This window comes from Petromyzon marinus (genome assembly GCF_048934315.1).
Source record: "Petromyzon marinus isolate PM22_M1 ecotype Great Lakes invasive population chromosome 83 unlocalized genomic scaffold, UKy_Petmar_22M1.pri1.0 chr83_unloc.4, whole genome shotgun sequence".
In the NCBI taxonomy this organism is placed as follows: domain Eukaryota; kingdom Metazoa; phylum Chordata; class Hyperoartia; order Petromyzontiformes; family Petromyzontidae; genus Petromyzon; species Petromyzon marinus.
In genome coordinates, this window is record NW_027422637.1 from 1 (window position 1) to 127,500 (window position 127,500).

General features: G+C 53.4%; 3 protein-coding genes and 1 long non-coding RNA gene across 7 annotated transcripts in view; 3 read left to right on the forward strand and 1 right to left on the reverse strand.

Moving 5' to 3' along the window:
- The first annotated feature begins 12,474 nt into the window (after positions 1 to 12,474).
- Positions 12,475 to 14,432, forward strand: LOC142908397 (uncharacterized). 3 transcript variants are annotated; one of them, XR_012931733.1, is made up of 3 exons: positions 12,475 to 13,137; positions 13,300 to 13,485; positions 13,590 to 14,432. It is a non-coding gene; the product is annotated as an uncharacterized LOC142908397 (long non-coding RNA). The 3 variants fall into 3 exon arrangements; XR_012931732.1 differs by lacking the exon at positions 12,475 to 13,137 and having other exon boundaries at positions 13,145 to 13,485; XR_012931734.1 differs by lacking the exon at positions 12,475 to 13,137 and having other exon boundaries at positions 13,145 to 13,435.
- A 2,969-nt stretch (positions 14,433 to 17,401) lies between these two features.
- LOC142908398 (putative pre-mRNA-splicing factor ATP-dependent RNA helicase PRP1) lies at positions 17,402 to 102,283 on the forward strand. The gene is made up of 15 exons (XM_076059006.1): positions 17,402 to 17,557; positions 24,216 to 24,429; positions 31,205 to 31,465; positions 35,102 to 35,331; positions 38,799 to 38,958; positions 47,309 to 47,527; positions 55,979 to 56,146; positions 60,994 to 61,080; positions 64,237 to 64,386; positions 69,051 to 69,159; positions 74,091 to 74,282; positions 82,840 to 82,962; positions 87,317 to 87,507; positions 89,252 to 89,421; positions 97,504 to 102,283. The coding sequence occupies exons 1-15, from the start codon at positions 17,493 to 17,495 to the stop codon at positions 97,619 to 97,621; spliced, it is 2,457 nt and encodes an 818-aa protein (XP_075915121.1). The 5' UTR covers positions 17,402 to 17,492; the 3' UTR covers positions 97,622 to 102,283.
- On the forward strand, positions 75,616 to 78,701 carry LOC142908400 (uncharacterized). The gene is made up of 3 exons (XM_076059012.1): positions 75,616 to 75,625; positions 76,376 to 77,520; positions 77,898 to 78,701. The coding sequence occupies exons 1-2, from the start codon at positions 75,616 to 75,618 to the stop codon at positions 77,455 to 77,457; spliced, it is 1,092 nt and encodes a 363-aa protein (XP_075915127.1). The 3' UTR covers positions 77,458 to 77,520; positions 77,898 to 78,701.
- An 18,005-nt stretch (positions 102,284 to 120,288) lies between the features above and the next one.
- The window catches only part of LOC142905332 (casein kinase I-like), an 83,388-nt gene continuing 76,176 nt past the window's right edge, over positions 120,289 to 127,500 (reverse strand). For both annotated transcript variants that reach the window (XM_076059010.1, XM_076059009.1), the window contains exon 10: positions 120,289 to 122,148. In XM_076059010.1, coding sequence (XP_075915125.1) covers positions 122,138 to 122,148 — 11 coding nt within the window. In that variant the 3' untranslated portion in view covers positions 120,289 to 122,137. The remainder of the gene's footprint in view (positions 122,149 to 127,500) is intronic.

Below are 127,500 nucleotides of genomic sequence, written 5' to 3' on the forward strand. Positions count from 1 at the left end.
TGTGGTGAGTGTACTAGTGGTGAGTGTGGTGGTGAGTGTAGGAAGGAGACTAGGTGAGTGAGTGAGTGAGTTGGTGAGTGAGTGAGTGGGTGACTGAGTGAGTGAGTGGGTGAGTGTACTGGTGAGTGTACTAGTGGTGAGTATGGTGAGTGTGTGGTGGTGAGTGTAGGAAGGAGACTAGGTGAGTGTGTGAGTGAGTATGGTGAGTGTGGTGGTGAGTGTACTAGTGGTGAGTCTGGTGAGTGTATGGTGAGTTTAGGAAGGAGACTAGGTGAGTGTGTGAGTGAGTGGGTGAGTGAGTGAGTGGGTGAGTGAGTGAGTGGGTGAGTGGGTGAGTGAGTGAGTGAGTGGGTGAGTGAGTGAGTGGGTGAGTGAGTGACTGCGTGACTGAGTGAGTGGGTGAGTGTAGTGGTGAGTATGGTGAGTATGGTGGTGAGTGTAGGAAGGAGACTAGGTGAGTGTGTGAGTGGGTGACTGAGTGAGTGAGTGGGTGAGTGTACTAGTGGTGAGTATGGTGAGTGTGGTGGTGAGTGTACTAGTGGTGAGTGTGGTGAGTGTGTGGTGGTGAGTGTAGGAAGGAGACTAGGTGAGTGTGTGAGTGAGTGGGTGAGTGGGTGAGTGAGTGAGTGAGTGACTGAGTGAGTGAGTGGGTGAGTGTAGTGGTGAGTGTAGTGGTGAGTATAGTGGTGAGTATACTAGTGGTGAGTGTGTTGGTGAGTGTACTAGTGGTGAGTGTGGTGGTGAGTGTAGTGGTGAGTATGGTGAGTGTGGTGGTGAGTGTAGTGGTGAGTGTGGTGAGTGTGGTGGTGAGTGTAGGAAGGAGACTAGGTGAGTGTGTGAGTGAGTGAGTGGGTGAGTGGGTGAGTGAGTGAGTGGGTGAGTGAGTGAGTGGGTGAGTGGGTGAGTGAGTGAGTGGGTGGGTGAGTGAGTGGGTGAGTGGGTGAGTGAGTGAGTGGGTGGGTGCGTGAGTGGGTGAGTGAGTGGGTGAGTGGGTGAGTGGGTGGGTGAGTGAGTGGGTGTGTGAGTGAGTGAGTGGGTGACTGAGTGAGTGAGTGGGTGAGTGAGTGAGTGAGTGGGTGACTGAGTGAGTGGGTGAGTGAGTGAGTGGGTGAGTGTAGTGGTGAGTGTACTAGTGGTGAGTGTAGTGGTGAGTGTAGTGGTGAGTGTACTAGTGGTGAGTGTGGTGGTGAGTGTAGGAAAGAGACTAGGTGAGTGGGTGAGTGAGTGAGTGGGTGAGTGAGTGAGTGACTGACTGAGTGAGTGAGTGTAGTGGTGAGTGTGGTGGTGAGTGTAGTGGTGAGTGTGGTGAGTGTGGTGGTGAGTGTTGGAAGGAGACTAGGTGACTGAGTGAGTGAGTGGGTGAGTGTAGTGGTGAGTGTACTAGTGGTGAGTGTGGTGGTGAGTGTAGTGGTGAGTGTGGTGAGTATGGTGAGTGTGTGGTGGTGAGTGTAGGAAGGAGACTAGGTGAGTGAGTGAGTGGGTTAGTGAGTGAGTGAGTGGGTGACTGAGTGAGTGAGTGGGTGAGTGTAGTGGTGAGTGTACTAGTGGTGAGTGTGGTGGTGAGTGTAGTGGTGAGTGGTGAGTGTGGTGGTGAGTGTAGGAAGGAGACTAGGTGAGTGAGTGAGTGGGTGACTGAGTGAGTGAGTGGGTGACTGAGTGAGTGAGTGGGTGAGTGTAGTGGTGAGTGTACTAGTGGTGTGTGTGGTGGTGAGTGTAGTGGTGAGTGTGGTGAGTATGGTGAGTGTGTGGTGGTGATTGTAGGAAGGAGACTAGGTGAGTGAGTGAGTGAGTGGGTGACTGAGTGAGTGAGTGGGTGACTGAGTGAGTGAGTGGGTGAGTGTAGTGGTGAGTGTACTAGTGGTGAGTGTGGTGGTGAGTGTAGTGGTGAGTGTGGTGAGTATGTGAGTGTGTGGTGGCGATTGTAGGAAGGAGACTAGGTGAGTGAGTGAGTGGGTGACTGAGTGAGTGAGTGGGTGACTGAGTGAGTGAGTGGGTGAGTGTACTAGTGGTGAGTGTACTAGTGGTGAGTGTAGTGGTGAGTGTACTAGTGGTGAGTGTAGTGGTGAGTGTACTAGTGGTGAGTGTACTAGTGGGGAGTGTACTAGTGGTGAGTGTACTAGTGGTGAGTATAGTGGTGAGTGTACTAGTGGTGAGTGTGGTAGTGGTGAGTGTAGGAAGGAGACTAGGTGAGTGACTGAGTGACTGGGTGAGTGACTGACTGAGTGAGTGAGTGTAGTGTTGAGTGTACTAGTGGTGAGTGTGGTGAGTATGGTGAGTGTGTGTGGTGAGTGTAGGAAGGAGACTAGGTGAGTGAGTGAGTGGGTGAGTGAGTGAGTGGGTGAGTGAGTGAGTGGGTGAGTGGGTGAGTGTAGTGGTGAGTGTGGTGGTGAGTGTAGTGGTGAGTGTACTAGTGGTGAGTGTGGTGGTGAGTGTAGGAAGGAGACTAGGTGAGTGAGTGAGTGGGTGAGTGAGTGAGTGGGTGACTGAGTGAGTGAGTGGGTGAGTGTAGTGGTGAGTGTGGTGGTGAGTGTAGTGGTGAGTGTACTAGTGGTGAGTGTGGTGGTGAGTGTAGGAAAGAGACTAGGTGAGTGGGTGAGTGAGTGAGTGGGTGAGTGAGTGAGTGACTGACTGACTGAGTGAGTGAGTGTAGTGGTGAGTGTGGTGGTGAGTGTAGTGGTGAGTGTGGTGAGTGTGGTGGTGAGTGTTGGAAGGAGACTAGGTGACTGAGTGAGTGAGTGGGTGAGTGTAGTGGTGAGTGTACTAGTGGTGAGTGTGGTGGTGAGTATAGTGGTGAGTGTGGTGAGTATGGTGAGTGTGGTGGTGGTGAGTGTAGGAAGGAGACTAGGTGAGTGAGTGAGTGGGTGAGTGAGTGACTGAGTGAGTGAGTGACTGAGTGAGTGAGTGTAGTGTTGAGTGTACTAGTGATGAGTGTGGTGAGTATAGTGATGAGTGTGGTGAGTGTAGTGGTGAGTGTGGTGAGTGTACTAGTGGTGAGTGTACTAGTGGTGAGTATAGTGGTGAGTGTGGTGAGTATGGTGAGTGTGTGTGGTGAGTGTGTGGTGGTGAGTGTAGGAAGGAGACTAGGTGAGTGAGTGAGTGGGTGAGTGAGTGAGTGGGTGACTGAGTGAGTGAGTGGGTGAGTGTAGTGGTGAGTGTGGTGGTGAGTGTAGTGGTGAGTGTACTAGTGGTGAGTATGGTGAGTGTGGTGGTGGTGAGTGTAGGAAGGAGACACCCCTCTTCACGATGCTCTGAGGGGAGGGCGACTTCGTGTGGCCAAGATTCTCATCCTGCATGGAGCCATCACCACGTGCAAGAACTGTGTAAGTTACTCACCACTCACTCACCACTCACTCACCACCACTACACTCACCACTCACTCACCACACACTCACCACTAGTACACTCACCACTCACTCACTCACCACTACACTCACCACCAGTACACTCACCACTAGTACACTCACCACTCACTCACCACTAGTACACTCACCACTAGTACACTCACCACTCACCACACACTCACCACCAGTACACTCACCACTAGTACACTCACCACTCACTCACTCACTTACCACTAGTACACTCACCACTCACTCACCACTAGTACACTCACCACTTGTACACTCACCACTACACTCACCACTAGTACACTCACCACTAGTACATTCACTAGTACACTCACCACTAGTACACTCACCACACACTCACCACTCACTCACCACACACTCACCACTAGTACACTCACCACTTGTACACTCACCACTAGTACACTCACCACTACACTCACCACTAGTACACTCACCACTCACCACACACTCACCACTAGTACACTCACCACTAGTACACTCACCACTGACTCACTCACCACTACACTCACCACTAGTACACTCACCACTCACTCACCACACAATCACCACTCACTCACCACACACTCACCACTCACTCACCACTCACTCACCACACACTCACCACTAGTACACTCACCACTCACTCACCACTAGTACACTCACTACTACACTCACCACCAGTACACTCACCACTCACCACACACTCACCACTAGTACACTCACTACTACACTCACCACCAGTACACTCACCACTCACCACACACTCACCACTAGTACACTCACCACTAGTACACTCACTACTACACTCACCACTAGTACACTCACCACTACACTCACCACTCACTCACCACACACTCACCACTAGTACACTCACCACTACACTCACCACTAGTACACTCACCACTCACTCACCACCAGTACACTCACTACTAGTACACTCACCACTAGTACACTCACCACTCACCACTACACTCACCACTAGTATACTCACCACTCACTCACCACTAGTACACTCACCACTCACTCACCACTAGTACACTCACCACTAGTACACTCACCACTCACTCACTCACTTACCACTAGTACACTCACCACTAGTACACTCACCACTCACCACTACACACTCACCACTCACTCACTCACTCACCACCAGTACACTCACCACTCACCACACACTCACCACTAGTACACTCACCACTCACTCACCACTAGTACACTCACCACTCACCACAAACTCACCACTAGTACACTCACTACTAGTACACTCACCACTACACTCACTCACTCACCACTAGTACACTCACCACTAGTACACTCACCACTACACTCACCACTAGTACACTCACCACTCACTCACCACTAGTACACTCACCACTCACTCACCACCAGTACACTCACCACTCACCACACACTCACCACTAGTACACTCACCACTCACCACTAGTACACTCACCACTAGTACACTCACCACTCACCACACACTCACCACTAGTACACTCACCACTAGTACACTCACCACTCACTCACCACTAGTACACTCACCACTCACCACTAGTACACTTACTCACCACTACACTCACCACTACACTCACTCACCACTAGTTCACTCACCACTAGTACACTCACCACTAGTACACTCACCACTAGTACACTCACCACTCACCACACACTCACCACTAGTACACTCACCACTAGTACACTCACCACTAGTACACTCACCACTGCACTCACTCACCACTAGTACACTCACTCACCACTACACTCACTCACTAGTACACTCACTCACCACTAGTACACTCACTCACCACTACACTCACCACTACACTCACTCACCACTAGTACACTCACCACTAGTTCACTCACCACTAGTACACTCACCACTACACTCACCACTATTACACTCACCACTAGTACACTCACCACTATTACACTCACCACTAGTACACTCACCACTCACCACTAGTACACTCACCACTAATACACTCACTAGTACACTCACCAAACACTCACCACCAGTACACTCTCCACTACACTCACCACCAGTACACTCACCACTAGTACACTCACCACTAGTACACTCACCACTACACTCACCACTAGTACACTCACCACTAGTACACTCACCACTAGTACACTCACTCACCACTAGTACACTCACCACTACACTCACTCACTAGTACACTCACCACTAGTACACTTACTCACCACTAGTACACTCAATACTAGTACACTCACTCACCACTAGTACACTCACCACTAGTACACTCACCACGAGTACACTCACCACTAGTACACTCACCACTAGTACACTCACCACTAGTACACTCACTCACCACTAGTACACTCACCACTAGTACACTCACCACTACACTCACCACACACTAGTACACTCACCACTAGTACACTCACCACTAGTACACTCACCACTAGTACACTCACCACTCACTCACCACACTCACCACTAGTACACTCACCACTACACTCACCACTACACTCACCACTAGTACACTCACCACTAGTACACTCACCACTAGTACACTCACCACTAGTACACTCACCACTACACTCACCACTACAATCACAACTCACCACACACTCACCACTAGTACACTCACCACTAGTACACTCACCACTACACTCACCACTACACTCACCACTAGTACACTCACTCACCACCACTACACTAACCACTACACTCACCACTAGTACACTCACCACTCACTCACCACTAGTACACTCACCACTAGTACACTCACCACTAGTACACTCACCACGAGTACACTCACCACTAGTACACTCACCACTAGTACACTCACTCACCACTAGTACACTCACCACTAGTACACTCACCACTACACTCACCACACACTAGTACACTCACCATTAGTACACTCACCACTAGTACACTCACCACTAGTACACTCACCACTAGTACACTCACTCACCACTAGTACACTCACTCACTCACCACTAGTACACTCACCACTAGTACACTCACCACTAGTACACTCACCACTAGTACACTCACTCACCACTAGTACACTCACCACTCACTCACCACACTCACCACTAGTACACTCACCACTACACTCACCACTAGTACACTCACCACTAGTACACTCACCACTAGTACACTCACCACCAGTACACTCACCACTAGTACACTAACCACTAGTACACTCACCACTAGTACACTCACCACTAGTACACTCACTCACCACTAGTACACTCACCACTAGTACACTCACTCACTAGTACACTCACCACTAGTACACTCACCACTAGTACACTCACCACTAGTACACTCACTCACCACTAGTACACTCACCACTACACTCACTCACTAGTACACTCACCACTAGTACACTCACTCACCACTAGTACACTCACCACTAGTACACTCACCACGAGTACACTCACCACTAGTACACTCACCACTGGTACACTCACCACTAGTACACTCACCACTAGTACACTCACCACTACACTCACTACTACACTCACCACTAGTACACTCACCACTACACTCACCACACACTAGTACACTCACCACTAGTACACTCACCACTAGTACACTCACCACTAGTACACTCACTCACCACTAGTACACTCACCACTCACTCACCACACTCACCACTAGTACACTCACCACTACACTCACCACTACACTCAACACAAGTACACTCACCACTAGTACACTCACCACTAGTACACTCACCACCACTACACTCACCACTAGTACACTCACCACTAGTACACTCACCACTACACTCACCACTACAATCTTCACTCACCACACACTCACCACTAGTACACTCACCACTAGTACACTCACTCACCACTACACTCACCACTACACTCACTCACCACTAGTACACTCACCACTAGTACACTCACCACTAGTACACTCACTCACCACTAGTACACTCACCACTACACTCACTCACTCACCACTAGTACACTCACCACTCACTTACCACTAGTACACTCACCACTAGTACACTCACCACTAGTACACTCACCACTGCACTCACTCACCACTAGTACACTCACCACTAGTACACTCACTCACCACTACACTCACTCACCACTAGTACACTCACCACTAGTACACTCACCACTAGTACACTCACCACTCACCACTAGTACACTCACCACTAGTACACTCACCACTAGTACACTCACCACTAGTACACTCACCACTACACTCACTCACTCACCACTAGTACACTCACCACTCACTCACCACTAGTACACTCACCACTAGTACACTCACCACTAGTACACTCACCACTACACTCACCACTAGTGGTGAGTGTAGTGGTGAGTGTACTAGTGGTGAGTGTAGTGGTGAGTGTAGTGGTGAGTGTACTAGTGGTGAGTGAGTGAGTGTAGTGGTGAGTGTACTAGTGGTGAGTGTACTGGTGAGTGTACTAGTGGTGAGTGTACTAGTGGTGAGTGTACTAGTGGTGAGTGTTCTAGTGGTGAGTGTAGTGGTGAGTGTACTAGTGGTGAGTGTACTAGTGGTGAGTGTACTAGTGGTGAGTGTAGTGGTGAGTGTACTAGTGGTGAGTGTACTAGTGGTGAGTGTAGTGGTGAGTGTACTTGTGGTGAGTGTAGTGGTGAGTGTACTAGTGGTGAGTGTACTAGTGGTGAGTGTAGTGGTGAGTGTACTAGTGGTGAGTGTACTAGTGGTGAGTGTACTAGTGGTGAGTGTAGTGGTGAGTGTACTAGTGGTGAGTGTAGTGGTGAGTGTACTAGTGGTGAGTGTACTAGTGGTGAGTGTAGTGGTGAGTGTACTAGTGGTGAGTGTACTAGTGGTGAGTGTAGTGGTGAGTGTACTAGTGATGAGTGTACTAGTGGTGAGTGTAGTAGTGGTGAGTGTAGTGGTGAGTGTACTAGTGGTGAGTGTACTAGTGAGTGTACTAGTGGTGAGTGTACTAGTGGTGAGTGTACTAGTGGTGAGTGTAGTGGTGAGTGTACTAGTGGTGAGTGTAGTGGTGAGTGTACTAGTGGTGAGTGTAGTGGTGAGTGTACTAGTGGTGGGTGTACTAGTGGTGAGTGTACTAGTGGTGAGTGTAGTGGTGAGTGTACTAGTGGTGAGTGTACTAGTGGTGAGTGTAGTGTTGAGTGTACTAGTGGTGAGTGTACTAGTGGTGAGTGTAGTGGTGAGTGTAGTGGTGGTGATTGTAGTGGTGAGTGTAGTGGTGAGTGTACTAGTGGTGAGTGTACTAGTGGTGAGTGTACTAGTGGTGAGTGTGAGTGGTGAGTGTACTAGTGGTGAGTGTGAGTGGTGAGTGTGCTAGTGGTGAGTGTACTAGTGGTGAGTGTACTAGTGGTGAGTGTACTAGTGGTGAGTATTCTAGTGCTGAGTGTAGTGGTGAGTGTACTAGTGGTGAGTGTACTAGTGGTGAGTGTAGTGGTGAGTGTACTAGTGGTGAGTGTACTAGTGGTGAGTGTACTAGTGGTGAGTGAGTGTACTAGTGAGTGAGTGTACTAGTGGTGAGTGTACTAGTGGTGAGTGTACTAGTGGCGAGTGTACTAGTGGTGAGTGTGTGGTGAGTGTACTAGTGGTGAGTGTACTAGTGGTGAGTGTACTAGTGAGTGTAGTGGTGAGTGTACTAGTGGTGAGTGTACTAGTGGTGAGTGTAGTGGTGAGTGTACTAGTGGTGAGTGTACTAGTGAGTGTAGTGGTGAGTGTAGTGGTGAGTGTACTAGTGGTGAGTGTACTAGTGAGTGTGTGGTGAGTGTACTAGTGGGTGAGTGTACTAGTGGTGAGTGTACTAGTGGTGAGTGTACTATTGTGTGCAGTGGTGAGTGTAGTGGTGAGTGTACTAGTGGTGAGTGTACTAGTGGTGAGTGTAGTGGTGAGTGTAGTGGTGAGTGTACTAGTGGTGAGTGTACTAGTGGTGAGTATAGTGGTGAGTGTACTAGTGGTGAGTGTACTAGTGGTGAGTGTACTAGTGGTGAGTGTACTAGTGGTGAGTGTACTAGTGGTGAGTGTACTAGTGGTGAGTGTACTAGTGGTGAGTCTACTAGTGGTGAGTGTACTAGTGGTGAGTGTAGTGGTGAGTGTACTAGTGGTGAGTGTACTAGTGGTGAGTGTACTAGTGGTGAGTGTACTAGTGGTGAGTGTAGTGGTGAGTGTACTAGTGGTGAGTGTACTAATGGTGAGTGTAGTGGTGAGTGTACTAGTGGTGAGTGTACTAGTGGTGAGTGTACTAGTGGTGAGTGTACTAGTGGTGAGTGTACTAGTGGTGAGTGTACTAGTGGTGAGTGTACTAGTGGTGAGTGTACTAGTGGTGAGTGTACTAGTGGTGAGTGTACTAGTGGTGAGTGTACTAGTGGTGAGTGTACTAGTGGTGAGTGTACTAGTGGTGAGTGTAGTGGTGAGTGTACTAGTGGTGAGTGTACTAGTGGTGAGTGTACTAGTGGTGAGTGTAGTGGTGAGTGTACTAGTGGTGAGTGTACTAGTGGTGAGTGTACTAGTGGTGAGTGTACTAGTGGTGAGTGTACTAATGGTGAGTGTAGTGGTGAGTGTACTAGTGGTGAGTGTACTAGTGGTGAGTGTACTAGTGGTGAGTGTGTGGTGAGTGGTGAGTGTACTAGTGGTGAGTGTACTAGTGGTGAGTGTACTAGTGGTGAGTGGTGAGTGTACTAGTGGTGAGTGTAGTGGTGAGTGTGAGTGGTGAGTGTAGTGGTGAGTGTACTAGTGGTGAGTGTACTAGTGGTGAGTGTACTAGTGGTGAGTGTACTAGTGGTGAGTGTAGTGGTGAGTGTAGTGGTGAGTGTACTAGTGGTGAGTGTACTAGTGGTGAGTGTACTAGTGGTGAGTGAGTGTACTAGTGGTGAGTGTACTAGTGGTGAGTGTACTAGTGGTGAGTGTACTAGTGGTGAGTGTAGTGGTGAGTGTACTAGTGGTGAGTGTACTAGTGGTGAGTGTACTAGTGGTGAGTGCTGTTCTGCAGGATGGTAAAACCGCTGTTGAGCTTCTCACCAAGTGGCAGACTGACAGGAAGATGGAATTACTCACCAACCTCACCACCTCAAGATAGCAGCCTCCTCACCACCACGCTCACCACTCACCTACTCACCACTCACCTACTCACTCACCACTCACCTACTCACCACTCACCTACTCACCACTCACCTACTCACTCACCACGCACCTACTCACTCACTCACCTACTCACCACTCACCACTCACCTACTCACTCACTCACCACTCACCTACTTACTCCATCACCTACCCACTCACTCACCTACTCACTCACGCACCTACTCACTCACCTACTCACTCACTCACCACTCACCTACTCACTCACTCACCACTCACCTACTTACTCCATCACCTACCCACTCACTCACCTACTCACTCACGCACCTACTCACTCACCTACTCACTCACCACTCACCTACTCACCACTCACATACTCACTCACCTACTCACTCACTCACCTACTCACTCACTCACCACTCACTCACCACTCACGACTGACCCACTCACTCACTCACCTATTCACTCACCTACTCACTCACTCACTTACTCACTCACCTACTCACTCACCTACTCACTCACTCACCTCCTCACTCACCACTCACCTACTCACTCACTCACCCACTCACTCACTCACCTACTCACTTACCACTCACCTACTTACTCCATCACCTACTCACTCACTCACCTACTCACTCACCTACTCACTCACCACTCACCTACTTACTCCATCACCTACTCACTCACTCACCTACTCACTCACCTACTCACCACGCACCTACTCACTCACTCACCACTCACTCACCACTCACGACTGACCTACTCACTCACCTACTCACTCACTCACCTACTCACTCACTCACCTGCTCACTCACTCACCTACTCACTCACTCACCTGCTCACTCACCTACTCACTCACCACTCACCTACTCACTCACCACTCACCACTCACGTACTCACTCACCTACTCACTCACTCACCTACTCACTCACCTACTCACTCACCTACTCACTCACTCACCGACTCACCACTCACCTACTTACTCACTCACCTACTCACTCACCGACTCACTCACCTACTCACTCACGACTCACCACTCACCTTCTCACTCACTCACCTACTCACTCACCTACTCACCCACTCATCACTCACCTTCTCACTCACCTACTCACCTACTCACTCACGACTCACCTACTCACTCACCTACTCACTCACTCACCTACTCACTCACTCACTCACCTACTCACTCACCTACTCACTCACCACTCGCTCACCTACTCACCACTCACCTACTCACTCACCTACTCACTCACTCACCTACTCACTCACTCACCTACTCACTTACCACTCGCTCACCTACTCACCACTCACCTACTCACTCACCTACTCACTCACCACTCACCTGCTCACCACTCACCTACTCATTCACTCACCTACTCACTCACCACTCTCCACTCACCTACTCACTCACCTACTCACCACTCACCACTCACCTACTCACCTACTCACCACTCACCTACTCGCCACGGTGAGCAGATGAGCGGGTGGGTGAGTTGGTGGATGGGTAGGTGGGTGGGTGAGCAGGTGAGTAGGTGAGTGGGTAGGTGAGTAGGTGGGTTGGTGGGTGGGTAGGTGAGTCGGTAAGTGGGTGGATAGGTGAGTGGGTGAGTGGGTGAGTAGGTGAGCGGGTGAGTAGGTGGGTGAGTAGGTGATTGGGTGAGTAGGTGGGTGGGTGAGTAGGTGGCTGGGTGAGTAGGTGGGTGAGTAGGTGAGCAGGTGAGTAGGTGGGTGGGTGAGTAGGTGGCTGGGTGAGTAGGTGGGTGAGCAGGTGGATGGGTGTGTAGGTGAGTGGGTGAGTAGGTGAGTGTGTGAGTGGGTGAGTGGGTGAGTAGGTGAATGGGTGGGTGGGTGAGTAGGTGAGTGGGTGAGTAGGTGAGTGGGTGAGTAGGTGGATAGTTGAGTAGGTGAGCGGGTGAGTAGGTGAGTGGGTGGGTGGGTGAGTAGATGACTGGGTGAGTAGGTGAGTGGGTGAGTAGGTGAGTGGGTGAGTAGGTGAGTGGGTGGGTGAGTAGGTGAGTGGGTGAGTAGGTGAGTGGGTGAGTAGGTGAGTGGGTTGGTGGGTGAGTAGGTGGGTGGGTGAGTGGGTGGGTGGGTGAGTAGGTGAGTGAGTAGGTGAGTAGCGTCATTGGACCGTTATGCTAATAGTCTTGATGGACGATATGCAAATGAGCTGCTCGGTGATTGGTCGCCTCTGTAATGCTATGCTAATTTATCCACGGAATATGCCAATTTCGCCCGGCCAATGAGGAGCGCGGGCGGGTGGGGTGGTGGTGGTGGTGCCCTGTTAATGAGATGTAAACGAGATGCAAATGAGATGCTAATGAGATGTAGATGAGATATGATAATGAGGGTGTTCACTAGCGAATTACGATTTATGAGCATCTACCAATACACAAAGTTACACAAGGTACGCGAATCAACATGCCAACGACATGCCCACGTTCATCGCAGGTTAATGACATGCTAATGATATGTTAAGCGCATGGTAATGTTATGTTAATCGCGCGATAACTTTATCCTCACGATATGTTAACCGTTAATGTAATGATATGCTAATGATATGTTAATCGTATGATAAAGATATGTTAATGTTATTTGCTGGTCGAGACTGCAGTGGTGTTTGAAGTTAATTTATTAGTAATTTATGATAATTTATGATAATTTATGCCACGGATTATGATCTGGCCCGCACTCACTGCTCATGATGTGGGTGATGTTGCTGATGATGATAGGGTAATAAAATCCCTGATGATGATGATGATAGGCTAATAAAATCACTGATGATGATAGGGTAATAAAATCACTGATGATGATAGGGTAATAAAATCACTGATGATGATGATAGAGTAATAAAATCACTGATGATGATAGGGTAATAAAATCACTGATGATAAGGTAATAAAATCACTGATGATGATAGGGTAATAAAATCACTGATGATGATAGGGTAATAAAATCACTGATGATAAGGTAATACAATCACTGATGATGATAGGGTAATAAAATCACTGATGATGATGTTGATGATAGGGTAATAAAATCACTGCTGGTGATGTTGGTGATGTTGCTGATGATGATAGGGTAATAAAATCACTGATGATGATGATGATAGAGTAATAAAATCACTGATGATAGGGTAATAAAATCACTGATGATGATAGGGTAATAAAATCACTGATGATAAGGTACTAAAATCACTGATGATGATAGGGTAATAAAATCACTGATGATGATAGGGTAATAAAATCGCTGATGATAAGGTAATAAAATCACTGATGATGATAGGGTAATAAAATCACTGCTGATGATGTTGATGATAGGGTAATAAAATCACTGCTGATGATGTTGGTGATGTTGCTGATGATGATAGGGTAATACAATCACTGATGATGATAGGGTAATAAAATCACTGATGATAGGGTAATAAAATCACTGATGATGATAGGGTAATAAAATCGCTGATGATAAGGTAATAAAATCACTGATGATGATAGGGTAATAAAATCACTGCTGATGATGTTGATGATAGGGTAATAAAATCACTGCTGATGATGTTGGTGATGTTGCTGATGATGATAGGGTAATACAATCACTGATGATGATAGGGTAATAAAATCACTGATGATAGGGTAATAAAATCACTGATGATGATAGGGTAATAAAATCGCTGATGATAAGGTAATAAAATCACTGATGATGATAGGGTAATAAAATCACTGCTGATGATGTTGATGATAGGGTAATAAAATCACTGCTGATGATGTTGGTGAAGTTGCTGATGATGATAGGGTAATAAAATCACTGATGATGATAGGGTAATAAAATCCCTGCTGATGATGCTGATGATAGGGTAATAAAATCACTGCTGATGATGTTGGTGATGTTGCTGATGATGATAGGGTAATAAAATCACTGATGATGATGTTTGTGATGTTGCTGATGATGATAGGGTAATAAAATCACTGATGATGATGTTTGTGATGTTGCTGATGATGTTGATGATAGGGTAATAAAATCACTGATGATGATTTTGATGCCATGGTAATTATACATCACCATCACCACCACCATCAACACCATCAACACCATCAACACCATCACCACCATCATCACCATCACCCGCACCACCATCATCACCACCACCATCACCACCATTATCACCACCACCATCACCACCACCATCAACACCACCATCAACACCACCATCAACACCATCACCACCATCATCACCACGATCACCACCACTAGCACCACCACCATCATCACCACCATCACCACCATCACCACTACCATCACCACCACTATCATCACCATCACCACCACCATCACCACCATCATCACCACGATCACCACCACCATCACCACCACCATCACAACCACCACCATCACCACCATCACCACCACCATCACCACCACCATCACCACCATCACCACCACCATCACCACAACTAACACAACAACTACCACCACCACCATCACCACCACCATCACCACCATCACCACCACCACCTACACCCTCCCCTCTCACACAACCCTCACCTCTATCGCCCTCTGCTGGCAACTCCCACCAACACCACCACCACCATCACAACTAACAACACCACCATCACCACAACTACCACCAACACCACCACCATCACCACCACCACAACTAACACTAACACAACTACCACCACCACCATCACCACCACCATCACCACCACCACAACAACTAACACAACAACTACCACCACCATCACCACCATCACCACCACCATCATCATCACCATCATCACCACCATCATCACCACCACCATCACCACTACCACCATCACCACCATCATCACCACCACCATCACCACCATCACCACCACCATCACCACCATCATCTCCACCACCATCACCACCACCACAACTATCACCACCATCACCACCACCATCACCACCATCACCACCACCACCTACACCCTCCCCTCTCACACAACCCTCACCTCTATCGCCCTCTGCTGGCAACTCCCACCATCACCACCACCATCACAACTACCACCACAACTAACACTAACACAACTACCACCACTACCATCACCACCATCAACATCACCACCATCACCATCAACATCACCACCACCATCATCATCACTACCACCACCATCACCACCATCACCACCACCATCATCACCACCACCATCATCACCATCACCACCACCACCATCACCACCATCACCATCATCACCACCACCATCATCACCACCATCACCACCACCATCACCACCACCATCACCACCACCACCATCACCACCATCACCATCATCTCCACTACCATCACCACCACCACCATCACCACCACCACCATCACCACCACCACCATCACCACCATCACCACCACCATCACCACCACCATCATCACCACCACCACCATCACCACCACCATCACCACCATCATCATCACCACCACCATCACCACCACCTACACCCTCCCCTCTCACACAACCCTCACCTCTATCGCCCTCTGCTGGCAACTCCCACCAACACCACCCTCACCACCACCATCACCACAACTACCACCACCATCACCACCACAACTACCAACACCACAACAACTAACACTAACACAACTACCACCACCACCATCACCACCACCATCACCACCACCACAACAACTAACACAACAACTACCACCACCATCACCACCATCACCACCACCACCATCACCACCACCATCATCATCACCATCATCACCACCATCATCACCACCACCATCACCACTACCACCATCACCACCATCATCACCACCACCATCACCACCATCACCACCACCACCACCATCACCACCATCATCTCCACCACCATCACCACCACCACAACTATCACCACCACCACCATCACCACCACCATCACCACCATCACCACCACCACCTACACCCTCCCCTCTCACACAACCCTCACCTCTATCGCCCTCTGCTGGCAACTCCCACCATCACCACCACCATCACAACTACCACCACAACTAACACTAACACAACTACCACCACTACCATCACCACCATCAACATCACCACCATCACCATCAACATCACCACCACCATCATCATCACTACCACCACCATCACCACCATCACCACCACCATCATCACCACCACCATCATCACCATCACCACTACCACCATCACCACCATCACCATCATCACCACCACCATCATCACCACCATCACCACCACCATCACCACCACCATCACCACCACCACCACCATCACCACCATCACCATCATCTCCACTACCATCACCACCACCACCACCATCACCACCACCACCATCACCACCACCATCACCACCATCACCACCACCATCACCACCACCATCATCACCACCACCACCATCACCACCACCATCACCACCATCACCACCACCATCATCATCACCACCACCACCATCACCACCACCATCACCACCACCACCACCATCACCCTCCCCTCTCACACAACCCTCACCTCTATCGCCCTCTGCTGGCAACTCCCACCAACACCACCCTCACCACCACCATCACCACAACTACCACCACCATCACCACCACAACTACCAACACCACAACAACTAACACTAACACAACTACCACCACCACCATCACCACCACCATCACCACCACCAACACCACCACAACTAACACTAACACAACAACTACCACCACCATCACCACCATCACCACCACCATCATCATCACCACCATCACCACCATCACCACCACAACTATCACCACCACCACCATCACCACCATCACCAGCACCATCACCACCATCACCACCACCATCAACATCACCACCACCACCACCACCATCACCACCACCATCACAACCACCACCACCATCACCACCATCAACATCACCACCACCATCACCACCATCACCACCACCATCACCACCACCACCATCACCACCACCACCATCACCACCACCATCACCACCACCACCTACACCCTCCCCTCTCACACAACCCTCTCGTCTATCGCCCTCTGCTGGCAACTCCCACCAACACCACTCTCACCACCATCACCACAACTACCACCATCACCACCACAACCACCACCATCACCCCCTCCCCAATCTCCCTCCACGATGTCGAAGCGACACCGGGTTGACATCGGGGACGACTACGCCGCCAACAAAAAGCGTCACGACCGGTGAGTTTGACGTTAAAGGGCGAACAAGACGATAATTAAGACGAGTGAGTGAGTGAGATAATTTAAAACGTTAAAATGTTTAACAGCTCTTGTGCGGGATTTTCACCACGATGGCTGTGGCAACCCGCTAACGTTTATTAATTTAAAAAAACAACTTAGCACGTTTAAACACCGCCGCCGCGATGATTTAATACTGACAGCAAAGCAGTAGTAGTTGTTTTTTAAACAGCGGTTAAGTAGAATTGTAGGTTATTAAGGTGAATGTATTTTTTTCAAATCCACGAAAGCCTGCCTGACTAGGCCTTACAATAAGCCTGGCCCGGGTCAATGCGGCTATTGATTAACATGAATTTAAGACTCGCTGCTGTTGTTATTCTAAGGGGGGTAGCGGTTTGATTTTAAACTTTGCTTTCTTCCTAAGCGATGCTGATGATTCGAGTTATTGTCGCGTTATTAAAGATACTGGCTGAGCTACCCCCTGTGGTTGGTAGGCCCGAAGCCTTACGGCTTGCCTAGCGAGGGGCTACCGGGCAGGGGTGAGGGTTCGGGCGGCAAGGCGAAGCCGCGATGGTGCGGTCGGCTACACGCTAAAAATATATATATTAACGCGACTTTTTTAAAGACTTTGTTTAAGTGTTGCTTTGTAGGCTGTCGAGATGACGACGATGATGAATTTGAGTTGTCGGGTTATAGCGCGCAGAGAAATACGAGATATTGGCCAGCTACCACCTGTGGTTGGTAGGCCCGAAGCCTTACGCCTTGCCTAGCGAGGGGCTACCGGGCAGGGTGAGAGGGTTCGGGCGGCCGGCCCTGGTCTTTGGTGATTCGGCCGACTTAACGTTATGGAGAATTAAGCGTGGCTTTTTAACTTTGTATTGTTTTGTTGCTTTATAACCCGTAGACGATGATGATTATTAGAGTTGGTGTCGGGTTATAGTGCGGAGACAGAAATTAGGTGCGGGGCAAGCCACCCCACTGTGGTTAGTAGGCCCGCAGCCTTACGGTTTTCCTAGCGAGGCGCTACCGGGCAGGGTGAGAGTTCGGGCCGCCGGGCTAAGCCGCGATGATGCGGTCGGCTGACCGCTAGCACCGTTTTTTGTTAACTTAAATTAAAATCGATATTTACCATCGTCTAATCGATAATTGTGCTTTAATAGCCGTTGCTGAAGGGATACATTTATCGTAGATTTCATTAATTCTAAAGTTCGCTTTCTTTTTGAGAGACAGTAGCTGCACGTGGCGTAAGCTCCTTAAGCGTTAACGTTAGAAATTAAAGTTTAAATTAGCACGACTTGGTAAATTAGTGATGGTAGTGGTAGTAGTGGTGTACACAGTGAGTGTGGTAGTGATGGTAGCGGTAGTAGTGGTGTAGACAGTGAGTGTGGTAGTGATGGTAGTGGTGTACACAGTGACTGTGGTAGTGATGGTAGTGGTGGTAGTGGTGGTAGTGGTAGTAGTGGTGTACACAGTGAGTGTGGTAGTGATGGTAGTGGTGTACACAGTGAGTGTGGTAGTGATGGTAGTGATGGTAGTGGTGTACACAGTGAGTGTGGTAGTGATGGTAGTGGTGTACACAGTGAGTGTGGTAGTGATGGTAGTGATGGTAGTGGTGTACACAGTGAGTGTGGTGGTGATGGTAGTGGTGGTAGTGGTGTACACAGTGAGTGTGGTAGTGATGGTAGTGGTGTACACAGTGAGTGTGGTAGTGATGGTAGTGGTGTACACAGTGAGTGTGGTAGTGATGGTAGTGGTGTACACAGTGACTGTGGTAGTGATGGTAGTGGTGGTAGTGGTGTACACAGTGAGTGTGGTAGTGATGGTAGTGGTGGTAGTGGTGTACACAGTGAGTGTGGTAGTGATGGTAGTGGTAGTAGTGGTGTACACAGTGAGTGTGGTAGTGATGGTAGTGGTGTACACAGTGAGTGTGGTAGTGATGGTAGTGGTGTACACAGTGTGGTAGTGATGGTAGTGGTGTACACAGTGAGTGTGGTAGTGATGGTAGTGGTGGTAGTGGTGTACACAGTGAGTGTGGTAGTGATGGTAGTGGTAGTAGTGGTGTACACAGTGAGTGTGGTAGTGATGGTAGCGGTAGTAGTGGTGTACACAGTGAGTGTGGTAGTGATGGTAATGATGGTAGTGGTGTACACAGTGAGTGTGGTAGTGATGGTAGTGGTAGTAGTGGTGTACACAGTGAGTGTGGTAGTGGTGGTAGTGGTGTACACAGTGAGTGTGGTAGTGATGGTAGTGGTAGTAGTGGTGTACACAGTGAGTGTGGTAGTGATGGTAGTGGTGGTAGTGGTGTACACAGTGAGTGTGGTAGTGATGGTAGTGGTGTACACAGTGAGTGTGGTAGTGATGGTAGTGGTAGTAGTGGTGTACACAGTGAGTGTGGTAGTGATGGTAGCGGTAGTAGTGGTGTACACAGTGAGTGTGGTAGTGATGGTAATGATGGTAGTGGTGTACACAGTGAGTGTGGTAGTGATGGTAGTGGTAGTAGTGGTGTACACAGTGAGTGTGGTAGTGGTGGTAGTGGTGTACACAGTGAGTGTGGTAGTGATGGTAGTGGTAGTAGTGGTGTACACAGTGAGTGTGGTAGTGATGGTAGTGGTGGTAGTGGTGTACACAGTGAGTGTGGTAGTGATGGTAGTGGTGTACACAGTGAGTGTGGTAGTGATGGTAGTGGTGTACACAGTGAGTGTGGTAGTGATGGTAGTGATGGTAGTGGTGTACACAGTGAGTGTGGTAGTGATGGTAGTGGTGTACACAGTGAGTGTGGTAGTGGTGGTAGTGGTGTACACAGTGAGTGTGGTAGTGATGGTAGTGGTAGTAGTGGTGTACACAGTGAGTGTGGTAGTGATGGTAGTGGTAGTAGTGGTGTACACAGTGAGTGTGGTAGTGATGGTAGTGGTAGTAGTGGTGTACACAGTGAGTGTGGTAGTGATGGTAGTGGTGTACACAGTGAGTGTGGTAGTGATGGTAGCGGTAGTAGTGGTGTACACAGTGAGTGTGGTAGTGATGGTAGTGGTAGTAGTGGTGTACACAGTGAGTGTGGTAGTGATGGTAGTGGTGTACACAGTGAGTGTGGTAGTGATGGTAGTGGTGTACACAGTGAGTGTGGTAGTGATGGTAGTGGTAGTAGTGGTGTACACAGTGAGTGTGGTAGTGATGGTAGTGGTAGTAGTGGTGTACACAGTGAGTGTGGTAGTGATGGTAGTGGTGTACACAGTGAGTGTGGTAGTGATGGTAGTGGTGTACACAGTGAGTGTGGTAGTGATGGTAGTGATGGTAGTGGTGTACACAGTGAGTGTGGTAGTGATGGTAGTGGTGTACACAGTGAGTGTGGTAGTGGTGGTAGTGGTAGTAGTGGTGTACACAGTGAGTGTGGTAGTGGTGGTAGTGGTGTACACAGTGAGTGTGGTAGTGATGGTAGTGGTAGTAGTGGTGTACACAGTGAGTGTGGTAGTGATGGTAGTGGTAGTAGTGGTGTACACAGTGAGTGTGGTAGTGATGGTAGTGGTAGTAGTGGTGTACACAGTGAGTGTGGTAGTGATGGTAGTGGTAGTAGTGGTGTACACAGTGAGTGTGGTAGTGATGGTAGTGGTGGTAGTGGTGTACACAGTGAGTGTGGTAGTGATGGTAGTGGTGTACACAGTGAGTGTGGTAGTGATGGTAGTGGTGTACACAGTGAGTGTGGTAGTGATGGTAGTGATGGTAGTGGTGTACACAGTGAGTGTGGTAGTGATGGTAGTGGTGTACACAGTGAGTGTGGTAGTGGTGGTAGTGGTAGTAGTGGTGTACACAGTGAGTGTGGTAGTGATGGTAGTGGTAGTAGTGGTGTACACAGTGAGTGTGGTAGTGATGGTAGTGGTGTACACAGTGAGTGTGGTAGTGATGGTAGTGGTAGTAGTGGTGTACACAGTGAGTGTGGTAGTGATGGTAGTGGTGTACACAGTGTGGTAGTGATGGTAGTGGTGTACACAGTGAGTGTGGTAGTGATGGTAGTGGTGTACACAGTGTGGTAGTGATGGTAGTGGTGTACACAGTGAGTGTGGTAGTGATGGTAGTGGTGGTAGTGGTGTACACAGTGAGTGTGGTAGTGATGGTAGTGGTAGTAGTGGTGTACACAGTGAGTGTGGTAGTGATGGTAGCGGTAGTAGTGGTGTACACAGTGAGTGTGGTAGTGATGGTAATGATGGTAGTGGTGTACACAGTGAGTGTGGTAGTGATGGTAGTGGTAGTAGTGGTGTACACAGTGAGTGTGGTAGTGGTGGTAGTGGTGTACACAGTGAGTGTGGTAGTGATGGTAGTGGTAGTAGTGGTGTACACAGTGAGTGTGGTAGTGATGGTAGTGGTGGTAGTGGTGTACACAGTGAGTGTGGTAGTGATGGTAGTGGTGTACACAGTGAGTGTGGTAGTGATGGTAGTGGTGTACACAGTGAGTGTGGTAGTGATGGTAGTGATGGTAGTGGTGTACACAGTGAGTGTGGTAGTGATGGTAGTGGTGTACACAGTGAGTGTGGTAGTGGTGGTAGTGGTAGTAGTGGTGTACACAGTGAGTGTGGTAGTGATGGTAGTGGTAGTAGTGGTGTACACAGTGAGTGTGGTAGTGATGGTAGTGATGGTAGTGGTGTACACAGTGAGTGTGGTAGTGATGGTAGTGGTAGTAGTGGTGTACACAGTGAGTGTGGTAGTGATGGTAGTGGTGTACACAGTGTGGTAGTGATGGTAGTGGTGTACACAGTGAGTGTGGTAGTGATGGTAGTGGTGTACACAGTGTGGTAGTGATGGTAGTGGTGTACACAGTGAGTGTGGTAGTGATGGTAGTGGTGGTAGTGGTGTACACAGTGAGTGTGGTAGTGATGGTAGTGGTAGTAGTGGTGTACACAGTGAGTGTGGTAGTGATGGTAGCGGTAGTAGTGGTGTACACAGTGAGTGTGGTAGTGATGGTAGTGATGGTAGTGGTGTACACAGTGAGTGTGGTAGTGATGGTAGTGGTAGTAGTGGTGTACACAGTGAGTGTGGTAGTGATGGTAGTGGTAGTAGTGGTGTTGACAGTGAGTGTGGTAGTGATGGTAGTGGTGGTAGTGGTGTACACAGTGAGTGTGGTAGTGATGGTAGTGGTGGTAGTGGTGTACACAGTGAGTGTGGTAGTGATGGTAGTGGTGTACACAGTGAGTGTGGTAGTGATGGTAGTGGTGGTAGTGGTGTTGACAGTGAGTGTGGTAGTGATGGTAGTAGTAGTAGTGGTGTACACAGTGAGTGTGGTAGTAATGGTAGTGATGGTAGTGGTGTACACAGTGAGTGTGGTAGTGATGGTAGTGATGGTAGTGGTGTACACAGTGAGTGTGGTAGTGATGGTAGTGGTGGTAGTGGTGTTGACAGTGAGTGTGGTAGTGATGGTAGTGGTAGTAGTGGTGTACACAGTGAGTGTGGTAGTGATGGTAGTGGTGTACACAGTGAGTGTGGTAGTGATGGTAGTGGTAGTAGTGGTGTACACAGTGAGTGTGGTAGTGATGGTAGTGGTGTACACAGTGAGTGTGGTAGTAATGGTAGTGGTGGTAGTGGTGTTGACAGTGAGTGTGGTAGTGATGGTAGTGGTGGTTGTGGTGTACACAGTGAGTGTGGTAGTGAGGGTACCCACCCACCCACTCACCTACCCACTCACTCACCCACCCACTCACCCACCCACTCTCCCACCCACTCACTCACCCACCCACCCACCGACTCACTCACCCACTCACCCACCCACTCACTCACCCACTCACTCACCCACTCACTCACCCACTCACTCACTCACCCACTCACTCACCCACTCACTCACTCACTCACCCACTCACTCACTCACCCACTCACTCACCCACTCACTCACTCCCCCACCCACTCCCCCACCCACTCATCCACCCACTCATCCACCCACTCACTCACTCACCCACCCCACTCACCCACTCACCCACCCACCCACCCACTCACCCACTCACTCACCCACTCACTCACTCACTCACCCACCCACCCACTCACCCACCCACTCACCCACCCACTCACTCACCCACTCACCCACTCATCCACCCACTCACTCACTCACTCACCCACCCACTCACTCACCCACTCACTCACTCACTCCCCCACCCACTCCCCCACCCACTCATCCACCCACTCATCCACCCACTCATCCACCCACTCACTCACTCACCCACCCCACTCACTCACTCCCCTATCCATTCACCCACTCACTCACCCACCCACTCACTCACTCACCCACCCACCCACTCACCCACCCACTCACCCACCCACTCACTCACCCACTCACCCACTCATCCACCCACTCACTCACTCACTCACCCACCCACTCACTCACCCACTCACTCACTCACTCCCCCACCCACTCCCCCACCCACTCATCCACCCACTCATCCACCCACTCATCCACCCACTCACTCACTCACCCACCCCACTCACTCACTCCCCTATCCATTCACCCACTCACTCACCCACCCACTCACTCACTCACCCACCCACCCACTCCCCCACCCACCGACTCACTCACCCACTCACTCACTCCCCTATCCATTCACCCACTCACTCACCCACCCACTCACCCACTCACCCACCCACCCACTCACTCTCCCACTCGTACTCCGCCCACCCCACCCCACCCCAGGGACCGCGGCGACCGCGGCGACCGTGGCGACCGCGGTGACCGCGGCGACCGCGGTGACCGTGGCGACCGTGACCGTGGCGACCGCGGTGACCGTGGCGACCGGGATTCGCACCACCGTGACCGGGAGCGCGATGGCGGCCGGGACGGCGGCCGGGACGGCGGCCGAGACCACCGCTACGGTGGTGGGGGCGGAGGGAACTCCCTCACTCCCGGGGTGACGTCACGCACGGCGTCACACACAGCTGTAGTGACATCACACAGCGTCAAACAGCGTCACACAAGGCCGTAGTGACATCACACAGCGTCACACACGGCGTCACGCACGGCGTCACGCACGGCGTCACACACGGCGTCACACAGGGCCGTAGTGACATCACACAGCGTCACACACGGCGTCACACACAGGGCCGTAGTGACATCACACAGCGTCACACACGGCGTCACGCACGGCGTCACACACGGCGTCACACAGGGCCGTAGTGACATCACACACGGCGTCACACACGGCGTCACACACAGCGTCACACACAGTGTCACACAGGGCCGTAGTGACATCACACAGCGTCACACACGGCGTCACGCACGGCGTCACGCACGGCGTCACGCACGGCGTCACACACGGCGTCACACATGGCGTCACACAGGGCCGTAGTGACATCACACAGCGTCACACACGGCGTCACACACGGCGTCACACACAGCGTCACGCACGGCCGTAGTGACGTCACACACGGCCAAAGTGACGTAACACAGCGTCACACAGGGCCGTAGTGACGTCACACAGCGTCACACACAGCGTCAAACACGGCGTCACACACAGCGTCACACAGGGCCGTAGTGACATCACACACAGCGTCACACAGCGTCACACACAGCGTCACACACGGCGTCACACACAGCGTCACACACAGCGTCACACACAGCGTCACACCACCACACAGCGTCACACACAGCGTCACACACGGCGTCACACACAGCGTCACACACAGCGTCACACCACCACACAGCGTCACACACAGCGTCACACACAGCGTCACACACAGTGTCACACAGGGCCGTAGTGACGTCACACAGCGTCACACACGGCTGTAGTGACATCACACAGCGTCACGCATGGCTGTAGTGACATCACACAGCATCACACACGGCTTTAGTAGCATCACACAGCGTCACACACGGCTGTAGTGACATCACACAGCATCATACACGGCTTTAGTAGCATCACACAGCACTAGTAACTCTGCTGTAGTAGTCTTTGTGTGTGTCTGTGTGTGTGTGTCTGTCTGTCTGTGTGTGTGTCTGTGTGTGTCTGTCTGTGTGTGTGTGTGTAACACTGTGTTTGTGTGTGTCTCTGTGTGTGTCTCTGTGTGTGTCTGTGTGTAACACTGTGTGTGTGTCTGTGTGTGTGTAACACTGTGTGTGTGTAACACTGTGTGTGTGTGTAACACTTGTGTGTGTGTAACACTGTGTGTGTGTAACACTGTGTGTGTAACACTGTGTGTGTGTGTGTAACACTGTGTGTGTGTGTGTAACACTGTGTGTGTGTCTGTCCGTGTGTGTAACACTGTGTGTAACACTGTGTGTGCGTGTAACACTGTGTGTGTGTGTGTAACACTGTGTGTAACACTGTGTGTGCGTGTAACACTGTGTGTGTGTGTGTAACACTGTGTGTGTGTGTAACACTGTGTGTGTGTAACACTGTGTGTGTAACACTGTGTGTGTGTGTGTAACACTGTGTGTGTGTGTGTAACACTGTGTGTGTAACACTGTGTGTGTGTAACACAGTGTGTGTGTAACACTGTGTGTGTGTGTAACACTGTGTGTGTGTGTAACACTGTGTGTGTGTGTAACACTGTGTGTGTGTGTAACACAGTGTGTGTGTGTAACACTGTGTGTGTGTGTAACACTGTGGTGCCAGACGGGCAACTCTGTCGTGGACAGTGCTGTGGGGGGAGATCCAATTGTGATTGGCTCCTCCCCTCATGGCATATGTGTCCACCACAGAGGCTAAACGGGGGCTCTGGACGGGTGCGAGGGGCTGGTAACCCCTCCACCTTCAATTAATTACCATGAAACCACGAGTTAAACTGAAATATGTAACTAATAAGCTTGTGCCGGAGGCCCCGGGGGGCCAGGCGTCTATGACGTCTCCTGGCCAAACCCCAATTGGCGGAGCCAGGAGATTGAATACCTACCCTCGGGGCTACTCCAGAAACAACGAAAAGCCACTACGGGTGGCCACGTGGAATGTTCGAACGCTCACTGCGGAGGAGAGGCTGCCACTCCTCTGTCGGGAGCTGGACCGGTACCGCCTGGATCTATGCGGCATTCAGGAGGTCCGGTGGACCGGCTCTGGCTCCTGCCACCATGAGGGGTGGACAGTCCTCTACTCGGGGCACCAGACTGCCAAACAACAGGGTGTGGCTCTTCTTTTGAACAAAAGAATGAAGGGGGCGTGGGAGCGTGGCGGTGAGGTGTGGGAAGCTGTAAGCCCCAGGCTACTTTGGGCTCGCCTTCCCATCAACCGGAGGCGAGGAATGGTGGTCGTGGTTACTTATGCCCCCACCGAAGATGAACATCCGTGGAGGGATGCAGGCAAAGCCGATGAGTCAGATGCCTTCTATGATCTCCTGTCACAGGTGCTGGCTAAAGTGGCCCCTCGGGATAGAGTCATCATGTTGGGTGACTTCAATGCCCGAGTTGGTCATGATACTGGCACCTGGTCTGGAGTGATTGGAGGGCATGGGCCAGATCAGCTCAATAACAACGGTAGGAGGCTGCTAGATTTTTGTGCAGCCCATGGGCTTGTAATTACCAACACGCTGTTCCGGCATCGGCGCATCCACACAACATCATGGATGCATGCCGGGTCCAAGCAAGAACATCTGCTGGACTACATAGTGACGGACCAGCGAATGCGAGCCCATGTCCTTGACACCAGGACCTACCGTGGAGCTGATCTGCCCTCTGACCATCGACTAGTCATCTGTAAGATGCGCCTGCCATTCTTCCACTCCGGTGGTGGGTGTACACCCAGGACCCCATTCCAACATAAAGTGGCCTGGTCTCAGTTATCTGATGAAAGTTGCAAGCGAGAATTTCATCATCGCTTGCGGCTGGGATTGGCATCGTCCCCGACTCCTCCTGATGTCGAGGGCAAATGGGCGAGGTTTAGGAGTGACTCATGCAGCTGCAATGGCTGCTTTGGGTACGCGGTCCAGACCTCCCCAGAGACCCTGGCTGACAGAGGAGGTGTTCAGGATGGTTGAGAAAAAGCGACAGGCCCACTGCCATCGGCTACAGAATCCCACGTCAGAGAATGAGGAGGCTTACCGCAGCCTTCGCTCGGAGGTTCAGAGAGCCGTGAGGCGCTGCAAGGATGGGTGGTGGTCGCGGGTTGCTGAGGAGATGGAGTCTGCCTCAGTGGCCCGTGATCACAAATCTCTATTTAACTCCATCAAAAAAGTAACCTGCAGCGCCACACCTATTACCATCATTAGGGGAAAAAACGGTGATCCAATCTCCGACCCCCAGGAACAGGTTTGCAGATTTGCTGAGCATTTCTGAGGTCCTGGGGGAAGGAAAATCCCTCAGCCAGGAAAACATCGTGGCACAAAGTGAGGATGACCCTGCTGAGGCTGCGGTGCCTCAAATATTGGAAGAAGTCACCCCCTGTGAGTGGCTGGCTGAGGTGCCATCTGTTGAGGAAGTACTGAAGGCGATCCGGAGTCTGAGACCAGGAAAGGCAGCAGGCAGAGATGATCTCCCAAGCGAAATGCTGAGGGAGGGTGGCGTTTGTGCACAGACTGCCCTATATGACATCATAACAACAGTCTGGACCACTGGACGGGTTCCGCAGGATTGGAAGGATGCCCTGGTGGTCCCCCTTTTTAAGAAGGGGGACCGCACAGACTGTAACAACTACAGGGGCATCTCACTCCTCAGTGTGCCGGGAAAGGTCCTGGCAAGGATTATTCAGCATTGCCTTGCCAGGCACGCTGAGGAGAGGCTTGCGGAGCCCCAATGCGGTTTCAGGAAAGGGCGGTCCTGCACAGGTGCCATATTTTCTGTCCGTCTGCTACAGCAGAGGTGTAGGGAATTCCAACAAGACCTACATCTCTGCTTTATTGACCTGGTCAAGGCCTATGATACCATCAGTAGGCCTGGGCTCTGGGTCGTTCTTCGTGCTTTTGGAGTACCTGACCCTATGCTCACGATCATTAAGGACCTTCATGATGGTGAGCGGGCCCGGGTAAAACTACGTGGCCGGGAGTCAGAGCCATTCCCTGTACACCTTGGGGTGCGACAGGGATGTCCTCTGGCTCCCACATTATTTAACATCTATTTTGACCACGTAGTTCGTGAAGCCTTCAATAGCTGTATCGGGGGAATCTCCACATGGTACAGATATAATGGGAGGCTGATCGATGCCCGGGTGCGGTCAAGGGATGGCTCCCTATTGCTCAACCACGTTATGTATGCTGATGATTTGGTAATAGCTGCTCAGTCAGAGGAGGAGTTGGAGACGCTGCTGCTGAGACTGGAGCGTGCCACTAAGAGGTGGGGCCTTACCATCAGCCCCACCAAAACTAAGCACCTGCCTGGGTATTTTGTGCCATCGGACACTCCACCCCCACAACTCCCAATCGGTGATGGGGCAGTTGTGGAGAGAGTGGAGAGTTTCCCATACCTGGGCAGTGTGCTTATGACTGGCTCCAGTTTAACAGCAGAGGTCTCACTCCGAATCAGTCGAGCGGCAATATCTTTTCATCGGTTGCGTAACGCTGTGTGGAAGCTACCTGGTCTGTCGCTCCGCACTAAGCTTCAGGTCTTCTCGGCCACGGTCATTCCCTTCCTTCTCTACGCTTGCAAAACGTGGACCCCCCTAATGGAACATCTTCGCCGGTTAGAAACATTTAGGCTGGCCTGCCTACGATCCATCCTGGGTTTAACCAGACTGGATTGTGTGAGGAGCTCACAAATCCTTGAAAGATCTGAGCAGGGTCCCATCGGTGAGCTCCTCCGGCAGGCAAGGCTGCGATGGCTGGGTCATGTAGCCCGCATGCCCAGCCACCGCATGCCGAAACAGCTTTTGTTTGGCCGGATTGAGGGGGCTAAGCGGGCGCGGCACGGGCTAGAGAAGAGATGGAGTGATGTGGTACAGGAGGACGTGGAGCTGAGTGGACTTGCCGATGACTGGTACCAGCGGTGTCAGGATCGGCCTCTGTGGAGGAGGCTCGTGAAGGATGCTACTGGGCAGTTGGAGGCAGTCGCCCTCCAACAACAGCGGAGGGCGGAGGAGCGACGCTCAGAACAATGAGCGGAGCGCCGGGTGGCTAAAGCACAGCAGGTTGGCACAGTAGGGGGCACAGGTGGTGCATCAGCCACTCATCTCAGTCAGTCGACCCGTGGCACCTGCTGGGTCTGCCCAGTGACCTCCTGCCAGCGGGCGTTCGACACTTCACGTGGCCTCAGGGTGCACATAGCCTGGCACAAGCGTCGTGGTGACGTCACCGCCACTTAGTGGCGAATGGCGGTTGTTGTTGTTGTTGTGTGTAACACTGTGTGTGTGTGTAACACTGTGTGTGTGTAACACTGTGTGTGTGTAACACTGTGTGTGTGTAACACTGTGTGTGTGTGTGTAACACTGTGTGTGTGTGTGTGTAACACTGTGTGTGTGTGTAACACTGTGTGTAACACTGTATGTAACACTGTGTAACACTGTGTGTGTGTGTAACACTGTGTGTGTGTGTGTAACACTGTGTGTGTGTGTGTGTAACACTGTGTGTGTGGGTGTAACACTGTGTGTGTGTGTGTGTAACACTGTGTGTGTGTGTGTAACACTGTGTGTGTGTGTGTAACACTGTGTGTGTAACACTGTGTGTGTGTGTAACACTGTGTGTGTGTGTAACACTGTGTGTGTGTGTAACACTGTGTGTGTGTGTAACACTGTGTGTGTGTGTAACACTGTGTGTGTGTGTAACACTGTGTGTGTGTGTGTGTAACACTGTGTGTGTGTGTGTGTAACACTGTGTGTGTAACACTGTGTGTGTAACACTGTGTGTGTGTGTGTAACACAGTGTATGTAACACTGTGTGTAACACACTGTGTGTGTAACACACTGTGTGTGTAACACTGTGTGTGTGTGTGTAACACTGTGTGTGTGTGTGTAACACTGTGTGTGTGTGTAACACTGTGTGTGTGTAACACTGTGTGTGTGTGTGTGTGTAACACTGTGTGTGTGTGTGTAACACTGTGTGTGTGTAACACTGTGTGTGTGTAACACTGTGTGTGTGTGTGTAACACTGTGTGTGTGTGTAACACTGTGTGTGTGTAACACTGTGTGTGTGTGTAACACTGTGTGTGTGTGTAACACACTGTGTGTGTAACACTGTGTGTGTGTGTAACACTGTGTGTGTGTAACACTGTGTGTGTGTGTAACACTGTGTGTGTGTAACACTGTGTGTGTGTGTAACACTGTGTGTGTGTGTAACACTGTGTGTGTGTAACACTGTGTGTGTGTGTGTAACACTGTGTGTGTGTGTAACACTGTGTGTGTGTGTAACACTGTGTGTGTGTGTAACACTGTGTGTGTGTAACACTGTGTGTGTGTGTAACACTGTGTGTGTGTAACACTGTGTGTGTGTGTAACACTGTGTGTGTGTAACACTGTGTGTGTGTGTAACACTGTGTGTGTGTGTAACACTGTGTGTGTGTGTGTAACACTGTGTGTGTGTGTGTAACACTGTGTGTGTGTATAACACTGTGTGTGTGTGTAACACTGTGTGTGTGTAACACTGTGTGTGTGTGTGTGTGTAACACTGTGTGTGTGTATAACACTGTGTGTGTGTGTAACACTGTGTGTGTGTATAACACTGTGTGTGTGTGTAACACTGTGTGTGTGTAACACTGTGTAACACAGTGTATGTAACACTGTGTAACACTGTGTGTGTGTGTGTGTAACACCACCACCACCACCACCCCCCAAGGTGTTTCCCGCCACGCTGGGCCTCCCTCCCGGCCTGGGCGCCAGTGGCTTCTCTGGGGGTCTCGTCCCGCCCTTGCGGTCCCCCCAGGGCCTCACCCTGAACCCCTTCACCGGCCTGCCCTACACCCCCCGCTACTACGAGATCCTGAAGAAGCGCGTCGCTCTGCCCGTCTGGGAGTACCGAGAGCGCTTCATGCTCACGCTGGAAAAGCACCAGCAGATGGTGCTGGTGGGAGAGACTGGGTCGGGGAAGACTACACAGGTGGGTGGGTGGGTGAGTGGGTGGGTGGGTGAACGAGTGGGTGGGTGAGTGAGTGGGTGGGTGAGTGAGTGGGTGAGTGGGTGAGTGAGTGAGTGGGTGAGTGGTAAGGAACGCTTCATGCTCACGCTGGAAAAGCACCAGCAGATGGTGCTGGTGGGAGAGACTGGGTCGGGGAAGACTACACAGGTGGGTGGGTGGGTGAGTGGGTGAGTGAGTGGGTGGGTGGGTGAGTGAACGAGTGGGTGAGTGGGTGGGTGGGTTAGTGAGTGGGTGAGTGAGTGGGTGGGTGGGTGAGTGAGTGAGTGGGTGGGTGGGTGAACGAGTGGGTGGGTGGGTGGGTGGGTGAGTGAGTGAGTGGGTGAGTGAGTGGGTGAGTGGGTGAACGAGTGGGTGAGTGAGTGAGTGGGTGGGTGGGTGAGTGAGTGGGTGAGTGGGTGAGTGAGTGAGTGGGTGGGTGGGTGAGTGAGTGAGTGGGTGGGTGGGTGGGTGAACGAGTGGGTGAGTGAGTGGGTGGGTGGGTGGGTGAGTGGGTGGGTGGGTGAGTGGGTGGGTGGGTGAGTGGGTGAGTGAGCGGGTGAGTGAGCGGGTGAGTGGGCGAGTGAGTGAGTGGGTGAGTGAGCGAGTGAGTGGGTGAGTGAGTGAGTGGGTGAGTGAGTGAGTGAGTGGGTGACTGGGTGAGTGAGTGAGTGGGTGGGTGAGTGAACGAGTGAGTGGGTGAGTGGGTGGGTGGGTGAGTGAGTGAGTGAGTGGGTGGGTGAGTGAGTGGGTGAGTGGTAAGGAACGCTTCATGCTCACGCTGGAAAAGCACCAGCAGATGGTGCTGGTGGGAGAGACTGGGTCGGGGAAGACTACACAGGTGGGTGGGTGGGTGGGCAGGTGGGTGGGTGGGTGGGTGAGTGAGTGGGTGGGTGGGTGGGTGGGTGAGTGGGTGGGTTAGTAAGTGGGTGAGTGAACGAGTGGGTGGGTGAACGAGTGGGTTAGTGAGTGAGTGAGTGGGTGAGTGGTAAGGAACGCTTCATGCTCACGCTGGAGAAGCACCAGCAGATGGTGCTGGTGGGAGAGACTGGGTCGGGGAAGACTACACAGGTGGGTGAACGAGTGGGTGGGTGAGTGGGTGAGTGAGTGGGTGGGTGGGTGGGTGAGTGAGTGGGTGGGTGGGTGGGTGAGTGGGTGGGTGGGTGAACGAGTGGGTGGGTGAGTGAGTGGGTGGGTGAGTGGGTGGGTGGGTGAACGAGTGGGTGAGTGAACGAGTGGGTGGGTGAGTGAGTGGGTGGGTTAGTGAGTGGGTGAGTGAACGAGTGGGTGGGTGAACGAGTGGGTGAGTGAGTGGGTGGGTGAGTGAGTGGGTGGGTTAGTCAGTGGGTGAGTGAGTGAGTGGGTGGGTGAGTGAACGAGTGGATGGGTGAGTGAGTGAACGAGTGGGTGGGTGAACGAGTGGGTGGGTGAGTGAGTGGGTGGGTTAGTGAGTGGGTGAGTGAACGAGTGGGTGGGTGAACGAGTGGGTGAGTGAGTGGGTGGGTGGGTTAGTGAATGGGTGAGTGAACGAGTGGGTGGGTGAACGAGTGGGTGGGTGAACGAGTGGGTGGGTGAGTGAGTGGGTGGGTTAGTGAGTGGGTGAGTGAACGAGTGGGTGGGTGAACGAGTGGGTGAGTGAGTGGGTGGGTTAGTGAGTGGGTGAGTGAACGAGTGGGTGGGTGAACGAGTGGGTGGGTGAGTGAGTGGGTGGGTTAGTGAGTGGGTGAGTGAACGAGTGGGTGGGTGAACGAGTGGGTGGGTGAGTGGGTGGGTTAGTGAGTGGGTGAGTGAACGAGTGGGTGGGTGAACGAGTGGGTGAGTGAGTGGGTGGGTTAGTGAGTGGGTGAGTGAGTGAGTGGGTGGGTGGGTGAGTGAACGAGTGGGTGGGTGAGTGAGTGAACGAGTGGGTGGGTGAACGAGTGGGTGAGTGAGTGAGTGGGTGGGTTAGTGAGTGGGTGAGTGAGTGAGTGGGTGAGTGAGTGAGTGGGTGAGTGGGTGAGTGGGTGGGTGAGTGAGTGGGTGAGTGAGTGGGTGAGTGGTAAGGAACGCTTCATGCTCACGCTGGAGAAGCACCAGCAGATGGTGCTGGTGGGAGAGACTGGGTCGGGGAAGACTACACAGGTGGGTGGGTGGGTGGGCGGGTGGGTGGGTGAGTGAGTGGGTGGGTGGGTGGGTGAACGAGTGGGTGGGTGAACGAGTGGGTGAGTGGGTGGGTGGGTGAGTGAGTGAACGAGTGGGTGGGTGAGTGAGTGGGTGGGTGAACGAGTGGGTGGGTGAACGAGTGGGTGAGTGAGTGGGTGGGTGAGTGAGTGGGTGGGTTAGTGAGTGGGTGAGTGAGTGAGTGGGTGGGTGGGTGAGTGAACGAGTGGGTGGGTGAGTGAGTGAACGAGTGGGTGGGTGAGTGAGTGAACGAGTGGGTGGGTGAACGAGTGGGTGAGTGAGTGAGTGGGTGGGTTAGTGAGTGGGTGAGTGAGTGAGTGGGTGAGTGAGTGAGTGGGTGAGTGGGTGAGTGGGTGAGTGGGTGGGTGAGTGAGTGGGTGAGTGAGTGGGTGAGTGAGTGAACGCGTGGGTGAGTGAGTGGGTGAGTGGTAAGGAACGCTTCATGCTCACGCTGGAAAAGCACCAGCAGATGGTGCTGGTGGGAGAGACTGGGTCGGGGAAGACTACACAGGTGGGTGGGTGGGTGGGTGAACGAGTGGGTGGGTGAACGAGTGGGTGAGTGAGTGGGTGGGTTAGTGAGTGGGTGAGTGAGTGAGTGGGTGGGTGGGTGGGTGAGTGAACGAGTGGGTGGGTGAACGAGTGGGTGAGTGGGTGAGTGAGTGGGTGAGTGAGTGAGTGGGTGGGTGGGTGAGTGAGTGAGTGAGTGGGTGGGTGAGTGGGTGGGTGGGTGAGTGAGTGGGTGGGTTAGTGAGTGGGTGAGTGAGTGGGTGGGTGGGTGGGTGAACGAGTGGGTGAGTAAGTGAGTGGGTGAGTGAGTGAGTGGGTGAGTGGTAAGGAGCGCTTCATGCTCACGCTGGAAAAGCACCAGCAGATGGTGCTGGTGGGAGAGACTGGGTCGGGGAAGACTACACAGGTGGGTGGGTGGGTGAGTGAACGAGTGGGTGAGTGGGTGAGTGAGTGAGTGGATGAGTGAGTGGGTGAGTGAGTGAGTGGGTGAGTTGGTGGGTGAGTGAGTGGGTGAGTTGGTGGGTGAGTGAGTGGGTGGGTGGGTCAGTGGGTGGGTGAGTGAGTGAGTGAGTGGGTGGGTGAGTTGGTGGGTGAGTGAGTGGGTGGGTGGGTGAGTGAGTGAGTGGGTGAGTGGGTGGGTGGGTGGGTCAGTGGGTGGGTGAGTGAGTGAGTGAGTGGGTGTGTGAGTGGGTGAGTGGGTGAACGAGTGAGTGAGTGGGTGTGTGAGTGGGTGAGCGGGTTGGTGGGTGAGCGAGTGGCTGGGTGGGTGGGTTGGTGGGTCGGCTGGTGAGTGAGTGACTGTCTGACTCACTGACTGACTAACTCACTCACTGACTCACTGACTGACTGACTCACTGACTGACTGACTGACTCACTGTCTGACCGACTGACCGACTGACCCACTGACCCACTGACCCACCGACCGTCCCACTCTCTCTCCTCCCCCCCCCACAGATCCCGCAGTGGTGCGTTGACTTTGTCCGTGCGGCTGCTGCGAACGCAGCTGCGAGCGGGCCCGGTGGGGCCGGCCTGGTGCGTCGTGGTGTGGCCTGCACCCAGCCCCGCCGCGTGGCCGCGATGAGCGTGGCCCAGCGCGTAGCGGACGAGATGGACGTGGCGCTGGGCCAGGAGGTCGGGTTCTCGATTCGCTTCGAGGACTGTAGCAGTCCCAAGACTGTGCTCAAGTGAGTGGTGTGGGTGGGTGTGGGTGGAGTGAGTGGGTGGGTGGGTGAGTGGGTGGGTGAGTGAGTGAGTGGGTGAGTGAGTGGGTGGGTGGAGTGAGTGGTGGGTGGAGTGGGTGGGTGGTGGTGGGTGGAGTGTGGCTGCGATGAGCGTGGCCCAGCGTGTGATGGACGAGATGGACGTGGCGCTGGGCCAGGAGGTCGGGTTCTTGATTCGCTTCGAGGACTGTAGCAGTCCCAAGACTGTGCTCAAGTGAGTGGTGTGGGTGGGTGGGTAAGTGGGTGGGTGAGTGGGTGGTGGGTGGAGTGGGTGGGTGGGTGGGTGAGAGAGTGAGTGGGTGGGTGAGTGGGTGGGTGGGTGAGTGGGTGAGTGGGTGAGTGGGTGGGTGAGTGAGTGAGTGGAGTGGGTGGGTGAGTGAGTGGGTGGGTGAGTGGGTGAGTGAGTGAGTGGAGTGGGTGGGTGAGTGAGTGGGTGAGTGAGTGGTTGAGTGAGTGAGTGGGTGAGTGAGTGGGTGGGTGAGTGGGTGAGTGAGTGAGTGGATGAGTGAGTGGGTGGTGAGTGAGTGAGTGGGTGGAGTGGGTGGTGGGTGGGTGGGTGGGTGGTGGTGGGTGGAGTGTGGCCGCGATGAGCGTGGCCCAGCGTGTGATGGACGAGATGGACGTGGCGCTGGGCCAGGAGGTCGGGTTCTCGATTCGCTTCGAGGACTGTAGCAGTCCCAAGACTGTGCTCAAGTGAGTGGTGTGGGTGGGTGTGGGTGGAGTGAGTGGGTGGGTGGGTGAGTGGGTGGGTGAGTGAGTGAGTGGGTGAGTGAGTGGGTGGGTGGAGTGAGTGGTGGGTGGAGTGGGTGGGTGGTGGTGGGTGGAGTGTGGCTGCGATGAGCGTGGCCCAGCGTGTGATGGACGAGATGGACGTGGCGCTGGGCCAGGAGGTCGGGTTCTTGATTCGCTTCGAGGACTGTAGCAGTCCCAAGACTGTGCTCAAGTGAGTGGTGTGGGTGGGTGGGTAAGTGGGTGGGTGAGTGGGTGGTGGGTGGAGTGGGTGGGTGGGTGGGTGAGAGAGTGAGTGGGTGGGTGAGTGGGTGGGTGGGTGAGTGGGTGAGTGGGTGGGTGAGTGAGTGAGTGGAGTGGGTGGGTGAGTGAGTGGGTGGGTGAGTGGGTGAGTGAGTGAGTGGAGTGGGTGGGTGAGTGAGTGGGTGAGTGAGTGGTTGAGTGAGTGAGTGGGTGAGTGAGTGGGTGGGTGAGTGGGTGAGTGAGTGAGTGGATGAGTGAGTGGGTGGTGAGTGAGTGAGTGGGTGGAGTGGGTGGTGGGTGGGTGGGTGGGTGGTGGTGGGTGGAGTGTGGCCGCGATGAGCGTGGCCCAGCGTGTGATGGACGAGATGGACGTGGCGCTGGGCCAGGAGGTCGGGTTCTCGATTCGCTTCGAGGACTGTAGCAGTCCCAAGACTGTGCTCAAGTGAGTGGTGTGGGTGGGTGTGTGGGTGGGTGTGTGGGTGGGTGAGTGGGTGGGTGAGTGAGTGAGTGAGTGGTGTGGGTGGGTGTGGTGTGGGTGGTGTGGGTGGCGTGGGTGGTGTGGAAGGTGTGGGTGGTTGAGTGAGAGGGTGAGAGGGTGGGTGAGTGAGTGAGTGGATGGGTGGGTGGAGTGGGTGGGTGAGTGGGTGTGGGGGTGTCTGTGTGTGACACTGTGTGTGTGTGACACTGTGTGTGTGTCTGTCACTGTGTGTGTGTGAAACTGTGTCTGTCACTGTGTGTGTGTGTACACTGTGTGTGTGTGTACACTGTGTCTGTGTGTGACACTGTGTGTGTGTGAAACTGTGTCTGTCACTGTGTGTGTGTGAAACTGTGTGTGTGTGTACACTGTGTCTGTGTGTGACACTGTGTGTGTGACACTGTGTGTGTGACACTGTGTGTGTAACACTGTGACACTGTGTGTGACACTGTGTGTTTGTAACACTGTGTGTCACACTGTGTGTGACACTGTGTGACACACAGTGTGACACACACAGTGTGTGTGACACTGTGTGTGTGACACTGTGTGTGTCACACTGTGTAACACTGTGTGTAACACTGTGTGTACTACACTGTGTGTGTGTGTGTACACTGTGTGTGTGTGACACTGTGTGTGTGTACACTGTGTGTACTACACTGTGTGTGTGTGTGACACGTCCAGGTACATGACTGACGGCATGCTCCTTCGCGAGGCGATGAACGACCCCCTACTGGAGCGATACGGAGTGTGACACTGTGTGTGTGTGACACTGTGTGTGTGACACTGTGTGTGTGACACTGTGTGTGTGTGTGACACTGTGTGTCTCTGTGTGTGTGACACTGTGTGTGTGACACTGTGTGTGTGTGTGTGTGACACTGTGTGTGTGACACTGTGTGTAACACTGTGTGTGACACTGTGTGTGTGTGACACTGTGTGTGTGTGACACTGTGTGTGTGTGACACTGTGTGTGTGTGTGACACTGTGTGTGTGTGACACTGTGTGTGTACCACTGTGTGTGTGTGACACTGTGTGTGTGACACTGTGTGAGTAACACTGTGTGTGTGACACTGTGTGTGTGACACTGTGTGTGACACTGTGTGTGTGTGTACACTGTGTGTGTGACACTGTGTGTGACACTGTGTGTGACACTGTGTGTGTGTGACACTGTGTGTGTGTGTACACTGTGTGTGTGACACTGTGTGTGACACTGTGTGTGTGTGACACTATGTGTGTGTGTACACTGTGTGTGTGTGTACACTGTGTGTGTGTGACACTGTGTGTGACACTGTGTGTGACACTGTGTGTGTGACACTGTGTGTGTGTACACTGTGTGTGTGACACTGTGTGTGTGTGACACTGTGTGTGTACACTGTGTGTGTAACACTGTGTGTACACTGTGTGTGTGACACTGTGTGTGTGTACACTGTGTGTACTACACTGTGTGTGTGTGTGACACGTGCAGGTACATGACTGACGGCATGCTCCTTCGCGAGGCGATGAACGACCCCCTACTGGAGCGCTACGGAGTGTGACACTCTGTGTGTGTAACACTGTGTGTGTGACACTGTGTGTGTGACACTGTGTGTGTGACACTGTGTGTGTGTGTGTGACACTGTGTGTGTGTAACACTGTGTGTAACACTGTGTGTGTGTACACTGTGTGTACACTGTGTGTGTGTGACACTGTGTGTGTGACACTGTGTGTGACACTGTGTGTGTGACACTGTGTGTGTGACACTGTGTGACACTGTGTGTGACACTGTGTGTGACACTGTGTGTGTGACACTGTGTGTGTGACACTGTGTGTGACACACTGTGTGTGTGTACACTGTGTGACACTGTGTGTGTGTGTGACACTGTGTGTGTGACACTGTGTGTGACACTCTGTGTAACACTGTGTGTGTAACACTGTGTGTGACACTGTGTGACACTGTGTGTGACACTGTGTGTGTGTACTACACTGTGTGTGTGTGTGACACGTGCAGGTACATGACTGACGGCATGCTCCTTCGCGAGGCGATGAACGACCCCCTACTGGAGCGCTACGGAGTGGTCATGCTGGACGAAGCTCACGAGCGCACGCTGGCCACGGACATCCTCATGGGAGTCCTCAAGGAGATCACCAAACAGAGGGCGGACCTCAAGGTGCTTCCTCGCTCGCTCACTCAGCCAGCCACTCACTCAACCACCCACTCACTCGCTCACTCACTCACCCACTCACTCACTCAACCACTCACTCACTCAGCCAGCCACTCACTCACTTACTCACTCACTCACCCAGCCACTCACTCACCCACTCACTCACTCACGAGCGCACGCTGGCCACGGACATCCTCATGGGCGTCCTCAAGGAGATCACCAAACAGAGGGCGGACCTCAAGGTGCTTACTCGCTCACTCACTCAGCCAGCCACTCACTCAACCACCCACTCACTCACCCAGCCACTCACCTACTCACCCAGCCACTCACTCACTTAGCCAGCCACTCACTCAGCCAGCCACCCACTCACTCACTCAGCCAGCCACTCGCTCACTCACTCACCCAGCCACTCGCTCACTCACTCACCCAGCCACTCGCTCACTCACTCACCCAGCCACTCACTCACTCACGAGCGCACGCTGGCCACGGACATCCTCATGGGCGTCCTCAAGGAGATCACCAAACAGAGGGCGGACCTCAAGGTGCTTCCTCACTCACTCACTCAACCACTCAGCCAGCCACCCACTCACTCACTCACCCAGCCACTCACCTACTCACCCAGCCACTCACTCACTTAGCCAGCCACTCACTCACTCAGCCAGCCACCCACTCACTCACTCAGCCAGCCACTCGCTCACTCACTCACTCAGCCAGCCACTCGCTCACTCACTCACCCAGCCACTCACTCACTCACTCACCCAGCCACTCACTCACTCACGAGCGCACGCTGGCCACGGACATCCTCATGGGCGTCCTCAAGGAGATCACCAAACAGAGGGCGGACCTCAAGGTGCTTACTCACTCACTCAGCCAGCCACTCACTCACTCGCTCGCTCGCTCACTCACTCACTCGCTCACTCACTCAGCCAGCCACTCACTCACTCACCCAGCCACTCACTCACACACTCACTCACTCACCCACTCCCTCACCCACTCACTCACCCACTCACTCACTCAACCACTCAGCCAGCCACTCACTCACTCACTCACCCAGCCACTGACTCACTCACACACACACTCACTCACTCACCCACTCACTCACTCACTTACTCACTCAGCCAGCCACTCACTCACCCACTCACTCACCCACTCACTCACCCACTCACTCACTCAACCACTCACCCAGCCACTCACCCACTCACTCACCCACTCACCCACTCACTCACGAGCGCACGCTGGCCACGGACATCCTGATGGGTGTCCTCAAGGAGATCACCAAACAGAGGGCTGATCTCAAGGTGCTTACTCACTCACTCAGCCAGCCACTCACTCACCCACTCACTCACCCACTCACTCACTCACTCAGCCAGCCACTCACTCGCTCACTCACTCACTCAACCACTCAGCCAGTCACTCACCCAGCCACTCACTCACTCACTCAGCCACTCACTCACTCACCCAGCCACTCACTCACTCTCTCACTCACACACTCAGCCAGCCACTCACTCAACCACACACTCACTCGCTCACTCACTCACCCAGCCACTCGCTCACTCACTCACGAGCGCACGCTGGCCACGGACATCCTCATGGGTGTCCTCAAGGAGATCACCAAACAGAGGGCTGATCTCAAGGTGCTTCCTCGCTCACTCACTCACTCAACCACTCAGCCAGCCACTCACTCACTCAGCCAGCCACCCACTCACTCACTCAGCCAACCACTCGTTCACTCACTCACTCACTCAGCCAGCCACTCACTCACTCACTCACCCAGCCACTCACTCACTCACTCAGCCAGCCACTCACTCACTCACTCACCCAGCCACTCACTCACTCAACCACTCACTCAACCACTCACTCTCTCACTCACTCACTCAGCCACTCACTCACTCACACACACTCACTCACTCACCCACTCGCTCACTCACCCAGCCACTGACTCACTCACACACACTCACTCACTCACTCAGCCAGCCACTCACTCACTCGCTCACTCACTCACTCGCTCACTCACTCAGCCATTCACACACTCACTCACTCACGAGCGCACGCTGGCCACGGACATCCTCATGGGCGTCCTCAAGGAGATCACCAAACAGAGGGCTGATCTCAAGGTGCTTACTCGTTTTACTCACCCACTCACTCACCCAGCCACTCACTCACTCAACCAGCCACTCACTCACTCACTCACCCACTCACCCAGCCACTCAACCACTCACCCCGCCACCCACTCACTCACTCAGCCAGCCACTCACTCACCCAGCCACTCACCCAGCCACTCACTCACACACTCACTCACTCAGCCAGCCACTCGCTCACTCACTCACCCACTCACTCACTCACCCACTCACTCAACCACTCACTCACTCAGCCAGCCACTCACTCACACACTCACTCACTCAGCCAGCCACTCGCTCACTCACTCACCCACTCACTCACTCACCCACTCACTCAACCACTCACTCACTCAGCCAGCCACTCACTCACTCACCCAGCCACTCACTCAACCACTCACTCACACACCCACTCACCCACTCAACCACTCACTCACTCACTCGCTCACTCACTCACTCGCTCACTCAACCACTCACTCACTCAACCACTCACCCAGCCACTCAACCACTCACTCACGAGCGCACGCTGGCCACGGACATCCTCATGGGTGTCCTCAAGGAGATCACCAAACAGAGGGCGGACCTCAAGGTGCTTCCTCGCTCACTCACTCACCCACTCGCTCAGCCAGCCACTCACTCACTCAACCACTCACTCAGCCAGCCAGCCACTCACTCACTCGCTCACTCACCCACTCACTCAACCACTCACTCAGCCAGCCAGCCACTCACTCACTCGCTCACTCACCCACTCACTCAACCACTCACTCACTCACCCAGCCACTCACCCACTCACCCAGCCACTCACCCACTCACCCAGCCACTCACTCACTCACCCAACCACTCACTCACTCACCCAACCACTCACTCAACCACTCACTCACGAGCACACGCTGGCCACGGACATCCTCATGGGTGTCCTCAAGGAGATCACCAAACAGAGGGCTGATCTCAAGGTGCTTCCTCGCTCACTCACTCACTCAGCCACTCACTCAGCCAGCCACTCACTCAACCACTCACCCAGCCACTCACTCACTCACTCAATCACTCACCCACTCACTCACTCACTCACCCACTCACTCGCTCACTCACTCGCTCACTCACCCAGCCACTCACTCACCCACTCACTTGCTCACTCACTCACACACTCACTCACTCACCTACTCACTTGCTCACTCACTCACACACTCACTCACTCACTCACCCACTCACCCAGCCACTCACTCACTCACCCAGCCACTCACTCACTCACACACTCACTCACCCACTCACTCACGCACCCACCCACTCACTCACCCACTCACCCACTCACTCACTCACTCACCCAGCCACTCACTCACTCACCCACTCACTCACTCACACACTCACTCACTCACCCACTCACCCACCCACTCACCCAGCCACTCACTCACTCACTCACCCAGCCACTCACTCACTCACCCACTCACTCACTCACACACTCACTCACTCACCCACTCATTCACCCAGCCACTCACTCACTCACCCAGCCACACGCAGATCACCATAATCTCCACATATCTCTACAGATATCTCCACATATCTCTGACTCTCAATTCTAACCACCACCACCACCCAGATCATCATCATCATCTCCACATATCTCTCTGAGTCTCAATTCTAACCACCACCACCACTACCCACATCATCATCTCCACGTATCTCTATGGGTCTCAATTCTAACCACCACCACCACCATCCAGATCACCATCACATCCACGTATCTCTACAGATATCTCCACGTATCTCTCTGACTCTCAATTCTAACCACCACGACCACCACCACCGCCCAGATCACCATCATCTCCATATATCTCTGTGAGTCTCAATTCTAACCACCACCACCACCAAGATCATCATCATCTCCACATATCTCTATGGGTCTCAATTCTAACCACCACCACCACCCAGATCACCATCACATCCACGTATCTCTGAGTCTCAATTCTAACAACCACCACCACCACCATCCAGATCACCATCACATCCACGTATCTCTACAGATATCTCCACGTGTCTCTCTGAGTCTCAATTCTAACCACCACCACCACCGCCCAGATCATCATCATCTCCACATATCTCTACAGATATCTCCACGTGTCTCTGTGAGTCTCAATTCTAACAACCACCACCACCATCCAGATCACCATCACATCCACGTATCTCTACAGATATCTCCACGTGTCTCTGTGAGTCTCAATTCTAACCACCGCCACCACCACCAGCAAAATCACCATCATCTCCACGTATCTCTATGGGTCTCAATTCTAACCACCACCACCACCACCAAGATCACCATCATCTCCACATATCTCTGAGTCTCAATTCTAACAACCACCACCACCACCACCATCCAGATCACCATCACATCCACGTATCTCTACAGATATCTCCACGTGTCTCTCTGACTCTCAATTCTAACCACCACCACCACCACCGCCCAGATCATCATCATCTCCACATATGTCTGAGTCTCAATTCTAACCACCACCACCACCACCACTACCCACATCATCATCATCTCCACGTATCTCTGTGAGTCTCAATTCTAACCACCACCACCACCACCATCCAGATCACCATCACATCCACGTATCTCTACAGATATCTCCACGTGTCTCTGTGAGTCTCAATTCTAACCACCACCATCCAGATCACCATCACATCCACGTATCTCTACAGATATCTCCACGTGTCTCTGTGAGTCTCAATTCTAACCACCACCACCACCATCCAGATCACCATCACATCCACGTATCTCTACAGATATCTCCACGTGTCTCTGTGAGTCTCAATTCTAACCACCGCCACCACCACCAGCAAAATCACCATCATCTCCACGTATCTCTATGGGTCTCAATTCTAACAACCACCACCACCACCAAGATCACCATCATCTCCACATATCTCTGAGTCTCAATTCTAACAACCACCACCACCACCACCGCCCAGATCATCATCAAATCCACGTATCTCTACAGATATCTCCACGTGTCTCTCTGACTCTCAATTCTAACCACCACCACCACCACCGCCCAGATCATCATCATCTCCACATATGTCTGAGTCTCAATTCTAACCACCACCACCACTACCCACATCATCATCATCATCTCCACGTATCTCTGTGAGTCTCAATTCTAACAACCACCACCACCGCCACCCAGATCACCATCACATCCACGTATCTCTACAGATATCTCCACTTGTCTCTCTGACTCTCAATTCTAACCACGACCACCACCACCACCACCGCCCAGATCATCATCACATCCACGTATCTCTACAGATATCTCCACGTGTCTCTCTGACTCTCAATTCTAACCACGACCACCACCACCACCACCGCCCAGATCATCATCACATCCACGTATCTCTACAGATATCTCCACGTGTCTCTCTGACTCTCAATTCTAACCACCACCACCACCACCGCCCAGATCATCATCATCTCCACATATGTCTGAGTCTCAATTCTAACCACCACCACCACCACCACTACCCACATCATCATCATCTCCACGTATCTCTGTGAGTCTCAATTCTAACAACCACCACCACCATCCAGATCACCATCACATCCACGTATCTCTACAGATATCTCCACTTGTCTCTCTGACTCTCAATTCTAACCACCACCACCACCGCCACCCAGATCACCATCACATCCACGTATCTCTACAGATATCTCCACTTGTCTCTCTGACTCTCAATTCTAACCACCACCACCACCACCGCCCAGATCATCATCATCTCCACATATGTCTGAGTCTCAATTCTAACAACCACCACCACCACCACCGCCCAGATCACCATCACATCCACGTATCTCTACAGATATCTCCACTTGTCTCTCTGACTCTCAATTCTAACCACGACCACCACCACCCAGATCATCATCCTCATCTCCACGTGTCTCTCTGACTCTCAATTCTAACCACCACCACCACCACCACCACCGCCCAGATCACCATCACATCCACATATCTCTACAGATATCTCCACGTGTCTCTCTGACTCTCAATTCTAACCACCACCACCACTACCCACATCATCATCATCATCTCCACGTATCTCTGTGAGTCTCAATTCTAACAACCACCACCACCATCCAGATCACCATCACATCCACGTATCTCTACAGATATCTCCACTTGTCTCTCTGACTCTCAATTCTAACCACGACCACCACCACCACCACCGCCCAGATCATCATCACATCCACGTATCTCTACAGATATCTCCACGTGTCTCTCTGACTCTCAATTCTAACCACGACCACCACCACCACCACCGCCCAGATCATCATCACATCCACGTATCTCTACAGATATCTCCACTTGTCTCTCTGACTCTCAATTCTAACCACGACCACCACCACCCAGATCATCATCCTCATCTCCACGTATCTCTGTGAGTCTCAATTCTAACAACCACCACCACCATCCAGATCACCATCACATCCACGTATCTCTACAGATATCTCCACTTGTCTCTCTGACTCTCAATTCTAACCACGACCACCACCACCACCACCGCCCAGATCATCATCACATCCACGTATCTCTACAGATATCTCCACGTGTCTCTCTGACTCTCAATTCTAACCACGACCACCACCACCACCACCGCCCAGATCATCATCACATCCACGTATCTCTACAGATATCTCCACTTGTCTCTCTGACTCTCAATTCTAACCACGACCACCACCACCCAGATCATCATCCTCATCTCTACGTGTCTCTCTGACTCTCAATTCTAACCACCACCACCACCACCACCGCCCAGATCATCATCATCTCCACATATGTCTGAGTCTCAATTCTAACCACCACCACCACCACCACTACCCACATCATCATCATCTCCACGTATCTCTGTGAGTCTCAATTCTAACAACCACCACCACCATCCAGATCACCATCACATCCACATATCTCTACAGATATCTCCACGTGTCTCTCTGACTCTCAATTCTAACCACCACCACCACCACCACCGCCCAGATCATCATCACATCCACGTATCTCTACAGATATCTCCACGTGTCTCTCTGACTCTCAATTCTAACCACGACCACCACCACCCAGATCATCATCCTCATCTCCACGTGTCTCTCTGACTCTCAATTCTAACCACCACCACCACCACCACCACCGCCCAGATCACCATCACATCCACATATCTCTACAGATATCTCCACGTGTCTCTCTGACTCTCAATTCTAACCACCACCACCACTACCCACATCATCATCATCATCTCCACGTATCTCTGTGAGTCTCAATTCTAACAACCACCACCACCATCCAGATCACCATCACATCCACGTATCTCTACAGATATCTCCACGTGTCTCTCTGACTCTCAATTCTAACCACGACCACCACCACCACCACCGCCCAGATCACCATCACATCCACGTATCTCTACAGATATCTCCACTTGTCTCTCTGACTCTCAATTCTAACCACGACCACCACCACCCAGATCATCATCCTCATCTCCACGTGTCTCTCTGACTCTCAATTCTAACCACGACCACCACCACCACCACCGCCCAGATCATCATCACATCCACGTATCTCTACAGATATCTCCACGTGTCTCTCTGACTCTCAATTCTAACCACGACCACCACCACCACCCAGATCATCATCCTCATCTCCACGTGTCTCTCTGACTCTCAATTCTAACCACCACCACCACCACCACCGCCCAGATCATCATCACATCCACGTATCTCTACAGATATCTCCACTTGTCTCTCTGACTCTCAATTCTAACCACGACCACCACCACCCAGATCATCATCCTCATCTCCACGTGTCTCTCTGACTCTCAATTCTAACCACGACCACCACCACCACCACCGCCCAGATCATCATCACATCCACGTATCTCTACAGATATCTCCACGTGTCTCTCTGACTCTCAATTCTAACCACGACCACCACCACCACCACCGCCCAGATCACCATCACATCCACGTATCTCTACAGATATCTCCACTTGTCTCTCTGACTCTCAATTCTAACCACGACCACCACCACCCAGATCATCATCCTCATCTCCACGTGTCTCTCTGACTCTCAATTCTAACCACGACCACCACCACCACCACCGCCCAGATCATCATCACATCCACTTATCTCTACAGATATCTCCACGTGTCTCTCTGACTCTCAATTCTAACCACCACCACCACCACCACCACCGCCCAGATCATCATCATGAGCGCGACGCTGGACGCTGGCAAGTTCCAGGAATACTTTGACCGCTGCCCGCTGATGAGCATCCCCGGCCGAACTCATCCTGTGGAGATCTTCTACACGCCCGAGCCGGAGCGAGACTACTTAGAGGCGGCGATACGCACGGTCATCCAGATACACATGTGTGAGGAGGACGAGGGTGATCTCTTGCTGTTCCTCACCGGCCAAGAGGTACGTGTGTAGGTGTGTGTGTGTAGGTGTGTGTGTAGGTGTGTGTGTAGATGTGTAGGTGTGTGTGTAGCTGTGTGTCTCTGTGTGTGAGGAGGACGAGGGTGATCTCTTGCTCTTCCTCACCGGCCAAGAGGTACGTGTGTAGCTGTGTGTGTGTCTCTGTGTGTGTCTCTGTGTGTGTGTGTAGCTGTGTGTGTAGGTGTGTGTGTAGATGTGTAGGTGTGTGTGTAGCTGTGTGTCTCTGTGTGTGAGGAGGACGAGGGTGATCTCTTGCTCTTCCTCACCGGCCAAGAGGTACGTGTGTAGGTGTGTGTGTGTAGGTGTGTGTGTCTCTGTGTGTGTGTGTAGCTGTGTGTGTAGGTGTGTGTGTCTCTGTGTGTGTCTCTGTGTGTGAGGAGGACGAGGGTGATCTCTTGCTCTTCCTCACCGGCCAAGAGGTACGTGTGTAGCTGTGTGTGTGGGTGTGTGTGTGTGTGTAGGTGTGTGTGTGTAGCTGTGTGTGTAGGTGTGTGTGTAGATGTGTAGGTGTGTGTGTAGCTGTGTGTCTCTGTGTGTGAGGAGGACGAGGGTGATCTCTTGCTCTTCCTCACCGGCCAAGAGGTACGTGTGTAGCTGTGTGTGTGTAGGTGTGTGTGTCTCTGTGTGTGTCTCTGTGTGTGTGTAGCTGTGTGTGTGTGTAGGTGTGTAGGTGTGTGTGTAGCTGTGTGTGTGTAGGTGTGTGTGTCTCTGTGTGTGAGGAGGACGAGGGTGATCTCTTGCTCTTCCTCACCGGCCAAGAGGTACGTGTGTAGGTGTGTGTGTGTAGGTGTGTGTGTGTGTGTAGGTGTGTAGGTGTGTGTGTAGCTGTGTGTCTCTGTGTGTGAGGAGGACGAGGGTGATCTCTTGCTCTTCCTCACCGGCCAAGAGGTACGTGTGTAGGTGTGTGTGTGTAGGTGTGTGTGTAGGTGTGTGTGTAGGTGTGTGTGTAGGTGTGTGTGTGTAGGTGTGTGTGTAGGTGTGTGTCTCTGTGTGTGAGGAGGACGAGGGTGATCTCTTGCTCTTCCTCACCGGCCAAGAGGTACGTGTGTAGCTGTGTGTGTGTAGGTGTGTGTGTGTGTAGGTGTGTGTGTCTCTGTGTGTGAGGAGGACGAGGGTGATCTCTTGCTGTTCCTCACCGGCCAAGAGGTACGTGTGTAGCTGTGTGTGTGTAGGTGTGTGTGTCTCTGTGTGTGTCTCTGTGTGTGTGTAGCTGTGTGTGTGTGTAGGTGTGTAGGTGTGTGTGTGTAGCTGTGTGTGTGTAGGTGTGTGTGTCTCTGTGTGTGAGGAGGACGAGGGTGATCTCTTGCTCTTCCTCACCGGCCAAGAGGTACGTGTGTAGGTGTGTGTAGGTGTAGGTGTGTGTGTGTAGCTGTGTGTGTGTGTAGCTGTGTGTGTGTGTAGGTGTGTGTGTGTGTAGGTGTGTGTGTCTCTGTGTGTGAGGAGGACGAGGGTGATCTCTTGCTCTTCCTCACCGGCCAAGAGGTACGTGTGTAGGTGTGTGTGTGTGTAGGTGTGTGTGTAGGTGTGTGTGTCTCTGTGTGTGTAGGTGTGTGTGTGTGTGTGTAGGTGTGTGTCTCTGTGTGTGAGGAGGACGAGGGTGATCTCTTGCTCTTCCTCACCGGCCAAGAGGTACGTGTGTAGGTGTGTGTGTCTCTGTGTGTGTCTCTGTGTGTGTCTAGCTGTGTGTGTAGGTGTGTGTGTAGATGTGTAGGTGTGTGTGTAGCTGTGTGTCTCTGTGTGTGAGGAGGACGAGGGTGATCTCTTGCTGTTCCTCACCGGCCAAGAGGTACGTGTGTAGGTGTGTGTGTCTCTGTGTGTGTCTCTGTGTGTGTCTCTGTGTGTGTGTGTAGGTGTGTGTGTCTCTGTGTGTGAGGAGGACGAGGGTGATCTCTTGCTCTTCCTCACCGGCCAAGAGGTACGTGTGTAGGTGTGTGTGTAGGTGTGTGTGTAGGTGTGTGTGTGTAGGTGTGTGTGTAGGTGTGTGTCTCTGTGTGTGAGGAGGACGAGGGTGATCTCTTGCTGTTCCTCACCGGCCAAGAGGTACGTGTGTAGCTGTGTGTGTGTAGGTGTGTGTGTGTGTGTGTAGCTGTGTGTAGGTGTAGGTGTGTGTGTGTGTGTGAGGAGGACGAGGGTGATCTCTTGCTGTTCCTCACCGGCCAAGAGGCACGTGTGTAGGTGTGTGTGTAGGTGTGTGTGTAGCTGTGTGTGTGTAGGTGTGTGTGTGTGTAGGTGTGTGTGTAGCTGTGTGTGTGTGTAGGTGTAGGTGTGTGTGTGTGTGTGAGGAGGACGAGGGTGATCTCTTGCTGTTCCTCACCGGCCAAGAGGTACGTGTGTAGGTGTAGCTGTGTGTGTGTAGGTGTGTGTGTGTGTAGGTGTAGGTGTGTGTGTGTAGGTGTGTAGGTGTGTGTGTGTGTGAGGAGGGCGAGGGTGATCTCTTGCTGTTCCTCACCGGCCAAGAGGTACGTGTGTAGGTGTGTGTGTGTGTAGGTGTGTGTGTGTGTAGGTGTGTGTGTGTAGGTGTGTGTGTAGGTGTGTGTCTCTTTGTGTAGGTCTCTCTGTGTAGGTGTGTGTGTGTAGGTGTATGTCTCTGTAGGTGTGTGTGTAGGTGTGTGTGTGTAGGTGTGTGTGTGTAGGTGTGTGTGTAGGTGTGTGTGTAGGTGTGTGTGTGTAGGTGTGTGTGTGTAGGTGTGTGTGTGTGTAGCTGTGTGTGTCTCTGTGTGTGAGGAGGACGAGGGTGATCTCTTGCTCTTGGGGAGCGATAGTGTAGCGGTTAGCGCGCTGCGCTATGAACCTGGCGACCCGGGTTCGATTCCCGCTCACGGCCAACACCAGTGACGATTTTCTGAACCGGTCCCGGGCTTCCCCTAGGTCGACTCAGCCTCAAATGAGTACCTGGTGCGGTGTGTAAACATTGCCACTGTGGAGACAAAGGCGGTCGGGCGTGGTGCTGGCCACCCACCCCCTCGTGTACCGTTCCGGCCTTCATAGGTGCTCGCTAACAGCACTTGCCCCTACAGTCTGTTAAGGCTATATGGGGGATCTTTTGTCTCTGTGTAGGTGTGTGTGTGTGTAGGTGTGTGTCTCTGTGTAGGTGTGTGTGTGTAGGTGTGTGTGTAGGTGTGTGTAGGTGTGTGTGTCTCTGTGTGTGTCTCTGTGTGTGTGTAGCTGTGTGTGTGTGTAGGTGTGTGTGTAGGTGTGTGTCTCTGTGTGTGTGTAGGTGTGTGTGTGTAGGTGTGTGTGTGTGTAGGTGTGTGTGTAGGTGTGTGTGTGTGTAGGTGTGTGTGTGTAGGTGTGTGTAGGTGTGTGTGCAGGTGTGTGTAGGTGTGTGTGTAGCTGTGTGTGTGTGTAGGTGTGTGTAGGTGTGTGTGTAGCTGTGTGTGTGTGTAGGTGTGTGTGTGTGTAGCTGTGTGTGTGTAGGTGTGTGTGTAGGTGTGTGTGTGTGTAGGTGTGTGTGTGTGTAGGTGTGTGTCTGTGTGTGTGTGTGTAGGTGTGTGTGTAGGTGTAGGTGTGTGTGTAGGTGTGTGTGTAGGTGTGTGTGTAGGTGTGTGTGTAGGTGTGTGTAGGTGTGTGTGTAGGTGTGTAGGTGTGTGTGTAGGTGTGTGTGTAGGTGTGTGTGTAGGTGTGTGTGTAGGTGTGTGTGTAGGTGCCGGACGGGCAACTCTGTCGTGGACAGCGCTGTGGGGGGAGATCCAATTTTGATTGGCTCCTCCCCTCATGGCATATGTGTCCACCACAGGGGCTAAATGGGGGCTCTGGACGGGTGCGAGGGGCTGGTAACCCCTCCACCTTCAATTAATTACCACAAAACCACGAATTAAACTGAAATATGTAACAACTAAGCTTGTGCCGGAGGCCCCGGGGGGCCAGGCGTCTATGACGTCTCCTGGCCAAACCCCAATTGGCGGAGCCAGGAGATTGAATAACTACCCTCGGGGCTACTCCAGAAACAACGAAAAGCCACTACGGGTGGCCACGTGGAATGTTCGAACGCTCACTGCAGAAGAGAGGCTGCCACTCCTCTGTCGGGAGCTGGACCGGTACCGCCTGGATCTATGCGGCATTCAGGAGGTCCGGTGGACCGGCTCTGGCTCCTGCCACCATGAGGGGTGGACAGTCCTCTACTCGGGGCAGCAGACTGCCAAACAACAGGGTGTGGGTCTTCTTTTGAACAAAAGAATGAAGGGGGCGTGGGAGCGTGGCGGTGAGGTGTGGGAAGCTGTAAGCCCCAGGCTACTTTGGGCTCGCCTTCCCATCAACCGGAGGCGAGGAATGGTGGTCGTGGTTACTTATGCCCCCACCGAAGATGAACATCCGTGGAGGGATGCAGGCAAAGCCGATGAGTCAGATGCCTTCTATGACCTCCTGTCACAGGTGCTGGCTAAAGTGGCCCCTCGGGATAGAGTCATCATGTTGGGTGACTTCAATGCCCGAGTTGGTCATGATACTGGCACCTGGTCTGGAGTGATTGGAGGGCATGGGCCAGATCAGCTCAATAACAACGGTAGGAGGCTGCTAGATTTTTGTGCAGCCCATGGGCTTGTAATTACCAACACGCTGTTCCGGCATCGGCGCATCCACACAACATCATGGATGCATGCCGGGTCCAAGCAAGAACATCTGCTGGACTACATAGTGACGGACCAGCGAATGCGAGCCCATGTCCTTGACACCAGGACCTACCGTGGAGCTGATCTGCCCTCTGACCATCGACTAGTCATCTGTAAGATGCGCCTGCCATTCTTCCACTCCGGTGGTGGGTGTACACCCAGGACCCCATTCCAACCTAAAGTGGCCTGGTCTCAGTTATCTGATGAAAGTTGCAAGCGAGAATTTCATCATCGCTTGCGGCTGGGATTGGCATCGTCCCCGACTCCTCCTGATGTCGAGGGTAAATGGGCGAGGTTTAGGACTGTGACTCATGCAGCTGCAATGGCTGCTTTGGGTACGCGGTCCAGACCTCCCCAGACACCCTGGATGACAGAGGAGTTGTTCAGGATGGTTGAGAAAAAGCGACAGGCCCACTATCATCGGCTACAGAATCCCACGTCAGAGAATGAGGAGGCTTACCGCAGCCTTCGCTCGGAGGTTTGGAGAGCCGTGAGGCGCTGCAAGGATGGGTGGTGGTCGCGGGTTGCTGAGGAGATGGAGTCTGCCTCAGTGGCCCGTGATCACAAATCTCTATTTAACTCTATCAAAAAAGTAACCTGCAGCGCCACACCTATTACCATCATTAGGGGAAAAAACGGTGATCCAATTTCCGACCCCCAGGAACAGGTTCGCAGATTTGCTGAGCATTTCTGTGAGGTCCTGGGGGAGGGAAAATCCCTCAGCCAGGAAAACATCGTGGCACAAAGTGAGGATGACCCTGCTGAGGCTGCGGTGCCTCAAATATTGGATGAAGTCACCCCCTGTGAGTGGCTGGCTGAGGTGCCATCTGCTGAGGAAGTATTGAAGGCGATCCTGAGTCTGAGACCAGGAAAGGCAGCGGGCAGAGATGATCTCCCAAGCGAAATGCTGAGGGAGGGTGGCGTTTGTGCACAGACTGCCCTATATGACATCATAACAACAGTCTGGACCACTGGACGGGTTCCGCAGGATTGGAAGGATGCCCTGGTGGTCCCTCTTTTTAAGAAGGGGGACCGCACAGACTATAACAACTACAGGGGCATCTCACTCCTCAGTGTGCCGGGAAAGGTCCTGGCAAGGATTATTCAGCATCGCCTTGCCAGGCACGCTGAGGAGAGGCTTGCGGAGCCCCAATGCGGTTTCAGGAAAGGGCGGTCCTGCACAGATGCCATATTTTCTGTCCGTCTGCTACAGCAGAGGTGTAGGGAATTCCAACAAGACCTACATCTCTGCTTTATTGACCTGGTCAAGGCCTATGATACCATCAGTAGGCCTGGGCTCTGGGTCGTTCTTCGTGCTTTTGGAGTACCTGACCCTCTGCTCACGATCATTAAGGACCTTCATGATGGTGAGCGGGCCCGGGTAAAACTACGTGGCCGGGAGTCAGAGCCATTCCCTGTACACCTTGGGGTGCGACAGGGATGTCCTCTGGCTCCCACATTATTTAACATCTATTTTGACCACGTAGTTCGTGAAGCCTTCAATAGCTGTACCGGGGGAATCTCCATATGGTACAGATATAATGGGAGGCTAATCGATGCCCGGGTGCGGTCAAGGGATGGCTCCCTATTGCTCAACCACGTTATGTATGCTGTTGACTTGGTAATAGCTGCTCAGTCAGAGGAGGAGTTGGAGACGCTGCTGCTGAGACTGGAGCGTGCCACTAAGAGGTGGGACCTTACCATCAGCCCCACCAAAACTAAGCACCTGCCTGGGTATTTTGTACCATCGGACACTCCACCCCCACAACTCCCAATCGGTGATGGGGCAGTTGTGGAGAGAGTGGAGAGTTTCCCATACCTGGGCAGTGTGCTTATGACTGGCTCCAGTTTAACAGCAGAGGTCTCACTCCGAATCAGTCGAGCGGCAATATCTTTTCATCGGTTGCGTAACGCTGTGTGGAAGCTACCTGGTCTGTCGCTCCGCACTAAGCTTCAGGTCTTCTCGGCCACGGTCATTCCCTCCCTTCTCTACGCTTGCGAAACGTGGACCCCCCCTAATGGAACATCTTCGCCGGTTAGAAACATTTAGGCTGGCCTGCCTACGATCCATCCTGGGTTTAACCAGACTGGATTGTGTGAGGAGCTCACAAATCCTTGAAAGATCTGGGCAGGGTCCCATCGGTGAGCTCCTCCGGCAGGCAAGGCTGCGATGGCTGGGTCATGTAGCCCGCATGCCCAGCCACCGCATGCCGAAACAGCTTTTGTTTGGCCGGATTGAGGGGGCTAAGCGGGCGCAGCACGGGCTAGAGAAGAGATGGAGTGATGTGGTACAGGAGGACGTGGAGCTGAGTGGACTTGCCGATGACTGGTACCAGCGGTGTCAAGATCGGCCTCTGTGGAGGAGGCTCGTGAAGGATGCTACTGGGCAGTTGGAGGCAGTCGCCCTCCAACAACAACGGAGGGCGGAGGAGCGACGCTCACAACAGCGAGCGGAGCGCCGGGTGGCTAAAGCACAGCAGGTTGGCACAGTAGGGGGCACAGGTGGTGCATCAGCCAGTCATCTCAGTCAGTCGACCCGTGGCACCTGGGTCTGCCCCGTGACCTCCTGCCAGCGGGCGTTCGACACTTCACGTGGCCTCAGGGTGCACATAGCCTGGCACAAGCGTCGTGGTGACGTCACCGCCACTTAGTGGCGAATGGCGGTTGTTGTTGTTGTAGGTGTGTGTGTAGGTGTGTGTGTGTGTGTAGGTGTGTGTGTGTAGGTGTGTGTGTAGGTGTGTGTGTGTAGGTGTGTGTGTAGGTGTGTCTCTGTGTGTAGGTGTGTGTGTGTAGGTGTGTGTGTGTAGGTGTGTGTGTAGGTGTGTCTCTGTGTGTAGGTGTGTGTGTGTAGCTGTGTGTGTGTGTGTAGGTGTGTGTAGGTGTTTGTGTAGGTGTGTGTGTAGGTGTGTGTGTGTATCTCTCTGTCTCTGTGTGTGTATGTGTCTGTCTCTGTCTGTTTCTCTGTCTCTCTCTCTGTCTCTCTCTGTGTGTGTCTGTGTCTCTCTGTCTGTGTCTCTCTCTCTCTCTGTCTCTCTCTCTGAGTGTGTCTGTGTCTCTCTCTCTCTGTCTGTGTCTCTCTCTCTGTGTCTCTGTCTCTCTCTCTCTGTGTCTGTGTGTCTCTCTCTCTGTGTGTGTGTGTCTCTGTCTCTCTCTCTGAGTAGGAGATTGAGGAGGCCTGCAAGCGAATCAAGTGTGAGATTGAGAACCTGGGCCCCGAGGTTGGGGACGTGAAGATCATTCCGCTGTCTCTCTCTCTGTGTCTCTCTGTCTGTGTGTGTGTCTCGCTGTGTGTGTGTCTCTCTGTGTGTGTCTCTCTCTCTGTCTGTCTGTATGTGTGTCTCTGTGTCTCTGTGTGTGTCTCTGTGTCTCTCTGTCTGTGTGTCTGTGTGTGTGTCTCTCTCTGTCTCTCTGTCTCTGTGTGTGTCTCTGTGTGTGTGTGTCTCTGTGTGTCTCTCTCTCTGTGTGTGTGTCTCTGTGAGTAGGAGATTGAGGAGGCCTGCAAGCGAATCAAGCGTGAGATTGAGAACCTGGGCCCCGAGGTTGGCGACGTGAAGATCATTCCGCTGTCTCTCTCTGTGTCTCTCTCTGTGTGTGTGTCTGTGTCTCTGTGTGTGTGTGTCTCTGTGTCTCTCTCTGTGTGAGTAGGAGATTGAGGAGGCCTGCAAGCGAATCAAGCGTGAGATTGAGAACCTGGGCCCCGAAGTTGGCGACGTGAAGATCATTCCGCTGTCTCTCTCTCTGTCTGTGTGTCTCTCTGTGTGTGTCTCTGTCTCTCTCTCTCTGTGTGTCTCTCTCTCTGTGTGTCTCTCTCTCTCTGTGTGAGTAGGAGATTGAGGAGGCCTGCAAGCGAATCAAGCGTGAGATTGAGAACCTGGGCCCCGAGGTTGGGGACGTGAAGATCATTCCGCTCTACTCCACGTTGCCCCCACAACAGCAGCAGCGAATCTTCGAGCCGGCGCCTCCACGCAAGCAAAACGGAGCCATCGGGCGCAAGGTGAGGAGCGGTGAGGGGTTGGTGAGGAGCGGTGAGGGGTTGGTGAGGAGCGGTGAGGAGCGGGGAGGGGTGGTGATGAAGGGAGGATGAGAAGGTGGGGTTGGTGTGGGTGGGTGAGTGAGTGAGTGGGTGAGTGAGTGAGTGGGTGAGTGAGTGGGTGAGTGAGTGGGTGAGTGGGTGAGTTGGTAAGTGAGTGGGTGGGTGAGTGAGTGACTGAGTGAGTGGGTGGGTGGGTGGGTGAGTGGGTGGGTGGGTGAGTGAATGAGTGAATGAGTGAGTTGGTGAGTGAGTTGGTGAGTGAGTGGGTGGGTGAGTGAGTGGGTGGGTGGGTGGGTGAGTGAATGAGTTGGTGAGTGAGTGGTTGGGTGAGTGAGTGACTGAGTGAGTGGGTGAGTGGGTGGGTGAGTGAGTGGGTGGGTGAGTGAGTGGGTGAGTGGGTGGGTGAGTGGGTGGGTGAGTGAGTGAGTTGGTGAATGAGTTGGTGAGTGAGTGGGTGAGTGGGTGGGTGAGTGAGTGGGTGAGTGGGTGAGTGGGTGAGTGGGTGAGTGGGTGAGTGAGTGGGTGAGTGGGTGGGTGGGTGGGTGAGTGAATGACTTGGTGAGTGAGTGAGTGGGTGGGTGAATGGTTGGGTGAGTGAGTGACTGGGGTGGGTGAGTGAATGAGTTGGTGAGTGAGTGGTTGGGTGAGTGAGTGAATGGTTGGGTGAGTGAGTGGGTGAGTGAGTGACTGGGGTGGGTGAGTGAATGAGTTGGTGAGTGAGTGGTTGGGTGAGTGAGTGGGTGAGTGAGTGAATGGTTGGGTGAGTGGGTGAGTGAGTGACTGGGGTGGGTGAGTGAATGAGTTGGTGAGTGAGTGGGTGAGTGGGTGGGTGGGTGGGTGAGTTGGTGAATGAGTTGGTGAATGGTTGGGTGAGTGACTGGGGTGGGTGAGTGAATGAGTTGGAGAATGAGTGACTGGGTGAATGGTTGGGTGAGTGAGTGGGTGAGTGAGTGACTGGGTGAGTGAGTGACTGGGGTGGGTGAGTGAATGAGTTGGTGAGTAAGTGGGTGAATGGTTGGGTGAGTGAGTGGGTGAGTCAGTGACTGGGGTGGGTGAGTGAATGAGTTGGTGAGTGAGTGGTTGGGTGAGTGACTGGGTGAGTGAGTGCGTGGGTGAGCGAGTGGGTGGGTGGGTGAGTGGGTGAGTGGGTGGGTGAGTGGGTGGGTGAGTGAGTGGGTGGGTGGGTGAGTTGGTGAATGAGTTGGTGAGTGAGTGGGTGAATGGTTGGGTGAGTGAGTGACTGGGGTGGGTGAGTGAATGAGTTGGAGAATGAGTGACTGGGTGAATGGTTGGGTGAGTGAGTGACCAGGGTGGGTGAGTGAATGAGTTGGTGAGTGAATGACTGGGTGAATGGTTGGGTGAGTGAGTGGGTGAGTGAGTGACTGCGGTGGGTGAGTGAATGAGTTGGTGAGTGAGTGGGTGAATGGTTGGGTGAGTGACTGGGGTGGGTGGGTGAATGAGTTGGTGAGTGAGTGACTGGGGTGGGTGAGTGAATGAGTTGGAGAATGAGTGACTGGGTGAATGGTTGGGTGAGTGAGTGACTGGGGTGGGTGAGTGAATGAGTTGGTGAGTGAGTGGTTGGGTGATTGAGTGGGTGAGTGAGTGAGTGAGTGGGTGAGTGAGTGAGTGAGTGGTTGGGTGAGTGACTGGGTGAGTGAGTGGGTGAGTGACTGGGGTGGGTGAGTGAATGAGTTGGTGAATGAGTTAGTGAGTGAATGACTGGGTGAGTGGTTGGGTGAGTGAGTGGGTGAGTGAGTGACTGGGTGAGTGAATGAGTTGGTGAGTGAGTGGTTGGGTGAGTGATTGACAGGGTGAGTGACTGGTAGGGTCAGTGGGTGAGTGAGTGAATGAGTTGGTGAGTGAGTGGTTGGGTGAGTGATTGACAGGGTGAGTGAATGAGTTGGTGAGTGAGTGAGTGAGTGGGTGAGTGGTTGGGTGAGTGAGTGGTTGGGTGAGTGATTGACAGGGTGAGAGACTGGTAGGGTGACTGGGTGAGTGAGTGAGTTGGTGAATGAGTGGTTGGGTGAGTGACTGGGTGAGTGATTGACAGGGTGAGTGACTGGTAGGGTGAGTGGGTGAGTGAGTGGTTGGGTGAGTGAGTGAGTGGTTGGGTGAGTGGTTGAGTGAGTGAGTGGGTGAGTGAGTGGTTGGGTGAGTGAGTGGTTGACTGTTGACTGTGTGGTTGAGTGAGTGAGTGGGTGAGTGAGTGGTTGGGTGAGTGAGTGGTTGTTTGGTTGACTGTGTGGTTGAGTGAGTGAGTGGGTGAGTGGTTGACTGGCTGTGTGGTTCACTGACTGTGTGGTTGACTGTGTGGTTGACTGACTGTGTGGTTGACTGAGTGGTTGACTGACTGCGTGGTTGACTGTGTGGTTGAGTGAGTGAGTGGGTGAGTGGTTGACTGACTGTGTGGTTGACTGACTGTGTGGTTGACTGACTGTGTGGTTGACTGACTGTGTGACTGACTGTGTGGTTGACTGAGTGGTTGACTGACTGTGTGGTTGACTGTGTGGTTGACTGTGTGGTTGACTGACTGTGTGGTTGACTGTGTAGTTGACTGACTGTGTGGTTGACTGACTGCGTGGTTGACTGTGTAGTTGACTGACTGTGTGGTTGACTGACTGCGTGGTTGACTGTGTGGTTGAGTGAGTGAGTGAGTGGGTGAGTGGTTGACTGACTGTGTGACTGACTGTGTGGTTGACTGACTGTGTGGTTGACTGACTGTGTGGTTGACTGACTGTGTGGTTGACTGTGTGGTTGACTGTGTAGTTGACTGACTGTGTGGTTGACTGACTGCGTGGTTGACTGACTGTGTGGTTGACTGTTTGGTTGACTGTGTGGTTGACTGACTGTGTGGTTGACTGACTGTGTGGTTGACTGTGTGGTTGACTGTGTGACTGACTGTGTGGTTGACTGACTGTGTGGTTGACTGACTGTGTGGTTGACTGACTGTGTGACTGACTGTGTGGTTGACTGAGTGGTTGACTGACTGTGTGGTTGACTGACTGTGTGGTTGACTGAGTGGTTGACTGACTGTGTGGTTGACTGACTGTGTGGTTGACTGTGTTGTTGACTGACTGTGTGGTTGACTGTGTGGTTGACTGACTGTGTTGTTGACTGACTGTGTGGTTGACTGACTGTGTGGTTGACTGACTGTGTGGTTGAGTGAGTGACTGGCTGTGTGGTTGACTGACTGTGTGGTTGACTGACTGTGTGGTTCACTGGCTTTGTGGTTGACTGACTGTGTGGTTGATTGACTGTGTGGTTGATTGACTGTGTGACTGACTGTGTGGTTGACTGTGTGGTTGACTGACTGTGTGGTTGACTGACTGTGTGGTTGACTGACTGTGTGGTTGACTGAGTGGTTGACTGACTGTGTGGTTGACTGTGTGGTTGACTGTGTGGTTGAGTGAGTGAGTGGGTGAGTGGTTGACTGACTGTGTGGTTGACTGACTGTGTGGTTGACTGAGTGGTTGACTGACTGTGTGGTTGACTGACTGTGTGGTTGACTGTGTGGTTGACTGACTGTGTGGTTGACTGTGTGGTTGACTGTGTAGTTGACTGACTGTGTGGTTGACTGACTGTGTGGTTGACTGACTGTGTGGTTGACTGTGTAGTTGACTGACTGTGTGGTTGACTGACTGTGTGGTTGACTGACTGCGTGGTTGACTGACTGTGTGGTTGACTGACTGTGTGGTTGACTGACTGTTTGGTTGACTGACTGTGTGGTTGACTGACTGTGTGGTTGACTGACTGTGTGGTTGACTGACTGTGTGGTTCACTGGCTGTGTGGTTCACTGGCTGTGTGGTTGACTGTGTGGTTGAATGTGTGGTTCACTGGCTGTGTGGTTGACTGAGTGGTTGACTGACTGTGTGGTTGAATGACTGTGTGGTTGACTGACTGTGTGGTTGACTGACTGTGTGGTTGACTGACTGTGTGGTTGACTGTGTGGTTGACTGACTGCGTGGTTGACTGACTGTGTGGTTGACTGACTGTGTAGTTGACTGACTGTGTGGTTGACTGACTGCGTGGTTGACTGACTGTGTGGTTGACTGACTGTGTGGTTGACTGTGTGGTTGACTGACTGCGTGGTTGACTGACTGTGTGGTTGACTGACTGTGTGGTTGACTGACTGTGTGGTTGACTGACTGTTTGGTTGACTGACTGTGTGGTTGACTGACTGTGTTGACTGACTGTGTGGTTGACTGACTGTGTAGTTGACTGACTGTGTGACTGACTGTGTGGTTGACTGTGTGGTTGACTGACTGTGTGGTTGACTGACTGTGTGGTTGACTGACTGTGTGGTTGACTGACTGTGTGGTTGACTGACTGTGTGGTTGACTGTGTGGTTGACTGTTTCCACTCCAGATTGTGGTGTCAACCAGCATCGCGGAGACTTCGCTCACTATCGACGGTGTGTTGACTGACTGTGTGGTTGACTGACTGTGTGGTTGACTGACTGTGTGGTTGACTGTGTAGTTGACTGACTGTGTGGTTGACTGTTTCCCCTCCAGATTGTGGTGTCAACCAACATCGCGGAGACTTCGCTCACTATTGACGGTGTGTTGACTGACTGTGTGGTTGACTGGCTGTGTGGTTGACTGTGTGGTTGACTGTGTGGTTGACTGACTGTGTGACTGACTGTGTGGTTGACTGTTTCCACTCCAGATTGTGGTGTCAACCAACATCGCGGAGACTTCGCTCACTATTGACGGTGTGTTGACTGACTGTGTGGTTGACTGGCTGTGTGGTTGACTGTGTGGTTGACTGTGTGGTTGACTGACTGTGTGGTTGACTGTTTCCACTCCAGATTGTGGTGTCAACCAACATCGCGGAGACTTCGCTCACTATTGATGGTGTTGTCTTTGTGATCGACCCGGGGTTCGCCAAGCAGAAGGTGGGGAGACACGGGGGGAGACACGGGGAGAGACACGGGGAGAGACACGGGGAGAGGGAGACACGGGGAGACACGGGGGGAGACACGGGGAGACACGGGGGGAGACACGGGGGGAGACACGGGGAGACACGGGGGGAGACACGGGGAGACACGGGGGGAGACACGGGGAGAGAGACACGGGGAGAGACACGGGGGGAGACACGGGGAGACACGGGGAGACACGGGAAGAGACACGGGGGGAGACACGGGGAGACACGGGGAGAGACACGGGGAGACACGGGGAGAGAGAGACACGGGGAGAGAGAGACACGGGGAGAGAGAGACACGGGGAGAGAGACACGGGGAGAGAGAGACACGGGGAGAAAGAGACACGGGGAGAGACACGGGGAGAGAGAGACACGGGGAGACACGGGGAGAGACACGGGGAGACACGGGGAGAGAGAGACACGGGGAGAGAGAGACACGGGGAGAGAGAGACACGGGGAGAGAGAGACACGGAGAGACACGGGGAGAGACACGGGGGGGGAGACACAGGGAGACACGGGGAGACACGGGGAGAGACACGGGGAGAGAGACACACGGTGAGAGACACGGAGAGAGACACGGGGAGACGCGGGGAGAGACACGGGGAGAGAGAGACACGGGGAGAGAGACACGGGGAGAGAGAGACACGGGGAGAAAGAGACACGGGGAGAGAGAGACACGGAGAGACACGGGGAGACACGGGGAGAGAGACACGGGGAGAGAGACACGGGGAGAGAGACACGGGGAGAGAGACACGGGGAGAGAGAGACACGGAGAGACACGGGGAGACACGGGGGGAGAGACACGGGGAGAGAGAGACACGGGGAGACACGGGGAGAGAGACACGGAGAGACACGGGGAGACACGGGGAGAGAGACACGGAGAGAGAGACACGGGGAGACACGGGGGGAGAGACATGGAGAGAGAGACACGGGGAGACACGGGGAGAGAGACACGGGGAGAGAGAGACACGGAGAGACACGGGGAGAGAGAGACACGGAGAGACACGGGGAGACACGTGGAGAGAGAGACACGGGGAGAGGGAGACACGGGGAGAGGGAGACACGGGGAGAGAGAGACACGGGGGGAGAGACACGGGGAGAGAGAGACACGGGAAGAGAGACACGGGGAGAGAGACACAGGGAGAGAGACACGGGGAGAGAGAGAGACACGGGGAGAGAGACACGGGGAGACACGGTGAGAGAGACACGGGGAGAGAGAGACACAGGGAGAGAGAGACACGGGGAGAGAGACACGGGGAGAGAGACACGGGGAGAGAGAGACACGGGGAGAGAGAGACACGGGGGGAGAGACGCGGGGAGAGAGAGACACGGGGAGAGAGACACGGGGAGAGAGACACGGGGAGAGAGACACAGGGAGAGAGACACGGGGAGACAAGGAGAGAGAGACACGGGGGGAGAGACGCGGGGAGAGAGAGATACGGGGAGAGAGACACGGGGAGAGAGACACGGGGAGAGAGACACGGGGAGAGAGACACGGGGAGAGAGACACGGGGAGAGAGAGACACGGGGAGAGAGACACGGAGAGAGAGACACGGGGAGAGAGAAACACGGGGAGAGAGACACGGGGAGAGAGACACGGGGAGAGAGACACGAGGAGACACTGGGGAAGACACGGAGAGAGAGAGACACGGGGAGACACGGGGAGACACGGGGAGAGAGACACGGGGAGAGAGACACGGGGAGACATGGGGAGAGAGACACGGGGAGACACGGGGAGAGGGAGACACGGGGAGAGAGACACGGGGAGACACGGGGAGAGAGACACGGGGAGACATGGGGAGAGAGACACGGGGAGACACGGGAAGACACGGGGAGAGAGACACGGGGAGACGCGGGGAGAGAGACACGGGAGAGAGAGACACAGGGGGAGAGACACGGTGGGGAGAGAGACACGGGGGGAGAGACACGGGGAGAGAGACACCGGGGGAGAGACACGGGGAGAGAGATACGGGGAGAGAGAGACACGGGGAGAGAGACACGGGGAGAGAGACACGGGATGAGAGACACGGGGAGAGAGACACCGGGGGAGAGACACGGGGAGAGAGAGAGACATGGAGAGAGAGACACGGGGAGAGAGAGACACGGGGAGAGAGACACGGGGAGAGAGACACGGGATGAGAGACACGGGGTGAGAGAGACACGGGGAGAGAGAGAGACACGGGGAGAGAGAGAGACACGGGGAGAGAGAGACACATGGGGAGAGAGAGACACATGGGGAGAGAGACACGGGGAGAGAGAGACACGGGGTGAGAGACAACGAGAGAGAGACACGGGGAGAGAGAGAGACACGGGGAGAGAGAGAGACACGGGGAGGGAGAGACACGGGGAGAGAGACACGGGGAGAGAGAGAGACACGGGGAGAGAGAGAGACACGGGGAGAGAGAGACACGGGGAGAGAGAGACACGGGGAGGGAGAGACACGGGGAGAGAGAGACACGGGGAGGGAGAGACACGGGGAGGGAGAGACACGGGGGGAGAGAGACACGGGGAGAGAGAGAGACACGGGGAGAGAGAGAGACGGGGAGACAGAGACACTCTCACACACTCACACACACTCACACTCTGACACACACTGACACACTCACTCTCACACACACTCACACACACACTCTGATACTCTCACACACACACACTCTGACACACACTCACACTCTGACACACTCTCCCACTCTCACACACACACACACACTGACACACTCTGACACACTCACACACACACTCTGACACACTCACACACTCACACACACACACTGACACACTCACTCTCACACACACTCACACACACACTCTGACACACTCTCACACACATACACTCTGACACACACTCACACACACACTCACACACACTCACACACTCTCACAAACACACTCTCACACACTCTCACACACACACACACACACTCTGACACACACACACACACTCTTACACACTCACTCTCACACACTCCCACACACACACACTCTCACACACTCACACACACACTCACACACACTCACACACACACACTCACACACACTCACTCTCCCACACTCACACACACACTCTCCCACACTCTGACACACTCACACACACACACTCTGACACACACACTGTTCACAACCTCACTAGGTGTACAACCCCCGTATCCGTGTCGAGTCCCTCCTGGTAACCGCCATCAGCAAAGCCTCGGCCCAGCAGAGGGCCGGGCGGGCCGGCCGGACCCGGCCTGGGAAATGTTTCCGTCTCTACACAGAGAAGGCTTACCGCAACGAGATGCAGGTGGGTGGGTGGGGTGGTGGGTGGGTGGGTGGGGGAGTGGGTGGGTGGGGGAGTGGGTGGGTGGGTTGGTGGGTGGGGGAGTGGGGGAGTGGGTGGGTGGGTGGGTGAGTCAGTGGGTGGGTGAGTGGGGGAGTGAGTGAGTGGGTGAGTGGGTGGGTGAGTGGGTGGGTTGGTGGGTGGGTGAGTGGGTGAGTGGATGAGTGGGTGGGTGGGTGAGTGGGTGGGTGAGTGGGTGGGTTAGTGAGTGGGTGAGTGAGTGAGTGGGTGGGTGGGTGAGTGGGTGGGTGAGTGGGTGGGTGGGTGGGTGAGTGGGTGGGTGGGTGGGTGAGTGGGTGGGTGGGTGAGTGGGTGAGTGGGTTGGTGGGTGGGTGAGTGAGTGGGTTAGTGGGTGGGTGGGTGGGTTAGTGAGTGAGTGAGTGGGTGGGTGGGTTGGTGAGTGGGTGGGTGGGTTGGTGGGTGAGTGGGGGAGTGAGTGGGTGAGTGGGTGGGTGGGTGAGTGAGTGGGTGGGTGGGTGAGTGAGTGGGTGGGTGGGTGGGTGAGTGAGTGGGTGAGTGAGTGGGTGGGTGGGTTGGTGGGTGGGGGAGTGGGTGGGTGGGTGGGTGGGTTGGTGGGTGGGTGGGTTGGTGGGTGGGTGGGTTGGTGGGTGGGTGGGTTGGTGGGTGGGTGGGTTGGTGGGTGGGTGGGTTGGTGGGTGGGTGGGTTGGTGGGTGGGGGAGTGAGTGGGTGGGTGAGTGGGTGGGTGAGTGAGTGGGTGGGTGAGTGAGTGGGTGGGTGGGGGAGTGGGTGGGTGAGTGGGGGAGTGGGTGGGTGGGTTGGTGGGTGAGTGGGTGGGTGAGTGGGTTGGTGGGTGGGTTAGTGAGTGAGTGGGTTAGGGGGTGAGTGGGTGGGTGGGTGAGTGAGTGGGTGAGTGGGTTGGTGGGTGAGTGGGTGGGTGGGTGGGTTGGTGGGTGGGTTAGTGGGTGGGTTGGTGAGTGAGTGGGTGGGTGGGTGAGTGAGTGGGTGGGTGGGTGAGTGGGTGGGTGGGTTGGTGGGTGGGTGGGTGGGTTGGTGGGTGAGTGGGTGGGTGAGTGGGTGGGTGAGTGGGTAAGTGTGTGAGTGGGTGAGTGAGTGAGTGGGTGAGTGGGTGGGTGAGTGGGTGGGTGGGTGAGTGAGTGGGTGGGTGGGTGAGTGAGTGGGTGGGTGGGTGGGTTGGTGGGTGGGTGATGGGTGGGAGAGTGAGTGAGTGGGTGGGTGGGGGAGTGGGTGGTTGGGTGGGTGGGTTAGTGAGTGAGTGAGTGGGTGGGTGAGTGGGTGGGTGGGTGGGTGAGTGAGTGGGTGGGTGGGTGGGGGAGTGGGTGGGAGAGTGGGTGGGTGAGTGGGTGAGTGAGTGAGTGGGTTAGTGGGTGGGTTAGTGGGTGAGTGAGTGGGTTAGTGGGTGAGTGAGTGAGTGGTTGGGTGGGTGAGTGAGTGAGTGAGTGGGTGGGTGAGTGGGTGGGTTGGTGGGTGAGTGGGTGGGTGGGTTAGTGGGTTAGTGGGTGGGTGGGTGGGTGGGTGGGTTAGTGAGTAATTGGGTGGGTGAGTGGGTGGGTGAGTAAGTGAGTGGGTGAGTGAGTGGGTGAGTGGGTGGGTGAGTGGGTGGGTGAGTGAGTGGGTGGGTGAGTGCGTGAGTGATTGGGTGGGTGAGTGGGTTAGTGGGTGGGTGGGTTAGTGGGTGGGTGGGTGAGTCGGTGGGTGGGTGAGTGGGTTAGTGGGTGAGTGGGTTAGTGGGTGGGTGAGTGGGTTAGTGGGTGGGTGAGTGGGTGAGTGGGTGGGTGAGTGGGTGGGTGGGTGAGTGGGTGGGTGAGTGGGTGGGCGGGCGAGTGGGTGGGTGGGTGAGTGGGTGAGTGGGTGGGTTAGTGGGTGGGTGAGTGGGTTAGTGGGTGGGTGAGTGGGTGGGTGAGTGGGTGGGTGGGTGGGTGAGTGGGTGGGCGGGCGAGTGGGTGGGTGGGTGAGCGGGTGGGTGGGTGAGTGAGTGCGTGGGTGGGTGAGCGAGTGGGTGGGTGGGTGAGTGAGTGAGTGGGTGGGCGGGCGGGCGGGCTTGTGGGTGGGTGGGCGAGCGAGTGGGTGGGCGGGCGGGCGGGCGAGTGAGTGGGTGAGTGGGTGGGTGGGTGGTGATTGGGTTGAGGAGTTGGTTTTGCTGGTGGCACTCACTGTACTGATGGCGGTATTCGTGGTGGTGGTGGTGGTGGTGGTACCTGTGGTGGTGGTGGTACCTGTGGTGGTGGTGGTGGTACCTGTGGTGGTGGTGGTACCTGTGGTGGTGATGGTGATGGTACCTGTGGTGGTGGTATTCGTGGTGATGGTGGTGGTGATGGTACCTGTGGTGGTGGTGGTGGTGGTGGTATTCGTGGTGATTGTGGTGGTGATGGTACCTGTGGTGGTGGTGGTGGTGGTATTCGTGGTGATGGTGGTGGTGGTACCTGTGGTGGTGGTGGTATTCGTGATGGTACCTGTGGTGGTGGTACCTGTGGTACCTGTGGTGATACCTGTGGTGGTGGTGGTATTCGTGATGGTACCTGTGGTACCTGTGGTGATGGTACCTGTGTTACCTGTGGTGGTACCTGTGGTGATGGTACCAGTGGTACCTGTGGTGGTGGTACCTGTGGTGGTGGTACCTGTGGTGGTACCTGTGGTGATGGTACCTGTGGTACCTGTGGTACCTGTGGTGATGGTACCTGTGGTACCTGTGGTGATGGTACCTGTCGTACCTGTGGTGGTGGTACCTGTGGTACCTGTGGTGATGGTACCTGTGTTACCTGTGGTGGTACCTGTGGTGATGGTACCTGTGGTACCTGTGGTGATGGTACCTGTGGTACCTGTGGTGATGGTACCTGTGTTACCTGTGGTGGTACCTGTGGTGATGGTACCTGTGGTGATGGTGCCTGTGGTACCTGTGGTGATGGTACCTGTGGTGATGGTACCTGTGGTACCTGTGGCGATGGTACCTGTGTTACCTGTGGTGGTACCTGTGGTGATGGTACCTGTGGTGATGGTGCCTGTGGTACCTGTGGTGATGGTACCTGTGGTGATGGTACCTGTGGTACCTGTGGCGATGGTACCTGTGTTACCTGTGGTGGCACCTGTGGTGATGGTACCTGTGGTGATGGTACCTGTGGTACCTGTGGTGGTACCTGTGGTGGTACCTGTGGTGGTGGTACCTGTGGTGATGGTACCTGTGGTACCTGTGGTGATGGTACCTGTGGTACCTGTGGTGGTACCTGTGGTGGTACCTGTGGTGGTGGTACCTGTGGTGATGGTACCTGTGGTACCTGTGGTGGTGGTACCTGTGGTACCTGTGGTACATGTGGTCACCTGTGGTACCTGTGGTGATGGTACCTGTGGTGATGGTACCTGTGGTACCTGTGGTGATGGTACCTGTGGTGATGGTACCTGTGGTGATGGTACCTGTGGTGATGGTCTCTGTGGTACCTGTGGTGATGGTACCTGTGGTGGTACCTGTGGTGATGGTGCCTGTGGTACCTGTGGTGATGGTGCCTGTGGTACCTGTGGTGATGGTACCTGTGGTACCTGTGGTGATGGTACCTGTGGTGATGGTACCTGGGGTGATGGTACCTGTGGTGGTGGTGATGGTACCTGTGGTACCTGTGGTGATGGTACCTGTGGTGGTGGTGATGGTACCTGTGGTACCTGTGGTGATGGTACCTGTGGTGGTGGTACCTGTGGTGGTGGTGGTACCTGTGGTGGTGGTACCTGTGGTGATGGTACCTGTGGTACCTGTGGTTCCTGTGGTGATGGTACCTGTGGTACCTGTGGTGATGGTACCTGTGGTACCTGTGGTGGTGGTACCTGTGGTGATGGTACCTGTGGTACCTGTGGTGATGGTACCTGTGGTGATGGTACCTGTGGTGATGGTACCTGTGGTACCTGTGGTACATGTGGTCACCTGTGGTACCTGTGGTGGTGGTACCTGTGGTGATGGTACCTGTGGTGGTGGTGATGGTACCTGTGGTGGTACCTGTGGTGGTGGTACCTGTGGTGATGGTACCTGTGGCATCTGTGGTCACCTGTGGTACCTGTGGTGGTGGTGGTACCTGTGGTGGTGGTACCTGTGGTGGTGGTGGTACCTGTGGTGGTGGTACCTGTGGTGGTGGTACCTGTGGTGGTGGTGGTACCTGTGGTGGTGGTACCTGTGGTGATGGTACCTGTGGTGATGGTACCTGTGGTACCTGTGGTGATGGTACCTGTGGTACCTGTGGTGATGGTACCTGTGGTACCTGTGGTGATGGTACCTGTGGTGATGGTACCTGTGGTACCTGTGGTGGTACCTGTGGTACCTGTGGTGGTACCTGTGGTGATGGTACCTGTGGTGGTGGTACCTGTGGTGGTGGTACCTGTGGTGATGGTACCTGTGGTACCTGTGGTGATGGCACCTGTGGTGATGGTACCTGTGGTACCTGTGGTGGTACCTGTGGTGGTACCTGTGGTGATGGTACCTGTGGTACCTGTGGTGATGGTACCTGTGGTACCTGTGGTGATGGCACCTGTGGTGATGGTACCTGTGGTGATGGTGATGGTACCTGTGGGGTACCTGTGGTACCTGTGGTGGTGGTACCTGTGGTACCTGTGATGGTACCTGTGGTGGTGGTACCTGTGGTGATGGTACCTGTGGTACTGTGCACTCCAGGACAACACCTACCCAGAGATCCTCCGCTCCAACCTGGGCACAGTGGTGTTACAGCTGAAGAAGTTGGGGATCGATGATCTGGTCCACTTCGACTTCATGGATCCGCCAGGTAGCAACGTGCACCTAGCCTGGCACCTCGCCTAGTACCTTGCCTGGTACCTAGCCTGGTACCTAGCCTGGTACCTAGCCTGGTACCTAGCCTGGTAAGTAGCCTGGTACCTAGCCTGGTACCTAGCCTGGTACCTCGCCTGGTACCTAGCCTGGTACCTAGCCTGGTACCTAGCCTGGTACCTCGCCTGGTACCTCGTCTGGTACCTAGCCTGGTACCTAGCCTGGTACCTAGCCTGGTACCTCGCCTGGTACCTAGCCTGGTACCTCGCCTGGTACCTAGCCTGGTACCTGGCCTGGTACCTGGCCTGGTACCTGGCCTGGTACCTAGCCTGGTACCTCGCCTGGTACCTAGCCTGGTACCTCGCCTGGTACCTAGCCTGGTAAGTAGCCTGGTACCTAGCCTGGTACCTCGCCTGGTACCTAGCCTGGTACCTAGCCTGGTACCTAGCCTGGTACCTAGCCTGGTACCTCACCTGGTACCTAGCCTGGTACCTCGCCTGGTACCTCGCCTGGTAAGTAGCCTGGTACCTAGCCTGGTACCTAGCCAGGTACCTAGTCTGGTACCTAGCCTGGTAAGTAGCCTGGTACCTAGCCTGGTACCTAGCCTGGTACCTAGCCTGGTAAGTAGCCTGGTACCTAGCCTGGTACCTAGCCTGGTACCTCGCCTGGTAAGTAGCCTGGTACCTCGTCTGGTACCTAGCCTGGTACCTAGCCTGGTACCTAGCCTGGTACCTCGCCTGGTACCTAGCCTGGTAAGTAGCCTGGTACCTAGCCTGGTACCTCACCTGGTACCTAGCCTGGTACCTCGCCTGGTACCTCGCCTGGTAAGTAGCCTGGTACCTAGCCTGGTACCTAGCCTGGTACCTCGCCTGGTAAGTAGCCTGGTACCTCGTCTGGTACCTAGCCTGGTACCTAGCCTGGTACCTAGCCTGGTACCTAGCCTGGTACCTAGCCAGGTACCTAGCCTGGTACCTTGCCTGGTAAGTAGCCTGGTACCTAGCCTGGTACCTAGCCTGGTAAGTAGCCTGGTACCTAGCCTGGTACCTAGCCTGGTCCCTAGCCTGGTACCTAGCCTGGTACATAGCCTGGTACCTAGCCTGGTACCTAGCCTGGTACCTAGCCTGGTACCTAGCTTGGCACCTAGCCAGGTACCTAGCCTGGTAAGTAGCCTGGTAAGTAGCCTGGTACCTCTTCTGGTACCTCGCCTGGTACCTCGCCTGGTACCTCGCCTGGTACCTAGCCTGGTACCTAGCCTGGTACCTAGCCTGGTACCTCGCCTGGTACCTCGCCTGGTACCTCGCCTGGTACCTAGCCTGGTACCTAGCCTGGTACCTAGCCTGGTACCTAGCCTGGTACCTAGCCTGGTACCTAGCCTGGTAAGTAGCCTGGTACCTAGTCTGGTACCTAGCCTGGTACCTCACCTGGTACCTCGCCTGGTACCTAGCCTGGTACCTAGCCTGGTACCTCGCCTGGTACCTCGCCTGGTACCTAGCCTGGTACCTAGCCTGGTAAGTAGCCTGGTAAGTAGCCTGGTACCTAGCCTGGTACCTAGCCTGGTACCTCGTCTGGTACCTCGCCTGGTACCTAGCCTGGTAGCTAGCCTGGTAGCTAGCCTGGTACCTGGCCTGGTACCTCGCCTGGTACCTAGCCTGGTACCTCGCCTGGTACCTCGCCTGGTACCTCGCCTGGTACCTAGCCTGGTACCTCGCCTGGTACCTCGCCTGGTACCTCGCCTGGTACCTAGCCTGGTACCTAGCCTGGTACCTAGCCTGGTACCTAGCCTGGTACCTCGTCTGGTACCTCGCCTGGTACCTAGCCTGGTACCTCGTCTGGTACCTAGCCTGGTACCTCGTCTGGTACCTCGCCTGGTACCTCGTCTGGTACCTCGCCTGGTACCTAGCCTGGTAAGTAGCCTGGTAGCTAGCCTGGTACCTAGCCTGGTACCTGGCCTGGTACCTAGCCTGGCACCTCGCCTGTGTGTGTGTGTCTCTCTGCGTGTGTCTCTGTGTGTCTCTGCGTGTGTCTCTGTGTGTGTCTCTGTGTGTCTCTGTGTCTCTCTGTGTGTCTCTCTGTGTCTCTCTGTGTGTCTCTCTGCGTGTCTCTGCGCGTGTCTGTGTGTGTGTCTCTGTGCGTGTCTCTGTGTGTGTCTCTGTGTGTGTCTCTAAGTGTCTCTGCGTGTGTCTCTGTGTGTGTGTCTGTGTGTGTGTGTGTCTGTGTCTCTCTCTGCGTGTGTCTCTAAGTGTCTCTGCGTGTGTCTCTGCGTGTGTCTCTGTGTGTGTGTCTCTGTGTCTTTCTGTGTCTCTCTCTGTGTGTGTCTCTATGCATCTCTGTGTGTGTCTCTGCGTGTGTCTCTGTGTGTGTGTCTCTGTGTCTCTCTGTGTCTCTCTCTCCGCGTGTGTGTGTCTCTACGTGTCTCTCTGCGTGTGTCTCTGTGTGTGTGTCTCTGTGTCTCTCTCTGCGTGTGTCTCTACGTGTCTCTGCGCGTGTCTCTGTGTGTGTCTCTAAGTGTCTCTAAGTGTCTCTAAGTGTCTCTCTGTGTCTCTCTGTGTGTGTCTCTACGTGTCTCTGCGTGTGTCTCTGTGTGTGTCTCTGTGTGTGTGTCTCTCTGTGTCTCTCTCTCTCCGTGTGTGTCTCTAAGTGTCTCTACGTGTCTCTCTACGTGTCTCTCTGCGTGTGTCTCTCTGCGTGTGTCTCTCTGCGTGTCTCTGTGTGTGTCTCTGTGTGTGTGTCTCTGTGTGTGTCTCTGTGTGTGTGTCTCTCTGTGTCTCTCTCTCCGTGTGTGTCTCTAAGTGTCTCTACGTGTCTCTGCGTGTCTCTCTGCGTGTGTCTCTCTACGTGTCTCTGCGTGTGTCTCTGTGTGTGTCTCTAAGTGTCTCTACGCGTGTCTCTGTGTCTCTCTGTGTCTCTCTGTGTGTGTCTCTACGTGTCTCTGCGTGTGTCTCTGTGTGTGTCTCTAAGTGTCTCTACGCGTGTCTCTGTGTCTCTGTGTCTCTCTGCGTGTGTCTCTACGTGTGTGTCTCTGTGTGTGTATCTCTGTGTGTGTGTCTCTCTGTGTCTCTCTCTCTCCGTGTGTGTCTCTAAGTGTCTCTACGTGTCTCTGCGTGTCTCTCTGCGTGTGTCTCTCTGCGTGTCTATGCGTGTGTCTCTGTGTGTGTCTCTGTGTGTGTGTCTCTCTGTGTCTCTCTCTCTCCGTGTGTGTCTCTAAGTGTCTCTGCGTGTCTCTCTGCGTGTGTCTCTCTGCGTGTCTCTGCGTGTGTCTCTGTGTGTGTCTCTGTGTGTGTGTCTCTCTGTGTCTCTCTGTGTCTCTCTGCGTGTGTCTCTAAGTGTCTCTGCGTGTCTCTGCGTGTCTCTCTGCGTGTGTGTCTCTAAGTGTCTCTGTGTCTCTCTGCGTGTGTCTCTAAGTGTCTCTACGTGTCTCTGCGTGTCTCTCTGCGTGTGTCTCTCTGTGTGTGTCTCTGCGTGTGTGTCTCTAAGTGTCTCTACGTCTCTCTGTGTCTCTCTGCGTCTCTCTGTGTCTCTCTACGTGTCTCTGCGTGTGTCTCTCCGTGTGTGTCTCTAAGTGTCTCTACGTGTCTCTGTGTCTCTCTGTGTCTCTCTCTCTGCGTGTGTGTCTCTAAGTGTCTCTACGTGTCTCTGCGTGTCTCTCTGCGTGTGTCTCTCTACGTGTCTCTGCGTGTGTCTCTGTGTGTGTGTCTCTAAGTGTCTCTCTCCGTGTGTGTCTCTAAGTGTCTCTCTGTGTCTCTCCGTGTGTGTCTCTAAGTGTCTCTACGTGTCTCTGCGTGTCTCTCTGCGTGTGTGTCTCTCTGCGTGTCTCTGCGTGTGTCTCTGTGTGTGTGTCTCTAAGTGTCTCTACGTGTCTCTGTGTCTCTCTGTGTCTCTCTCTCTGCGTGTGTCTCTCTGCGTGTCTCTGCGTGTGTCTCTGTGTGTGTGTCTCTCTGTGTCTCTCTCTCTCCGTGTGTGTCTCTAAGTGTCTCTGTGTCTCTGCGTGTCTCTCTGCGTGTGTCTCTCTGCGTGTGTGTCTCTAAGTGTCTCTACGTCTCTCTGTGTCTCTCTGCGTGTGTCTCTCTACGTGTCTCTGCGTGTGTCTGTCTGCGTGTGTCTCTGTGTGTGTGTCTCTGTGTGTGTGTCTCTCTGTGTCTCTAAGTGTCTCTACGTGTCTCTGCGTGTCTCTCTGCGTGTGAGTCTCTCTGCGTGTCTCTCTGCGTGTGTCTCTGTGTGTGTGTCTCTCTGTGTCTCTCTCTCTCCGTGTGTGTCTCTAAGTGTCTCTACGTGTCTCTGCGTGTCTCTCTGCGTGTGTCTCTCTGTGTGTGTCTCTGCGTGTGTGTCTCTAAGTGTCTCTACCTGTCTCTGTGTCTCTCCGTCTCTCTCTGTGTCTCTCTGCGTGTGTCTCTCTGCGTGTCTCTCTGCATGTGTGTCTCTGCGTGTCTCTCTGCGTGTGTCTCTCTACGTGTCTCTGCGTGTGTCTCTGTGTGTGTGTCTCTACGTGTCTCTACGTGTCTCTGTGTCTCTCTGTGTCTCTCTCTCTGCGTGTGTCTCTACGTGTCTCTCTGTGTCTCTCTGCATGTGCGTGTCTCTGTGTCTCTGTGTCTCTCTGCGTGTGTCTCTCTGCGTGTCTCTGCGTGTGTCTCTCTGTGTCTCTCTGCGTGTGTCTCTCTGTGTGTCTCTGCGTGTGTCTCTCTGTGTCTCTCTGCGTGTGTCTCTCTGCGTGTCTCTGCGTGTGTCTCTCTGTGTCTCTCTGCGTGTGTCTCTCTGTGTGTCTCTGCGTGTGTCTCTCTGTGTCTCTCTGCGTGTGTCTCTCTGCGTGTCTCTGTGTGTGTCTCTGCGCGTGTGTCTCTAAGTGTCTCTCTGTGTCTCTCTCTCTGTCTCTCTCTGTGTCTCTCTGCGTGTGTCTCTCTGCGTGTGTCTCTGCGCGTGTGTCTGTCTGCGTAGCCCCCGAGACGCTGATGCGAGCCCTTGAGCTGCTGAACTACCTGGGGGCCCTCAATGACGATGGGGACCTCACGGAGCTTGGTGCCACCATGGCAGAGTTCCCGCTCGATCCTCAGCTCGCCAAGATGCTCATTAACTCGTGTGATTGCTACTGCTCCAACGAGATCCTCTCCATCACCGCCATGCTGTCAGGTGAGTGGTGGGCTCAGTCACTCAGTCAGTCAGTCACTCAGTCAGTCAGTCAGTCACTCAGTCACTCACTCATTCACTCACTCACTCAGTCAGTCATTAACTCGTGTGATTGCTACTGCTCCAACGAGATCCTCTCCATCACCGCCATGCTGTCAGGTGAGTGGTGAGTGGTGGGTGGTGAGCTCAGTCAGTCAGTCACTCAGTCACTCAGTCAGTCACTCAGTCAGTCACTCAGTCAGTCATTAACTCGTGTGACTGCTACTGCTCCAACGAGATCCTCTCCATCACCGCCATGCTGTCAGGTGAGTGGTGGGCTCAGTCAGTCACTCAGTCAGTCAGTCAGTCAGTCACTCAGTCAGTCAGTCAGTCACTCAGTCAGTCACTCACTCAGTCAGTCACTCAGTCAGTCACTCACTCATTCACTTACTCAGTCAGTCAATCACTCAGTCACTCAGTCACTCACTCATTCACTTACTCAGTCATTCACTCAGTCAATCACTCAGTCAATCACTCAGTCACTCAGTCAGTCAGTCAGTCAGTCAGTCACTCAGTCAGTCACTCAGTCAGTCACTCAGTCAGTCACTCAGTCAGTCATTAACTCGTGTGATTGCTACTGCTCCAACGAGATCCTCTCCATCACTGCCATGCTGTCAGGTGAGTGGTGAGTGGTGGGTGGTGAGCTCAGTCAGTCACTCAGTCAGTCACTCAGTCACTCAGTCAGTCAGTCACTCAGTCAGTCAGTCACTCAGTCACTCAGTCACTCAGTCAGTCACTCAGTCAGTCACTCAGTCAGTCATTAACTCGTGTGATTGCTACTGCTCCAACGAGATCCTCTCCATCACCGCCATGCTGTCAGGTGAGTGGTGGGCTCAGTCAGTCAGTCAGTCAGTCAGTCAGTCACTCAGTCAGTCAGTCACTCACTCACTCATTCACTCACTCAGTCACTCAGTCAATCACTCACTCACCCACTCAGTCAGTCAGTCAGCCACTCAGTCAGTCACCCACTCATTCACTCACTCAGTCACCCACTCATTCACTCAGTCAATCACTCAGTCACTCACTCAGTCACTCACTCACTCAGTCAGTCACTCAGTCACTCAGTCAGTCACTCAGTCAGTCATTAACTCGTGTGACTGCTACTGCTCCAACGAGATCCTCTCCATCACCGCCATGCTGTCAGGTGAGTGGTGAGTGGTGAGCTCAGTCAGTCACTCAGTCAGTCACTCAGTCAGTCAGTCACTCAGTCAGTCAGTCAGTCACTCAGTCAGTCACTCAGTCAGTCATTAACTCGTGTGATTGCTACTGCTCCAACGAGATCCTCTCCATCACCGCCATGCTGTCAGGTGAGTGGTGGGCTCAGTCAGTCACTCAGTCAGTCAGTCAGTCACTCAGTCAGTCACTCAGTCAGTCTCTCAGTCAGTCACTCACTCACTCATTCACTCACTCAGTCAGTCACTCAGTCAATCACTCACTCACCCACTCAGTCAGTCAGTCAGCCACTCAGTCAGTCACTCAGTCAGTCACTCAGTCAGTCACTCACTCATTCACTCACTCAGTCACTCAGTCAATCACTCACTCACCCACTCAGTCACTCACTCAGTCAGTCAGTCACTCACTCATTCACTCACTCAGTCAGTCACTCACTCACTCATTCACTCACTCATTCACTCACTCAGTCAGTCACTCAGTCAGTCAGTCAGTCACTCAGTCAGTCATTAACTCGTGTGACTGCTACTGCTCCAACGAGATCCTCTCCATCACCGCCATGCTGTCAGGTGAGTGGTGGGCTCAGTCAGTCACTCAGTCAGTCACTCAGTCAGTCAGTCAGTCACTCACTCAGTCAGTCTCTCAGTCAGTCACTCACTCACTCATTCACTCACTCAGTCAGTCACTCAGTCAATCACTCACTCACCCACTCAGTCAGTCAGTCAGTCACTCAGTCAGTCACTCAGTCACTCAGTCAGTCACTCAGTCACTCAGTCAGTCAGTCAGTCACTCAGTCAGTCATTAACTCGTGTGATTGCTACTGCTCCAACGAGATCCTCTCCATCACCGCCATGCTGTCAGGTGAGTGGTGAGTGGTGGGTGGTGAGCTCAGTCAGTCACTCAGTCAGTCAGTCAGTCGCTCAGTCAGTCAGTCAGTCACTCAGTCAGTCAGTCACTCACTCACTCATTCACTCACTCAGTCAGTCACTCAGTCAATCACTCACTCACTCACTCAGTCAGTCAGTCAGTCACTCAGTCAGTCACTCAGTCAGTCACTCAGTCAGTCTCTCAGTCAGTCACTCACTCACTCATTCACTCACTCAGTCAGTCACTCAGTCAATCACTCACTCACCCACTCAGTCAGTCAGTCAGTCACTCAGTCAGTCACTCAGTCAGTCAGTCACTCAGTCAGTCATTAACTCGTGTGACTGCTACTGCTCCAACGAGATCCTCTCCATCACCGCCATGCTGTCAGGTGAGTGGTGGGTGGTGGGGTCAGTCACTCAGTCAGTCAGTCAGTCAGTCACTCACTCATTCACTCACTCAGTCACTCAGTCAATCACTCACTCACCCACTCAGTCAGTCAGTCAGCCACTCAGTCAGTCACCCACTCATTCACTCAGTCAGTCAGTCACTCACTCAGTCACCCACTCATTCACTCACTCAGTCACTCACCCACTCAGCCACTCAGTCACTCAGTCAGTCACTCACTCAGTCACTCAGTCAGTCATTAACTCGTGTGACTGCTACTGCTCCAACGAGATCCTCTCCATCACCGCCATGCTGTCAGGTGAGTGGTGGGTGGTGGGGTCAGTCAGTCACTCAGTCAGTCAGTCAGTCACTCAGTCAGTCACTCAGTCAGTCTCTCAGTCAGTCACTCACTCACTCATTCACTCACTCAGTCAGTCACTCAGTCAATCACTCACTCACCCACTCAGTCAGTCAGTCAGTCACTCAGTCACTCAGTCAGTCACTCAGTCACTCACTCAGTCACTCAGTCACTCACTCACTCAGTCACTCACTCAGTCAGTCAGTCAGTCACTCAGTCAGTCACTCAGTCAGTCAGTCAGTCACTCAGTCAATCACTCAGTCAGTCACTCAGTCACTCAGTCAGTCACTCAGTCAGTCACTCAGTCAGTCACTCAGTCAGTCACTCAGTCACTCAGTCAGTCACTCAGTCAGTCATTAACTCGTGTGACTGCTACTGCTCCAACGAGATCCTCTCCATCACCGCCATGCTGTCAGGTGAGTGGTGGGCTCAGTCAGTCAGTCAGTCACTCAGTCAGTCAGTCAGTCACTCAGTCAGTCACTCAGTCAGTCACTCAGTCAGTCACTCAGTCACTCAGTCAGTCACTCAGTCAGTCACTCAGTCAGTCACTCAGTCACTCAGTCAGTCACTCAGTCAGTCACTCACTCAGTCAGTCAGTCACTCAGTCAGTCACTCAGTCAGTCACTCAGTCAGTCTCTCAGTCAGTCACTCACTCACTCATTCACTCACTCAGTCACTCAGTCACTCAGTCAGTCACTCAGTCAGTCTCTCAGTCACTCAGTCAGTCACTCAGTCAGTCATTAACTCGTGTGATTGCTACTGCTCCAACGAGATCCTCTCCATCACCGCCATGCTGTCAGGTGAGTGGTGGGCTCAGTCAGTCAGTCAGTCACTCAGTCACTCAGTCAGTCACTCAGTCAGTCACTCAGTCAGTCATTAACTCGTGTGACTGCTACTGCTCCAACGAGATCCTCTCCATCACCGCCATGCTGTCAGGTGAGTGGTGAGTGGTGAGCTCAGTCAGTCACTCAGTCAGTCACTCAGTCAGTCAGTCACTCACTCATTCACTCACTCAGTCACTCAGTCACTCACCCACTCAGTCAGTCATTAACTCATTCACTCACTCACTCAGTCACTCACTCAGTCACCCACTCAGTCACTCAGTCACTCAGTCAGTCACTCAGTCAGTCAGTCACTCAGTCACTCAGTCACTCAGTCAGTCACTCAGTCAGTCATTAACTCGTGTGACTGCTACTGCTCCAACGAGATCCTCTCCATCACCGCCATGCTGTCAGGTGAGTGGTGAGTGGTGGGGTCACTCAGTCAGTCGCTCAGTCAGTCAGTCAGTCACTCAGTCAGTCACTCAGTCACTCACTCAGTCAGTCATTAACTCGTGTGACTGCTACTGCTCCAACGAGATCCTCTCCATCACCGCCATGCTGTCAGGTGAGTGGTGGGCTCAGTCAGTCAGTCACTCAGTCAGTCAGTCAGTCAGTCAGTCAGTCACTCAGTCAGTCACTCAGTCAGTCAGTCTCTCAGTCAGTCACTCACTCAGTCACTCAGTCACTCACCCACTCAGTCAGTCAATCACTCAGTCACTCAGTCACTCACTCATTCACTTACTCAGTCATTCACTCAGTCACTCACTCACTCAGTCACTCAGTCAGTCACTCAGTCAGTCAGTCACTCAGTCACTCAGTCAGTCACTCAGTCAGTCACTCAGTCACTCAGTCACTCAGTCAGTCAGTCACTCACTCAGTCAGTCACTCAGTCAGTCACTCACTCAGTCACTCACTCACTCAGTCACTCAGTCACTCACTCAGTCAGTCAGTCACTCAGTCAGTCAGTCAGTCACTCAGTCAGTCAGTCACTCAGTCAGTCACTCAGTCAGTCACTCAGTCAGTCACTCAGTCAGTCAGTCAGTCACTCAGTCAGTCACTCACTCAGTCAGTCACTCAGTCAGTCACTCACTCAGTCACTCACTCACTCAGTCAGTCAGTCAGTCACTCAGTCAGTCACTCAGTCACTCACTCAGTCAGTCACTCAGTCAGTCATTAACTCGTGTGACTGCTACTGCTCCAACGAGATCCTCTCCATCACCGCCATGCTGTCAGGTGAGTGGTGGGCTCAGTCAGTCACTCAGTCAGTCACTCAGTCAGTCAGTCAGTCACTCAGTCACTCAGTCAGTCACTCAGTCACTCAGTCAGTCACTCAGTCAGTCATTCACTCACTCAGTCACTCAGTCAATCACTCACTCACCCACTCAGTCAGTCAGCCACTCAGTCAGTCACTCAGTCAGTCACTCAGTCAGTCAGTCATTCAGTCACTCACTCAGTCACTCAATCAGTCACTCAGTCAGTCACTCGCTCAGTCACTCACTCAGTCACTCAGTCAGTCACTCAGTCAGTCACTCACCCACTCAGTCACTCAGTCACTCAGTCAGTCAGTCAGTCACTCAGTCAGTCAGTCACTCAGTCAGTCAGTCAGTCACTCAGTCAGTCACTCAGTCATTCACTCACTCATTCACTTACTCACTCAGTCAGTCAATCACTCAGTCACTCAGTCACTCACTCATTCACTTACTCAGTCATTCACTCAGTCAATCACTCAGTCAATCACTCAGTCACTCAGCCACTCAGTCACTCACTCACTCAGTCACTCAGTCAGTCACTCAGTCAGTCAGTCAATCACTCAGTCAGTCATTCAGCCACTCAGTCACTCACTCACTCAGTCACTCAGTCAGTCACTCAGTCACTCACTCACTCAGTCAGTCTCTCAGTCACTCAGTCAGTCACTCAGTCAGTCACTCAGTCAGTCATTAACTCGTGTGACTGCTACTGCTCCAACGAGATCCTCTCCATCACCGCCATGCTGTCAGGTGAGTGGTGAGCTCAGTCAGTCACTCAGTCAGTCAGTCAGTCACTCAGTCAGTCAGTCAGTCAGTCACTCAGTCAGTCAGTCACTCAGTCAGTCAGTCACTCAGTCAGTCACTCAGTCATTCACTCACTCATTCACTTACTCACTCAGTCAGTCAATCACTCAGTCACTCAGTCACTCACTCATTCACTTACTCAGTCATTCACTCAGTCAATCACTCAGTCAATCACTCAGTCACTCAGCCACTCAGTCACTCACTCACTCAGTCACTCAGTCAGTCACTCAGTCAGTCAGTCAATCACTCAGTCAGTCACTCAGTCACTCACTCACTCAGTCACTCAGTCAGTCACTCAGTCAGTCAGTCAGTCACTCAGTCAGTCACTCAGTCAGTCACTCAGTCACTCAGTCAGTCACTCAGTCAGTCACTCAGTTAGTCACTCAGTCAGTCACTCAGTCAGTCACTCACTCAGTCACTCAGTCACTCAGTCAGTCACTCAGTCACTCAGTCAGTCACTCAGTCACTCAGTCAGTCACTCAGTCAGTCACTCAGTCACTCACTCAGTCACTCACTCATTCACTCACTCAGTCACTCAGCCACTGACTCACTCAGTCACTCACTCAGTCACCCACTCAGCCACTCAGTCAGTCAGCCACTCAGTCAGCCACTCAGTCAGTCAGTCACTCAGTCAGTCACTCAGTCAGTCAGTCACTCAGTCAGTCACACAGTCAGTCAGTCACTCAGTCAGTCACTCAGTCACCACCAAGAACTACATCCGTACAGTCACAGACGTCAATCCAGACTGGTGAGTTACTCACCACCTCGCTCACCCACTCAGCCGCTGACTCACTCAGTCACTCACTCAGTCACCCACTCAGTCAGCCATTCAGTCAGTCAGCCACTCAGTCAGTCAGTCACTCAGTCAGTCACTCACTCACCCACTTGCTCACCCACTCACTCAATCATTCACTCATCCATCCACCCACTCACCCAGTCACTCACCCACTTACTCACCACCTCACTCACCCACTCACCCACCCATCCACGCACCCACTCACTCACTCATCCACTCACCCACTCACTCACTCACTCACCCACTCACCCACCCACTCACTCACTCACTCATCCACCCATCCACGCACTCACTCACTCACTCATCCACTCACCCACTCACCCACTCACTCACTCAATCACCCACTCACCCACCCATCCACGCACCCACCCGCTCACCCACCCGCTCACCCACTCGCTCACCACTCACCCACCCACTCACCACTCGCTCACCAGTGAGGGAATGACGCTCACCACTCCACCACCCCCGCCCCACGTCACCACCTGGTAAGTAGTCGTGGGTGAGTGAGTGGGTGGGTGGGTGAGTGGGTGAGTGAGTGGGTGAGTGGGTGAGTGGGTGAGCGAGTGGGTGAGTGGGTGAGTGGGTGAGCGAGTGGGTGAGCTTGTGAGCGTGTGTGTGGGTGAGCGTGGGGGTGAACGTGTGTGTGGGTGAGCATGTGGGTGTGTGAGCGTGTGGGTGAGCGTGGGGGTGAGTGGGTGAGCGTGTGGGTGAGTGAGTGGGTGAGCGTGTGGGTGAGCGTGTGTGTGGGTGAGTGAGCGTGTGGGTGGGTGAGCGTGTGTGTGGGTGAGCGTGTGGGTGAGCGTGTGTGTGGGTGAGCTTGTGGGTGAGCGGTGTGTGGGTGAGCGTGGGGGTGAGTGGGTGAGCGTGTGGGTGAGTGAGTGGGTGAGCGTGTGGGTGAGCGTGTGTGTGGGTGAGTGAGCATGTGGGTGGGTGAGCGTGTGTGTGGGTGAGCGTGTGGATGAGCGAGCGTGTGGGTGGGTGAGCGTGTGTGTGGGTGAGCGTGCGAGCATGTGGGTGAGTGAGCGTGTAGGTGAGTGTGTGGGTGAGCGTGTGGGTGGGTGAGCGTGTGGGTGAGCGAGCGTGTGGGTGAGCGAGCGTGTGGGTGAGCGGTGTGGGTGAGTGAGCGTGTGGTTGAGTGAGCGTGGTGGTGAGCGTGTGGGTGAGTAAGCGTGGTGGGTGAGCGGTGTGGGTGAGCGTGGTGGTGAGCGTGTGGTTGAGTGAGCGTGGTGGTGAGCGTGTTGGTGAGCGTGGTGGTGAGCGAGCGTGGTGGTGAGCGTGGTGGTGAGCGGTGTGTGGTTGAGTGAGTGTGGTGGTGAGCGAGTGTGTGGGTGAGCGTGGTGGTGAGCGGTGTGTGGTTGAGTGAGTGGGTGGTTGAGTGAGCGTGGTGGTGAGCGAGCGTGGTGGTGAGCGTGGTGGTGAGCGAGCGTGGTGGTGAGCGTGGTGGTGAGCGAGCGTGGTGGTGAGCGAGCGTGGTGGTGAGCGTGGTGGTGAGCGTATGTGGTGAGCGAGCGTGTTGGTGAGCGTGGTGGTGAGTGAGTGTGGTGGTGAGCGGTGTGTGGTTGAGTGAGCGTGTGGTTGAGTGAGTGAGTGTGTGGGTGAGCGTGTGGTTGAGTGAGTGAGTGTGTGGGTGAGCGGTGTGTGGGTGAGCGTGGTGGTGAGCGAGCGTAGTGAGCGAGCGTGGTGGTGAGCGAGCGTGGTGGTGAGCGTGGTGGTGAGTGAGTGTGGTGGTGAGCGGTGTGTGGTTGAGTGAGCGTGTGGTTGAGTGAGCGAGTGTGTGGGTGAGCGTGTGGTTGAGTGAGTGACCGTGTGGGTGAGCGGTGTGTGGGTGAGCGTGGTGGTGAGCGAGCGTAGTGAGCGAGCGTGGTGGTGAGCGAGCGTGGTGGTGAGCGTGGTGGTGAGTGAGTGTGGTGGTGAGCGGTGTGTGGTTGAGTGAGCGTGTGGTTGAGTGAGCGAGTGTGTGGGTGAGCGTGTGGTTGAGTGAGTGACCGTGTGGGTGAGCGGTGTGTGGGTGAGTGTGTTGGTGAGCGTGGTGGTGAGCGAGCGTGGTGGTGAGCGTATGGCCGACCCTCTGTAGTCCCGCAGTGCTTTGTGAGACCGACGGAAGCCAAGAAGGCCGCCGATGAATCCAAGATGCGTTTTGCTCACATTGATGGTGACCACCTCACCCTGCTGAACGTCTACCACGCCTTCAAGCAGAGTGAGACACTCACACACACAGTGTACACACAGTGTACACACACACAGTGTCACACACACAGTGTACACACACACACAGTGTACACACACACAGTGTACACACACAGTCCAAGATGCGTTTTGCTCACATTGATGGTGACCACCTCACCCTGCTGAACGTCTACCACGCCTTCAAGCAGAGTGAGACACTCACACACACAGTGTACACACAGTGTACACACACACAGTGTCACACACACAGTGTACACACACACACAGTGTACACACACACAGTGTACACACACAGTGTACACACACACAGTGTACACACACACAGTGTACACACAGTGTACACACACACAGTGTACACACACACAGTGTACACACAGTGTACACACACACACACAGTGTACACACACAGTGTACACACACACAGTGTACACACACAGTCCAAGATGCGTTTTGCTCACATTGATGGTGACCACCTCACCCTGCTGAACGTCTACCACGCCTTCAAGCAGAGTGAGACACTCAGTGTACACACACACAGTGTACACACACACACACAGTGTACACACACAGTGTACACACACACACAGTGTACACACACAGTGTACACACACACAGTGTACACACACACAGTGTACACACACACAGTGTACACACAGTGTACACACACACAGTGTACACACACACAGTGTACACACAGTGTACACACACACACACAGTGTACACACACACAGTGTACACACACACAATCCAAGATGCGTTTTGCTCACATTGATGGTGACCACCTCACCCTGCTGAACGTCTACCACGCCTTCAAGCAGAGTGAGACACTCACACACACACAGTGTACACACACACAGTGTACACACACACACAGTGTACACACACACACAGTGTACACACACACAGTGTACACACACAATCCAAGATGCGTTTTGCTCACATTGATGGTGACCACCTCACCCTGCTGAACGTCTACCACGCCTTCAAGCAGAGTGAGACACTCACACACACTCAGTGTACACACAGTGTACACACAGTGTACACACACACACAGTGTACACACACACAGTGTACACACACACACAGTGTACACACACACACACAGTGTACACACACAGTCCAAGATGCGTTTTGCTCACATTGATGGTGACCACCTCACCCTGCTGAACGTCTACCACGCCTTCAAGCAGAGTGAGACACTCACACACACAGTGTACACACACACACAGTGTACACACACACACAGTGTACACACACACACACAGTGTACACACACAGACCAAGATGCGTTTTGCTCACATTGATGGTGACCACCTCACCCTGCTGAACGTCTACCACGCCTTCAAGCAGAGTGAGACACTCAGTGTACACACACAGTGTACACACACACAGTACACACACACACTCAGTGTACACACACAGTGTACACACACACAGTGTACACACACACACAGTGTACACACACACACACACAGTCCAAGATGCGTTTTGCTCACATTGATGGTGACCACCTCACCCTGCTGAACGTCTACCACGCCTTCAAGCAGAGTGAGACACTCACACAGTGTACACACTCAGTGTACACACAGTGTACACACACACAGTGTACACACACAGTGTACACACACAGTGTACACACACACAGTGTACACACACAGTCCAAGATGCGTTTTGCTCACATTGATGGTGACCACCTCACCCTGCTGAACGTCTACCACGCCTTCAAGCAGAGTGAGACACTCACACACACACAGTGTACACACACACACAGTGTACACACACAGTGTACACACACAGTGTACACACACAGTGTACACTGTGTGTGTACACTGTGTGTGTACACACAGTGTACACACACACAGTACACACACACACAGTGTACACACACACACAGTGTACACACACACAGTGTACACACACACACAGTGTACACACACAGTGTACACACAGTGTACACACACACAGTGTACACACAGTGTACACACACAGTGTACACACACACACAGTGTACACACACAGTGTACACACACAGTGTACACACACAGTGTACACACACACACACAGTGTACACACACAGTGTACACACACACACACAGTGTACACACAGTGTACACACACACAGTGTACACACACACAGTGTACACACACACAGTGTACACACACACAGTGTACACACACACACACAGTGTACACACACACACACAGTGTACACACTTACACACAGTGTACACACACACAGTGTACACACACACAGTGTACACACACAGTGTACACACACACACAGTGTACACACACACAGTGTACACACACACAGTGTACACACACACAGTGTACACACACAGTGTACACACACACAGTGTACACACAGTGTACACACACACACAGTGTACACATACACACACAGTGTCACAGTGTACACATACACACAGTGTACACAGACACACACACACACACATAGACACACACACATAGACACACACACACAGTGTACACACACAGTGTACACAGACACACACACAGACACACACAGTGTACACACACACACATAGACACACACAGTGTACACAGACACACAGTGTACACACACACAGTGTACACACACACACAGTGTACACAGACACACACACACACACATAGACACACACACATAGACACACACACACACAGTGTACACACACAGTGTACACAGACACACACACAGACACACACAGTGTACACACACACACATAGACACACACAGTGTACACAGACACACAGTGTACACACACACAGTGTACACACACACACAGTGTACACAGACACACACACACACACAGTGTACACACACACAGTGTACACACACACACAGTGTACACACACACACACAGTGTACACACACACACAGTGTACACACACACACAGTGTACACACACACACAGTGTACACACACACACAGTGTACACACACACACATAGACACACACACACAGTGTACACACACATAGACACACACGGGGGGTAGTGGTTATTGTGGTGAGCTGTGCTGTACCTCACGGAATCTCTGTTCTGTCCCTCACCCTCAACCCCTCTGCCTCAATCCCTCACCTCTCCCTCACCCCTCACTCACCCCACACTCACCAACTCACCCACCCACTCACTCACCCACACACTCAACCACACACTCACCCACCCACCACACCACCCACCACACCACACTCACCACACTCACCACACTCACCACACTCACTCACCACACTCACCACCACCACCCACCACACCACTCACCCACTCACCCACTCACTCACTCACCACACCACCACACCCACCCACTCAACCACCCACTCACTCACTCACCCACCCACTCACCCACCCACTCAACCACCCACTCACTCACTCACCCACCCACTCACCCACCCACTCAACCACCCACTCACTCACCCACTCACCCACCCACCCACTCACCCACCCACTCACTCACTCACTCACCCACCCACTCACCCACCCACTCACCCACCCACCCACTCACCCACTCACCCACTCACTCACTCACTCACCCACTCACCCACCCACTCACCACACTCACCACCACACCCACTCACTCACCACACTCACCACACTCACCACCACCACTCACCCACCCACCCACCCCCCCACCACACCACTCACCACACTCACCACACCCACCCACTCACCCACCCACTCACTCACTCACCACACCACCACCCACCACACTCTCCACACTCACCCACTCACCCACTCACTCACTCACCCCCCCACCACACCACACTCACCCCCCCATCACCACACTCACCACACCACACTCACCACACTCACCACACTCACCACACCCACCACACCACTCACCACACTCACCACACTCTCACCCACCCACACACTCGCCCAACCACGCACCCACTCATTCACTCACTCACCACACTCACGCACTCACTCACCCACTCACCCACCCACTCACACACTCACTCACCCACACACTCACCCCCCCACCACACCACACTCACCCCCCCACCACCACACTCACCACACTCACCACCACACTCACCACTCACCCCACCCACCCACTCACCCCCCCACTCACCCACTCACTCACCACACTCACCACACTCACCACACTCACCCCCCCACCACACCACACTCACCCACTCATTCACTCACTCACCCACCCACCTACTCACTCACCACACTCACCACACTCACCACCACACTCACCACACTCACCACACTCACCACACTCATCACCCCACTCACCCACCCACGCACTCACTCACCCACTCACTCACCCACTCACTCACCACACTCACCCACCCACCACACCACTCACCACACCCACCACACTCACCACCACACTCACCACACTCACCACCCCAGACCACGACTCTAACCAGTGGTGTTATGACAATTTCGTCAACTACCGCTCGCTCATGTCAGCTGACAACGTCCGTCAGCAGCTGGGCCGCATCATGGATCGCTTTGCCCTCCCGCGGAGATCCACGGAGTTCACCAGCCGAGACTACTACAGCAACATTCGGCGGGCACTGGTGTCGGGATTCTTCATGCAGGTAGTGGTGGTACCAGCGGTAGTGGTGGTGGTACCAGCGGTAGTGGTGGTGGTACCAGCGGTGTGGTTCTAGAGGTAGTGGTGGTACCAGCGGAGTTCACCAGCCGGGACTACTACAGCAACATTCGGCGGGCACTGGTGTCGGGATTCTTCATGCAGGTAGTGGTGGTACCAGCGGTAGTGGTGGTGGTACCAGCGGTAGTGGTGGTGGTACCAGCGGTAGTGGTTCTAGAGGTAGTGGTGGTACCAGCGGAGTTCACCAGCCGAGACTACTACAGCAACATTCGGCGGGCACTGGTGTCGGGATTCTTCATGCAGGTACCTGGGACCAGCGGTAGTGGTGGTGGTACCAGCGGTAGTGGTGGTGGTACCAGCGGTGTGGTTCTAGAGGTAGTGGTGGTACCAGCGGTGTGGTTCTAGAGGTAGTGGTGGTACCAGCGGTGTGGTTCTAGAGGTAGTGGTGGTACCAGCGGAGTTCACCAGCCGGGACTACTACAGCAACATTCGGCGGGCACTGGTGTCGGGATTCTTCATGCAGGTAGTGGTGGTACCAGCGGTGGTGGTGGTGGTACCAGCGGTAGTGGTGGTGGTACCAGCGGTGTGGTGCTAGAGGTAGTGGTGGTACCAGCGGTAGTGGTGGTGGTGGTACCAGCGGTGTGGTGCTAGAGGTAGTGGTGGTACCAGCGGTGTGGTTCTAGAGGTAGTGGTGGTACCAGCGGTGTGGTTCTAGAGGTAGTGGTGGTACCAGCGGTGTGGTACCAGCGGTGTGGTACTAGCACAGAGCGTGCTGGTGAGCTGCGTGTCTGCGTGTGTGTGGTGAGCGTGCTGGTGAGCTGTGTGTCTGTGGTGAGCGTGCTGGTGAGCGTGCTGGTGAGCTGTGTGTCTGTGGTGAGCGTGCTGGTGAGCGTGTTGGTGAGCGTGCTGGTGAGCTGTGTGTCTGTGGTGAGCGTGCTGGTGAGCGTGTTGGTGAGCGTGCTGGTGAGCGTGTGTGGTGAGCGTGTTGGTGAGCGTGTTGGTGAGCGTGTTGGTGAGCGTGTCTGTGGTGAGCGTGCTGGTGAGCTGTGTGTCTGTGGTGAGCGTGCTGGTGAGCTGTGTGTCGCTGGTGAGCGTGTTGGTGAGCGTGTTGGTGAGCGTGCTGGTGAGCGTGCTGGTGAGCGTGTCTGTGGTGAGCGTGTTGGTGAGCGTGCTGGTGAGCTGCGTGTGTGTGGTGAGCGTGGTGGTGAGCGTGCTGGTGAGCGTGGTGGTGAGCGTGGTGGTGAGCGTGCTGGTGAGCGTGTCTGTGGTGAGCGTGGTGGTGAGTGAGCGTGGTGGTGAGCGTGGTGGTGAGCGTGTCTGTGGTGAGCGTGCTGGTGAGCTGCGTGTCTGTGGTGAGCGTGCTGGTGAGCGTGTTGGTGAGCGTGCTGGTGAGCTGCGTGTCTGTGGTGAGCGTGCTGGTGAGCGTGTTGGTGAGCGTGCTGGTGAGCTGCGTGTCTGTGGTGAGCGTGCTGGTGAGCGTGTTGGTGAGCGTGCTGGTGAGCTGTGTGTCTGTGGTGAGCGTGTCTGTGGTGAGCGTGTTGGTGAGCGTGCTGGTGAGCTGCGTGTCTGTGGTGAGCGTGCTGGTGAGCTGTGTGTCTGTGGTGAGCGTGTCTGTGGTGAGCGTGCTGGTGAGCTGTGTGTCTGTGGTGAGCGTGTGTGTGGTGAGCGTGGTGGTGAGCGTGTTGGTGAGCGTGCTGGTGAGCTGCGCGTCTGCGTGTGCTGGTGAGCAGGTAGCTCACCTGGAGCGAACGGGACACTACCTGACAGTGAAGGATAACCAGGTGGTCCAGCTCCACCCGTCCACGTGCCTGGACCACAAGCCCGAGTGGGTCCTCTATAACGAGTTCGTGCTCACCACCAAGAACTACATCCGTACAGTCACAGACGTCAAGCCAGACTGGTGAGTTAGCCGGCTACTCACCACCTCGCTCACCCACTCACTCACTCAGTCACTCACCCACTCAGTCACTCACTCACTCAGTCAGCCACTCACTCACTCAGACACTCACTCAGTCAGTCAGACACTCAGACACTCACTCACCTACTCAGTCACTCACTCAGACACTCACTCAGTCACTCACCACCAAGAACTACATCCGTACAGTCACAGACGTCAAGCCAGACTGGTGAGTTAGCCGGCTACTCACCACCTCGCTCACCCACTCACTCAGTCACTCAGACACTCATTCAGTCACTCAGTCAGACACTCAGTCAGTCACTCACTCAGTCACTCACCACCAAGAACTACATCCGTACAGTCACAGACGTCAAGCCAGACTGGTGAGTTAGCCGGCTACTCACCACCTCGCTCACCCACTCACTCACTCACCACCTCGCTCACCCACTCACTCACTCAGACACTCATTCAGACACTCACTCAGACACTCACCCACTCACTCACCTACTCAGTCACTCACTCAGACACTCACTCACTCACTCACCACCAAGAACTACATCCGTACAGTGACAGACGTCAAGCCAGACTGGTGAGGAGCTAACTCACCACCTCGCTCACCCACTCACTCACTCACCACCTCGCTCACCCACTCACTCACTCAGACACTCAGTCAGTCAGTCAGACACTCAGTCAGACAGTCACTCAATCACTCACTCACTCAGTCAGCCACTCACTCACTCAGACACTCACTCAGTCAGACACTCACTCAGTCACCCACTCAGTCACCCACTCACTCACTCAGTCAGTCATTCACTCAGTCACTCAGTCACTCACTCGCTCACCCACCCACTCACTCACTCAGTCAGTCATTCACTCAGTCACTCAGTCACTCACTACCTCGCTCACCCACTCAGTCACTCAGTCAGACACTCATTCACTCACTCAGTCACTCACTCACTCACCCACTCAGTCACTCACCCACTCAGTCACTCACTCACTCAGTCAGCCACTCACTCAGACACTCACTCAGTCAGACACTCAGACACTCACTCACCTACTCAGTCACTCACTCAGACACTCACTCAGTCACTCACCACCAAGAACTACATCCGTACAGTCACAGACGTCAAGCCAGACTGGTGAGGAGATAACTCACCACCTCGCTCACCCACTCACTCACTCACCACCTCGCTCACCCACTCACTCACTCACTCAGACACTCAGTCAGTCACTCAATCAGTCACTCATTCACTCAGACACTCAGACACTCACTCAGTCAGTCAGCCACTCACTCAGTCACTCACCCACTCAGTCACTCACTCAGTCAGCCACTCACTCACTCAGACACTCACTCAGTCAGACAGTCACTCAGTCACTCAGTCAGACACTCAATCAGTCAGTCACTCAGACACACACTCACCCACTCAGACACTCACTCAGTCACTCACCACCAAGAACTACATCCGTACAGTCACAGACGTCAAGCCAGACTGGTGAGGGGATAACTCACCACCTCGCTCACCCACTCACTCAGTCACTCACCACCTCGCTCACCCACTCAGTCACTCACTCAGACACTCAGTCAGTCAGTCATTCACTCAGACAGTCACTCAATCAGTCACTCATTCACTCAGACACTCACTCACCCACTCAGTCACTCACTCAACCACTCACTCACTCAGTCACTCACCCACTCAGTCACTCACTCAGTCAGCCACTCACTCACTCAGACACTCACTGAGTCAGACACTCACTCACTCACTCAGTCACTCACTCAGTCAGACACTCAATCAGTCAGACACTCAGTCACTCACTCACTCACTCAGTCAGACACTCAGTCACTCAGTCACTCACTCAGTCAGACACTCAGTCACTCAGTCACTCACTCAGTCAGACACTCAGTCACTCAGTCACTCAGTCAGACACTCACTCAGACACTCACTCAGTCAGACACTCAGTCACTCAGTCACTCACTCACTCAGTCAGACACTCACTCAGTCAGACAGTCACTCAGACACTCAGTCACTCACTCACTCAGTCAGACACTCAGTCACTCAGTCAGACACTCAGTCAGACACTCAGACACTCACTCACCCACTCAGTCATTCACTCGCTCAGTCACTCAGTCACTCACTCAGACACTCAGTCAGTCAGTCACTCAGACACACACTCACCCACTCAGTCACTCACTCAGTCACTCACCACCAAGAACTACATCCGTACAGTGACAGACGTCAAGCCAGACTGGTGAGGAGATAACTCACCACCTCGCTCACCCACTCACTCACTCAGTCACTCATTCACTCAGACACTCAGTCACTCACTCAGACACTCAGTCACTCACTCACCACCTCGCTCACCCACTCAGCCACTCACTCAGACACTCAGACACTCAGTCACTCACTCACCACCTCGCTCACCCACTCAGCCACTCACTCAGACACTCAGACACTCAGTCACTCACTCACCACCTCGCTCACCCACTCAGCCACTCACTCAGACACTCAGTCAGCCACTCAGTCACTCACTCACCACCTCGCTCACCCACTCAGTCACTCAGTCAGACACTCAGACACTCACTGTGTATCTCACTGTGTGTGTGTCACGGTGTGTGTGTCACTGTGTCTGTGTGTGTATACCTCACCGTGTGTCTGTGTGTGTCACTGTGTGTGTGTCTGTGTGTGTCACTGTGTGTGTGTGTGTCACTGTATCTCACTGTGTGTGTCTGTGTGTGTGTGTATCTCACTGTGTGTGTCACTGTGTGTCTCTCTGTATGTGTGTGTGTCTCTGTGTGTGTGTGTATCTCACTGTGTTTGTGTCTCTGTGTGTGTCTCACTGTGCATCTCACTGTGTGTGTCTGTGTGTGTGTGTATCTCACTGTGTGTGTCTCTGTGTGTGTGTGTATCTCACTGTGTGTGTCTGTGTGTGTGTGTATCTCACTGTGTGTGTGTCTGTGTGTGTGTCTCACTGTGCATCTCACTGTGTGTGTCTGTGTGTGTGTGTGTATCTCACTGTGTGTGTCACTGTGTGTGTCACTGTGTATGTGTGTCACTGTGTGTCTCTCTGTCTGTGTGTGTGTGTGTGTATCTCACTGTGTGTGTCTGTGTGTGTGTATCTCACTGTGTGTTTCTCTGTCTGTGTGTGTGTCTGTGTGTGTGTCTCACTGTGTATGTGTGTCACTGTGTGTGTGTGTCTCACTGTGTGTGTCACTGTGTGTGTCTCTGTGTGTGTGTCACTTTGTGTGTCACGGTGTGTGTGTGTCACTGTGTGTCTCTCTGTCTGTGTGTGTCTCTGTATGTGTGTGTCACTGTTTGTGTGTGTCACTGTGTATGTCTGTGTGTGTGTATCTCACTGTGTGTGTCTGTGTGTGTGTCACTGTGTGTGTCTCTCTGTCTGTGTGTGTGTCACTGTGTGTCTCTGTGTGTGTGTGTGTATTTCACTGTGTGTCTCTCTGTGTGTCTCTCTGTGTGTGTGTGTCTCTGTGTGTGTATCTCTGTGTGTGTGTGTCACTGTGTCTGTGTGTGTATACCTCACCGTGTGTGTGTGTGTATCTCACTGTGTGTGTGTGTGTCACTTTGTGTGTGTATCTCACTGTGTGTGTCTGTGTGTGTGTGTATCACGGTGTGTGTGTGTGTGTCTGTGTGTGTGTCAGTGTGTATCTCACTGTGTGTGTGTCTGTGTGTGTGTGTATCTCACTGTGTGTGTCTCTGTGTGTGTGTCACTGTGTGTGTGTCTTTGTGTGTGTGTATCTCACTGTGTGTGTCTCTGTGTGTGTGTGTCACGGTGTGTGTGTGTCTCTGTGTGTGTGTGTCACTGTGTATCTCACTGTGTCTGTGTGTGTGTATACCTCACCGTGTGTGTGTGTGTCACTGTGTGTGTGTGTATCTCACTGTGTGTGTCTCTGTGTGTGTGTCACGGTGTGTGTGTGTCTCTGTGTGTGTGTGTCACTGTGTATCTCACTGTGTGTGTGTGTCTGTGTGTGTGTGTGTATCTCACTGTGTGTGTTTCTGTGTGTGTGTCACGGTGTGTCTCTCTGTCTGTGTGTGTGTCACTGTCTGTGTGTGTGTGTCACTGTGTCTGTGTGTGTATACCTCACCGTGTGTGTGTGTCTCTCTGTCTGTGTGTGTGTCTGTGTGTGTGTCTGTGTGTGTGTATCTCTCTGTGTGTGTGTCACTGTGTCTGTGTGTGTATACCTCACCGTGTGTGTGTGTGTATCTCACTGTGTGTGTGTGTGTCACTTTGTGTGTCACGGTGTGTGTCTCTGTGTGTGTCACTGTGTGTGTGTGTGTGTATCTCACTGTGTGTGTGTCTGTGTGTGTGTGTCACTGTGTGTATCTCACTGTGTGTGTATCTCACTGTGTGTATCTCACTGTGTGTGTATCTCACTGTGTGTGTGTCACTGTGTGTGTCACTGTGTATCTCACTGTGTGTGTCACTGTGTGTGTGTGTATCTCACTGTGTGTATCTCACTGTGTGTATCTCACTGTGTGTGTGTCTGTGTGTGTGTGTCACTGTGTGTGTATCTCACCGTGTGTGTATCTCACTGTGTGTGTATCTCACTGTATGTGTATCTCACTGTGTGTATCTCACTGTGTGTATCTCACTGTGTGTATCTCACTGTGTGTATCTCACTGTGTGTGTATCTCACTGTGTGTATCTCACTGTGTGTGTATCTCACTGTGTGTATCTCACTGTGTGTGTATTTCACTGTGTGTGTATCTCACTGTGTGTGTATCTCACTGTGTGTGTGTATCTCACTGTGTGTGTGTATCTCACTGTGTATGTATCTCACTGTGTGTGTGTACAGGCTGATCCGCATAGCCCCCATGTACTACGACCTGTATGTGTGTCACTGTGTGTGTGTCACTGTGTGTGTGTGTGTCACTGTGTGTGTGTGTGTGTCACTGTGTGTCTGTGTGTGTGTCACTGTGTGTGTGTCTGTGTGTGTGTGTGTCACGGTGTGTGTGTGTATACCTCACCGTGTGTGTGTGTCACTGTGTGTCACTGTGTGTGTGTATCTCACTGTGTGTGTGTCACTGTGTGTGTCACTGTGTATGTGTGTCACTGTGTATGTGTGTCACTGTGTGTGTGTGTGTCACTGTGTGTGTGTGTCACTGTGTGTGTGTGTGTGTGTCACTGTGTCTGTGTGTGTATACCTCACCGTGTGTGTGTGTGTATCTCACTGTGTGTGTCTGTGTGTGGTTCACTGTGTGTGTGTCACTGTGTGTGTGTGTCACTGTGTGTATCTCACTGTGTGTGTGTGTCACTGTGTGTGTCTCTGTGTGTGTGTGTATCTCACTGTGTGTGTATCTCACTGTGTGTGTGTATCTCACTGTGTGTGTGTATCTCACTGTGTGTGTGTCACTGTGTGTGTGTGTCACTGTGTGTGTGTGTCACTGTGTGTGTGTGTGTCACTGTGTGTGTGTGTCACTGTGTGTGTATGTCACTGTGTGTGTATCTCACTGTGTGTGTCACTGTGTGTGTCACTGTGTGTGTATCTCACTGTGTGTGTATCTCACTGTGTGTGTCACTGTGTGTATCTCACTGTGTGTGTCTCACTGTGTGTGTATCTCACTGTGTGTGTGTCTCACTGTGTATCTCACTGTGTGTGTGTCACTGTGTGTGTCACTGTGTGTGTGTGTCACTGTGTGTGTCTCACTGTGTGTCACTGTGTCTGTGTGTCACTGTGTGTATCTCACTGTGTGTGTGTCACTGTGTGTGTCACTGTGTATCTCACTGTGTGTGTCACTGTGTGTGTGTGTCACTGTGTGTGTATCTCACTGTGTGTGTATCTCACTGTGTGTGTCACTGTGTGTATCTCACTGTGTGTGTATCTCACTGTGTGTATCTCACTGTGTGTGTATCTCACTGTGTGTGTATCTCACTGTGTGTGTATCTCACTGTATGTGTATCTCACTGTATGTGTATCTCACTGTATGTGTATCTCACTGTATGTGTATCTCACTGTGTGTGTATCTCACTGTATGTGTATCTCACTGTATGTGTATCTCACTGTATGTGTATCTCACTGTATGTGTATCTCACTGTATGTGTATCTCACTGTGTGTGTATCTCACTGTGTGTGTATCTCACTGTGTGTGTGTGTGTCACTGTGTGTGTCACTGTGTGTGTGTGTGTATCTCACGGTGTGTGTCTCTGTGTGTGTGTGTATCTCACTGTGTGTGTCACTGTGTGTGTCACTGTGTGTGTGTGTATCTCACTGTGTGTGTCACTGTGTGTGTCACTGTGTGTGTGTGTCACTGTGTGTGTGTATCTCACTGTGTGTGTGTGTGTGTCACTGTGTGTGTCACTGTGTGTGTGTATCTCACTGTGTGTGTGTATCTCACTGTGTATCTCACTGTGTGTATCTCACTGTGTGTGTATCTCACTGTGTGTGTGTGTGCAGGTTGATCCGCATAGCCCCCATGTACTACGACCTGTATGTGTGTCACTGTGTGTGTGTGTGTCACTGTGTCTGTGTGTGTATACCTCACTGTGTGTGTATCTCACTGTGTGTGTCACTGTGTGTGTCACTGTGTGTGTGTGTCACTGTGTGTGTATCTCACTGTATGTGTATCTCACTGTATGTGTATCTCACTGTATGTGTATCTCACTGTGTGTGTATCTCACTGTGTGTGTATCTCACTGTGTGTGTATCTCACTGTGTGTGTGTGTGTCACTGTGTGTGTGTCACTGTGTGTGTGTGTGTGTATCTCACGGTGTGTGTCTCTGTGTGTGTGTGTATCTCACTGTGTGTGTCACTGTGTGTGTCACTGTGTGTGTGTGTATCTCACTGTGTGTGTGTGTGTGTCACTGTGTGTGTCACTGTGTGTGTGTATCTCACTGTGTGTGTGTGTCACTGTGTGTGTCACTGTGTGTGTGTATCTCACTGTGTGTGTGTATCTCACTGTGTGTGTCTCACTGTGTATCTCACTCTGTGTGTATCTCACTGTGTGTGTGCAGGTTGATCCGCATAGCCCCCATGTACTACGACCTGTATGTGTGTCACTGTGTGTGTGTGTGTGTCACTGTGTCTGTGTGTGTATACCTCACTGTGTGTGTATCTCACTGTGTGTGTCTGTGTGTATCTCACTGTGTGTATCTCACTGTGTGTGTATCTCACTGTGTGTATGTGTCACTGTGTGTGTGTGTCTCACTGTGTCTCACTCTGTGTGTGTATACCTCACTGTGTGTGTGTATCTCACTGTGTGTATCTCACTGTGTGTGTATCTCACTGTGTGTGTGTGTGCAGGTTGATCCGCATAGCCCCCATGTACTACGACCTGTATGTGTGTCACTGTGTGTGTGTGTGTCACTGTGTCTGTGTGTGTATACCTCACTGTGTGTGTGTCTCACTGTGTGTGTCTGTGTGTATCTCACTGTGTGTGTGTGTGCAGGTTGATCCGCATAGCCCCCATGTACTACGACCTGTATGTGTGTCACTGTGTGTGTGTGTGTGTCACTGTGTCTGTGTGTGTATACCTCACTGTGTGTGTATCTCACTGTGTGTGTCTGTGTGTATCTCACTGTGTGTGTGTGTGCAGGTTGATCCGCATAGCCCCCATGTACTACGACCTGTATGTGTGTCACTGTGTGTGTGTGTGTCACTGTGTCTGTGTGTGTATATACCTCACTGTGTGTGTATCTCACTGTGTGTGTGTGTCACTGTGTGTGTCACTGTGTGTGTGTGCAGGTTGATCCGCATAGCCCCCATGTACTACGACCTGTATGTGTGTCACTGTGTGTGTGTGTGTCACTGTGTGTCTCACTCTGTGTGTATCTCACTGTGTGTGTGTGTGCAGGTTGATCCGCATAGCCCCCATGTACTACGACCTGTATGTGTGTCACTGTGTGTGTGTGTGTCACTGTGTCTGTGTGTGTATACCTCACTGTGTGTGTATCTCACTGTGTGTGTATCTCACTGTGTGTGTGTGTCACTGTGTGTGTGTATCTCACTGTGTGTGTGTGTGTGTGTCACTGTGTGTGTCACTGTGTGTGTGTCACTGTGTGTGTATCTCACTGTATCTCACTGTGTGTGTATCTCACTGTGTGTGTCTGTGTGTATCTCACTGTGTGTGTGTGCAGGTTGATCCGCATAGCCCCCATGTACTACGACCTGAGCAACTTCCCCCAGTGTGAAGCTCGCCGCCAACTTGAGAGGATCGCCGGCAAGCTGGAGAGCAAAGAGTACAGCCAGTACTGATCACAGAGAGACAGGGGAGAGAGACAGAGAGACAGGGGAGAGAGACAGAGACACACAGAGAGACGGAGAGACAGGGGAGAGACAGCGGAGAGAGAGACACACAGAGAGAGCAAAGAGTACAGCCAGTACTGATCACAGAGAGACAGGGGAGAGAGACAGAGACACACAGAGAGACAGAGAGACAGGGGAGAGACAGGGGAGAGAGACAGAGAGAGAGAGCAAAGAGTACAGCCAGTACTGATCACAGAGACACAGGGGAGAGAGACAGAGACACACAGAGACAGGGGAGAGACAGGGGAGAGACAGGGGAGAGAGAGACACAGAGAGAGAGCAAAGAGTACAGCCAGTACTGATCACAGAGAGACAGGGGAGAGAGACAGAGACACACAGAGAGACAGAGAGACAGGGGAGAGACAGGGGAGAGAGAGACACACAGAGAGAGAGAGCAAAGAGTACAGCCAGTACTGATCACAGAGAGACAGGGGAGAGAGACAGAGACACACAGAGAGACACAGAGACAGGGGAGAGACAGGGGAGAGAGAGACACAGAGAGAGAGCAAAGAGTACAGCCAGTACTGATCACAGAGAGACAGAGAGACACAGAGACACACAGAGAGACACAGAGACAGGGGAGAGAGAGACACACAGAGAGAGAGCAAAGAGTACAGCCAGTACTGATCACAGAGAGACAGAGAGACACAGAGACAGGGGAGAGAGACACAGAGACAGGGGAGAGACAGCGGAGAGAGAGACACACAGAGAGAGCAAAGAGTACAGCCAGTACTGATCACAGAGAGACAGGGGAGAGAGACAGAGAGACAGGGGAGAGAGACAGAGACACACAGAGAGACAGAGAGACAGGGGAGAGACAGGGGAGAGAGAGACACAGAGAGAGAGCAAAGAGTACAGCCAGTACTGATCACAGAGAGACAGGGGAGAGAGACAGAGACACACAGAGAGACAGAGAGACAGGGGAGAGACAGGGGAGAGAGACAGAGAGAGAGAGCAAAGAGTACAGCCAGTACTGATCACAGAGAGACAGGGGAGAGACAGAGAGACAGGGGAGAGAGACACAGAGACAGGGGAGAGACAGAGAGACAGGGGAGAGAGACACAGAGACAGGGGAGAGACAGGGGAGAGAGAGACACAGAGAGAGAGCAAATAGTACAGCCAGTACTGATCACAGAGAGACAGAGAGACACAGAGACAGGGGAGAGAGACACAGAGACAGGGGAGAGACAGGGGAGAGAGAGACACAGAGACAGAGAGAGAGCAAAGAGTACAGCCAGTACTGAACACAGAGAGACACAGAGAGACAGAGACAGGGGAGAGAGACACAGAGACAGGGGAGAGACAGGGGAGAGAGAGACACAGAGTACAGCCAGTACTGATCACAGAGAGACAGGGGAGAGAGACAGAGACACACAGAGAGACAGAGAGACAGGGGAGAGACAGGGGAGAGAGACAGAGAGAGAGAGCAAAGAGTACAGCCAGTACTGATCACAGAGAGACAGAGAGACACAGAGACAGGGGAGAGAGACACAGAGACAGGGGAGAGACAGGGGAGAGAGAGACACAGAGAGAGAGCAAAGAGTACAGCCAGTACTGATCACAGAGAGACAGAGACAGAGAGACAGGGGAGAGAGACACAGAGACAGGGGAGAGAGACAGAGAGAGAGAGAGCAAAGAGTACAGCCAGTACTGAACACAGAGAGACAGAGACAGGGGAGAGAGACACAGAGATACAGGGGAGACACAGAGAGACAGGGGAGAGAGACAGAGACACAGAAACAGGGGAGAGAGACAGAGAGAGAGAGCAAAGAGTACAGCCAGTACTGAACACAGAGACACACAGAGAGACAGAGAGACAGGGGAGAGGGACAGGGGAGAGAGAGACAGGGGAGAGAGAGAGCAAAGAGTACAGCCAGTACTGATCACAGAGAGACAGAGAGACACAGAGACAGGGGAGAGAGACACAGAGACAGGGGAGAGACAGGGGAGAGAGAGACACAGAGAGAGAGCAAAGAGTACAGCCAGTACTGATCACAGAGAGACAGGGGAGAGACACACAGACACACAGAGAGACAGAGAGACAGGGGAGAGACAGGGGAGAGAGAGACACAGAGAGAGAGCAAAGAGTACAGCCAGTACTGATCACAGAGAGACAGAGAGACACAGAGACAGGGGAGAGAGACACAGAGACAGGGGAGAGACAGGGGAGAGAGAGACACAGAGAGAGAGCAAAGAGTACAGCCAGTACTGATCACAGAGAGACAGGGGAGAGAGACAGAGACACACAGAGAGACAGAGAGACAGGGGAGAGACAGGGGAGAGACAGGGGAGAGAGACAGAGACACACAGAGAGACAGAGAGACAGGGGAGAGACAGGGGAGAGACAGCGGAGAGAGAGAGACACACAGAGAGAGCAAAGAGTACAGCCAGTACTGATCACAGAGAGACAGGGGAGAGAGACAGAGACACACAGAGAGACAGGGGAGAGACAGGGGAGAGAGACAGAGAGAGAGAGCAAAGAGTACAGCCAGTACTGATCACAGAGAGACAGGGGAGAGAGACAGAGACACACAGAGAGACAGAGAGACAGGGGAGAGACAGGGGAGAGACAGCGGAGAGAGAGACACACAGAGAGAGCAAAGAGTACAGCCAGTACTGATCACAGAGAGACAGAGAGACACAGAGAGACAGGGGAGAGAGACACAGAGACAGGGGAGAGACAGGGGAGAGAGAGACACAGAGAGAGAGCAAAGAGTACAGCCAGTACTGATCACAGAGACACACAGAGAGACACAGAGAGACAGGGGAGAGAGACAGGGGAGAGAGAGACAGGGGAGAGAGACAGAGACACACAGAGAGACAGAGAGACAGGGGAGAGAGACAGGGGAGAGAGAGACAGGGGAGAGAGAGAGCAAAGAGTACAGCCAGTACTGAACACAGAGACACACAGAGAGACAGAGAGACAGGGGAGAGACACAGAGACAGGGGAGAGAGACAGAGAGAGAGAGCAAAGAGTACAGCCAGTACTGAACACAGAGACACACAGAGAGACAGAGAGACAGGGGAGAGAGACACAGAGACAGGGGAGAGAGACAGAGAGAGAGAGCAAAGAGTACAGCCAGTACTGATCACAGAGACACACAGAGAGACAGAGAGACAGGGGAGAGAGACACAGAGACAGGGGAGAGAGACAGAGAGAGAGAGCAAAGAGTACAGCCAGTACTGAACACAGAGAGACAGAGACAGAGACAGGGGAGAGAGACACAGAGACACAGGGGAGACACAGAGAGACAGGGGAGAGAGACAGAGACACAGAGACAGGGGAGAGAGACAGAGAGAGAGCAAATAGTACAGCCAGTACTGATCACAGAGACACACAGAGGCACAGAGAGACAGGGGAGAGACAGGGGAGAGACAGGGGAGAGACAGGGGAGAGACAGGGGAGAGACAGGGGAGAGACAGGGGAGAGAGAGAGACACACAGAGAGAGCAAAGAGTACAGCCAGTACTGAACACAGAGACACACAGAGAGACAGAGAGACAGGGGAGAGAGACACAGAGACAGGGGAGAGAGACAGAGAGAGAGCAAAGAGTACAGCCAGTACTGAACACAGAGAGACAGAGACACAGAGAGACAGGGGAGAGAGACACAGAGACAGTGAGAGACAGGGGAGAGAGAGCAATGAGTACAGCCAGTACTGAACACAGAGAGACAGAGAGAGACAGAGAGACAGAGACACAGGGGAGAGAGAGACAGAGAGATACAGGGGAGAGAGAGCAAAGAGTACAGCCAGTACTGAACACAGAGAGACAGAGAGAGACAGAGACAGGGGAGAGAGACACAGGGGAGAGAGAGACACACAGAGACACAGAGACACAGGGGAGAGAGAGACAGAGAGATACAGGGGAGAGAGAGCAAAGAGTACAGCCAGTACTGAACACAGACACAGGGGGAGACACACAGAGAGACAGGGGAGAGACAGAGACACACAGAGAGAGACAGAGACACAGGGGAGAGACAGACAGAGAGAGCAAAGAGTACAGCCAGTACTAAACACAGAGACACACAGAGAGACAGGGGAGAGAGACAGAGACACAGAGAGAGACAGGGGAGAGAGACACAGAGAGAGACAGGGGAGAGACAGAGACACAGGGGAGAGACAGAGAGAGACAGGGGAGAGAGAGACACACAGAGAGACAGAGAGACAGGGGAGAGACAGAGACACAGAGACACAGGGGAGAGACAGGGGAGAGAGAGACACACAGAGACACAGAGAGACAGGGGAGAGAGAGACACACAGAGACACAGAGAGACAGGGGAGAGAGAGACACAGGGGAGACACGCAGAGACAGGGGAGAGAGAGACACACAGAGAGACAGAGAGACAGGGGAGAGAGAGACACACAGAGACACAGAGAGACAGGGGAGAGAGAGACACACAGAGACACAGAGAGACAGGGGAGAGAGAGACACACAGAGACACAGAGAGACAGGGGAGAGAGAGACACACAGAGACACAGAGAGACAGGGGAGAGAGAGAGACACACAGAGACACAGAGAGACAGGGGAGAGAGAGACACACAGAGACACAGAGAGACAGGGGAGAGAGAGACACACAGAGACACAGAGAGACAGGGGAGAGAGAGACACAGGGGAGAGACACACAGAGACAGGGGAGACAGAGACACACAGAGAGAGAGACACACAGAGAGAGCAAAGAGTACAGCCAGTACTGAACACAGAGACACACAGGGACAGAGACACACAGAGAGACACACAGAGACAGAGAGAGAGAGAGACACACACAGAGAGACACACAGAGACAGAGAGACACAGAGACAGGGGAGAGAGACAGACAGAGACACACAGACACACAGACAAAAAGAAACACAGACAGATACAGAGAGAGACACAGCGACAGAGACACAGATAGACAGACAGAGAGACACAGAGACAGCGGAGAGACAGGAGAGAGACTCCCAGTACTGAGAGCCAGAGAGAGGAGTACAGTGCTATACAACTAGTCCCTTTGAACTGTCACTCACTCAGACACTCACTCAGACACTCACTCAGACACTCAGTCACTCACTCAGACACTCACTCAGTCACTCACTCAGACACTCAGTCACTCACTCAGACACTCACTCAGACACTCACTCAGACACTCACTCACTCAGACACTCACTCAGACACTCACTCACTCAGACACTCACTCAGACACTCACTCAGACACTCACTCAGACACTCACTCAGGCACTCACACTCAGACACTCACTCAGACACTCGCTCAGACACTCGCTCACTCAGACACTCACTCAGACACTCAGACATTCACTCACTCAGACACTCACACAGACACTCACTCAGGCACTCACACTCAGACACTCACTCAGACACTCACTCAGACACTCACTCACTCTCTCACCCTCTCTCTCACTCAGACACTCACTCACTCAGACACTCACTCACTCACTGAGACACTCAGACACTCACTCAGACACTCAGACACTCGCTCACTCAGACACTCACTCAGACACTCAGACATTCACTCACTCAGACACTCACTCAGACACTCACTGAGACACTCACTGAGACACTCACTGAGACACTCAGACACTCGCTCACTCAGACACTCACTCAGACACTCAGACACTCACTCAGACACTCACTCAGACACTCAGACATTCACTCACTCAGACACTCACTCAGACACTCAGACATTCACTCACTCAGACACTCACTCAGACACTCAGACACTCACTCAGACATTCAGACATTCAGACACTCACTCAGACACTCACTCAGACACTCACTCAGACACTCAGACACTCACACAGACACTCAGACACTCACTCAGACACTCACTCAGACACTCACTCAGACACTCAGACACTCACTCAGACACTCAGACACTCACTCAGACACTCACTCAGACACTCACTCAGACACTCACTCAGACACTCAGACACTCACTCAGATACTCAGACACTCACTCAGATACTCAGACACTCAGACACACTCACTCAGACACTCAGACACTCACTCAGACACTCACTCACTCTCTCACCCTCTCTCTCACTCCCCTCTCTCCCCCCTCTCATCGCGTTATGGAGGTGGGTCCTGTCACGTGACCCCGGGGTCACGTGGTCACCGCGGTGAGCTTGTTGTCGTGAGTTGTGGTGAGTGTTGTGGTGAGCTTGTTGTGGTGAGTTGTGGTGAGTGTTGTGGTGAGCTTGTTGTGGTGAGCTTGTTGTGGTGAGTTGTGGTGAGTGTTGTGGTGAGGAGTCGGTGACCCCGTGACCTCAGGTTGTGGTCAGAGGTCAGGCCACGTGTGTTGGGGTTAGGGGTCATGGGTTAGGGGTTAGGGGTCATGGGTTAAGGGTTAGGGGTCATGGGTTAGGGATTGATAAACGTCGTTTTTTTTTACTCCTCTATGCCCCGCCTCCTTCATCCCCCCCACCCCCCCACTCACCCACCCACTCACTCACCCACTCACTCACCCACTCACCCACCCACTCACCCACCCACTCACCCACTCACCCACCCACCCACTCACCCACCCACTCACCCACCCACTCACCCACCCACCCACTCACCCACCCACTCACTCACCCACTCACTCACCCACCCACCCACCCACTCACCCACTCACCCACCCACTCACTCAACCACTCACCCACCCACTTACACACCCACTCACCCACCCACTCACCCACTCACTCACCCACTCACTCACCCACCCACCCACTCACCCACCCACCCACTCACTCACCCACTCACCCACCCACTCACCCACCCACTCACCCACTCAACCACCCACTCACCCACTCAACCACTCACCCACCCACTCACCCACCCACTCACCCACTCACCCACCCACTTACACACTCACCCACCCACTCACCCACCCACTCACTCACCCACCCACTCACCCACCCACTTACACACTCACCCACCCACTCACCCACCCACTCACCCACCCACTCACTCACCCACTCACCCACCCACTCATTCACCCACTCAACCACCCACCCACTCACCCACCCACCCTCTCACCCACCCACCCACCCACTCACCCACCCACCCACTCACCCACCCACTCATTCACCCACTCAACCACCCACCCACTCACCCACCCACCCTCTCACCCACCCACCCACCCACTCACCCACCCACCCACTCACCCACCCACTCATTCACCCACTCAACCACCCACCCACTCACCCACCCACCCTCTCACCCACCCACCCACTCATTCACCCACCCACCCCTCCCACCCCTCCCCTCCCCCATTCAATAATAAACGTGACCACGCCCCATCCTGTCTCGCGTCCTCATTGGCTACTTGGTACACAGCTGAAGGTGAAGCTCCCCCAGGTAGCCTCTAGCTGGGCTGTAGGGGCAAGTGCTGTTGCACAGACAAACCTCCCCCAGGTAGCCTCTAGCAGGGCTGTAGGGGCAAGTGCTGAGACAGACAAAGCTCCCCTAGGTAGCCTCTAGCAGGGCTGTAGGGGCAAGTGCTGTTACACAGACAAAGCTACCCCAGGTAGCCTCTAACAGGGCTGTAGGGGCAAGTGCTGAGACACAAAGCTCCCCCAGGTAGCCTCTAGCAGGGCTGTAGGGGCAAGTGCTGAGACACAGACAAAGCTCCCCCAGGTAGCCTCTAGCATGGCAGTAGGGGCAAGTGCTGTTACACAGACACAGACAAAGCTCCCCCGGGTAGCCTCTAGCAGGGATGTAGGGGCAAGTGCTGTTGCACACACAGATAAAGCTCCCCCGGGTAGCCTCTAGCAGGGCTGTAGGGGCAAGTGCTGAGACACAGACAAAGTCCCCCAGGTAGCCTCTGACACAGTCACACACAGAGAAACAGTCAGACACATAGACACACACACGCAGACACACAGTCACACACAGTCACACAGACACACAGTCACATACATAGACACACAGTCACACACACAGACACACAGTCAGACACACACACAGAGACACAGTCACACACATAGACAGACACACACAGACAGTCACACAGACACACACAGTCACATAGACACACACAGTCACACAGACACACAGTCACATACATAGACACACACAGTCACACACATAGACACACAGTCACACACACTGACACACAGTCACACACACAGACACACAGTCACACACAGTCACACACATAGACACAGACACACACAGACAGTCACACAGACACACAGTCACATACATACTGAACACAGAGACACAGGGGAGAGACAGAGACAGGGGAGAGACAGAGACAGGGGAGAGACAGAGACACAGAGACAGGGGAGAGACAGAGAGAGACAGAGAGAGCAAAGAGTACAGCCAGTACTGATCACGGAGACACAGAGACAGGGGAGAGACAGGGGAGAGAGAGACAGAGACACAGAGACACAGGGGAGAGACAGAGAGACACACAGACCGAGAGCAAAGAGTACAGCCAGTACTGAACACAGAGACAAGGGAGACACAGAGACAGGGGAGAGACACAGAGACAGGGGAGAGAGAGAGACAGAGAGAGCAAAGAGTACAGCCAGTACTGAACAGAGACACAGGGGAGACACAGGGGAGACACAGAGAGACAGGGGAGAGAGAGACACACAGAGACAGGGGAGAGAGAGACACACAGAGACACAGAGACAGGGGAGAGACAGGGGAGAGACAGAGCAAAGAGTACAGCCAGTACTGAACACAGAGACAGGGGAGACACAGAGACAGGGGAGAGAGAGACAGAGACACACAGAGACAGGGGAGAGAGAGAGACAGAGACACACAGAGACAGGGGAGAGAGAGACACACAGAGAGACAGGGGAGACACACAGAGACAGGGGAGACACACAGAGGCAGGGGAGAGAGAGACACACAGAGACACAGAGAGACAGGGGAGACACACAGAGACAGGGGAGACACACAGAGACAGGGGAGAGAGACACACACACAGAGACACACAGAGACAGGGGAGAGAGAAACAGAGACACACAGAGACAGGGGAGAGAGAAACAGAGACACACAGAGACAGGGGAGAGAGAAACAGAGACACACAGAGAGAGACACAGAGACACAGAGAGAGCAAAGAGTACAGCCAGTACTGAGCACAGAGACACACAGGGACAGAGACACACAGAGACAGAGAGAGACACACACAGAGAGACACACAGAGACAGAGAGACACACAGAGACAGAGAGATACAGAGAGAGAGACAGGGGAGAGAGACAGACAGAGACACAGCGACAGAGAGACACAGATAGACAGACAGAGAGACACAGAGACAGCGGAGAGACAGGGGAGAGACTCCCAGTACTGAGAGCCAGAGAGGAGTACAGTGCTATACAACTTGTCCCTTTGAACTGTCACTCACTCAGACACTCACTCAGACACTCACTCAGACACTCACTCAGACACTCACTCAGGCACTCACTCAGACACTCAGACACTCACTCAGACACTCACTCACTCAGACACTCACTCAGACACTCACTCAGACACTCACTCACTCAGACACTCACTCAGACACTCACTCAGGCACTCACTCAGACACTCAGACACTCACTCAGACACTCACTCAGACACTCACTCACTCAGACACTCACTCACTCAGACACTCACTCAGACACTCACTCAGGCACTCACTCAGGCACTCACTCAGACACTCAGACACTCAGACACTCACTCAGACACTCGCTCACTCAGACACTCACTCAGACACTCAGACATTCACTCACTCAGACACTCACACAGACACTAACTCAGGCACTCACACTCAGACACTCACTCAGACACTCACTCAGACACTCACTCACTCTCTCACCCTCTCTCTCACTCAGACACTCACTCACTCAGACACTCACTCACTCAGACACTCACTCAGACACTCACTCACTGAGACACTCAGACACTCACTCAGACACTCAGACACTCGCTCACTCAGACACTCACTCAGACATTCACTCAGACACTCACTGAGACACTCAGACACTCACTCAGACACTCACTCAGACACTCGCTCACTCAGACACTCACTCAGACATTCACTCAGACACTCACTCAGACACTCAGACACTCACTCAGACACTCCGACACTCACTCAGACACTCACTCAGACACTCCGACACTCACTCAGACACTCACTCACTCAGACACTCACTCAGACACTCAGACACTCACTCAGACACTCAGACACTCACTCAGTCACTCACTCACTCAGACACTCACTCACTCAGACACTCACTCACTCAGACACTCACTCAGTCACTCACTCAGCTACCCACTCACTCAGACACTCACTCAGACACACTCAGACACTCACTCACTGAGACACTCAGACACTCACTCAGACACTCAGACACACTCACTCAGACACTCACTCAGACACTCACTCAGTCACTCACTCACTCAGACACTCACTGAGACACTCACTCAGTCACTCACTCACTCAGACACTCACTCACTCAGACACTCACTCACTCAGACACTCACTCAGTCACTCACTCAGCTACCCACTCACTCAGACACTCACTCAGACACTCAGACACTCACTCACTGAGACACTCAGACACTCACTCAGACACTCAGACACACTCACTCAGACACTCACTCAGACACTCACTCAGACACACTCACTCAGACACTCAGACACTCACTCAGACACTCACTCACTCTCTCACCCTCTCTCTCACTCCCCTCTCTCTCCCCTCTCATCGCGTTATGGAGGTGGGTCCTGTCACGTGACCCCGGGGTCACGTGGTCACCGCGGTGAGCTTGTTGTGGTGAGTTGTGGTGAGCTTGTTGTGGTGAGCTTGTTGTGGTGAGTGTTGTGGTGAGTGTTGTGGTGAGTGTTGTGGTGAGTGTTGTGGTGAGTTGTGGTGAGGAGTCGGTGACCCCGTGACCTCAGGTTGTGGTCAGAGGTCAGGCCACGTGTGTTGGGGTTAGGGGTCATGGGTTAGGGGTTAGGGGTCATGGGTTAAGGGTTAGAGGTCATGGGTTAGGGATTGATAAACGTCGTTTTTTTTTACTCCTCTATGCCCCGCCTCCTTCATCCCCCCCACCCACCCACTCACCCACCCACTCACTCACCCACCCACTCACCCACCCACCCACTCACCCACTCACCCACTCACTCACCCACCCACTCACTCACCCACCCACTCACCCACCCACTCACCCACCCACTTACACACTCACTCACCCACCCACTCACCCACCCACTCACCCACCCACCCACCCACTCACTCACCCACCCACTCACCCACCCACTCACCCACCCACTCACCCACTCACCCACCCACCCACTCACCCACCCACTCACCCACCCACTCACCCACTCACTCACCCACTCACTCACTTACTCAACCACTCACCCACCCACTCACCCACCCACTCACCCACCCACTTACACACTCACTCACCCACCCACTCACCCACCCACTCACCCACTCACTCACTCACCCACTCACTCACCCACCCACCCACTCACCCACCCACCCACTCACCCACTCACTCACCCACTCACCCACCCACTCACCCACTCACTCACCCACTCACCCACCCACTCACCCACTCAACCACTCACCCACCCACTCACTCACCCACCCACTTACACACTCACCCACCCACTCACCCACCCACTCACCCACTCACTCACCCACCCACCCACTCACCCACCCACTCACCCACCCACCCACTCACCCACCCACTCACCCACTCACCCACCCACTCACTCACCCACTCACCCACCCACTCACCCACCCACTCACCCACCCACTCACCCACTCACCCACCCACTCACCCACTCACCCACCCACTCACCCACCCACTCACTCACCCACTCAACCACTCACTCACCCAGCCACTCACTCACCCACTCAACCACTCACTCACCCAGCCACTCACTCAACCACTCACTCACTCACCCACTCAACCACTCGCTCACCCACTCGCTCACCCACTCTTTCACCCACTCAACTACCCACTCACCCACCCACTCACCCACTCACTCACCCACTCACCCACCCACTCATTCACCCACTCAACCACCCACCCACTCACCCACCCACTCATTCACCCACAAACCCCTCCCCTCCCACCCCTCCCCCATTCAATAATAAACGTGACCACGCCCCATCCTGTCTCGCGTCCTCATTGGCTACTTGGTACACAGCTGAAGGTGGAGCTCCCCCAGGTAGCCTCTAGCTGGGCTGTAGGGGCAAGTGCTGTTACACAGACAAACCTCCCCCAGGTAGCCTCTAGCAGGGCTGTAGGGGCAAGTGCTGAGACAGACAAAGCTCCCCTAGGTAGCCTCTAGCAGGGCTGTAGGGGCAAGTGCTGTTACACAGACAAAGCTACCCCAGGTAGCCTCTAACAGGGCTGTAGGGGCAAGTGCTGAGACACAGACAAAGCTCCCCCAGGTAGCCTCTAGCAGGGCAGTAGGGGCAAGTGCTGTTACACAGACACAGACAAAGCTCCCCCGGGTAGCCTCTAGCAGGGATGTAGGGACAAGTGCTGAGACACAGACAAAGCTCCCCCAGGTAGCCTCTAGCAGGGCTGTAGGGGCAAGTGCTGTTGCACACACAGACAAAGCTCCCCCAGGTAGCCTCTGACACAGTCATACACAGAGAAACAGTCAGACACATAGACACAGACACACAGTCACACAGACACACACACAGTCACATACATAGACACAGTCACACACACAGACACACAGTCACACACATAGACACAGACAGACACACAAAGACAGTCACATAGACACACACAGACACACACAGTCACATAGACACACAGTCACAGATATAGATAGACACAAGTCACACAGACACACAGTCACATACATAGACGCACACAGTCACACACACTGACACACAGTCACACAGTCACACACACAGTCAGACACACAGACAGTCACACAGACACGGACAGACACACACAGTCACACAGACACACATAGACACACACAGTCACAGAACAACCGCCATTCGCCACTAAGTGGCGGTGACGTCACCACGACGCTTGTGCCAGGCTATGTGCACCTTGAGGCCACGTGAAGTGTCGAACGCCCGCTGGCAGGAGGTCACGGGGCAGACCCAGGTGCCACGGGTCGACTGACTGAGATGACTGGCTGATGCACCACCTGTGCCCCCTACTGTGCCAACCTGCTGTGCTTTAGCCACCCGGCGCTCCGCTCGTTGTGAGCGTCGCTCCTCCGCCCTCCGTTGTTGTTGGAGGGCGACTGCCTCCAACTGCCCAGTAGCATCCTTCACGAGCCTCCTCCACAGAGGCCGATCTTGACACCGCTGGTACCGGTCATCGGCAAGTCCACTCAGCTCCACGTCCTCCTGTACCACATCACTCCATCTCTTCTCTAGCCCGTGCCGCGCCCGCTTAGCCCCCTCAATCCGGCCGAACAAAAGCTGTTTTGGCATGCGGTGGCTGGGCATGCGGGCTACATGACCCAGCCATCGCAGCCTTGCCTGCCGGAGGAGCTCACCGATGGGACCTTGCCCAGATCTTTCAAGGATTTGTGAGCTCCTCACACGATCCAGCCTGGTTAAACCCAGGATGGATCGTAGGCAGGCCAGCCTAAATGTTTCTAACCGGCGAAGATGTTCCATTAGGGGGGTCCACGTTTCGCAAGCGTAGAGAAGGGAGGGAATGACCGTGGCCGAGAAGACCTGAAGCTTAGTGCGGAGTGACAGACCAGGTAGCTTCCACACAGCGTTACACAACCGATGAAAAGATATTGCCGCTCGACTGATTCGGAGTGAGACCTCTGCTGTTAAACTGGTGCCAGTCATAAGCACACTACCCAGGTATGGGAAACTTTCCACTCTCTCCACAACTGCCCCATCACCGATTGGGAGTTGTGGGGGTGGAGTGTCCGATGGTACAAAATACCCAGGCAGGTGCTTAGTTTTGTTGGGGCTGATGGTAAGGCCCCACCTCTTAGTGGCACGCTCCAGTCTCAGCAGCAGTGTCTCCAACTCCTCCTCTGACTGAGCAGCTATTACCAAATCATCGGCATACATAACGTGGTTGAGCAATAGGGAGCCATCCCTTGACCGCACCCGGGCATCGATCAGCCTCCCATTGTACCTGTACCAGATGTAAATTCCTCTAACTATTGAAGGCTTCACTAACTACCTGGTCAAAATAGATGTTAAATAATGTGGGAGCCAGAGGACATCCCTGTCGCACCCCAAGGTGTACAGGGAATGGCTCTGACTCCCGGCCACGTAGTTTTACCCGGGCCCGCTCACCATCATGAAGGTCCTTAATGATCGTGAGCAGAGGGTCAGGTACTCCAAAAGCACGAAGAACGACCCAGAGCCCAGGCCTACTGATGGTATCATAGGCCTTGACCAGGTCAATAAAGCAGAGATGTAGGTCTTGTTGGAATTCCCTACACCTCTGCTGTAGCAGACGGACAGAAAATATGGCATCTGTGCAGGACCGCCCTTTCCTGAAACTGCATTGGGGCTCCGCAAGCCTCTCCTCAGCGTGCCTGGCAAGGCGATGTTGAATAATCCTTGCCAGGACCTTTCCCGGCACACTGAGGAGTGAGATGCCCCTGTAGTTGTTACAGTCTGTGTGGTCCCCCTTCTTAAAGAGGGGGACCACCAGGGCATCCTTCCAATCCTGCGGAACCCGTCCAGTGGTCAAGACTGTTGTTATAATGTCATATAGGGCAGTCTGTGCACAAACGCCACCTTCCCTCAGGATTTCCCTTGGGTGATCATATCTGCCCGTTGCCTTTCCTGGTCTCAGACTCCGGATCGCCTTCAGTACTTCCTCAACAGATGGTACCTCAGCCAGCCACTCACAGGGGGTGAATTCTTCCAATATTTGAGGCACCGCAGCCTCAGCAGGGTCATCTCCACTTTGTCCTACGATGTTTTCCAGGCTGAGGGATTTCCCCTCCCCCAGGACTTCACAGAAATGCTCAGCAAATCTGCAAACCTGTTCCTGGGAGTCGGAGATTGGATCACCGTTCTTTCCCCTAATGGTGGTAATAGGTGTGGTGCTGCAGGTTACTTCTTTGATGGAGTTAAATAGAGATTTGTGATCGCGGGCCATTGAGGCAGACTCCATCTCCTCAGCAACCCGCGACCACCACCCATTCTTGCAGCGCCTCACGGCTGTCCGAACCTCCGAGCGAAGGCTGCGGTAAGCCTCATTCTCTGACGTGGGATTCTGTAGCCGATGACAGTGGGCCTGTCGCTTTTTCTCAGCAAGCCTGAACACCTCCTCAGGGTCTCTGGGGAGGTCTGGACCATGTACCCAAAGCAGCCATTGCAGCTGCATGAGTCACAGTCCTAAACCTCGCCCATTTCCCCTCGACATCAGGAGTGGGGGACGATGCCAATCCCAGCCGCAAGCGATGATGAAATTCTCGCTTGCAACTTTCATCAGCGAGCTGAGACCTGGCCAATATGGGTTTTAATGGGGTCCTGGGTGTACACCCACCACCGGAGTGGAAGAATGACAGGCGCATCTTACAGATGACTAGTCGATGGTCAGTGGGCAGATGAGCTCCACGGTAGGTCCTGGTGTCAAGGACATGGGCCCGCATCCGCTGGTCCGTCACTATGTAGTCCAGCAGATGTTATTGCTTGGACCCGGCATGCATCCATGATGTTGTGTGGATGCGCCGATGCCGGAACAGCGTGTTGGTAATTACAAGCCCATGGGCTGCACAAAAATCTAGCAGCCTCCTACCGTTGTTATTGAGCTGATCTGGCCCATGCCCTCCAATCACTCCAGACCAGGTGCCAGTATCATGACCAACTCGGGCATTGAAGTCACCCAACATGATGACTCTATCCCGAGGGACCACTTTAGCCAGCACCTGTGACAGGAGGTCATAGAAGGCATCTGACTCATCGGCCTTGCCTGTATCCCTCCACGGATGTTCGTCTTCGGTGGGGGCATACGGTGAGGGAAAAAAGTATTTGATCCCCTGCTGATTTGGTACGTTTGCCCACTGACAAAGAAATGATCAGTCTATATTTTTAATGGTAGGTTTATTTGAACAGTGAGAGACAGAATAACAACAACAAAATCCAGAAAAACGCATGTCAAAAATGTTATGAATTGATTTGCATTTTAATGAGGGAAATAAGTATTTGACCCCTCTGCAAAACATGACTTAGTACTTGGTGGCAAAACCCCTTGTTGGCAATCACAGAGGTCAGACGTTTCTTGTAGTTGGCCACCAGGTTTGCACACATCTCAGGAGGGATTTTGTCCCACTCCTCTTTGCAGATCTTCTCCAAGTCATTAAGGTTTCGAAGCTGACGTTTGGCAACTCGAACCTTCAGCTCCCTCCACAGATTTTCTATGGGATTAAGGTCTGGAGACTGGCTAGGCCACTCCAGGACCTTAATGTGCTTCTTCTTGAGCCACTCCTTTGTTGCCTTGGCCGTGTGTTTTGGGTCATTGTCATGCTGGAATACCCATCCACGACCCATTTTCAATGCCCTGGCTGAGGGAAGGAGGTTCTCACCCATGATTTGACGGTACATGGCCCCGTCCATCGTTCCTTTGATGCGGTGAAGTTGTCCTGTCCCCTTAGCAGAAAAACACCCCCAAAGCATAATGTGTTCCACCTCCATGTTTGACGGTGGGGATGGTGTTCTTGGGGTCATAGGCAGCATTCCTCCTCCTCCAAACACGGTGAGTTGAGTTGATGCCAAAGAGCTCCATTTTGGTCTCATCTGACCACAACACTTTCACCCAGTTGTCCTCTGAATCATTCAGATGTTCATTGGCAAACTTCAGACGGGCATGTATATGTGCTTTCTTGAGCAGGGGGACCTTGCGGGCGCTGCAGGATTTCAGTCCTTCACGGCGTAGTGTGTTACCAATTGTTTTCTTGGTGACTATGGTCCCAGCTGCCTCGAGATCATTGACAAGATCCTCCCGTGTAGTTCTGGGCTGATTCCTCACCGTTCTCATGATCATTGCAACTCCACGAGGTGAGATCTTGCATGGAGCCCCAGGCCGAGGGAGATTGACAGTTCGTTTGTGTTTCTTCCATTTGCGAATATTCGCACCAACTGTTGTCACCTTCTCACCAAGCTGCTTGGCAATGGTCTTGTAGCCCATTCCAGCCTTGTGTAGGTCTACAATATTGTCCCTGACATCCTTGGAGAGCTCTTTGGTCTTGGCCATGGTGGAGAGTTTGGAATCTGATTGGTTGATTGCTTCTGTGGACAGGTGTCTTTTATACAGGTAACAAGCGGAGATTAGGAGCACTCCCTTTAAGATCTCAGCTCGTTACCTGTATAAAAGACACCTGGGAGCCAGACATCTTTCTGATTGAGAGGGGGTCAAATACTTATTTCCCTCATTAAAATGCAAATCAATTTATAACATTTTTGACATGCGTTTTTCTGGATCTTGTTGTTATTCTGTCTCTCACTGTTCAAATAAACCTACCATTAAAATGATAGACTGATCATTTCTTTGTCAGTGGGCAAACGTACAAAATCAGCAGGGGATCAAATACTTGTTTCCCTCGCTGTACATACACACACCACGACACTACCACACACTGCTACACACTATTACACTACACACACACACTGCTACACACTATTACACTACACACACACACTGCCACACACTGCTACACACTATTACACTACACACACACACTGCCACACACTGCTACACCACTACACACAGTACCACACTACACACAGTACCACACTACACACACACACTGCTACACCACTACACACAGCACCACACTACACACACTACACACAGTACACACACTACACACACTACACACACACACTACACACAGTACCACACTACACACAGTACCACACTACACACAGTACCACACTACACCACTACACACACTACACACACACACTGCTACACCACTACACACAGCACCACACTACACACACTACACACAGTACCACACTACACACAGTACCACACTACACACAGTACCACACTACACCACTACACACACTACACACAGTACCACACTACACACACTACACACAGTACACACACTACACACAGTACCACACTACACACACACACTACACACACTACACACACACTCACACACTACACCACTACACACACACACTCACACACTACACCACTACACACACTACACACACACTACCACACTACACACACACTACTACACATACAGTACCACACTACACACACACTACACTACACCACTACACACACACACTACACACACTACACACACACACTACACACACACACTACACACAGTACCACACTACACACACCACACACACACACTACACACACTACTACACACACTACACACACACACCACACACACACACTACACACACACTACATAGACTAACCCACTACACACACTACACACACACACACTACACACAGTACCACACTACACACACACTACACACACACTACACCACTATACACACACTACATACACTACACCACTACACACACTACACAGTACCACACTACACACACACTACACACACACTACACAGTACCACACTACACACACTCCACTACTACACACACTACGCACACACTACACACACACACTACACCAAACACTACACACACTACACACACTACTACACACACAGTACACACACACACACTACTACACACACAGTACACACACACACACACACTACTACACACTACTACACACAGTACACACACACACACTACACACACTACACACACACTACACACACACACTACACACACACACTACACACAGTACCACACTACACACACTACACTCACCACACACTACACACACACACTACACACAGTACACACACTACACGCACTACACTACACACAGTACCACACTACACACACACCACACACTACACCACTACACACACACACACACTACACACACTACACACACTACACACACACTACACCACACAAACCACACACACACACTACACACTACACTACACACACACTACCACACTACACACACTACACTACACACTACACTACACACACTATACACACTACACCACACACTACACACACACTACACACTACACACACACACTACCACACTATACACACTACACACACTATACACACTACATTACACACACACTACACACATACACTACACACACTACACTACACACACACTACACTCACACTACACTACACACACTACACCACACACACTACACTACACACACTACACTACACACACACTACACCACTACACACTACACACTACACCACACACTACACACACACTACACACACTACCACACTATACACACTACACACACACTACACTACACACTACACACCACACTACACACACTACACTATACACACCACACTACACACACTACACTACACACACACTACACACACTACACTACACACAGCACACTACACACACACTACACTACACACACTACACTATACACACTACACCACTACACACTACACTACACACACTACACTACACCACACTACACACACTACACACACACACACTACACACAGTACCACACTACACACACTACACACAGTACACACACTACACACACTACACCACACCACACACTACACTACACACACACTACACACACACACTACACACACACACTACACCACACACTACACACCACACAATACGCAGGTCACCAGCTCAGATCCACGTCCTGTAGTTTATTGAAAATCCTTGAACCCAACAGAGTCACCCCCCACCACCACCACCACCCCCCCACCACCACCCCCCCACCAACCCAAAGTGGAGAGGGTGGGGAGGGATTGGGGGGCCCCCTAAGAGCCCCCCACGAAAATCCCTGGACACCACCACCACCATCACCACCACCCGTTACCCCAAGCAAGCCCCAAAAGTAAATTGACCTTCGCATGGCCACGGGTAACCCAAACCCACCCACCCACCCACCATCACCACCCACCCACCAACACCACCCACCCACCCACACCACCCACCCACACCACCAAATCATCCAAATCTCCGTGAACGTAGTAGCCACCGTTGATAAGAGAATAATAAAAATGAAACGGAGGTCAAGTCGGGAATTCTAGAGCCTAGACACAACACGTCACCCTCCTGCTCGTATTGCAACTACAACTACTATCGTTCATCCTGCACGGTCCACCCTCATAGTCCACCTGGCACGCTCCACCCGCTCGACCCGGTAACCAGCTGCACTACCACCACACTCACACACTCACACAGACACTCACTCACACAGACACTCACACAGACACACACTCACTCACACAGACACTCACACACAGACACTCACTCACACACACAGACATACACTGACACACACTCACTCACACACACTCACTCACTCAGACACACACACTCACACAGACACTCACTCACACAGACACTCACACAGACACTCACAGAGACGCACACGCACTCAGACACTCACACTCACTCACACAGACACACTCACTCAGACACACACACTCACACAGACACACACTCACACAGACACTCACACAGACACTCACACAGACACTCACAGAGACGCACACGCACTCAGACACTCACACACTCACTCACACACTCACTCACTCACACAGACACACTCACTCACACACTCACTCACACAGACACACTCACTCAGACACACACACTCACACAGACACACACTCACACAGACACTCACACAGACACTCACAGAGACGCACACTCACACAGACACTCACACAGACAGACACTCACACAGACACTCACACACTCTCACACAGACACTCACTCAGACACTCACTCACAGACACTCACACAGACACTCACACACACAGACACACACACAGACACTCACGCACACAGACACACACACAGACACTCACACACACAGACACACTCACTCACACAGACACTCACACACACACTCACTCAGACACTCACTCACTCACACAGACACTAACGTACACAGACACACACACAGACACACACACACAGACATACACTGACACACACTCACTCACACAGACACTCACACACACACTCACTCAGACACTCACTCACTCATACAGACACTAACGTACACAGACACACACACAGACACACACACACAGACATACACTGACACACACTCACTCACACAGACACTCACACAGACACTCACTCAGACTCACTCACACAGACACTCACTCACACAGACACACACACAGACACTCACGTACACAGACACTCACTCACACAGACACACACAGACTCACACACACAGACTCACACACTCGCACAGACACTCACGTACACAAAGACACAGACAGACACTCACACACTCACTCACACAGTCACTCACACAGACACTCACTCACACAGACACTCACACACTCACACAGACTCACACACCCACTCACATACAAAGACAAAGATCCCCCATATATCCTTAACAGACTGTAGGGGCAAGTGCTGTTAGCGAGCACCTATGAAGGCCGGAACGGTACACGAGGGGGTGGGTGGTCAGCACCACGCCCGACCGCCTTTGTCTCCCCAGTGGCGATGTTTACTACACAGCACCAGATACTCATTTGAGGCTGAGTCGACCTAGGGGAGGCCCGGGACCGGTTCAGATAATCGTCACTGGTGTTGGCCGTGAGCGGGAATCGAACCCGGGTCGCCAGGTTCATAGCGCAGCGTAGCGCTAACCACTACACTACCGCTACACACACACAGACACACACATTCACTGTCACACATTCACTCACACACATTCACACTCACACATTCACTCACTCACACACTCTCACATTCACTGTCACACATTCACACACATTCACACACACACACATTCACACTCACACATTCACTCACACACATTCACACACACACATTCACACACACACACATTCACTCACACACATTCACACACATTCACATACACACATTCACTCTCACACATTCACACTCTCACATTCACTCTCACACACACACATTCACACTCACACTAAGTGGACCCCTGGCTGAGATAAAGGGGGTAGGCGATCCCCCTGTTAGACTCCACTCACACAACCATCACCACTACCACCACTACCACCACAACCATCACCACTACCACCACTACCACCATTACCACCACCACCTCCACCACCACTACCACCACTACCATCACTACCACTACAACCACCACTACCACTACCAGCATTACCACTACCACCTCCACCACCACTACCACCACCTCCACCATCACCTCCACTACCACCACTACCACCACTACCACCACCTCCACCACCACTATCACCACCACTACCACCACCACCATCACCTCCACTACCACCACTACCCCCTCTACCACCACCACTACCACCACTACCACCACCTCCACCACCACTACCACCACCTCCACCACCACTACCACCACCTCCACCACCACTACCACCACTACCACCACCTCCACCACCACTATCACCACCACCACCACCATCACCTCCACTACCACCACCTCCACCACCACTACCACCACTACCACCACCTCCACCACCACTATCACCACCACTACCACCACCACCACTACCACCACTACCACCACCTCCACCACCACTATCACCACCACTACCACCACCACCATCACCTCCACTACCACCACTACCACCACCATCACCTCCACCACCATCACCTCCACTACCACCACTACCCCCTCTACCACTACCATCACCTGGAATGTGAAAATCGGGGGAGGGAGAGACACGGGGAGAGAGACACGGGGAGAGAGACACGCGGAGAGAGAGACACTGGGAGAGAGACACGGGGAGAGAGACACGCGGAGAGAGAGACACTGGGAGAGAGACACGGGGAGAGAGAGACACTGGGAGAGAGAGACGGGGAGAGACAGCGTAGGTGTCTGTGTGTGTGTGTCTCTCTGTGTGTCTGTGTGTCTGTGTGTGTGTCTGTGCGTGTGTGTGTCTGTGTGTGTGTCTGTGCTTGTCTGTGTGTGTGTGTGTGCCTGTGTGTATGTGCGTGTGTGTGTGTCTGTGTGTGTGTGTCTGTGTGTGTGTGTCTGTGTGTGTGTGTGTGTCTGTGCGTGTGTCAGTGATCTCAGTCAGTCGACCCGTGGCACCTGGGTCTGCCCCGTGACCTCCTGCCAGCGGGCGTTCAACACTCCACGTGGCCTCAGGGTGCACATAGCCTGGCACAAGCGTCGTGGTGACGTCACCGCCACTTAGTGGCGAATGGCGGTTGTTGTTGTTGTTGTGTGTGTCACTGTGTATGTGTGTGTCACTGTGTGTGTGTAGGTGTGTCTGTGTGTGTGTGTGTCTGTGTGTGTGTCTGTCTGTGTGTGTGTGTCTGTGTGTGTGTGCGAGTGGTGAGCGAGTGGTGAGTCGGGGAGTGGTGAGCACGTCTGTGGGTGAGCAGGTGAGCCTTGGGTGAGTGTGGCGAGTGTGTGGGTGAGTGTGGTGAGTGTGGTGAGTGTGTGGGTGAGTGTGGTGAGTGTGGTGAGTGTGTGGGGGAGTGGTGAGTGTGGTGAGTGTGGTGAGTGTGTGGGTGAGTGTGGTGAGTGTGGTGAGTGTGTGGGTGAGTGGGTGAGTGTGTGGGTGAGTGTGGTGAGTGTGTGGGTGAGTGGTGAGTGTGGTGAGTATGTGGTGAGTGGTGAGTGTGGTGAGTGTGTGCATCATGAGCGAGTTGGTGAGCGAGTTGGTGAGCGAGTTGGTGAGCGAGTTGGTGAGCGAGCTGGTGAGCGAGCAGGTGAGCGAGCTGGTGAGCGAGTTGGTGAGCGAGCTGGTGAGCGAGCTGGTGAGCGAGTTGGTGAGCGAGTTGGTGAGCGAGCTGGTGAGCGAGTTGGTGAGCGAGTTGGTGAGCGAGTTGGTGAGCGAGCTGGTGAGCGAGTTGGTGAGCGAGTTGGTGAGCGAGTTGGTGAGCGAGTTGGTGAGCGAGTTGGTGAGCGAGTTGGTGAGCGAGTGGATGAGCGAGCTGGTGAGCGAGTTGGTGAGCGAGCAGGTCAGCGAGTTGGTGAGTGAGTTGGTGAGCGAGTTGGTGAGCGAGTTGGTGAGCGAGCAGGTTAGCGAGCTGGTGAGCGAGCTGGTGAGCGAGTTGGTGAGCGAGTTGGTGAGCGAGTTGGTGAGCGAGTTGGTGAGCGAGCAGGTCAGCGAGTTGGTGAGCGAGTTGGTGAGCGAGTTGGTGAGCGAGCAGGTCAGCGAGTTGGTGAGCGAGTTGGTGAGCGAGTTGGTGAGCGAGTTGGTGAGCGAGCAGGTCAGCGAGTTGGTGAGCGAGCAGGTCAGCGAGTTGGTGAGCGAGTTGGTGAGCGAGTTGGTGAGCGAGTTGGTGAGCGAGTTGGTGAGCGAGTTGGTGAGCGAGCAGGTCAGCGAGTTGGTGAGCGAGCAGGTCAGCGAGTTGGTGAGCGAGTTGGTGAGCGAGTTGGTGAGCGAGTTGGTGAGCGAGTTGGTGAGCGAGTTGGTGAGCGAGTTGGTGAGCGTGTTGGTGAGCTGCTCCACCAGTAGCCAGCATCACCACCTCCATCAGAGCCCTCCTGCAAAACACGGCAAGCACCACTTACTCACCACTCACTCACCACTTACTCACCACTCACTCACCACTCACTCACCACTCACTCACCAAACACTCACCACTCACTCACCACTTACTCACCACTTACTCACCACTTACTCACCACTCACTCACCACTTACTCACCACTTACTCACCACTTACTCACCACTTACTCACCACTTACTCATCACTTACTCACCACTCACTCACTACTTACTCACTCACCCACTCACTCACTACTTACTCACCACTCACTCACCACACACTCACCACTCACTTACTCACCACTCACTCAACCACTCACTCACACACCCACTCACTCACCACTCACTTACTCACCACTTACTCACCACTTACTCACCACCTACTCACTCACCCACTCACCACTCACTCAACCACTCACTCACTTACCCACTCACTCACCACTTACTCACCACTCACCACTTACTCACCACTCACCACTTACTCACCACTCACTCACCACTTACTCACTTACTCACTCACTCACCACCCACTCACTCAACCACTCACTCAACCACTCACTTACTCACCACTCACTCACCACTCACTCACCACTCACTCAACCACTCACCACTTACTCACCACTCACTCACCACTCACTCACCACTTACTCACCACTCACTCACCACACACTCACCACACACTCACCACTTACTCACCACTTACTCACCACACACTCACCACACACTCACCACTCACTCACCACTCACTCACTCACCCACTTACCACTCACTCACTCACCCACTTACTCACCACTCACTCACCACTCACTCACCCACTCACTCACCACTCACTCACCTACTGACCACTCACTCACCCACTCACTCACCCACTCACCCACTCACCCACCACTTACTCACCACTCACTCACCACTTACTCACTCACCCACTCACTACTCACCACTCACTCACTACTCACTCACCACTTACCACACACTCAACACTCACTCACCACTTACTCACCACTCACCCACTCACTCACCCACCACTCACCACCTCACTCACTCACCACTCACTCACCACTTACCACACACCACTCACTCACTCACCACTCACTCACCACTTACCACTCACTCACTCACTACTCACTCACTCACCAGTCACTCACCATACACTCACCACACACTCACTCACCACTTACTCACCACGTACTCACCACGTACTCACCACTCACTCACCACACTCACCACTCACTCACTTACCACTCACACCACACTCACCACTCACTCACTCACCACTCACTCACCACTCACTCACTAACCACACACTCACTCATCACTTGCCACACACTCACACACTCACCACTCACTCACCACTCACTCACCACTCACTTACCACACACTCACCACTTACCACACACTCACCCACTCACTCACTTCATGCTCACTCACCACCCATCCACTCACCACTCACTCACTCACCCACTTACTCAGTCACTCACTCACTCACAGTGAGTGAGTGGTGAGTGGTGAGTCAGTGGTGAGTGAGTGAGTGATTAGGTGAGTGGGTGGGTGAGTAGGTGAGTGAGTGAGTAGGTGAGTGGGTGGGTGAGTAGGTGGGTGGGTGAGTGAGTGAGTGGTGAGTGGTGAGTGGATGGGTGGTGAGTGAGCATGAAGTGAGTGAGTGAGTGTGTGTGTGAGCGTGAGTGTGGTGAGCGTGAGTGGTGAGCGTGAGTGGTGAGTGGTGAGCGTGAGTGGTGAGTGGTGAGCGTGAGTGGTGAGCGTGAGTGGTGAGTGGTGAGCGTGAGTGGTGAGCGTGAGTGGTGAGCGTGAGTGGTGAGTGGTGAGCGTGAGTGGTGAGTGGTGAGCGTGAGTGAGTGGTGAGTGGTGAGCGTGAGTGGTGAGTGGTGAGCGTGAGTGGTGAGTGGTGAGTGAGTGGTGAGCGTGAGTGGTGAGTGGTGAGTGAGTGGTGAGTGGTGAGTGAGTGGTGAGTGGTGAGTGAGTGGTGAGCGTGAGTGGTGAGTGAGTGGTGAGTGGTGAGCGTGAGTGGTGAGTGTGAGTGGTGAGCAGTGAGTGGTGAGTGAGTGGTGAGTGGTGAGCGTGAGTGGTGAGTGTGAGTGGTGAGCGTGAGTGGTGAGTGAGTGGTGAGTGGTGAGCGTGAGTCAGTGGTGAGTGGCGAGTGGTGAGCGTGAGTGGTGAGCGTGAGTGGTGAGCGAGTGGTGAGTGGTGAGCGTGAGTGGTGAGTGTGAGTGGTGAGTGAGTGGTGAGTGGTGAGCGTGAGTCAGTGGTGAGTGGTGAGTGGTGAGCGTGAGTGGTGAGTGGTGAGCGCGAGTGGTGAGTGTGAGTGGTGAGCGTGAGTGGTGAGTGGTGAGCGTGAGTGGTGAGCGTGAGTGGTGAGCGTGAGTGGTGAGTGGTGAGCGTGAGTGGTGAGTGGTGAGCGTGAGTGGTGAGCGTGAGTGAGTGGTGAGTGGTGAGTGAGTGGTGAGTGGTGAGCGTGAGTGGTGAGCGTGAGTGGTGAGCGTGTGTGGTGAGTGAGTGGTGAGTGGTGAGCGTGAGTGGTGAGCGTGTGAGTGGTGAGTGAGTGGTGAGCCTGAGTGGTGAGCCTGAGTGGTGAGCGTGAGTGGTGAGTGGTGAGCGTGAGTGGTGAGCGTGAGTGGTGAGTGGTGAGCGTGAGTGGTGAGTGAGTGGTGAGCGTGAGTGGTGAGCGTGAGTGGTGAGTGAGTGGTGAGTGGTGAGTGGTGAGCGTGAGTGGTGAGCGTGAGTGGTGAGCGTGAGTGGTGAGGGTGAGTGGTGAGTGGTGAGCGTGAGTGGTGAGAGTGAGTGGTGAGTGAGTGGTGAGTGGTGAGCGTGAGTGGTGAGCGTGAGTGGTGAGGGTGAGTGGTGAGGGTGAGTGGTGAGTGGTGAGCGTGAGTGGTGAGTGGTGAGCGTGAGTGGTGAGCGTGAGTGGTGAGTGGTGAGCGTGAGTGGTGAGTGGTGAGTGGTGAGCGTGAGTGGTTAGTGAGTGAGCGTGAGTGTGGTGAGCGTGAGTGTGGTGAGTGGTGAGCGTGAGAGTGGTGAGGGTGAGCGTGAGTGGTGAGCGTGAGTGGTGAGCGTGAGTGGTGAGTGGTGAGCGTGAGTGGTGAGTGGTGAGCGTGAGTGGTGAGCGTGAGTGGTGAGTGGTGAGCGTGAGTGGTGAGTGGTGAGCGTGAGTGAGTGGTGAGTGGTGAGCGTGAGTGGTGAGTGGTTAGCGTGAGTGGTGAGTAGTGAGTGGTGAGTGAGTGGTGAGCGTGAGTGGTGAGTGGTGAGTGAGTGGTGAGTGAGTGGTGAGTGAGTGGTGAGCGTGAGTGGTGAGCGTGAGTGGTGAGTGAGTGGTGAGCGTGAGTGGTGAGTGGTGAGCGTGAGTGGTGAGTGAGTGGTGAGTGGTGAGCGTGAGTGGTGAGTGTGAGTGGTGAGTGGTGAGTGAGTGGTGAGTGGTGAGCGGTGAGTGGTGAGCGTGAGTGGTGAGCGTGAGTGGTTGGTGAGTGGTGAGTGGTGAGCGTGAGTCAGTGGTGAGTGGTGAGCGTGAGTGGTGAGCGTGAGTGGTGAGCGTGTGAGTGGTGAGCGTGAGTGGTGAGTGGTGAGCGCGAGTGGTGAGTGTGAGTGGTGAGTGAGTGGTGAGCGTGAGTGAGTGGTGAGTGGTGAGTGAGTGGTGAGTGGTGAGTGAGTGGTGAGTGGTGAGCGTGAGTGGTGAGCGTGAGTGGTGAGCGTGAGTGGTGAGCGGTGAGTGGTGAGTGGTGAGCGTGAGTGGTGAGCGTGAGTCAGTGGTGAGTGGTGAGTGAGTGGTGAGTGAGTGGTGAGTGGTGAGCGTGAGTGGTGAGCGTGAGTGGTGAGTGGTGAGTGAGTGGTGAGTGAGTGGTGAGTGGTGAGTGAGTAGGTGAGTGGTGAGTGGTGAGCGTGAGTCAGTGGTGAGTGGTGAGTGAGTGGTGAGTGAGTGGTGAGTGAGTGAGTGGTGAGTGAGCGTGAGTGGTGAGTGGTGAGCGTGAGTGGTGAGTGGTGAGCGTGAGTGGTGAGCGTGAGTGAGGGGTGAGTGGTGAGTGGTGAGCGTGAGTGGTGAGTGGTTAGCGTGTGAGTGGTGAGTGATGAGTGGTGAGTGGTGAGCGTGAGTGGTGAGCGTGAGTGGTGAGCGTGAGTGGTGAGCGTGAGTGGTGAGTGGTGAGCGTGAGTGGTGAGCGTGAGTGGTGAGTGGTGATTGTGAGTGGTGAGTGGTGAGCGTGAGTGTGGTGAGTGGTGAGCGTGAGTGTGGTGAGCGTGAGTGGTGAGTGGTGAGTGTGAGTGGTGAGCGTGAGTGTGGTGAGTGGTGAGCGTGAGTGTGGTGAGCGTGAGTGTGGTGAGTGGTGAGTGTGAGTGGTGAGTGGTGAGCGTGAGTGTGGTGAGTGGTGAGTGGTGAGCGTGAGTGTGGTGAGTGGTGAGCGTGAGTGTGGTGAGCGTGAGTGTGGTGAGTGGTGAGTGTGAGTGGTGAGTGGTGAGCGTGAGTGTGGTGAGTGGTGAGTGGTGAGCGTGAGTGGTGAGTGGTGAGCGTGAGTGGTGAGCGTGAGTGGTGAGCGTGAGTGGTGAGTGGTGAGCGTGAGCGTGGTGAGCGTGAGTGTGGTGAGTGGTGAGCGTGGGTGGTGAGTGGTGAGCGTGAGTGTGGTGAGTGGTGAGTGGTGAGCGTGAGTGGTGAGTGGTGAGCGTGAGTGGTGCGCGTGAGTGGTGAGTGGTGAGCGTGAGTGGTGAGCGTGAGTGGTGAGTGGTGAGTGGTGAGCGTGAGTGTGGTGAGTGGTGAGCGTGGGTGGTGAGCGTGAGAGTGATGAGGGTGAGTGTGAGTGGTGAGGGTGAGTGGTGAGCGTGAGTGGTGAGTGGTGCGTGGTGAGCGTGAGTGGTGAGTGGTGAGCGAGTGGTGAGAGTGAGTGGTGAGTGAGTGGTGAGTGGTGAGCGTGAGTGGTGAGCGTGAGTGGTGAGGGTGAGTGGTGAGGGTGAGTGGTGAGCGTGAGTGGTGAGTGGTGAGTGGTGAGCGTGAGTGGTGAGCGTGAGTGGTGAGTGGTGAGCGTGAGTGGTGAGTGGTGAGTGGTGAGCGTGAGTGGTTAGTGAGTGAGCGTGAGTGTGGTGAGCGTGAGTGTGGTGAGTGGTGAGCGTGAGAGTGGTGAGGGTGAGCGTGAGTGGTGAGCGTGAGTGGTGAGCGTGAGTGGTGAGCGTGAGTGGTGAGTGGTGAGCGTGAGTGGTGAGTGGTGAGCGTGTGAGTGGTGAGTGATGAGTGGTGAGTGGTGAGCGTGAGTGGTGAGCGTGAGCGTGGTGAGCGTGAGTGGTGAGCGTGAGTGGTGAGCGTGAGTGGTGAGTGGTGAGCGTGAGTGGTGAGCGTGAGTGGTGAGCGTGAGTGGT

What these genes read in the sequence shown, in the direction of transcription:
- LOC142908398 (XM_076059006.1), top strand. Translation starts at nt 17,493, where the DNA reads ATGTCGAAGCGACACCGGGTTGACATCGGGGACGACTACGCCGCCAAC. An exon ending in AACAAAAAGCGTCACGACCG is followed by an intron (nt 17,558 to 24,215) that starts GTGAGTTTGACG and finishes ACCCCACCCCAG; the next exon opens with GGACCGCGGCGACCGCGGCG. An exon ending in GGTCGGGGAAGACTACACAG is followed by an intron (nt 31,466 to 35,101) that starts GTGGGTGGGTGG and finishes CCCCCCCCACAG; the next exon opens with ATCCCGCAGTGGTGCGTTGA.